The 143,709-nt window shown below is 38.1% G+C and overlaps 5 protein-coding genes and 3 long non-coding RNA genes across 24 annotated transcripts; 5 read left to right on the top strand and 3 right to left on the bottom strand.

Moving 5' to 3' along the window:
* Nucleotides 1-6,851: 6,851 nt before the first annotated feature.
* On the bottom strand, nt 6,852-20,580 carry LOC119716847 (uncharacterized). Its single transcript, XR_005265588.2, has 3 exons — nt 20,288-20,580; nt 7,585-7,675; nt 6,852-6,985 (listed from the first exon to the last, which is right to left on the bottom strand). It is a non-coding gene; the product is annotated as an uncharacterized lncRNA (long non-coding RNA).
* Nucleotides 20,581-20,618: 38 nt separating this feature from the next.
* FRG1 (FSHD region gene 1) lies at nt 20,619-27,788 on the top strand. Its single transcript, XM_005021891.5, has 9 exons — nt 20,619-20,816; nt 21,036-21,103; nt 22,723-22,845; nt 23,773-23,830; nt 24,022-24,136; nt 24,511-24,615; nt 25,225-25,316; nt 25,929-26,039; nt 26,922-27,788. The coding sequence occupies exons 1-9, from the start codon at nt 20,755-20,757 to the stop codon at nt 26,956-26,958; spliced, it is 771 nt and encodes a 256-aa protein (XP_005021948.1). The 5' UTR covers nt 20,619-20,754; the 3' UTR covers nt 26,959-27,788.
* Nucleotides 27,789-31,677: 3,889 nt separating this feature from the next.
* ASAH1 (N-acylsphingosine amidohydrolase 1) lies at nt 31,678-46,437 on the top strand. Its single transcript, XM_038178632.2, has 14 exons — nt 31,678-31,850; nt 36,306-36,352; nt 36,544-36,634; nt 37,929-38,015; nt 38,657-38,735; nt 39,600-39,674; nt 40,150-40,195; nt 41,660-41,804; nt 42,945-42,999; nt 43,212-43,293; nt 43,826-43,957; nt 44,173-44,296; nt 44,805-44,861; nt 45,626-46,437. Exons 1-14 carry the CDS (start codon nt 31,713-31,715, stop codon nt 45,713-45,715), a joined length of 1,248 nt encoding a protein of 415 aa, XP_038034560.1. The 5' UTR covers nt 31,678-31,712; the 3' UTR covers nt 45,716-46,437.
* LOC106017820 (uncharacterized) lies at nt 45,997-53,700 on the bottom strand. 2 transcript variants are annotated; one of them, XR_002403237.4, is made up of 4 exons: nt 52,108-53,700; nt 48,253-48,416; nt 47,204-47,366; nt 46,463-46,566 (listed from the first exon to the last, which is right to left on the bottom strand). It is a non-coding gene; the product is annotated as an uncharacterized lncRNA (long non-coding RNA). The 2 variants fall into 2 exon arrangements; XR_011808963.1 differs by lacking the exon at nt 47,204-47,366 and having other exon boundaries at nt 45,997-46,566.
* Nucleotides 53,701-53,825: 125 nt separating this feature from the next.
* LOC101804644 (general transcription factor IIE subunit 1) lies at nt 53,826-61,922 on the top strand. 2 transcript variants are annotated; one of them, XM_021274027.4, is made up of 6 exons: nt 53,893-53,932; nt 54,893-54,957; nt 57,769-58,230; nt 59,507-59,708; nt 60,190-60,416; nt 60,807-61,922. In XM_021274027.4, exons 1-6 carry the CDS (start codon nt 53,922-53,924, stop codon nt 61,193-61,195), a joined length of 1,356 nt encoding a protein of 451 aa, XP_021129702.2. In that variant the 5' UTR covers nt 53,893-53,921; the 3' UTR covers nt 61,196-61,922. The 2 variants fall into 2 exon arrangements, with proteins under 2 accessions (XP_012957280.1, XP_021129702.2); XM_013101826.5 differs by lacking the exon at nt 54,893-54,957 and having other exon boundaries at nt 53,826-53,932.
* Nucleotides 61,923-66,044: 4,122 nt separating this feature from the next.
* On the bottom strand, nt 66,045-108,410 carry PCM1 (pericentriolar material 1). 13 transcript variants are annotated; one of them, XM_072037156.1, is made up of 40 exons: nt 108,381-108,410; nt 104,242-104,360; nt 103,563-103,808; nt 102,266-102,538; nt 101,534-101,704; nt 101,234-101,350; nt 97,754-97,931; nt 95,252-95,361; nt 94,609-94,825; nt 93,190-93,388; nt 92,730-92,906; nt 91,846-92,003; nt 91,484-91,695; nt 90,080-90,234; nt 89,869-89,998; nt 89,069-89,203; nt 88,131-88,321; nt 87,428-87,625; nt 86,314-86,536; nt 86,054-86,199; nt 84,719-84,912; nt 83,445-83,622; nt 82,440-82,792; nt 81,746-81,904; nt 80,893-80,949; nt 79,558-79,730; nt 79,343-79,471; nt 78,604-78,724; nt 78,138-78,275; nt 77,758-77,891; nt 76,274-76,408; nt 75,715-75,912; nt 73,980-74,039; nt 72,374-72,512; nt 71,446-71,594; nt 69,340-69,415; nt 68,123-68,376; nt 67,818-67,910; nt 67,578-67,701; nt 66,045-66,377 (listed from the first exon to the last, which is right to left on the bottom strand). In XM_072037156.1, exons 2-40 carry the CDS (start codon nt 104,335-104,337, stop codon nt 66,352-66,354), a joined length of 6,222 nt encoding a protein of 2,073 aa, XP_071893257.1. In that variant the 5' UTR covers nt 104,338-104,360; nt 108,381-108,410; the 3' UTR covers nt 66,045-66,351. The 13 variants fall into 13 exon arrangements, with proteins under 13 accessions (XP_071893257.1, XP_071893256.1, XP_071893255.1 ...); XM_072037155.1 differs by lacking the exon at nt 108,381-108,410 and adding an exon at nt 107,998-108,155; XM_072037154.1 differs by lacking the exon at nt 108,381-108,410 and adding an exon at nt 107,790-107,983.
* On the top strand, nt 107,197-111,711 carry LOC119716759 (uncharacterized). The gene is made up of 3 exons (XR_005265366.2): nt 107,197-107,678; nt 108,788-109,177; nt 109,504-111,711. It is a non-coding gene; the product is annotated as an uncharacterized lncRNA (long non-coding RNA).
* Nucleotides 111,712-111,717: 6 nt separating this feature from the next.
* FGL1 (fibrinogen like 1) lies at nt 111,718-139,555 on the top strand. Of its 3 annotated transcripts, none has more exons than XM_038178207.2 (8): nt 111,718-111,846; nt 120,287-120,362; nt 125,840-126,020; nt 130,041-130,200; nt 131,469-131,566; nt 131,987-132,075; nt 132,647-132,834; nt 136,502-139,555. In XM_038178207.2, exons 2-8 carry the CDS (start codon nt 120,297-120,299, stop codon nt 136,659-136,661), a joined length of 942 nt encoding a protein of 313 aa, XP_038034135.1. In that variant the 5' UTR covers nt 111,718-111,846; nt 120,287-120,296; the 3' UTR covers nt 136,662-139,555. The 3 variants fall into 3 exon arrangements, with proteins under 3 accessions (XP_038034135.1, XP_038034134.1, XP_038034136.1); XM_038178206.2 differs by lacking the exon at nt 111,718-111,846 and adding an exon at nt 115,013-115,150; XM_038178208.2 differs by lacking the exon at nt 111,718-111,846 and adding an exon at nt 115,173-115,194.
* Nucleotides 139,556-143,709: the final 4,154 nt, after the last annotated feature.

Here is a 143,709-nt window from a genome sequence, read left to right as displayed (position 1 = left end):
TTCTGTGTCTGATGCACATCAGCCACATCCAAGGACATTGATACAGGCCCCGGTCACACAATTGTAGCTTGGTGATCAAGATGCAGCAATTCATGCATTTAGCTCTGAAAAGCCTTTTATCGATTCCTGCCTGTTGGCCCAGAGCTGATTACCAAGCATAGCGAGCAGTATTTGGCCCACAGCACGCTCCATTTTGAAGCACACAGCTGGAATCGCCAACATAAGCAAGTGTTGGCAATGTTTAACTCTGACAGGGCTGCTCTGCTACATATGCTATGGGACTGTCCAAATCCCTGGCAGAAAATAAAGTGCCAGTGTTTAAGTAACCAAAGATTTAGAAATTCCGCATTTGTTTACTTTAGAAGCTCTAACTATGCTCCCAAGGATAGCCACAGCACTGAAGGAAGGTTGTTCTGAGGATAATTCATTGCCAAAAGAGAAACCCTTATCAAATAGAAAATCAACAAGAGACAATTTCTCAGATTCATTGCAAGAATTAGCTCTGAACTGAAATATTTAGTCTTTAAACGAAATCTCATTCCTTCCAGAGTCCTGGATCACTTTTATTAAAGACTGAACCTTCCTCACTTTATCACACAAGTATCTGCTGGCAGTGGTTGTAAATCAGGAACTCAGAAGAAAAGCTGAATCTTTATCATGTTTACTGTGTCTTGCTCGTCTCCATTTGTTTAAATCGCCTCCTGTAACAGATTTGCTGAAATTGGTCCAGGAATACTGAAGTGTAGCAAATTTATGTGTGTTTGACAAAGTTGGCTGCAACTAGATGAAAGTTATGAACAACAACAACAAAAAATAAATAAAACCTCTTCCTTTGTATTCATCTTTCACAAGCTCACATAAACATCTGCCCCCTTTTCTGCACCTTATGACACTCTAGAATACAAGGAAGCTATGACTGAACTAGCAGACAAATGAAAGGCACCAACATTAAAAAAGATGAAAAAATCTGAAGTAAATCTTCAATTTCTAAAGCAATACTCACAGCTTCATTTACTATGCTTCTCAGAGCAATGCATCCCTTCACTCTATATTGTTTAAGTACATAGTACATACCTCAGAAAACTTTTTTGTCCTTTTTGCTAAAGTGTTTTGTACAGTGTTGGCTTTTGACTATTAATAACAGCCTGTAACTAATGTCGACCTGAATGCAAGTCCCTAAAAAATTGACTTGGAAATGTATGCTCTATTTGCTCAACTTCCGATGAGTACAAACATTCAATCTTTGAAAGTGATTTATTTCTAAACGCCCATTCCCCCACATTTAATTTTCTGACAAAAATTACCCGTAGGTTAGCAGAAAAGCGAAGTAGCAGTAGTCAGCTGCAGAATTTGTATTGTAAATGCAATTCCAAAGACAACCCTTTGCACAAGCTCCTTTTCCATTTTTTCTACGGCTTTCTTTTCCTGTCTTTAATTGCTTTCAGCAACATTCCAAAATAATTCATTTTTCCTCAATTTATTTTTAAAACTTAGGCACCCACTGAAGAAAAAAAAAAAATGCAAACAATGTTCCTTGTCTAGTCCAGGACTCCTGCTCATGAAACACGATGTGACTGTAGGTTAAAACTGTACGGAATGTGTATTTCTAGCTCCTCTTGCATGGGACCAAAGCACCAAATCATCAAAAGTCATACCCCATTTTCATAATTCTCAGCTACCATAGCTTCATTTTCCAGTCTCCTCATTTCTCGCTAAGTTTCTTCACTACTCTTGAAGGACCTCCTGGTCAATCTATTCATAACAGTTATCCCTGTCCTCAATTGCTCTTGTCCCTACGTGTTTCCCTATAGGGTGCATAGCATCCTATTTGTCATGAACTACTCTCAGCTGTTACATCCAAAATTGCATTATCTCCTTACCTCCAAAACTGAGGGAACTTCTGTTTTGACATTATAATCTCTGTTTCAGCCTTCTGTCCTCCCACTGAAATCAGGAGCACAAATCCCACCACTTTTTTCCTGTTAAGTTCCACAAGGTGCCTCTTAACACAAGAGGAGCCCATGCTGCTTTCCCAAGAGCTTCAAGTCTTTGCCTATGACACTGTAAGCTCACTTCTTAAAAGTGAAAAGAACTATTCAGTTACTAGAGATATAGTATGAAATGGTTTTCCCATCCTCTCAAGCTTGAGGATGTCAGAGTTATCACCATCCCTGAATTAGAATGGAATTTTTAAAATTGCAAAAACTTAATCACATGAAAATCTGAAAGAGAATTGTTTCAGGCTAAATTAACTACAGTGCTTTGATCAAAAGTACTTTGATTTTTTTTTAAACAAAGGTAGAAATTTTCTAATTTTAAAGACCCCAACTTCCATAAAAGCTCCTTTTCTCCTGATCCTACAAAAGAGGCAGCATAGTGCCAATCACTTTCCTAGAACTAGCAAAACTGATTAGTATATTGCTGAGTAGTTATGAGACATCTCTGCTAGCAAGTGATATCTGAAGTCCACTTTTTTGTGCATTTTCACTCCAATTGCATTCTATCATCATCAATATAATGCATCATCTGTTCCCAGATGCACTGAATCCATCAAAAACCAAACCAAAAAAAAAAAAAAAGTACCACTATCAAAATATTCTCTTTCAGCAGCCTTTACTTCTACAGAAGTCCCTTCGTCTCTAGCAATCTACGTTTTTAGTCAGAAGATATGGCAAATTCCTCACCTCTGAAAAGCTGCGTCCCATCTATCATGAGCACTGTGGTCCTCTGATATGGTCTGCAGTAGTTTCAAAACAGAGAATTAAATTGGGATCAGTTCCCAGAAAAGTAGGGGAAAAAAGCTAATATTAATTTTCCTTCCCAGGACTAGAAGTTTCACTCAAAATTAAAGCTCAGATTGTAATGACTCCTAAGGCTGGAAATTTCAGAAAAATACCAAACATGTCACAATTAGAAATGCTAACTCAGCCTAAAAAAAAACCTTTCTGCCTCACCTCATCTCCCTGAGCACATGGGTGGCCTGGGGCTGCCTGAACAGATCAAGGGCTGACCCAGAGTGTGCGCTGACACGATCATCCTATTAGGGGCTGAAGATAAAAGTATAATACTAGGAACTGATGACAGAATTTGCTCTAATCACTTCCACCTACCTTGATAAAAGAGCAAAGGAAATGCCTCTGTCTTAACTATTCAGCTTGGAGAAAACAGATTTGCTATGTTAAAAAAAAAAAAAAAAAAAATCCCAAATAATGCTTTAAAACATCTGTTAAAAGCCTTACACATGTCTATGTACGTCTTCAGTTCTTTCACCTGAAGGTCAGAGACAGAAGTAACCAGTGATTTCTGTCTGCTTGGTACCTAAGCACAGGAAAAATGTGAAAGAGAAAAATGGTACTTGAACTCTGTAGTTCAGGTTCACAAATCATTCTGAAAAATAAACCGTTACCCAAACATTTCAGTTTATTCCTGTGACTGAAAAAACAGATGTGCCATAAGATAGCCGAAAGCTCAGAGAGCTTTTGGGGGTAATCCTCCTGAGAATACCAGCTATTCCCTTTAACTCCGAAGTTGTGTACTTTACACTGCTGCATGCAGAGCAATTTTTAAACAAGAGTTTACTTAAAATAGATAAGAGACCAAAGACATGTGTTTCAAACTGTTCGGATTCATAAGCATGATAACTGACTTACTAAACAGTGTTTATCCAAATGAAGGTGTGAAATCCTCACTGTTTGCCTGTATTAGTTTTAGATGACTTCTAGTACCAACTCTCTTCAAACTACGAATTTTGAGGAGGAAAACAGAACTTCTTTCAATCTGCAATATGCTTGGGAAAATGTGTTCCATACTGCGCTTGTGTGAGTGCTTGCAGTCATCTCAGCTTTTCCCCCATCTCAAAGGCAATTTACCAGGAGGGGTATGGAGCTTCATTTGCAAGCTAACAGCATTGCAATGAAGAGGATTCAAGTCCTTCATTTTAATATTATTGGTACACATTTAAGTGCCACACACTCTTACAGTACCACATAGAGAGATGATCTCAGACCAGAAGAGACTACAAATCGTGAACCTATTTCTGCCAGCTTTACATAAAATAGCTCATTGTAACTACTCCCTATGTACAAGCAAACCAACAAAAGAAATTCCCCTATAATTAGTGAATTTGAGCAGGAAAGAAAAGAATGGAGAAGAATTAATGCCAAAAGTGATTTGTAGAAATAAGGGCCAGGAAGAGTATTTTGTTGTCTTTCTTTTTCTACTAATGTTTTGTGAATTGCGTTATTAACATCTTTTGCTTGAGCTACTCTGGTTTGGTGTATTTCCTTTGATGTCAAAGGGTCTACTTCAATTTATGACAGATTCTCTTCTACCATCACATTTTCAAGTGCAGGTGTCAGAGCTTCATTACTAGTATGGAAATTAGGAATGGATGGCAACATGTAAGACAGCAGACCATATTAACAGCTTAATTATTTTAATTCTTGGTTTTCACATTGGTAGCACCAACAATACTGAGAACTCTTGAAAGGATGCTTATGTACTTCAGTTGTCTTTATTTTATTTTCAGGCTCTTATTCCTGGAACTGGACAGAGCCCCAGCCAGCCAGCTCCCAAACAACCCTGCTGCCAACCAAAGTTGAGCCCATTGGCAAAACTGTAGAGAAGAGGGAGTGAAAGTATGGCTGGGGGGCGGTCTGGTAGCTCGCCCAGGCCACCCCACCACAGGTCCTTAAGTACTTTTACAGACCGGCTTTTTTGGGATACTTCACCATTGCAGATCTTTCTTTTCCTATTGAGCAGCAGCAATTAACACCTCAGAATGGCACATCCTGTGTATTCCTTGACCACGCCACATTCTTCTGTTTGTTAGATGCTTTGAATTGAAACATACTCATCACTTACCTTGGATTACATCATTTGACAAATATTTTTTCCCGTGCAGTTTTGCCTACAATTACACGTTACATGCAATTGCATCATCAACCATCTTTGTAACATTTACTACTTACTTTCAGGGGACAAAATATTCAGTGAGCATCTGAAATTTCATCCAAATCTTTTAGTAATCGAATACAGATGATCTATGGATTTACACTACTTTTTTTCATTTGCATCAAAAAATTTAGAATCTGTTTTATTTGTACCAAATCCTCATCCCAAGCGTTTATGATTTGGTTATAACCAGGAAGCAAAACCAGAAAATCTTCTCATTGTCTATCCAAAATGCATTACACAGTAAGATTTGCCTTTTTAAATAACAGCTACCACAGCTGAGACAATGAAAGTTTTTGCCATACCTATTTTCCACCTTTTAAATAAGTCAAATGTTGTACCATGGAGCCAAAATCAAAATGATAGAGTTGATTAAATTCTGAAAAGAATAAAACAAGCAAGTAGTGCCCCAAAGCCTACCTGTCTGCTCGTACTGTTTTAGAGAACAAAGTGAGGTATTTCTGTGTCAAAATTTCTATCAGAATCATATATGTGAACACAAATGGGACAGGGTTTTACTCTGAGTCATTAAATCCATTTCCTTACTGCTATGGTGTACCAGGTCTGCCTGGGCTGGAGTTAACTTTCCCCGCAACAGCCCATGCTGTATTATGCTCTGCACATGTGGCTAGAACAGCAATGGTGTCACACCAGTGTTTTGGCTATTGCTGAGGAGTGCTGGCACAGCATCAGGACTCCCCAAAGTCCCCTAGAGCCAGCAGATTGGGGTGGGCAACACACAGGGAGGGGATATCACCAGGACAGCTGACCCTAACCAACCAAAGGGATGTTCCATACCATGTGGTGTCACACTCAGCAATAAAAGGTGGGAAAGGGGAAGGAGAGGGGGGCTCTCCTTATGAAAACGTCTGTCCTCCCAAACAACCACTGTGTGTATTGAGGCCCTGCTTCCTGGGACGTGGCTGAACATGGCTCATTAATGGGAAGTAGAGAGTAATTGTTTTTCTTCCCTTTTTGCTTCCATGAAGACTTTGCTCATTTTTATTTCCTCCTCTTTCTTTTCCTTTTAAGGAAATCATCCTTACCTCAACCCGTGAGCCTTTTTTCATTCCAGCATACTGCCTTCTCCCCCTCTTCTTCTGAGGAGGGGGAGTGAGAGCACGGTTGTGGTGAAGTTTGGATGCCAGGCAGGGTAAAAACACCACACTCAGGTGCCCACAACAGCAAGGCCTTCTAGGAACTTGTCAAGCTCCATCCTAAAAGCAGCTAGCTGTTCTAATTTCCACTTGCATTTATTTCTGCCCACTACCTATTATCACAAGCTATTCTAAAAATAACCTTACCTTACAGAATTCTTCTTTTCTGCTTACCTCCTAATATATTCATAGAAAAACTAATATTCCCTTTCAGCCTTCACCTTGCTAAGCTAAACAAGAATAAGAAAAAAAAAATGAAGAGACGTGACATCTTCCATCTTCCTCATTATTCTAATAGCAATCAATTCTTTGTACTTGTTCAGTTTTCATTTTCTCTTTAATATGGGTGACCATGCAGTACTCCAGGTAAGGCCTCTTCAGGGACCACACAGTAATATTCATCCCTCTCTCTTTTTACTGGATTTATCTTGATAGATAGACTGGGCATTTTATATTTTAAACATTAGCAACTCTTTTCAAATTAACGATTTCCACCCCCCTTTTTCCTCCAACTTAAGCCATTATTTATTAGGTGATACTATGTCAAATGCTATAATGAAATTCCAATAGATAAGATCTGATACATCATCTTTGTTTAGCAAAACTGGCACCAGATCAAAAGAAAGCAGTAATGTTAATTTCATGTAATTTATCTTTCAAAAACCACTGTAGCATTTTAATTCCATTTTACTCCATGTCTTCAAGCTGCATTTTTGTCAATAGGCTTGAAGGCAATTGTGGTCCGTTTTACTGACCTGCAGTTTTCATGAGGACTTTTGCCTGCTTCTCAAATACTTCTTTATTTGTAACTCTGCTGGTCTCTGGAATACCCTTTTGCTTTGTTTTAAATATTTCCAGGTGGAACCACAACAGTTCTGAGAATTCGGAGATGGAGATTATCTCAGAAATCCTTCTCAAGTGTACTAATAATTTGAATTAATACACTTGAGTGTACTAATAACTTGAATTTCTAACCTGTTTAAAGTCATTTCAGTTTACATGCTCGCTTTCCATTATCCCTCTCACCTCAATATCACTATTTTTATCTAGAAAATATGCAGTTGGTTCTGGGGTGCTAGACCAATGAGTATTCTTTATCTTTACATGCACAAGTCTATATTCTTTCATAATTTCTAAATCATCTCCCAGATACTTATTTATCCAGCTAAACGTCTAAGTATTTCCCTTTAGCTGGGTTAAGTTTTCCCAATACATTTAGCAACTTACAAGTGTTCTCCATATTTGAGTTCCCAAGCTCTCCAGGAGTTCCAGCTGTAGTAGCAGTCATGGCTAACAAAAATTCCAAGACCCTACAGAATCTCTAGCCCCGCAACGACTCCACCAGCAGCATAGTGCAAAGCACCTGTGCTGCTGAGTCTGTGTCTGAGGCCTTGTAGAGGCACAATCACTATAAGTCACACCCAAACTAACTTGGAACTAATTTCAGATAGTTTAAAACTGACTTGAAACTTACAGAGCAGAGTACGGTGCCAAAGCAGTTAAATCCTCAGCTGGTCAGCCTGTTGGAAGTTGTAGTCATGGCAGAAAGTCTGATACAGACAAACCTGGGATGAACACAGACAAGGTAGATTTGATATCTTATTTTAATATGTATGTATCTGCTGGAGTGAGCAGAATTGATCAAATGGATGACTGCTTCTCAGTTTAGCATCACATTTGAAACCATAACTGGTTTTCAGATGTTCTTTCAAAAACACACAGGCTCCATCTACTCTTTCCTTCTCACTGTAAAGCAAGTCAGACTGACAAGTTTACAACATCAAAGACTGCTTTTGAGTTTTACACTAGCAGTCAGAAATCACATGGAAAAACAACAATGATTTTTAATGTTCATGCATTAGCTCTGTAAAACTTTAAAAATAAAGCTGTTAAAAAATAATTTTCCTGTTTAAAGTAGAAGATGGCTTGTAAGTTCAACTACACGGATATATGTGCACAAGTACACATGCCCCCAAACCCCCAAGCCTAGCATCCTACAGAAAAATAAAAGATAATCTGGAAAAAAAAAAAAAAAAAAAAAAAAAAAAAAAAAACTCTCCTGCTGCTGTGCTGGTTTTGACAGGGTTAAGTGTGCAGTCCTCATATCGCACACTTGTAGTGCCCATTCAGATAAATGGGTTTCATTTTATTGTTTACTTGTAGTTGATAAGGTTCTAGGATTGATTCTGGTGGCTCACAATGCCTCCCAGGCACAGGATGTTTTTCTTACTACTGCATGCAATGCCTTTCACAACACAGTGGTTTTCTCTATGAAAGGCAGGCAACTAAAACATTAGCCAAATCAGTTTTTCCATCTTTGTAAAATGAAGAAAATTCTTAACATGAAATCATTTCTATGCCAGCACAACAACCATAATAACCCTAAATATCAAGAGAGCAGGACAGAAAGGATTACTTTTTGCCTTTTCTGTCTGTGTTGGACAATACGAAGACCCTGTGGAATCCATGATTCACCTTGTTAAACCACACCTGGAAAACTACCTAACGTTGTTTCACAGAAGAAAGTTGTTTTTGTGTGTTTTTTTTTTTTTTTTTTTTTTGGTTGGTTGGTTTTTGTTTGGTTGGTTGGTTTTGTTTTGTTTTTTAACTGGATTAATTAGAAGTATCAGCAATTCAGGTTCCTAAAATTGGGAAAGGAAGCCTCTCTCCTCATTCATCTTCATCTCAAATAGAATTAATATTAATGCCTGGTGAACTCCACAAGGATCTGCATGAGTTCGCAATGGGAGATACAGCGCATCTGATTATTTCAACAGAATGCTAAAATCAATATTGCTTGCATCAGTTCCTCACCTTGTCACTGACTTCCACAGTCTCAAAATAGGCACTGCTGTAATACCTTCATCTTTGCATCCATATGTAAAAGATGGATACTAACATATAATTACCTAACAGAAATGTCAGTAACATTCTTCATTATTAGTAAACAAGTTTTAAGACTTCATTTTTCATTAATTCAAAGAAGCCGGATAACTGATTTATTATCTGCACAGTCTGGTGATTGCTTTGAACCTCCAACACTGGAGCCACCTTTTTGCACAGTATTTCTGCTTGTGATCTTATCACGAAAATGCAAAGATCATTAAAATGACTCAGTTTTAGATAATATTTTCATGCTTCCTGTGAGAATTTGGAGAATACATATATGTTTGTCCGTAGACTTCAGAAGAAAGCTAGCTCTAGTGTTTATATATATGTACCCTGGTCAAAACCTGCTACAAGTATTTGAGACTTCTGAGTTTTCTTTAATCTCCTCCAGCTCTTTCCTCCATGTTAGCCTGCCATAAATTGGTGCTTTGAGGCTGGCTGCACAAAAGAAGCCCACACTGCAATAGCAACTGCAGGACACCTGCATCCCATACATCCTGCCTTCTCAGGGAATCCCTGCCCATGGACAGCACCCAAAGCCCAGCTGAGAGAGTGGCCAACCCTGTCGGCAGTATCTGCGGGGGCAGCCCCTTCAGCTGCCACAGCTACCTTTTCCAGAGTTTACCAATCTAGCAGCAGAGGGAACAGAGCAAATCAGGTGGCATACCCTCAGCTCCCACAATTTAAAAGCCAGACTGCTTGCATAAAGTTATCTAGATGGCTGTTAAAGGCAATGCCGTGATTTACAGCAGCGGTGAGAGCAGCAGTAGCGCAATCACAGCAAACATGAAAAGGATCACAAATCAGAGCCCTTCCCAACTTCACACCAAAGACCACAGCGAGTAAGAAGTGCCAGAGAAGGGGGATTCAGTCCTGCCTTTCCTCAGCAGTTACATCCCGCCAGCCCCCAGGAGGACAGGCCCACTCAGAGCAGCGCTGCCGCTAGACCTAAAGGCCTGGAAGCGGGAAATGCAAATCCTACACCAGACAGAGCAGGGGAGCAAATCCCAGTCTCTGACATATTGAGTGATCACATTAGTGGTATGATAAAAAGGTGCAGAATGTTTGGGTCAAGGGATTTAAGTCAAGTGTACTCTTTTAGAAATATTTGAGGAAAAACTCGTTGGCTTACCATAGCACAATATGTTCAGTACCAACTTGGTGCCTCCAGAGCCAGTTCTCTTATACCCATGAGGAATTTCACACCTGTGTCTGCACTTTCCTTTCAAATTAGCTGCTCATCAACTCTATTACTAAACAAACATGAAGCAGCTGTAGCTCTCAGACTATGATTAAAATTAAACCCTTCAAATCCAGCCTAGCTTACAGAGCCTCTGTACAGTTGTACTCAATTGATTAACTCCAACTGGTTCACTACTAAAACTAATCTATTAATTTAACAGTCTGAAAAAGCTTCAGATAAAGCATTTCACATGAAGGGGATCCAAATGATATTTCAAGTAAAACACAGAACGATGATGCAGCTAAAATGCTTTAAGAAAAATAAATAATTTATAGTTTTAAATTGCCTTTTTTTTTTTTTTTTTTTGCCTTAGAGCAGTTAAACTGTGGGTTCTTTTATTGATTCACCATTCATTATTTTGCTTTGCAAAACACTGAAAAAGAAGAAGAAGAATGATGTTAGTGGTCTTCTAGCAGAGGTAAGGGAAGATCCTAGGAGTTAGAAGCCGATGAGCCCACGAGCCACCACGCACACACTACCTATGGCAAAGTAAAAACTGCGTGCTTAGCAGGGGTCTGCGTTCCACCTAGACTACAAAGCAGGCTTTCGATCTGAACTTTGCAGAATACATACCCTCTCCGTGCAGTCAGGGAAATAAAGGAAAAGACAAATGGGTCTAATCGCATTATCCTGTTAAATCATGATCTGATGCATAAAATATTATAGAACTAGTTCTATATTTTATAAAACACTAGGTGAACCAGTGTTCCCCTGCATGAACATTCAAAACGCTTCATGAAACACTTCTTTGCCTTTACAGCTTCCTTTTAAGCAAGGGAAGATGTGAGTCTGCATGAATACTTCTCTGCTGCTTGCGGCAACTCATAAATACAAGCATTACTGACCCAGTCACATACTCTCATTTTTTTTGTTTCTACTTTAGGTTGAAAGGTTTTGTCTCACGATCCACATTGTTTTCACTGGTACGCTGGAAGTGCTGCCAGTATCTCGCCCACAAGATGGAGCTGGGTGTGGATTCCTTTTGACACTGCCTCCATCCCCACCTGTCCATCATATCCTATGGTACACCCCAGAGTACACAGGCTCTCAGAAAGAAAATCATAGTACCATCTAACGGTTCTAAGAAAACAGCCTGAGGCACTACATGGTCCCAGCACTAGGAATCTGTCTCTGAGCCAGATGGACACGTCATAGGCTCTAAAAACTGGCACACAATTGAGAAAACTGTCTGATTTACTTCTCAGATTGTAACATTTAAAAGCCATGCCAAACTAATGTGAAAAAGAAAAGTGGGTGGGGGAAGATGTCTGTAACAGGACTCAAAACTCTTCCATGGGAGATTGGAAGAGATTAAAGGCAAAACTGCTGTGGTTAGAGTTCATTTCACAGATGAATGAAGCCACCACACAGCATGCAGCCTGTGGAGGGCACAAGGAATCTCATTACCCTTCAGGAGGACGAAGGGAAGAAACAGAAGACCCCGAGGATCTAACCCTTCGGCCATCACCTGAGAGGATGGCCGCAATGCATTTCTCATGCCAAGAGCAGGCCACAACCCCAGCAGTAGCCAAAACCATGTCACCAGCCCATCCAAAATTATTCCCTAGTCTCTCTGCAGGGACAGGCTTTGTAGAGGCATAAGGCAGTATTGTGCATCCAGCCAAAACGAGCCCTCTGTCACCAACATCAAAGAGGACATTTGAAATGCCAGATGCCACCAGCTGCTCTTCCTCCTTCTGCTAGCAGGGGACTCACAGGTACCTTCAGGAAACATAAAGGTCATCTCCTGATGGCTTTCATCTGAATCACACTCCCACACTGACGCGCCCTTCTGCAAGGGCATCACTGGCACCAAGGCTTAAAGTTAACTTACTCTGAAGCTCAGCAGCAGGGCAGAGCAGAGTGAGGTGCAAAAGCTGTCAAATGCTCCAAGCACTCAACCTGTTAGAAGTCTGATACAGAACCAGGATCAACACAATGTCAGTTTGATAGTCATTGCTAATATGCATGTATTTGCTGGAGAGAGCAGAGCTGGCCAAAGCTTCTCAGTCTAGCATCACATTTGAAGCCGTAAGTGCTTTTTAGGCACACTTACCACTGGCAGCAAGTCTGGGAAGTCCTGTCGTATGCCTCCCCGTGTACAAGAGGAAACAAGCAGTGGCACCACCAAACAGTCTTAGCATATTTACCAGCTCCCACACCCCCAGAAGCAGAGGGAGGAAAGGCCTGGTGCCATCAGGTCAGGGGAGTGAAATAGTGGTACATAAAGGAAGGGAGCGGGTTCCATAAAGCATCCATGAGCCTGACAGATCCCTCCATGCTTTTCCTTGTTGAGTTTTCACCATCATTTGGTGGATGGATGCTCTATTTGCATGCATGGGTACAGGTGATCTGGACCTTCCTTGGCCAAAAAGCCTTGCTTTCTTACTAACTGTGCTGCCTCTACAGCCCAGCGCAGCAGGGGAGCACTGAGGTGCCATGACCGGTGGCCTGGCTCGCAGGCCTCGCTTCTTGCCTCACACCACGAGACTACCAAAATCATTTTTAGACTAACAAAGCTGCTCAACTTAAACAACACAAGCCTATTCTCTGGATTTCACAGTACTCCTGAGGGGAAAAAAAAAAATAAAAAAAAAAAAATAACTGCTGCTCTTTTCCTTTTTCTTTGCTCTAACTTGAGCCAGCTGCACTCGCCTTCCGTTTGCCTCGCTCAGGACAGAGCGATGTCCCTGTCTCCAGGGGACAATGAGGTGTGTGGCTATGGTGCACATGGCCAACATGTCTGACCGCGGATTGCCCGATCCTGTCGCTGAGGCCTCGGCAGGACATTATTCCCCTTTAGCTGGGCTGCTTGAGGCTTTCTGCTGGACACTTGGGAGCTCCAGCCATGGGTACGAACCAGATATTTCATACCTCTGAGATACAGTAATTCTAGACACCTCAGGCAGGGATGAAGCCTGAACTAGATTTTGGTCATTTGCAAAGACAATGGCAAACACAGGGCCCTACCAGTGCTAAACTATTCCCCTGGAGCACAACGCAACCGGATCTGACTGACACACATTGCACAAGAATAAGCATGCAAGGCAGGCCCTGGGTGACTTTCAGGTCTAGTGCTCCAGACAGGTTACAGCAGACCCTCACACGCAGCCCCCCTAGGGACTCTAGACTCCCAGAGATGTCAAGAAACAGTATGGATAGGGCTCAGTGCTCCATTAAGAAGTTAATTGCATAAGTTACACCACATCTGTTGCACATGCCAGAGAACTCTGCCTGGATTACTCCCTGGGACCCCGCTCCAGCCAGACACTACGCTGGGATGCACTGAACACCTCAGCCAGTCTCCCTGACTTCACCTTTTATGATCTAAACCAGATCACAACTTGTCACAACATAGTTTCATGAAGCTGTGACAGCAAAAGGGCTATTTTTATCTTTGGCAAATTAGGTTTGGGATTTTCAGGAGCAGGAGAGACCCCTTCAGCAAAACAAAGCTTAATTGGGAAAAAATATTTTGTTCTGCACGTAGACTGTAAGCAAAACACTGATGTATCTGACGGTACGTTGTGGGGAAAAGAGTCAGAAAGCAGGTGATGCATGCTGAAATGTTCTCTCTCCTTCTCTCTCAGGATCACGATGTGGGAAGATCAGCAATTTCAACTCCCACTCACTTACCTGCTGTGACAGGACACAAGCCAACAGATGTTGCCAACTCAAAGCACTCAACAATCATTAGTCAGACCAAAAAAAAAAACTCACAGCAATGGCATATAAAAGCAGTATTTTTAAAAAACAATACATATGGTTGCCTTTTGTTCTGCCTTTCAAAGTTTTACACTCTTACAATCAGGTTTTATGTCTTCTTCATAAACGCGAAGGACAGGAACCCTGCTTTGTGTTGTATTTTTTCGGTGGAAGTTAAAAGCCTGACATTACTCATTCACTCAAATTACTGAAGCTCAAAAAAAAAAAAAAAAAAAAAAAGTCAAGCAGTCAAGCTGCATTAGAACGGAGAATGCTGCCATCTCTGTCTGCCTCATCTCAAAACAGTTTCCATATACTGTGTTATGGCTTAGAAACTTTATTTCCTAATGGAAATGAGTGCGAACTCAGGACCTGTTTTGTTCTGCTTGTGCTGCTTTTAGAAAGTATAACACAAAAAGCAGGGCAAAACAGACTTACTAGATACCCGTGCAAAATTAACAACAAAAGAACAGCTAGATATTGATCATGGTCCTGATTAAGGTAAATATTTCTTAAAATTTCTAAAATTGCCTTTCAACTGCTTCAAAACCTAATAAATATTGTTACAATTTGGAGGCTCTTTGGATGAAAAACAAGTATGACAGTCTGAGTTAGGCTGCCACAACTATGCAGAAGTGTGTTTATTTCTCTTTTATATTTGGCCCAAGAAGGAAAATAAAACACATTTGGAACCACTATCACTTAATCCTATACATTCACAAGGAAGTGAGTGGACAGGGAGAACCAACAGCTCAGAAGTTCCTTCAGAGCAAAAAGCTTTCTCTACCTTTGCCTAGCCTGCACCTATTCTGTATGCAATAGCCTACAAGTCTCCCTCCTACCTCCACAATTGCTACATCCATACAAAAGCATTTTTAAAACACACTCACTGCCACTGCATTAATAAAATTGCCTTTTAGGGGAAGTGCATCTGCATTCATGACAAATTACATGGAATCGGGAGCTATGGAGGATAAGAGAGGAAAATCACTTAGAATAGCTCTTCAAATTCAAATGGGCAATGAAAACAATCATAGCAGGTAAATGAGCTTGTCCTTTTAGAAAAAAAAAATACAGAAAGAAATTATCTGGTAATCCTGGGGGAGAGGAAACATAATTTACAAAGAAAAAGTGCACAGTTCTATGGCCTGGGAGGACGGCAGCACTGACAACGAACACCCTGCCAAGGATTGGCTCTCCTTTTAAGCTCTGCCAATTCATATCCCCATTGAATTTATAAAGGACATCCATGTTGTCTCACAGGACACAGGGTAAGAAAAATATATGGCCTGAAGGAAATTCACATACTCTTGAAGAAAAAAAAATAAAGAAAAGAAACAGTTTTAGGAAAACAAAATAAAAATACAAGAGCTCTGGCTGGTTGTTTCCCTAAAAATCTTTGGTCTGGGCCAAAAGACAAGCTGTACCATCACAAAAGGGACCAGTGGGGAAAGGTGAGGTACACCCCCCTGTAAGCCACCTCTCTGCCGATGGAAGGCTGCCTTAACTCTTCCTAGCCCATGCAAAACCACCTGTTTATTTCGTACTAAGTGGCAAAAGAAATACAAAAAGGAAGAAATCTGTTTTGAAGCATTCGATAAACACTACACAGAAATGACATTTAGATTAAATGAAATACACATATATATATGTAGGCTAAAAAAAGAGAACAACCACAACAACAGTCTGTATACATGAAATGTAGACTGCCCACTTCATTTTCTTTCCCCATGGATGTTGGGGCTTTCCTAAAGACATAATAAACTCAACCACAAATAACAAGGGAAAGGAGGCTCACTTGAGACGAGAATAAAAGTGCATTCCAGAGAGGTAAAAGTCTGCATGGGAACACACAGCACAAAGCAGGTAACTTGCCACAAAATCCTGTCATGTTTAATTTATATGTGAGTCTACCTGCAATACAGTACCAGTGGATTGGGGAATGGGCTTTCAACTACACTTGCATCAAGCAGGCTAGTTATTTGTCAGGAAACGTCAAAAAAATATCAAATACACTCAACTTACAGAATCAAATTTCCATCCCATAAAAAAACAAAATTACAGTGTATAGCAATAAATTGTTTCTTAAGCACTGGAAGCAATGCAGTTTGATTTTTCACTCATTAGTGTCCCATGATTTACAAGGAGTTTTTCCTCACAGACTCTTTCCCATATGAGGGTTCTCTCCCATCTCTAATATGGGAGTTCACACTGTAGCCTGTCCATCCATCAGGGAAGTTATAGGCCTTCTTCCTAACAACTCCTTCAGAACTCACCAGAGTTTAATTATCTTCATGACTTCCATTTATCCATTAAAGTAGAACTCAACTGACCAGTTCAGAAATATTGATACAAAAACAGAGACCAACAGGCAGAGAGAGAAATGCATTTGTATACATACAACAACCTCCTTAGTAAATCAGGATAAAAATCAGAGCAACCAGTGGAAAAGAATCCCGGAATGTGTAAAAAGTAGACATGATATGGCACTGGAGATGGAATGATGGCCTGAGGCCAAGTAAATGCCATACAGAGTTGGTGCCTGTGTGAGATTACTGTACATTCAAGGTTTCCTATTTATTTCTCTTTTCATTTCCCCACTGTCCAACAGAAAGGGACTTTGGAGAGTGCACTGTCTGCCACTGCTAAGCTGTACTGCAGTGGTCCCAACATCTGGAGAAGCAGACATTGGGAAGGTCTGGCTACCTGCAAAAGCATACCCACAATAATTTTACAGAGCAAGAATGGAGGAAAGTGAGGGAGACAGGGATCAGGCAGAGCAGCAGCGGAGAAGCCACAACCATCACAGGAGCCCTGAGCACTGGGGCTCCATCCTGCCCCTGACGGGCTCAAAACCCCTTCCTATTTTCCAAATGCTCCAACTAGTATGCCATTTTGAGAATATTTACTCATCTGTGCTAAAAAAAACTAACACTAGCATTTTAGGTTTTAAAAAAGGTAATTTCGGGTCACATTTAAAATTGAGAAGCCGTAATAAAAGCATTTTCAGCATGCAGGATTTGAAGTGCCAAGAATCAAATTAGCTTTTTATATACATCTGTCATGTCACTGTGATATGCACCATCATGTCCTGGGGATGCATCAACACTCTCACACAACTGCTGCAGAACATTATGAGAAACCACCGCAACGTTCCTGCGTATGTACTTCGTCCCACCGGGAAAAATTAAAATGTAGTTGCTCTGGTTCTAACTCACATCAGATTTCACTCCTTCTGTAAATGAGTAAACAAAACTGGATCAATCTTCACTGTTACATCAGTCAGCAGCTTAGATATTTCACAAGGGCCCCATACTTATAAATGAAAGCAAGAAAAAGCACACAGACTATTTGTCAACTCTGCTACCAAGAGAGCTAATTCAAGTTTCTTTGCTTTGGGAAGGTATTTCTCTCTCTCTTAACATAAATAAACAAGACAGAAGAAAACTCCAACGTGACCAAGTTTTGGTTTGGGCTCTTAGGACACGAGGCTACATCCATGGACACTCAGTTTCAGCTCTGCACTTCCATAGTGTCTACAGGAAACATTGTTTGTAATGATTCCCTTCAAACTTAAACGATGAAAGCGCACATTTTGCAAATGACACCTCAGCCAATCTGCCCCATCTGCATGAGAGATGGCAAATGATTTCACTCTTTAGGCATTCAAAATAAAATGCACATGCGGCAAATTCCAAGCTGGCAGGAAAAAAATCCAGTCATTAAAAAAGTGATTTGTTTTCTACATTTGCAAACACAAAGGCTCCATTTATTTCCGTTGCCATAAGGAAAATGGACTGCTCTATTTTTTTAAACAGTTGTAGCCAGCACATTTTGGAAATGTTTTAATTTCAAAAATACTAACTAGCAAATTAGAGTTTAAATGGCTTTTCTAAAGTAGCACCATTTTAGATACGGTTTTCTGATTGAGGGCATCACTTTGCCCTGCAGGAAAAGATTTCACTGTCTTCTGTATATATGGTAGTGATGCCTGTTTGTTTCTGCAGTCGCTAAATTAAAAAAAAGAAACCTAAAATAGGTCAATTGTAAATAAAAACGTATCTGTTAATAAGAAGGTATATTTCATATTTTAGGAGGCTAATTTTCATTTAAAATTAGAAGTTTATGGCCTCTGTCCCTCTGCCTGTTCCTCCATCTCTTTACAACGTGGAAATTAAACCAGCAAACACAATTGATATGGCCTCATCCTAAGGAAGCTTATGGCCATGCTTCACTTTACACATTGAGTTGCTTAATTGAACTCACTGGGGCTATTCCCAGTGCAAAAATGTAAGTATGTGTGTAATTCTTTCTGGGATCAGGATATGTAAAGGTGATCTGTAATGAAAATAAAACCACTCCTTTTTTATTTTTATTTTTTTTTTAGAATTTTTTAATCTGCTCTGATTTTTGTGGTTATAGCAGCCTCTGGTGGACAAGTAGCAAAGTATAAATCTCATGCACTTCTGTCATATAAACACATATTTTAAAATACAAACCACTTTGACTTGCTTTTGTTTTTTTAAAAGTTAACAAGAAAAATGACAATTGCCTTAGGTAACTACTGAAAATGTTGAACTTCGAAAACTTTATACTCTTAACCACGAGTGGGCAAGATATCTTTGCTTCCTAAAATACTAAAATGTTACCTTTTTCCCCTCCCATCATCCCTCCCAGGAAAGTATTTAAGATTTCTGAAGTGTTGGTAATGGCAAATCAATGTATACAGACCTGCTTTGACAAGAGTATATAAATATTCCCCTTATGCTAAGGTTGTACAGTTAAGCAATCAAAAAGTAATAAATCATAAATAAAGTTGTCAGGTTAAATAACCAGAGCTAAGGAAACAATAGGGACCCCCCCCCCCCCCCTCGATGATTTTCTCTCCACAGAATCAAGGCTTAAATAAATAAATGAATAAAACCCCAGAACAACCAAAACACTTAAGAACAACTTAGCATGCAGTGTCAAAGCAGGGCGATGGGTGTGCTGACAGGCATTCTTTTTGCTTCACTCTTCTTCTGTGCTTGTTTCTAATTCCTACACAAATTGCTCTCTTATTTTTCTTATTCACTTTACTAAAATTTACACATACCTCTTTAGAATCAGTAAAAAAAAAAAAAAAAAAAAAAAAAAAAAAAAAGTAGTTAATGATAAAATGAGTCAAATAAAATTACATTTTTTAAAATTGCTTTGTGCTGATGCTAGCTTGATTTAGTTTCCAAGCGCCTGTAGACAAGAGTATGTAGTACAAAAAATGGATATACTGAAAATACTTTTTGACTGAGAACAAGCCATTTTATCTACCACCAAAACCAAGGAAGGAAACTAAGTAACAACCACTCTATTATTGATTGTAAAACTCTAGGATGACAGTGCCAAAAGGTTTCTAGAAGTCAGGCAATAATCTCTAGAAAGGTGAAAACTGGAAACAGAATGTATGTGAGGATGAGGTTGAAAGCAATGGATGGGTTGCTAGCAGTTTAACGAGGTATCTTAGTTTTGTAATTGGAAATACAGATGTTCTCTGGCCCTTCACACATGGTAAGACATGTGGGACCTTCACAGCCTCACTGGATACAAGCCTTTGCAAACACAATTCCCCATTTGAGCTCCATTAAGAAATCAGAAGCAGTCAGCAAGGAGCCCATCATTGCCTGAAGCTTTCTGTAGTCTCTGCTTTTTCAGTTTTTACTTGAAGCCCTAATTACAGAGATCCACGTTCCAGGGACTGGGAAATCAATAAATCCATAAAGTCACCTACTGTCTACTACAGTAGTGCCCTGCTTCAAGTTACCCACTTCCCAAATGCTGACCAAAGAGAGGAGTGTCTTTCAGTAACAGACCACAGCGGGTGAAGACACAGGCAGGAAGGCAGTACGCCAGGGACACAATAAAAAAGCATTTTGAATCTACGTGCACCAGCAGCCTGATTCAAGTACTGCTTTTACTGACAAGCCCATGCCTCTTCCCAGCCTCCTTCTCCCCAAAGCTCCAAAATGGGAGACCTGCCAAAAACTCCTGTGTCCATTACAGACACACTGTTGTCTTCATTTCACATGGCAGATGTAACCACTCCAACACAGCTTGCAGACAAAAATGTGGGGTTACTCGCATTAGGCATATAGATAAAAATTAAAAGCATTTCTGTGAGAAATCGCAGGGTCCTGGATGCAATCAGAGTATCTGCAGAAGACATCTGCAGTCATCAGCAAACTCCCGGGTCTTTCACTGAGAGAAGTTGCACATGTAGTTTTATCTCCCAGACATGATTTCAGCGATTGTAAAGACCTTAACATAACTGCACGAACCTCATTTATTACTTGCAGGAGGAACTTACTTGTGGGAGCTTTGTAAGCATCGGCAGGTGATGAAATGAGAAGTCAGAGGGAAGTAACACAATGTGAGCACCTGGGTATGCGTCCGTGAGATTTGACAGAGGTGGTGTCCTTCACTTGACCAGTTTAATCAGAAGCAAACAACATTTGGGGCACAAAACCCCTTTGTTTGGTGTGAAGTGGAAACAACAGGCTGGGTGATAAAACGTAAATTAAAAACGACTGCTGCAATTTGGAGCCTGATTACACGTGTGCTACTGAGGTCGTTCCCAAAAGGAGAACGAATGGTATCTGTTAAGAAGGTGGGGCTAAAGGTGTCTGTTTTGGTGTAAGAGAAAAGCGGGCTGATTCTTTCACTTTCCCCCTCAGACTCGGCTTCCAACCGCCGAGCGGCGCCATGGCGGCGGCAGAGCGCTGAGCCCCGGGCGCATGCGTGGCCCGGCCCTCCCTGCCCTGCCCTGGGTCCGACATGGCGGAGTACTCCTGCGTGAAGTCCACCAAGCTGGTCCTCAAAGGGGCGAAGGAGAAGAGGTGAGGGGGCGGCTCGTCCTGTCCCTCGGCTGCCGGCTCGGTACCTCGCCACCGGCTTCGGCACGGAGGGGGGGAGGTCGCTGTAAAGGGGCTGCGGGTGGGTGAGGGTTTTGGGGTGCGCTGCCTCTCGCCCCCCGGTGCCTCGCTCCTGGGGGGCTGTGGCGGAGCGGGGGTCTGGGTGGGAGGCGTGTGCCCACCTCTGTGCCTCTCCTTTCGCAGCAAGAAGAAGCACAAGGAGAAGAAAAGGAAAAGGGAGGAGGATGCGGAAGAGCAGCTTGATATCGTCGGTGAGCGGCCCTGCAGGAGCTGTGTGGCAGTGGGGAAGCTGCAGGGGATAGCACAAGTTTATGAGGTGCTTGTAGGGCGCTTAAAGTAGGTTTCTAGCTACTTGTCACAGCACACTGTTTATAAGTCACACCTTCTTAGGTACCAGAGGGAATTTCTGACACCAGTAGGATCGATTTTACAAGTATTTATCTTTTTAATGCACTTATTTGTTTACATAACCTCAAGCTCCTTATGTGCTTGTAACTCGTGTTTGTTTTTTTTTTTCCCAAGAGCATTTGTTCCAGGTAGAGAGACTTACATTTAGTGCTGTAACACTTCTGTTTTTGTTTGTATGTAAATGTCCTGTGTATGTAAATGTCTTGTGTTACTGTTACTTGAAAGTTCACTAGATGGGGTGCTTGTACTTCCTGGTCTTACTCTGCCAGCAGTTGCTTCTCGCCTGGGGTCTTTAGTTCACTCAAACCTTCAGTCCGCTAAAAAGGAGAAGTCTTGGTTGGTTTGTTTACTTGTTCTCAGTTTGTCATGATTACTGTGATGTATTCGCATTACAAACTTGCTATCAGTAGTTGAAACTGAAGATGACAAACATGAACCAGTATCCAAATATAATGGTGTTTTTTCTTTATTTGTGGAAGAGGAGGATCAAAGTATGTATGGTCTTGAGTGATAACTTAGCTAAGTGCTGCCTTCTGGAACTGCTGTATGCTTGATTTATCACAGTTCACAAAAACAGCTAAAGAAATAACCTTGAAGCCCTGAGAGATACAGATATATACTGTAACAGTGCATGTTACAGGATAAATGGCACTTTCTGTTATGTGTGCATAGGCATAATCCAAAGCAGTGCGAGGGGAGTTATCCCTATTTTTCTGTTAAAACAAAATACCATAAATGAGAAAATAGGCTATTATATTTTATGCTAAAGGAATGTCACAAAAAGACATGCTGAAAGAGATTTTGGAAATTTCATATGCTGATCTCTAAGCCATGACGTTATAGGACAAGCCTATTTGCTCTGTATGTTGTATGAAGTTAGGGGAACATTATTTCTGCTCAGGACCAACTTGCTGAAAAAAGATGTCATTCTGATTAATTTAAAATAGATACATTTTCTGCCTAAGATAATTAAGATTATACCAGGAGAAAGTTTTGCTCTTTAAAAATACAAATATCATAATTCCAATTTATACATGTGAGCCTTTAAGTTTGGATTCTGGGGGGCCAGAACATTTGAACACTGATTGTCCAGAACACTTTAAGTCTAAGGAATGCAGCTCATGAATTAATTCAGCAGCAAGATGAGAGGTTCTCCAGCACAGCAGAAATCATTACGCTAGTAATTGACTGTGACCACAAAACTGGAGGAAGCAGTTTGGGGTGGGAACGGGGGAAGGAAACTTCCTTGCAAGGTATATCTTCTGCTGGATCAACTGGATGGATCAATGCGCTCCATGGCCTAACAGCACTAAGAGAGGATGGAGTGCAGGAGCCTGCAATTAGGAGCCTGTTGCTATCTATAGAGTGCCAAATCTCAGAGTAGGTACTGGATTACTATCTCTTGAACCACTGTAATCAGAAGTTGTAATTACTCCATTAACTATGATGTTTTGCGTTTTAGGAAACTGGTGGGCTGTCAGTAATTTCGGTGAAATTACAGGAACTATAGCTATAGAAATGGATAAAGGAGCTTACATCCATGCCCTTGATAATGGCTTGTTTACACTTGGAGCACCGCATAAAGGTTTGTTTCAGGAAACTTGGAAAAAAATAGTTTTAGTAATGAAAAGCATGAACATAGCATCACTTTAAGGCAAACTGTTTTACAGCTCAAGGCAGTTATTACATGTAATGCAATAAAGTTGGCTGTAGCGTGACCGAAACCTAATGACTACCAATCAGTTTCACTTACTTAGTTTGTTGCTGTGTTATGTGTATAATAAATTGAACTGCATTGGAAAGGATCACCTGTTAAAGGCTGTACAGCTTACTGAATAAAAAGCAGTATAACTTTTATTAAATTCTATAAAATGCATCTGGTGTCAACTGAAGAGTGAAACTCAAGGTAGATGAGCATCAAGGATTATTGCTGTATCCTCATTGTGCTGTATTTGTATTGTTGCTGTGCAAGTGGACTACTAAGGTGGTGGAGATAATCAGCTTGTCTCTTAATTTGAAGCTCGGAACCATCAGTCAGAAAAGAACTGTTCCAAAACACTGACAGTGTGCCTCATCTCCAGAGCGAGATAAAAACAATGATGACAGTATTATCTCACTTAGGTTTTGAGAGATGGAGAGTAGTAGCTTTTTGGATAAGAAGTTAGGTTACCACAGCTGAACCATAGTATGTTTTGGTATGGAGAAAATAATGTTATAAGGAGATCACGTTTTCTGTGTTGTTTGGTTTTGTTTTTTTTGACACGAGGATTGCATTTGTATTATTTAAAGCACGCCAAATACATGAATGCAAATAAGCTCCTGCATTGCTTTTTATTTTAAGAGTGTGAATGTTCAAAAGGAATTTCTAAAGAAATGCAGTATTGTAGCTTTCCATAGTATTTAGCAAAAGCTGTTGCATAATTTTTCAGCTTGTTTGAAACTGCAGTATTAACAATTTAAATACTGTATGCATGATACTTAATGTCTAACTAATGAAAATTTCATTCCTAAGGTGATGAAGGCCCTAGTCCTCCTGAACAGTTTACAGCAGTGAAGTTGTCTGATACAAGGTAACTACTGTAACAAAATATTTCAAGTCTTAATATTTGTTTTTTTGTTTGTTTCTGGTATGAACAAGTTTTAATTTTCTCTTGGGGAAAAAAATTGCATACAAAAAAAAATATGCTTGTGATGTGTTGAATATTGTGAATGGCTTTCTCTAAAAACATTCCTCATTGTTTCACTTCGTTTTCCCTTTGAGAATTGCTCTGAAGTCTGGTTATGGCAAATACCTCGGTATAAATTCAGATGGACTTGTTGTCGGACGTTCAGATGCTATAGGATCAAGAGAGCAATGGGAACCTGTCTTTCAAGATGTAAGTTGCTTCAGACAACTTTCTTGAGATTCCCAACATGTAACTGTATTTTGACTTGCAGCCGATATTGACAGGTAATAAGATGTTTACTGTTGGTTGCCCTTTCGCAATCTCTTCCATATTGTAACTTCTAGTGTTCTGTTTTCCCGCCTACAATGTATTTACTGTATTTCTTAAGTTTTTAAAGTACCTGAAGTTAGTGCAGTTTAACATACAAATTAAGAACAAAGGAGTCCACTAGCTAGCTGTTGAAGTGTCTATATGTCAAAGAACAGGACATGTTTACAGAGCTTTCTGAGGAATGAAGTAAATGTTATGAATCAAGGTTTATATACAAACTCCTTATGCTAATCATGTGATACTGTTTTCTGCAGAAGAAGATGGCATTGCTAGCAGCAAACAGCCGTTTTATTAGATGTAATGAAGAGGGAGATATAGAAGCCAAAAGCAAAACAGCAGGGGAAGAAGAAATGATAAAGGTAATCCGTTTTCTACAGTTAAGTATCTGTGTGGTACAGTTACTCTATGGTTACAAGATACTTTCCTGTTTACTGTATTTGTTTCACTAAAGAAATGGTGGGTAAGACCTTTTGTGTGGTACTGCAGATAGTTCTCAACAGCTCATCTCTCAACAAGAGAGATGAAATCTGACAGAACCAGGGACAAAAAAAGGTTAGCCAGAATGATGCAGGTGTGGAGACCTCTTATGTAAGAGGATGTGGAAGGACCATCTTGTCTTTCATGTCCAACAGAAAGCATGCCCTCCAAACAGGGAAGCATGTACTAGTCAGAGCAGTAATACTCTGGAGTCAGTTTTTCTACAAGGTGTTTTAGCCCTGCTTACTCTATAAACTGTAGTGGTGCTTCTTTGAGATGAAAGCAGCTGTGCCTTAAAGTAGTATTAAGGACTATGTTTAATACTTCATATTTCAGGCAGCTTTTGCTGTTACTGCTATTTCCTCTGGTTGTGAATTAACCATTTTCAAAGGTGATAACAGAATGACAGTCACAGATTTTTTTTAAGTTATGCAGGATATATTATCTTCTTTAACCTGCAACTTCTGGTTTTTTTTCTTCTCAATGACTAGATTCGAACTTGTGCTGAAAGAGAAACTAAGAAGAAGGATGACATCCCACAAGAAGATAAAGGAAATGTTAAACAGTGTGAAATCAATTATGTGTATGTAGTTGAGAGCCTTTAACAGTTTTAAGTACCTTTTTTCCTCTTTTCTTTGGGGTTTTCTTTGGAAGGCTAAACTCCCACACAGTTCTTCGTTCACTTTCTCTTCCTCCTCACCGGGATAAGGACACAAAATAAACTGAGAAGGCTTACAGTCAAAATCAAGACAGGGAGCTTGCTTATCAGTTACTGTTGCAGTTAAAACAGACTCAACTTGTAGAAAATTATCTTATTGACTAACAAAATAGACATAAGTAGTGAGAAACATGGACCAAAAAACTAAAATGCCTGTCTTTCCCCTTACTCAGCTTCACTCCAGAGTCCTCGATTCCCCTTCGCTCCTGACTTGTCATGCTAGTAGTAGAAGGAGCTGAAGTTCTTCAGAACTTGTAACCACACTGTGTTAATCATGTATGGTGTTGTTCCTACTTAGTGCCAAAAATGCTTGAGTGTGTTTCACCTAGGGAAGTCTTACATCACTACTTGATAGTATGATGGTTTCTTGGATTTTATTAGGCCAGTTACACAACAGGAGTTAAGTTGCTCATCACAGTTTTTACTGAAACATAAAATTTTGAAGAAGTTAACTTCTTCCATTTTTTCCCTTTATAGAAAGAAATTCCAAAGTTTTCAAGACAAAAAGCTCAAAATAAGCAAAGAAGATACGAAAGCCCTCAGGAAAGCCAGGAAAGAAGGCACTTTCCATGAAACACTGCTCGACAGGTATTCTATAAGAAATAATGTACTGATTTAAAAGTTATTTGGAGATGGAATTGCAGTGAATTTGGAGTACAAAAGATGGCTAGATTTCAGGGAATAGGTATGGGTGTTGCACATTTTTTCCCTGGTTGGTGTTCTGCCTCTTCTGTGTTGTTGTTTTTTGTTTTTTTATTATTATGAGTTCTCACTTCCTTGGCTGAACTTCACAGGTTGGGATTTACGCAGAAGTGAATTCTTTTGCACATATATAAAGAAGTTTGCTCAGTTTGTGGAGTACAGCAGAAGTGAAGGATGAATCAAAAAACAAAAAATAATTTTTTTCATGTTTTCAGCACCTTCAGTACCAGAACATCTTGGAAAGGAGACAGCTGCATTTTGAAGAGAAATAGCATTTATTAATTAGTCTTCACATTATCTAGTGGGAATAAATCTATCTTTCCCTGTGAACTGAGAATACAGAAACAGTCTTGAACTTTTAAAATATTTTGTATGGTATAAATATTTGTTAATTCAGTGGGTGAAATGCAGAAGATGACTTCTGATACTGTATTATTGTGATGTGAAAACACACCATGGCTATCACAGATTGAGTGTCAGTTTCAGCTGTCACTCAGGTCGAATTCCCTCCCCGAGTGATCTGACAAAACACAGGTCCTGATTAGAAAGGGAAGACAAGGTTAACTTTACACGTTGTTATAGCTGTAGCTCCTTTAAATAAAAAAAAAAAAAAAGTAACAGTATTGTTAGGCTTTTATGTGTGCTTTGAAGTAAAGTTTGAGAGTACTGCTTTCTGTGTCTGTTTAAGACTTTGGGGCAGTTAAAACATTCAGATGTAATCCCCTTTGGTTTTAGTCTAAGTCTTGTTTCATTACTCTTTCCACACAGGCGAGCAAAAGTGAAAGCAGACAGATACTGCAAGTGACAACCAGCTGGGCTGTTTTCCTCTGTGTCTTTGATTATATGGTCAAATTGAAAACACAAGTAAAGTGTTTTATAATTATTTTTTATGAAACGCATTTTGCTGATGTTTTTATTTTATTATTTTTAAAGGACTGCCTGAGAACTATAATTAGGCATTGAACTAGTGTCACCTTCTAGTAATGAATAGCAAGATAGTTACTAAGCAGAAGACAAATTACTCTATCCAGTGAATCTTCCGAGGTTGATGAAATGAACCTGAACTTACAGTGATTAAAGGGCAGATTAGAATGGTGATAAAGCTCAAAAGGAAAATATTGTTAGCACATTGAACTATTAAGAAATGCATAACTGTCCTCAACAAACAAGAGGAAACAATTGCAAATGGATGTCTTAGAATACATCATATCAGAAACTGAGTAGGACGTCTGTGGAGCCTTTCTGTGCTGTATCAGGTAGGGGCCAGAATATTCAGTCTTTCTTTAAACAGTGTTCAAAACAGACCCACTGTCTGATGGGGAAATGATGCAATCCATATGGTGGAAGTGTGAACAAGTCACAAGAAGCCCGTTACAAATGGAAATGCGGGTGTCTCATAAGAAAAGGGAATGACTGGCTTGTGTTAGCAGGCTGCACATTTTACAAGATGGGAAGACTCATTTCAATCAAGCTGGCTGGTTTCTTGAGAGTATGGACTTGAATTAAAAAAAAAAAAAACTTTTTTAAGGTCATAGTGTAATACATGTTCCTAGTATCTTGTATAAAATATGGTTTTCCGTGTCTGTTCTGATTCCCAAGTTTTTCAATAAAAACTTCTCCATAGGAACTACCTCAGATCACTTACTCTCTCCATTTCTGTAATCTGCTTCATAAAGATTACTTGGTAATATTATTGAGGATTTTTATGATGATAATTTGAGTTATCTCCATAAAACCTCTCCTAGCTGTCAGTTTGAACTGTACAAAGTCATAAGCTAATGTACAAAGCCATAAGCTAATGCAAGATAATGTCTGCAAAAAGCATGAGAACAGGATAATAAAGTCTAGGCAGTAGTGGCAATTTAAATGGGTCTTATTTTGATCTTAATTAAAAGAATAGAGAGTTCATGTGCATTGTAACTATCTAAACCGACTTGAATTTTCAAGATTGAAACAATCCCTGGTAGGGGAAGATTAGCCAAGGGATAGATAAGGAGATAACCCATACAGATGCATGAAACCAAAAGGAGAACTACAAAAGGAGAACTACTTAGCAGAGCTACAGGCTGGGAGATGAGTGGTTGGAGAGCTGCCAGGCAGAGAAGGACCTGGGAGTGATGGCTGATAGTCGACTGAATATGAGCCAGCAGTGTGCTCAGGTGACCAAGAAGGCCAACAGCATCCTGGCTTGCATAAGAAGCAGTGTGGCCAGCAGGGCTAGGGAGGTGATCATCCCCCTGTACTCGGCTCTGGTGAGGCCGCTCCTCGAGTACTGTGTTCAGTTTTGGGCCCCTCGCTACAAGAAGGACATCGAGGTGCTCAAAAGAGTCCAGAGAAGAGCAACAAAGCTGGTGAGGGGCCTGGAGAACAAGTCCTTCGAGGAGCGGCTGAGGGAGCTGGGCTTGTTCAGCCTGGAGAAAAGGAGGCTCAGGGGCAACCTTATTGCTCTCTACAGATACCTTAAAGGAGGCTGTAGTGAGGTGGGGGTTGGTCTGTTCTCCGACGTGCCTGGTGACAGGACGAGGAGGAATGGGCTTAAGTTGCACCAGGGGAGTTTTAGGTTAGATGTTAGGAAGAACTTCTTTACTGAAAGGGTTGTTAGACACTGGAACAGGCTGCCCAGGGAGGTGGTGGAGTCACCATCCCTGGAAGTCTTCAAAAGACGTTTAGATATAGAGCTTAGGGATATGGTTTAGTGGGGACTGTTAGTGTTAGGTGAGAGGTTGGACTCGATGGTCTTGAGGTCTCTTCCAACCTAGAAATTCTGTGAGGAAAAAAATCATGGGCTGGGCAAATTCATATGCAATGCAGTGATTCTTCAATGTGTGTTTCTAGAAAAGCAAATGAAAATTTAGACCTTTCTCTGAGGACTCTTAAATTTTCCATAACCAGCTCTATCCAGTCTGAGTAAAGAGATTTGCCACAGGGCTTTCTCCTTTAAGTCATTGGAATTTATTCAATTTATACCTCCAATTCATGTTATGCCTATTTTTTTTTCTTAAACTCTTGCTGTAAGCAGTGTGTTGGTGTATTTTCCCGCTGGAGGCATTCATGGATTGTTCTTGGTGATGCTGTCTTCTGGCAGAGGTCTCCTGGCAGCAGCGTTAGCAGAAAGCTTCAGCTGAAACACAGAGGAAATAAGTAATTTGTGCAGTCTGTACTTCTAAAGAAAGGAATATATCTACTAAGTAGGTACTGGATAGACGAATAAGAGAATGTAGAAGGGTGGACATGAAGTACTTCTAACGGTGTCGCTAAGTGGTGTCACCAGCTGTCAGGTAGTACAGTTAATGAGTAAATCACGCATCTCAAACTACTTTCTTCTGACTTAAATTGATGAAAACTGATTGAAGAAACCTAGACAACAAAATGGAGGACCTGATGTAGCATGGATCCTGGAGACCAGGTGTTCTGATAGGAACCTGGCAGAATAGCCGTAGTCAGATAAACACAGGCATTCAAGTATGTTAACTGTTCCCTAAACTCTGAACTTCTGCAGTGAAAGAACTAAATCAAAAGTACAAAGAGACTTCAAAAAAGTAAGTCATGCATGTGTAACGTGACCATGACATTTTTTCTTCAGAATTTGTAATTTCCCAAAGTTCTTACTGCTTTTCTGCAGCTAAAAATGTCCAAAAGGTAAGTTTCCTAAAGCATTTAAACTGTGCCCCAGAAAATAAATTTAAGCAAAAGGTGCTGCGTATTTAGAAAATAGCAGGTCTGTTTTAATCTAGTTATTTATCACCATAGACCATAACATATTCATGTACATGCAAGTAAATATAAAATTGTCTTACAGGTATTTGTTTTCAACCAAAAAAAAGTCTGGGGCCTACATATACTGCTTCATTTCCTATTTGTGGAAGACACTGTCACGAAAATCTCAAGTTTCTTACATTACTCTGTAATTTTCCTTCTTTCTTAAATCCCTTGATTGGTTCTATACCTTCTTCCTTGAGCATATAATACTCTTCTGCTTGACACCTAAAGTTTTGTGCAATTCTAAGCTTAAGTTTTGAGCTGATTTCTTCCTACACACTGTTGCACACCCTCCATTTGCCCAAGGCTTTCACGCCTTATAATGCATTTATTTTATCCTTTCCTGTTTCTGCAAGGCCGTGCAACCTTCCAATTAACCATCTGCCAGGGACTTACTTTATTTTTTTTGCCACTCTCTGTTTCATATAAGAATTAATCGCATAGCCAATTAAATCATGATATTAAATAATGTATTGCTTGTTTTCTTTGTGCATAGAAAGTTATAATGTATAGAACCTGATTTGGGCACTAGATAAGGCACGAGATGTAAACTAAAACACAGAGGTCCTAGAGCGTTTTTAATATTTATGCAGGACTTTTTTTTTCCAGTGTCTGTTGCTAACATTTAGATTATACACTCACCTGTTCACAGTAATATAATACTTCTCATAGTAAGCTGTTTGTAGTATGCGTCTTACTCTGATGCTGACTTGTACTTCATATTAGAACAAATATAACATTTATTTATAGTAGCAAATAACTAATAGGCAATGTGTAGAGGGATGGATCTAATACTCTCTGATTCTCATTGTAGTAGAAGTGCTCCCTGCTGCACGTGCATTTTTCCTGCATCCCTAAGCAGGCAAGGCAGAAGAAACTCCTTCCTCCTGCAGAAGGTGGCTGCCTTGCATCTCCCATTACCATAAAAACTGCCTGCTTGAAAATCTCCCAAGCACAGAGAGCAATTAAACATCACAGTCTATACAAAGTGAAAACTGGTGCCACAGGTTTGGTCTTAGCATTGCCTGAGAGACACAACTTTATTTCAGGTTTTCTTGAGCAGAGCTGCTGGAGAAGTTTTCCTCACATTACGTTTTCCCAGCAGCTTCCCTTTGCCACAGCTGCTGGCAGGTCCATGGTGCAGCTGGCCACTTCTGCAGCTGTTGTTTTAGGGTTTTATTTTTTTAACATACCAGTCTTAGAACAAAAATTGGTTAAACACATTACAGGGTTTTTCCACTGTTGGTTTGCAAGATCCTTCCTTGCCTGCTTTTCAGCTAGTGCAGCAAGTGAAGAGTACTCTACGGTACTGGATTTACTGTGTTTCTGAGAAATTTCCAGGTAATAAACTTCTGCCGCTGCTGGAATGCAAACAGGTCAGGGCAGCTAAGGCAAGGGAAGGTGGTAATGCTGTCATTACTTGAAAATGAGAGTGGAGCCTGTCGGGGAAGCACCTCATTTCCCAGGGAAAGCTTTGAAAAGGGAGTGGAGGGGGAATTAACACCAGAAACAGGGTGTGTGGGGTTTGCTTTTTTTTTTTTAAACTCATGACTGAAAGCCAAGCCTTTGCTTTACCAAAACGAAAATAAAAGGGCGGTGGTGGGAAGGAGGGGGGGGGTTCCCAGGGCTCGGCACAGCCGGGGCAGGGGGCCCGGAGCCCACCGCTGAGGCACAGGGGGGGGCTCGGCCCCTCTCTGGGCCCCGCCTGGCGCCGTCCCGGGGCTGCCGCCGCCCCCTCACGGCAGGGCCGGGCGGGGAAGGGCCGGGCGGGGCGGGCGGCTGTCATGTGGGGCGCCGCACATGACCGGCGCTCCCAGCCCAGCCGGGAAGGGAAGCGAAGGGAGGAGGAGGAGGAGGATGGCGGCGGGCTGGGGCCGGGCCCTGCTGCCGCCCGCTGCGCTGCTCGTCCTGGCGCCGCTCGTCCTAGCGCCGGACCCGGTGAGTCCCAGGGCGCGGCCGAGGCCCGGCGGGGCTGCTGAGGGGACAGGGACAGGGACAGGGGAGACGGGGCGGCGGCGCCTTCGTTTTCCTTCGTTGTTACAGGTGTTGGGTGGCTGTGGTGGCAGGCAGCGCTCTGGTGGAGGTGGTCGCTTGCTTTGGTGTTTATCGGGCTTGATTTACGCGCTCCCCACCCGCCTTGTTGTAGCTGCGGCGTATTTCCTGTAAATAAGTCGAACAAACGCTGCGGTGTTACACCCAAATGTCGCTTCTCAAAAGGAAAATGAAGGGCTTGCTACAAGTACACACGCTTTTGAACCTACTTAGTGCGCTTGCTGTCGCTTCATCCCAGAGGAGAAGTTTAGAGCAGGTGGGTTTGGGTTCCCGGTTTTATTACTATTTTTGTCCTAGCCGAAGTATTTCACCTTCAGAGGCAATGTCAGGTTTGTGTGTGGACAGGGCTGGCTTCCCCCTCCTCAGTGCATGAGCAGAGCCCTTCGTGCTTCCTGCTGGTTTTCACTCCCGAAGCACGCCTTCACCTCCTCAGCTCCCAAATCTCCTCCTCTTCCGCGAGGGGAAGGTGGCAGCTACCAGCACATTCCTGTGTCCCATCGCACTCAGCAAATCCTCACGCTTACACAGCAGCCACGGGGTGTCCAGGCTGCAAGTGGTGCTGCTGGGCAGCCAGACCTCAGGCTCGGGTGTTTGGTTTGTGCCACAGCTGCTGGCCTGTCACGGTCACCGAGGGATGAAATGCTCCCTGGTCCTCCATGCAGCTGCTCGGGTTCTTGTCTTTTTGTTAGCAAAGAACACGCCGCCCAAATGCTGTGAATTACGCCATGAAACACATCGCACTTCTGCAGACTTTCACTCCCTTTAGCTTCAGTTAGGTCTCTGCAGCCACACTGGTTGTTTTTTTTCTGTCCAAAACGTGATTTAAATTGGCTTGGATCCCATGTCTTCGGTGCTGCCGGAGGACTTTGAACTTCCATGTGCAGAAAGGTGAACGTCACCTGGAGTGCTGCAGCACGGCAGGATGTCGGCACTGTCCTGCCAGGGGAGAGGAGCAGAGATGAAAATGTTCTAGACTGCAGGGTTCAAGGACCAAAAGATGCTGAACAGAACAGGGTATTTTGTCTGACAGAGCGAATGTCGTGTCCTTTAACTACAGGACAGTATTTCACAGTATGAAGAGTGTTTTATGACTATTTTGAAATAAGAAGATAAGCACTGAATATTAAGGGAGGAGACAAGATGACCGTCTATGTCAAAAACATTTTTGAGGGCAATAAAGAAAGTCTTAGCGAGGGCATTGTTTAAACAGGACAAGCTACATTCAACCTATTTATATTAATGAAGTCAGGCAAGGTTTTAATAACTCAGCGGTTATAAACCATGCATTAATTGTCTTTACTACAGTGAATAATAACTGTTATTAGGTAGTTTTGTTGTTGTTGTTTGTCCAGGCAGTAATTCACTGTGTTAGTTTCTTAGCTGTTTGGTTTCTGCTCCACTCTACTTTGTTCATAGAATAGGCCATAACAAAACTATTTTGTATTATTTCCTTTTTTTTAATTATTATTTCCATCCTTCCCATGCCACATTGTCTTTCTCCCCCACTGCCAGCTTTTTCTTTTAGCATTTTGGTCTTTTGCTGCTAAGCATCCATTTTTGTATCATTATGTGCATACAAATTCTAAAGTCAGCTGTACATCAGATAATGAAAATACACAATCTACTAGTGAAAGGTGACTTTATTAATAATAAAAACAGGGATAGACATCATTTAATCACCTTTCGAGAATAATTGTATTCCTCACAGGAAGGTTCAATGTTTGAAAAGTGATCTCAGAGTGACCTCCTTGTGCTAGGGAGCTTCTGCTGGCTGTTCCTGGGAGACCACCTGCAGCTTGTAAAGCCTGAAACTAAAGGTGATCCCCTCCTTGGTGCTAGGAGGCTGCGTGTGCTTCTCCTGGGCAGTGTTGTTGCTCTTCCAGTGTTAAGCCTCTGCAGAGGGGAGGATCTCGCTGACGCAGCACTAACCTCACAGCTGCTTATTCCATCCTGGTGATAGAAAGTGCCTGGTGGTTTTTCTGGTAAAGAGTCCCTCAAGCAACAAATAGTTGTTAGGTTTTAGCTAGATTAATAGCTAGTTAGTTAGGTTTGTGCTGGAAATTAGAAATCTAGTGCAGCAGCAGGAGTGTTTGATCTTTCTGAAGACCCAGGAAAACTGCACCAGCTCACGAATGGTTGGCTGTGACATCAGCCTCTTGAGGCAGGAAGCTCAGTTACACTGAAGTGTTTTTAAAAAGTTGACTTTCTCTTTTTTTTTTAACCTTGTTAAAGAGAAAAAGAAAACAGTTTTCTGTCCATTGGCAGAAATTTATTGAAATATATATATATTATTTTTTCTGATTTGTTTTGAGATCCTTTTAGATTACTATTTGTCTGCCAGCATATAATAGTTTATGTAAAAAAATTGTTAATAATCTTGGCTTTCATCAGATGTCTTAAGCAACACTTGCAGGTTTGAGAGATGTAGAAGGGGCATTGTTTATTTAGCTTGCTCTATACATAGGCAGGTAAGAAGTCAGAAATTACTGAAATCCAAGGAGGGGATATTTTCTCTGTTCTCTATATCTCTCTTTTAACTCTTTCTTTGTTCCTTTCCTCACCTCTTTTGTGGCTTAGGTTGCAGAGGACTGCAGAGGACAAAAATAGCATCATATACAAGATTAAAATCTCAGGGGAGATAGGAATGAGATAACAATTAGTACCTGGAACAGCACTCTGAAATCAGTTTGCCTGGCCACCACTGTTTGCTCTGTGTTGTCAGCACAGATAGACTGTGCTGACAGATAACTGAGCTTTTATGGTGGAAGGATCCAGCAGTGCTTAGTACAAACTCCTTGACAGAGAAAACTGTCAGTAACCTTTCCAGGAAGCAGGATTTCCAAGCTGAAGTTCATTAAATACGTGACAATCTCAACCTAAATGTGTTCATGTGCAATTCATCACTTACACGAGCGTGTGTTCCTGTTAACCTGGCACCAGTCCTGTTCCCAGGACTTGTAGCGTGTCCTCCCCGTTGAAGAGAGCCTACCTGCTGGGTGTGAAAGGGACCCTTTGGGATTATTTTTGGTAGTAGCCGTCATCTGTCAGGAAGCAGATCTTGACAGCAGATTTCTCCAGAAGGTCCAAATTTGTGCAATCATTGCAGTAGGATGTATATGGGACATAGTTTTTTCTAACTTATTTTAGTACTGACGGATGGAAAATTTCCCAAGACAGTTGCTTTAATACTGTCATATGCTTGGCTTTGCATGAAGCCTCTGACTTTTGTTGCCTAATTAGTCACCTGATATCTTCTCCCACCCTCCTCGTTTTGTAACTTCCTCGTTTTGAAAATTAAATGGGTTCTTGTGGCTGACTTTTGTTCCAGCAATGCCGAGGCTTTAACTGCACTGAGGGCTAGGAAGGGCATAGCTGCTAGCCATATGTGTGGGAAAGCCGGCCTTCACCTTGCACTTTCTCCCAGCCCCTGGAACCCACACAAAAAGAAAATGCTGTGATAATGCATAAAAATCGATGTGACTTTAAAATTCCCATTTCCCATTGTAACAAATTGTGCCAGTGCTTAAACGTGATGGCACTGTGTCAGCTGGTGCGTTTTGTAGATCGTGGCATTGAGAACAGGCCGTGTGATTAGCCCTAACGTGGCCATTAGGGAGCTTATTGAACGTGGATGCACAGCTGCTGGAGATCCTGCCTGTTTTTATTGTGGAGCATGTTACAAGGACTCATCACTAATCTAATTGCCACAGCCACATTAAAATTGGAAATCAGCAAGGAAGTGGGGGAAGGGTGATGTGCTTAAGTAGCTCGGGGGGCAAATGCGTTCTGTGCTCAGCTGGTTTGAAGCCCAAATGCAACTAACAGGCATTTGTTTGTATTGCAGCGGGTAATACATGCCTTAATAATGCTGGTGTGTATATCCATGTAGGTGAAGCTTAATACTGAACATATTTATGAATGGCATTATAAAGTGAAACTAACTCACTACACAGAACAAATTGGCCCATACCAAGACTCAAGATGCCTGAGTTTTTCTGAATAAAATGCTTTTCAAGTGCTCTTATGGTCACGTGGTTGAGTCACATTGCATAAAAATGGGTTTGTACATTCGTTGTAAACTTGGGTTTATCTTGGGCTATGTTGGACTGGTGACCTGAAGCTCAGTCAGGTATCATATGGAAGTTGCAGTTCACCCACTGCCTCTTTTATTCTCCTCTCCTCCTTTTCCAAAGTCCCAAGACTTTCACTTCCTTTATTATTGAGTCATTATAGATCAAATCAGTTGATTCATCTTAAAGGTCCAAATCAAAACTAAGTCTTCTAGAACAATAAAATATTGTAACAAAGAAGCTAAGCAGTAATCTGTTACTGTCTTCACAGTATGGAGAAGACTGCAAGACTAAAACGTACCCTCCGTCAGGACCAACGTAAGTAATCTGTTTGGACCTGTCTAACTAATTGCAGAAAAGTAGCGATTTGCAAGTGTCAGCAATTTGTGTTTTGTTGAGACTTGTTCGCATTACAGATACAGAAAATACCAGTTACAAGTGAAAAGCGCTTGTTTTGTCAGATGTATTTTCAAACTTCCTATAAATCTGCGCTGTCACTTTTCTTTTAGGTTCAAAGGGAATGTACCCACATATATCATAAATCTTGATTTGCCTCCCAGCAAAAGATGGGATGAGTTGATGCGTGACAAAAAGACAGAGGTATGAAAGCAGAGCTTACCGTTCAGCATAGCTTCTGTGACTGGCATGTGTCCTTTTACTATTGAAAAGGTTATAAGAAATACTGTGCTGAAATCTATTATTTTTATTCTAGTTTATATATAGAATAGAATATTTCTATTTTATGTTTAAAATGGTTCTAGAATATGGTAATTGCTTGACTGAACTTTCTTCTGTTCAACACTTGAACAAGGGGCACTAACGGTTGGGGCACAGACAAATGAAAACGGTGCAACATAAAGCAGACTTTAATTTATAAAAGGTCTTTAGTCATGAAGTAATACAGCACGAGACGAGGAGTATATCAAAGCAACAGCCTCGGTAAGCAGAAGTGAAACTGAGACAGCATCCTTTCTCTATCCATCCACACTTCTCTGAAAATGTGGGGTGAGATGATGAAATGGTGGAGGGAAATGAAGAATGTCTCACCCTTTTTAGGGGTGTTAGTTGCAAAGCTAGGGTTTTTACAGGGTAAATAACCTTTAAAATACTTGATGCTTTTTCAGGCTATAGCTGTTCTCCTGAAGATTGCTGAAAATGCAATTCAGTAATACTAAATTTCACTAAAAAGGCTAGGGCTATATTGCTATTGATGGTTTTGCTATGTGTTGTATTGCTGTTGACTTTGACCTTTCAACTCAGAAAGTTAGACAAATTCTACTTACGATTTTTATTTTAAAAGTCTTCAATAAGGTTTTTATTTTCAATTTGTACAAGTGGGTTTTAGAAGCTTAAGGTTGCATCTTAAATGCTGAAAGGTTTTACCGTACATTTTGGGGTTTTACCGTACATTTTTTTTTACCGTACATAGTGTGGTGATCTGTCATTGTGGCCATTCTCATATTGCAAACAAAGCTTTTCTACTGTACTTTCCTAAGGAAGCTATCTAGTCGTTGTCTTTTTTTTTTTTTTTAATTTAAAAATATCAATGCTTAAGCAAAGAGCTCATAATTAATTTTTAAAAGATGGAACAGTGCAGAATATTAAAAAACGATCACATGAGCAGAATACAAGAATGGCCTTTTCCTGTAATTTTTTTTTCTAAACAAAATAGGGATATGTAGATGCTGATCTAGAATGTTATTTGAAGAAAGCTTGGAAATTAACTCTTAAATGGGCAGTGGGGAGTGTTTTTCTCAGCAAAATCATATTTAGCACTTTCTTTAAATATGTGTTTTTTAACAAGATGTTAAAGTATGTGAAAGAGTTCTGTTAGTATTCTAGCAATTGTTATGCTCAAGATCTTCTATTCAATAAAAGCCTTTGTTCTTTTTAGTTGAAGACCGTAGTCCAGAATATAAAAGATATAGCAAATACCTTCTTTCCTAGTGGCAAAATTGTTGACATAGTGGATCACAAAGTAGTAAGTACTTTCAGCCTAATTATTTTATTACTGTGTGCTCTGAGTACCAGAATTAAAATGCTACTAATTTTTGGCAATAAAGACCTTTATATGTAATAATTTTTCCTCTTGGATTATTCAGAACAAAAATGTTATTTTGAAGAGTTAAATTACTCTGAAGCCATCAATCCTAAAATGCTTATCTCCACCTCTTTTAATTTTTCCAAGAGCTTTTCAAGTTTGATTTAGTTATATTGGGCATATACACTATTTTGACATAAAGCTACCGTATATGGGTAGTCATGCCAATGTTAGAGAGTCCCTTAAATACGGACAACCTCAGGCTCAGTTCCAGTCAAACTCTTTTGTTGAGTCCTGTTTAATGCTGCTATTGCTGTCCTGCTAATGCTGTCTATTGCTGCTGACAATAATTAGATATTGTGCTAATCTCCATTGCTCACTTGTCAATATTTTGGTAAATGGTATTTACTTTGCATAAGTATGTACTTTTCTTCCAAGTACTCTGCAAACATCCTCAAGTTCTACAGACTGCAGAAGAATTAAATATTTATTTTTATAGTGCTAAGAATGGGGAGAGGTTTGTTTCAAATAACCAAATAGCCTTTGCTTACACAAACAACATACAAAATTTTTCCTTTCAGTCACACCTAACCGAAACACTTCCGTATCCTTTCAATGAAGAGCTCCAAGGGATTGCAAATTCATCTGGAGTTCCTTTGGGTAATAGTCTTCAATGCTTTGTTAACATAATGGAAAACTAGGAATCTAGACTCATTTAAAACTAGTATATTTAAAAATCTGCTGTATAGTTGTATTCAAGCTGTGACTTTAACAAATAAATTATTAATTAAGTAGAATAAAGCAATAAATTTCATCCCATACTAAGTGAAAACAGTATTTTAGAAAGGAATGGAAATGAATCACATAACCCTTTCATTAGGCTGGGCCTTCTCTGTGTAACTTCTCACCCCTGAGCTTTGGGAACTGGAGGGAGTTCTGCCTTCTGTGCACCTGGAATCTGGGGGATTCTTTGGTTCTCTTTGGTTTCCTGTTCAGCTGCATCTACTGTTGATGTACCAAGGCGAGGCTCGCTTTCATGCTGTGCTTTCTCTCCTTTGAGATCCTTATCACATGTTCCTGCCTGTCTTCTGCACCCCTTGCAGAAGAAATGTAATCCCAGGCAAGAAGCAGACACTGAATTCTTCCAGAATCTAGACAGAGAAGGTTCACAGACCTGCTCCCACTGCTTCTTTGTATATGAGCCAGACGCCCATTTCTTGCAAGGGAGAACTTGTGCATATAGCAGCTTATTTCTTTAAAGAGAATTTTACAGCTTGTTTTGAAGTTTCCAGAGTAGGAAGTAGCAGTGACTGTCAGCTTTCTATATGGGAAGGCAGAAGGCCAAGAGATTTTCATCTTTCTGTTGGCCTGTCAGGAAGCTGAACTGGTCATTTTAAATATCAAATGTGATTAAATAAATTCTTAAGAGAAATAGGATAGAATGCTGAACTTTGCAGTATGCTTTTTTCTATTTTATTTTTTTTTTAGCAAAAGTTTCAAATTATTCTTTTTCTTCTTTTCTAGGGGAAATTGTTATTTTTAACATCTTTTATGAAATTTTTACCGTGTGTACCTCAATAGTGGCAGAAGATAAAACAGGTAATGTATCCCAGAATGGTGCTTTTGGTTTTGTTCTATGGCAGGAAGGAGTGAAAATAAGAGATGGTTTCATTTTCTAAATCAGTTCTGCAGCCCTTGTCTGCATCTGTTCCTATTTAGGAAACTTCTGAAGGATTCTCAGAAGGCTTAACAAAAGTCTCACTTTCAGAGAAAGCTGGAGGTTAATCCAACATTACTGTTGGATTAACAATTTGGAACGTATATAAGGCTGAGATAGTGATTTTAAAAGTTGGTTGATTTCAGTTATTAGGTTATTATTTTAGTTATTAGGTAAAACATTACTCTGGGTAAAACAGGAAAAAACAACCATTGTTCTGTGCTTAAAAAAAGGAAAACTATGCAGTGGTATTTTCCCTGCTGATGTGTGTTTTCTCTTTTTTCTAAACTGATATTTGTCTTCTTCTTTAGGAAAGTTTGTATGTATATATTTACTTATTTTTTCATTTTACTGAAGGGAAGCTTTATCATGCCAGAAACTTGGATTTTGGACTCTTCCTTGGGTAAGTACATAAACTTGTACCTTTTGGGTTTAAAAAAGAAAAAGAGATTAGAAAGTCAGCCAAGTAGATTTCTATATGCCTTCCTTGAGCATAATTGAACGTTGTTAGAAACAGTGACAAGCAAGTCTGCATTACGTATTGTGGAAGAAAGGCTAAAATGAACAAAAGGATTGTTCTGTGATCACATGTCAAGCTGCTTTGCAGTTGTAAGGAATGACTTTGCAAAAACAATTGTTTGTTGTTACTGAGTGCTTTCTCAGCTGCAGTTAAATCCATCTCAAACATCTCTAGCAAAGAACAGTCTGTGTAACCTTATTTTAGAGGCACAGTGTATCTTGTTCATGAAGTGATGGGACAGGAGCATCAATTTTAGGGTGTGCAGTGAAATGGGGGTTGGTCGAGGGTGGGTTTGTTTGTTTGCTGTTTCCAAATTATCCCCACAGTTTCTGTACTGTGCTTCACTGGCATTTTCTATCATCATTTCTGTTCAAAGTCGGTGATTTATATTCCATGGATCTGGCATTATCACTTCTTGACATACAAACTTTGACTGGATTCTCTTTTAGTTCTCATTTCACACTTCATAATTGAGTATTTCATTTTGTTTTCTGAGTATATTCATATTCCCATGTATGCCTTTATTATATTACAGTATATTTTGTAATGTCGCTTACTCAGATGACTGTTAATGTTCAGGTGGAATTTACAAGTTCATTAAACTTCTCAGCTGCCTGTCAAATAGTCAGATATCGTCAACTGTGATTGCACCTATCCCTTAATAGGCTTGTGTGCAACTACTCCCATGTGCCAGAAAGACTGGGAATGTGCTCCCTGAAAATTAAGGCAACTTTGCAAAGCTGTTCCCAGAACTTGGATTATTTCCAGAGAATGTAATTGTCTATTAAGTATTCCTTAGTACCTCGTCACATACAGATTGCTCTGGCTTACCTTACAAGCTGTCACTGGGTCTTCCCATCATGTAGAACAAATCCAATTGCACGCATTTGTTTTCTGCCTTTGAAATGAAAGAGTTTGAGGGAACTGGTTCATTCTGCTGCAGCACAAACAACGTATGCTTTCAGAATAAAACAGGTTCAGTGTCATAATCAGTATTGTAGTGGCTTCCCCCTGGCAGTAGGAATAGAATTAAATTATCATTGAGAAGTTACCATCATCATTACCTTAAAACAAACCAGCTATACTGATGGTGCTGTTTAATACAGAGTAGTATTTGTGCTGTTGGTCTCACTAAAACTTGGTTCTCTTCATTGACTGCCCACGCATTTAGACTTTCTGGTTGTCCCTTGCTCATGCTGCTCAGGTAACCACTGAGCAATACTGTCTATTGGTATGAGTAAGATCAGAGCACAGGCATCACGCACAAGAAACCCATGGTTTGTAATTACAAGCTTTAAAAGCTACTGGGGGAGGGAAAAATTCAAATTTTTGTGCCATCTTCCTCAGGTGGGACGTTAAAAACAATTCCTGGACTCTGACTCGGGAACTGAAGCCTACAGTGGTAAACTTGGACTTCCAGAGAAACAACAAAACAGTATTTAGGTCTACAAATTTTGCAGGCTATATTGGCATGGTGTCCGGAGTCAAACCAGTAAGTATGGTGGGGGAGGCTGTCAGTTTGTTAATAATGCTGCAAGCTTCCCTTTAAGATGTAAATCTCCTACTTTAATCCTGTGTACTGGGATATTTTGATTAGTGAGCTAATTGCTTTAGTACACAGTATAGATATTTGAAGAAAGATGAAAGGAAACAGTGCTGCATTGTTCTGTCTAAAAGAATTTGGGCTAAATGGAACGCATTTGGACAATCGCTAAACATATGTTGAATTCTGAACATACAAATGAGTGACTATAAAGCGCTGAAGCGGTTGTTGTTTCTCACTAGCAAATGGAAGGACAGTGCTGTGATCCCAGAGGTGAAACCACATACTTGTGCTGTTTCAGTTCTCTAATTCTTCTTAGAAAATGCAATGCTGTTTTCTTCTTCTTTTCTTAAATCTGGGTTTTATCTAGACCTTAAAAACCAGCAGCAGAGAACTTGAGCAGAGAACTCTGGCTTACCGCAGCTCTTCCTTTTCTACATCCTCTGCCATTATCCTCTATTACAGTTGGCTCTTTTCGTAGTAGAGCATTGGCATTGCATCAATTTATTCTTGTCTTCTGATCTCAGTAAACTGACAAGATTCTATTCTGAAAATGGTTCAATATGGCTGAATTTGACTTTCCTCTGAAAGAAACACTATTGGGAGAGGCCTGGGATGTGAGTCTGAATTGTGTTGCAAGTAGTGCACGACGAATTATGTGCAGCTGCATGCCCATATGAACAGCAGCAACGTGGCAGGGTTTACTTAGCATAGGCACTTAAAATTCTGCCTTCAAACTAGAACAGTAGTTGGAGCTCTGAGAAGAAAGTACAGCAAGGGGAGGTGGTAATTCAGTCATACAACATGGAAAAAGAGAAAAACGGCCAGAGGCTTGACTTGATTAGCAGTCCAGCAAACTACACGTACATGCTATGCTAGGTCAGGAAATGACGAATGATCATTTCTACTTCTTGAAGCAGATACTAATGAGGTTCTTCTCCACATAGGGTTGGTCTTGCAGCTCTTTACTCAGTGGGGAATAGTCTAACGGACAAGAAGTTCAATTGGCATGTAAATTGCAACACTGCCTTTTGTCTGTTACTGATGGGTTAGTGACAGATGGAGGTTGATTTGTTTAATGCTTTTCAGGATTTGTTCACTCTGACAATGAACGAGCGTTTCAGTCTGGATGGTGGCTATGTTGGTGAGTAACGCTAAGCTGGTGAGTAATTCTTCCATTGTTTCAGTACAAGTCCTCCAGACCTCAGACATTGCAGTTACCTTTAACAGTCACACAAATAGCAATAAGATTCCAGATGGGTAGGATAAACCATGATTCATTTTAAAGGCTAGGGAAGTTAGAATAGCACAAGTGAACCTTTTGAAAAATATATTGTAACCAGTGCTATTTTTCAGGTATCTTTGAGTGGTTTCTTGGGAGAAGAGATGGTATGTGGATGGGCTTTCTTACCAGAGCAGTACTAGAGAATGCTACAAGGTATTGCTTTTTTCCACGTAAACATTTTACTGCTTTACCCTGTTTTGCTTCTGACTGGCATGAATACTGTAAATACCTGCTTAGTATCTAATGATATTGATACCTTCCTAGAAGCCTGCGCATTAAATAATTCTGGTTTTGCTGGTACTCTGGTGGTGGGAAAGACTTATAAAATTGTTTTCTCTGACTTTTTTTTCCCTAATGAAGCTACTGGTGTCTGAATGTGTAACAGCATTTTGCATCAAAATACATCCACCACAAAGCTCACATGTAGTAAATGATCTAGTTAGAAAGTAACACTGCTGTAGCACATCTCCATTTTTAATGTAGAGAACAGACAAAAGACACCTCTCAGCAACTATGAACTCAGTGGAGAGGCTTTACTTAAATGCGTTCTTTCACTGTGATACAATCTCTCATGCAGTACATGAAAGGGGAAGAAAGGTGTACCCAAACTTTTCCTGTCTGTGAACTTTCTTCAGTACTTGAACCATTTATAGCCTTTAATAGTCCAACACCACTTTATTTGCAGCTACCAGGATGCAAAAGACAAACTGGCAAAAACAAGACTGCTGGCTCCCGCTTACTTTATACTGGGTGGAAAAAATTCTGGAGAAGGCTGTGTGATAACTCGTTCCAGGACAGCTGCTCTGGATATTTGGGAGTGAGTATGGTTGACCTAATACCTGACTCCTCGTTCCAGCAGAGGACAGATTCCACCAGTAATTGTCACAGGTTTTTGTCTTGATTTTTGTTGCGTAAGAACTCAGTCCTTTAGCATCACTGAAATATATCTGTAGTGAGCCAAAAAATCTTCCAGTTCTGTATTTTGAATGTATAGTAACAGAAGCAAAACACAAACGTATACTTCTTTTCCAGCCTTGATATAAAGAAGGGCACGTGGTATGTGTTAGAAACAAACTATGATCGCTGGAAGCCTCCGCTGATCTTGGATAATCGTAGAACACCTGCAATGAAGTGCTTGAACCAGACAACACAAGAGGTAAACATCCTCCAAATACCTAACCTTGCTATTGTGAAACTCTTATTATACTGATCTGATATCTAGGGCATTTGGAAGCACAGCTGTAATGACAGTGACTAATGGCTTTGTGACAATTTGTCTACACTTCTGGATAATACGGTACCAGGTGGCTCTTCACATGTTTGGTTTTTAGTTGCAGGCTCTCTCTTACTGTAGGTGGGTTTCCTACAAGCATTTTCTGCTGCTGCATATGCAAAGAGATAATATTTCTCAAAGTATCTCCTGGTTTAAGTGTTTTCTCACTTCACTAGTTTGCTACCTGACAGTGTGCTTTAACTTTCCCACTGCCACTCAATTTTCCCCTGCAGTGTTGAAATCTAGTCCGCACAAGTCTTTGCAGTATTTCTGTATTCTTAAAGGTTTATCTTACTATGTAAGTAGTCACAAATGGTACAGTTCACAGCATTTACACAGTGTTAAGTAACAGGTTAATAGCCATTAACATCAATGTATTCCTTTCTTTCAGAACATCTCCTTGCCAACTATTTATGATGTTCTCTCTACAAAGCCTGTCCTCAATAAGGTAATGCTTCTATTTTCGCAGAAAGGTTAGAGCAGGGGGGTGAAAGGGGCAACAGACCAGGAAGTACTGCATTTCTAAGGAGGAGGTCACAGTGATACATTCAGTTTTTACCACACTGACAGGTTGTGGGAGGGCTAAATTTGTACTGTAAATGAAGTTTAAGGTATTAAAAGTGAAGCTAGAATTTAAATGTTAAAAATAAAACCGGTCTACCTTCTAAAAGCCTTTAATGGCCTCCCACAAGACTTCCACCTGATAATTTCCTTTCAAAATAAGCTTGCTGAAGGTTTGCTTATCCTGAGCCCAACTAAAACTAGATTGTAAGGAGAACAGAGTAGCTCTACTGGAAAGACAGAGCAAAAAGTAAAAGGGAGAAGGGGCATGGAGTTGTACAGGAAGGTTTCCTGCATGTGCGTGATTCAGGTGCATTGTCCTTCACTGCATGGGAAGGGAAGTAGTGTTTTTTTGTTGTTGTTCGTGTGTATTTTTTTTTTTTTTTTTTAAAGACTGAGGTGGTGAGGAGGTGGTGGTTGGGTTTTTTTTGAACAACAAGTTACTATATTCAGCGGAGGCAGCATTCTTGGCTGCGAACAAGCTACTTACATGTTGTTGACTTGGTGAACAGATCTCGAGATTAGACTTACGCAATTAGTTAAATAAGATAAGCGCACATTTTATTTGAACTGTTCAGCTAGTGTCTTTGTTTTTTGTTTTAAGTAATTCCTCTAATGAGGCTTTTTTCCTTCTTCCCACCTGTTTATTAGCTGACAGTGTGCACGACACTGATGGAGGTGTATAATGGTCATACAGAGACTTACCTGCGGGAATGCCCAGATCCCTGCAGTCCTTGGTAGTCATGTACCTGTCCTGTGTTGGAAGCTGCTTGTCTGAAATGGAAGCCCTCCAAGGAAAAAATACTCCTGGAAAAAAAGATTCCTCAGCCTAACCCCTTTCTTCAGCAATCTAATGGCTCTATAGAAACATCAATGAGCTTCTAACAGTGGAAGACCTTATCTTGCATTGGACCTTCTTGCTTTCTGCTCAGCAGTTCTGCTGGCAAGAAACATATGATAATGTATATCTGTTTTGATTTCAGCTGTTTCTGCAAAAGGAGTTCAGCAGTTAGCTCTAGATCTCTTCAGTCTTGACAATAGTCTGGTTGGGGGGTTATTTGGTGGTTTTGTGTTTTTTGTTTTGTTTTAATTGAAGTACTTCTAAAGCACAAATGAGTTAAAATGGCACCTACCAAGCTTGAAAAGAGTTGTGTATTAAAGGGACATCTGTGATGATATCATTATGTTATTCTTTCCTAAGCACTCAAGATGAATAGATACTGTTCTGGTCTAGTATGATGGTATGTCTAAAATGCCCTGTTATGACTTCTTGGCAGGTTATTTTATATCTATTCACAGAAGCAAGCACTTGGAGAAATATCTAAAACTAGATCTGAGCCTAAAACGTCTGTTCACTGATTTGTAGATCTCTAGCTGAAGTTCTTTCTTGGCCTGTTAACAGATATATATTTTTAATACAGATTTCTGTTGTTTAAGAAAAAAATAAATACTAATACAATACATACTCTGAAGAACTTCTGTCTTAGACCACAGTACACATGCATCAATTTCATACCTCACTGGAAGTCATCGGGTATATTACATGTCACAGGTCCTTCAGAAACAGGGAGAAGTGCAGGCACCTTCATATCCTAGGAAGCAGACAGTGTAGAAGGCAATACTTTTATCTATGTCAGTAGATCATTTCTGGGCCTAGTTATAAAACACAATGCCAACTCTTGTTTTATAATACACAAAGAGGAAACACTGGAGAGTAAGCATAGGGGCCTGTACACATATTGGTTCATGGGTAGTACTTTAACCACCCTAGGAAAAAGATGCTATTCATATTCCACTTGATAGTAGAGCCATTAATTTAAAATTGCCACTGGCATAAAGTAAGCGTTTGCTGTGTCTCTTTGGTATCTCCAGACTATCTTGCATAAGTCATTCTGCCTACCTACAGCGTTCAGAAGTTGATGACATACACTTATGACTGGATTCTTGATAACCAAGATATTCAAAGCAGTAAAAGTGTGTATTGCAGAAGCTTGGAACAATGGATAATAGTAGTCTCCTGTTCCGAACAGTGAAGTCAAATTATTAAAGTCTAGTAATTTATATATTACTAAATATATGTATATATTTAGCAACCGACACTAAGGAATCTACAGAAGAAGAAACAAACTGCCCATAAATTTGAGATACTGAGTCACCTCTCATCCAAGTTGGCTGGCTAAGTTATACTTAGTATTGTTTCCTTTTCTGAAGGAAGTATTTAAAGCTAACCTTTTGTCATCCCTTGTTTCAGGAACCAGGTTACCAGCTAACAGCAAAGTCGTCAGTTCTAATAAGCTTTCCTTTCATCAACAACGGAAGAAGTGGAGATGAAAGTAATGCTAATTAGCCAAATATCTTTAGCATCTGCTATGTTAGGAAACATGCCTTCTTGCTGGAAAAAAAAAAAAAAGAACATCCTAGGTCTTAGAAAAAATGGTTGTAGCAGAGCAAGAAGCGAATCAAAGGGATGTAAACCAGTGGCACAGTAACACCATACAGAAATCAGCATCTTACTATTTAAACTGACCTTAAAAACAAAAGGTTGATACTAGTTGTGTATCTATTTTTTTCCCAGCTAACATAAGCAAGCAGAAGCATGTTAGAATGATTGCACTACCAGAGTCTATTTTCAGTCTGACTCTGGAATATTGAACCTATGTAAGGTAAAATCACATTTTAGATTAGGGGAAAAAAAACAGCGTGGTGTAAAATGGAGTTTCTGGGTCAGATGATTCATATAAAACATCAAGTCAAATGGTGCAGTCAGTACCATGAAGTCACGATACTGCTGAGTTCACACCTTAATCTGGCAGGGGGTTGTTCAAATTCATTTGGAATTAGTTGCTTAACAGGCATAATCAAATTACTTTGCCATTTAAAAATAAGCAGTAAGTTTACTTGCTTAATTAGCCCTGTCCCACTTTAGAGTATGTGGAGCAAGGCCATGTAGACTATTCACAGCCATTAACTAATGTGCTTTTGGCATGTCCCTTGTGCAAGAGAATCTACCTTTCCACACTGGAAATTGCTTTACAATTGCAAAATCATAGCCAAATCTTGTGGAGATCTATCCAGAGCCTCAATAAATACAGCTGCTATTGACAAAAACAATCAAAGCTATTAAAAAAAAAAAGTATGTCTTGCTATGTCTGCCTTAATGTATAAAGTGATTAGTGCAATTAACTGCTTATTGGTTTAACCATCACCTGTTGATGCTGAAAGCATCAAGGTTCTGTTTGTTTTTAAGTTTAAATAAGGTTCTGCTTAGCAATCCTTACTTCCATTTGCTCAGTTTCCTGCTTCTCTTTCAGGAGCAGCATGCATTTCATTCAGAGTACAGGAGACTCACACAGCTTTCCTAGGTCTGATGTGAAAAATCACAAGACTTCTTTTGCCAGAGAGCAGGAAGCAGTCCAAGCCACCGGCCCATTATATCAGGATGCTTAGAGAGAGAAAGAAAAAATGATGTAAGCAACAAGACAAACTTATTTTTAACTGCTATTGCATAGTCTAGTTCTATGAGGAGTAGCTTCAGTATTTTAGCTTCCAGCAGATTTTTGTTGTTGCTATAAATACAATAAAGTTAATTCAGTGCTTCATTAAATAAGGCGTTACAGGAAACAAGGCATTTGTTTGGACACTGGCATTTGAATGCAAAAATGTCAGTTTGTCAAGAAAATTTTCACCTCTAAATCTGAGAAAGCCACACAGTGAAGATTGTGCCATCTCAGGGGAAGAAAGAATGACATCTCCCACTCAAAAAAGCAAAACATGGGCAGCAAGTGAGAACAGGAGAATGAAGGAAAGGAATTTTCACCCCAAATCAAGCCAAGGTTTTGGGACACACATGAAACTGAGTTTGCTTTTGAGTCAGTTACAAGTTAAGGCTCTGTTCAGAAGCAGAACTGCAGAAGCAGTGCCCACAGATGTCATGGAAAATAGCTGCAAGGAAAGAGCAAGATCAATAGAAAACAAGTTGGAGCAAGCAGCCGTGATGGGGAGGGCACTGGCAGAGCAGCAGAGACCTCTAAGCAGAGGCGAGAGTCCTAAAATCCCACTCCTTCCCAGCACACCTGTCCCACCTTCTACCCAGACAGCTCCTCAGCCTACAGGTGGAAGGAGAAAAAATAAATGCAAACAAAAGAGCTTGGATTTCACCTTAGTGGTTAACAGCAGGCAAATGACCTGCTAATGCTGAGGCTCATCAGCTGTTCTGGTTTTGGAGGACCAGAAATGGTGGTGAAAGAGGAACGCCCAAGCTCACCAAGCAGCAAAACCTCGCATCCTTTGCGCCAGCAGAACAAGATTAGCCAGAAAGAATAATGCTCCATCAAAGCAGTGGCAGAAACCACAGTTTGCCTTGGGAAGAAATCTCCAGATATTTACGTATTTTATAAAAAGCTCCCTGCGACTGTCAGAACAGTCTGGAAACACAACACGCAAACTGGTCAAATCTGTGACCAAGAAGCAAGCAGACCATGCTTACTTCCCTCTAAGTCTGCCTACCAGTTGTTCAGAGCACTATATCTTGCAGTATCCAAAATTTTCAAGATCCTTTTTAGCTCAGTCTGCTCCCACCCTGTTACTTAAAAGAGATGAAATTAATTATGAAGGAGTTGGCCTGCTTACATACTGAGTACCAGGAGCTCAGGCCATTTTCTGCACTACAGTGAATCAGCTCTGAATTACATTAATCGTATATAGGACAACCTCTCTCACTCTAATTTGTTTTGCAAAGTTTGTTCTCTTAGCTCAAGGGTTATGCGTGAGCGTAAGGAGAATCCTAGTAGTAAGACTGCCTCCGACGGGTGTGCTGTGTTTAAGGTAACTCCAGTCATTAGGTTTGCTCAGGGCTTTCCACTTGCAGGGTTTTGGCTTTCTTCTGATCTTGCTAAGCTTTCTCCATTTCATAGACACCTGATGTAGAAAAAAAAAATAATAATAATAATTCCTAGGCTTTTCCCTCCTAATATTTCAATGAAAGTCATTTTTCTCTTTGAGAAATTTAAATGAAGAAAATAAATTGCCTATAGTAGGACAATAAAGCCATCAGCAGCACCGAGCTGTGACGGTGCTGGAATGCCACCTCGTTTTTACAGCGGACCATCCGGTACCTGGAGGTGCTGAGGTGAGCCACGGCCCTTTCTCAGGCCACACCTACCACCCGAATCACACCAGCAGTTACACAGAACTACTCAAAGGTTTCATTTGCATCAGCTTAGTTCCTGAAATGCTACATCTGCATTCCTGCAAGAGGTGTACAGCCACGGAAGGCTGGAAACTGCTCTCCCAAGAAAGCCACATCCAGCTGCTGCAGCAGGCACACGCCTTCGGTACGAGGCGGGTGGGAGAAAGGAGCTGCCACTGGGATGGAGAGGGGGAGACAGAAAGAGGGAGGAGCAGGAGCCAGATGTCAGGAGATGACAGAGGAAAGAGAAGTAAAACGGAAGACAGGTAAGGGTGGCAGGCTATGAAGATCTAGGACCACAGTATATTTCTTTACTGACCCCACTGCTCCCAAAACTAAGAATGTTTGTGTTGTCATCTGAAACCCCAACCAAAACGCACCTCCCCCCCCCCCCCCACCAGCCTGTGTGCCACCACCACATTTTTTTCATGTATTTACCTGCTGAGAGACAGCAGATCTAAAACTGACCCTCTAAGAAAAAACACGGAAGTTAAAAATGCAAAGTGCCACAAGCAACCATTCCTCAGACTTAAGAGCAGGGTAAGTTACATGAAAAGAACACCAAGGCTGTAAGGAACCTGTCCAGAGGTCAACAAGCGTGGCAGCCACTCACCCCCTTTCCTTTTTGGAAGGGACACCACCTCTTTACTTGAGCCCAAGCTTCCTCTTACAGAAATCCCTTGCTTCATTCACTGCCCGGGACAGGCTGTGATGATCGAGGACAGGAGAAAGGCTTATGCTTTGTTCCGGTTTTCAAGGCGGTAAATAAATAACGCTTTGCAAGAGAAGGGATGGTGTCGCAGACAGACAAATCTAAGCACTTCCTGAGAGAGATGGATTCTCCCTGTGTTTCTGCCCCGTGCTGCAATGGCAACCCAGCAGGTTGGGAGAGCACCCGCTCTGTGGCACCAAGGGCTGTGTTTGGGAAGCACGACAGCCTCTGTCTTTCTGGCTATCAGGAAGGCTGTAACAAACTACTCAGAGGTCTGTAGCCCTCAAAGGTGATTTAGTTTAACACCTGCATCCCTTCAAGGATCAGGAATTAGGTAATGTGGGGAGAGCACCACAGGAAAACAGATGAGAAGATAAATCATCTCAGTGCAGGCTTTGGATGGTTCACAAAATAAACAGGGCTCGGGGCTGCACGCTGTTGAGAAGTAGTGCCTGCTGCAGTGGCACAGGCACAGGCTGCAAAAGGGGCAGCACAGGGGAAGAGAGAGGCGATTGTGCAACCCATAGCCCTGCGTGTACAGGGGAGCAGGTTACATACTTAACCCTGAAGTCTTCACATTTCACAGAGCTCGAATGTATGTAGATGGCGAGCAGTTGTGTTCTGCAAACGGAGGGAGGTTTGGCTATCAGCTGGCACAGAGGAATAGGAGAGAGCAGAACGTAGTTTCCATGTGCCTTGCAGGACAGAGGCAGAGGGGCACGAATTGGACCAAGAGAGGACAAAAAAGCATCCTACAACAGCTCCCACGTGCCCAAGGTGCACATCACAACGTGCCACAAGGCTGCTTGCACCAACCTCTGCTCTGCCAACAGCCAAGTCAAACATCCTGCATGCACTGTGAGGATCTTGAGCGCACTTTTGCTCCACACATTGAATTTTCTCCTTCAGCCTGTGACCAGGCTCCCTATTTATGTCTCCCACCTAGGACTACTCGGCTGACTCCCTGCCTCCTTTCCCTCAAGCAGCCTGCAAGCACAGCACAGTGCCCGTGCCATTCAAGCTCAACCTCAGAGCCAGCCAGATGGGTTTGAAACAAAGCCAGATGACTTTGCCTAGCCCCGTCTCGAGCTCCTACTTTCAATAATGCCTTTATTGCACAACATCACAACAACTTCACAGCATGAATCCTGCTTCCCACGGTCCTCACTGCCAGGGCTACATGCAGGCAGAAACACTTGCTCAAACCACTTTTTTTTTTTAAGTTTTACTTACAGCTTTCACTCTGAGCGTTCATGCCACAGGCAGCAGAGTATGAGCCCACGCAGAATAATCTCCCAACTACCATCCAGGCAGGCACAGGGCTGAGCAATGCCCCTACCACGCAGAGCTTTACCCTTGCCATGAGGAGGCTAACTGTCCTTACCCACCAGCCCTCTCCTTATCAGCCACAGCTTGCTCAGGTGCTTGTGGTTTCCTCTTTCTGAAAGCAGCGCTACCAGCCAGGCCATCACACACCTTAATTTAGGAAGCTGTTTCGTGTTTTCTTGTGATGTTTCCACACCTCCACACGCCGGCCAAGGACTGTCACATGAATAACAGCGCTGAGGTTACATGGCACTTTCCCTGTAAAAAACACTCAGCAAGGAAACCCACAGGCATTATGCACTGTCAACCTTTCCCACAGGCTAAAATCAAGAGGTACCAGCAAGCAGTCATGCAACTTTGCATTTTATAATGTAGCATCATAGCAAAGGAGCATGCTCAGGAACCACTACACAGAATGAGGTACACCCGCTTAACTGTTCCACATGAACATTTTTAATTTGCAGTTGAAAATTTATGCCGATTACACTTGTATCAGCTAGATGGTTTCCCTATTCAATGGAACAAAAAAGAGTAGGAGTAGGATTTTTCGCAGCATAAGGCATGAAACTGACCCCTCTTATACTATTAATTTCAGGCAGGAGCAGGGCTAATCTCAGGGTTTTTTTACAGTCACCTGCTCCCCCAGTTTCTAAATTGCTGTCTCCTACAGGCTCAAACCTTTGAACTATTTTGAAATCTTAATTCTTGCTGCAGCTAATAATTTATGAATTTTCATTTCTGGTACTGAGTATTTCTCAGAGGCACTACCTTCTGCTAGCCACATTGATGGACGCCAGCCAGACAACTTGTCCAATGGAGACAAACTCCTGCACTTCTGGGGCTTTCCATGCACCAGCAAGTTGGAAAATCAGAGCTCCAGCAACAAAGGTACAATACGTGTTATGACACAAACCATGTACCACATAGGACCAACCTCCACTGTGCACATATAAAAAAAAATACATGAAAGACATAGATTTGAGGTCAAATATGATGATTAAAGTTCTAAGAGAATTCACTCTTCAGTCCCGGACTGTCCAGCATCTGTCAGCCTTATTTTAGTGTTGTTTTTAACCACAGTTGTCTCACTCATAGAAGGAAATGAAAGGATCTATAATTTTATCATCTAGAGAAATACAGTGAAAAAATTATTTTTGTTTCTTTTGAAGACATAAACCACCTAAAAAGATGAACATGCAAAAATGTAAAAGCTAGAAAATCTTAGATAAAAATCTGTGGGTTTTTTTTGTTTGTTTGTTTGTTTGTTTTTTCTGAAGATGTTCAATTTGCCAGGTTTGTTTGATTATGAAGCTTCTACACACAGATTATATAAATTACCTATGCTACATTTTTGGTTTGCAACAATAAAAAATAGCTAATTACCATGTTACTTTTAGTCCTCTAAAGTCATGCTAATGAAAACACTAATCAGAGATTGCAGTCACTTAAAATTCCAGCCTTGGTCTGTTGTAGGTGTAAGGTGTATTTCATTGAGCAATAAGATTTGTAACTTTATTATGATGCAAGGCATATGAGGCAGAATTAAATCAGCTCCTAATGAAATGTGATTTGGGGACTCTTGCTCCAGGTGGGTGATAATTAGGGCTTATCACAGATAGGTCTAGGAAAAGGCTGGGAAATACTTAAGCTTGTTTTGCAGCTACTCTTAGCTCTTAGGAAGGAGTGATCCTTCTGTGGCAGCAGCCTGAAGATTTCTGTATATGCAGGACTGGTAACAATAAGTTTTTAAACTCAGTTGTAAATAATATGGTTATAGTAAGCCTGATAAAAGACTGCTTTAATAAATCTTTCTAATTTAGTGTTTTTAAAGCATAAGCTGTGATAAAAATAGTGATTTGCATAGCTCGTTGGCTCAGACAACTCAAGTAATATGTTAGTTCAGCAGCTGGCTTCAGATCGGCCCTACAGAACTTGCTCTGTATGATGTCTGTTAACTTGAAATTCTGCTTTTGATCATTGCCTGAGAACACAATGAGCAACTCAGAGTAGGTTTCCTAAAGCAGAAGGATGGTCCAAAAGGCAGTTCTTGTATTCTCTCCTAGATGAAGGTTTTAATAGCTCCATGTTAACCGGAAGGGCTGCTCTGACATCTAAAATAGTAATACTAAAAATATAAAACATTATGAAAAGTGAGCTGCCACTATCGTAAAAATAAGTACTTCAAAAGTAGCTAAAAGTAGAAGCTAGACCATTATTTGTAAAATACCTTGTCAATACTGGAAAAAAAAAATATGTATGAACAACAAAATACCTTTCTTCTTAATGGAGACTGCAACTCAGATCTGGAGCAGGTTCCTGCTTAAAGCCTTTCTGTGTCTGTAGAGAGCTGCTGCTGCTTTCCTTTCCTTTCCTTGACAAGGCTGGTCTCATGTTCTCCTTAAAGGAGAACTACTGCCTGTGAAGGGAAGACTACAACAGCATTTAAAAAACAGCAGTTCCCCTGAACTGCAAGACTCCAGGCTGGAGTTATGAGATGAGGAAACACAGCAAAATGAACTAGAGAACATAACCTCAGAAATAATGAAAGACTATAGAGAATGCTTCTTCTCCCCATACCTGTTCTGATTTTAAATAATTTTTAATACAAAATGAATACAGTTTGGGTCCTTTTGTAGCTTAAAAGAATGCTTCTTGATGGGTTTCTGTTCTCCATGCATGGTGTTCATTCCAGGCAAATTCTGACCTTTTTTGTAAAACTAAAAAAGGTAAACCACTTCCTTCTATATTCAATCAAAGGTTTGTATATCTAAACTTCCATTGCAAATGAACAGTGAATTTATGGATTTGTTGAAAAATAACTTTTAATTCTTTTCCTAGTATATATTCACATTACTTACATTACATGTGGTTGTTGGTGGTTTTTCCTGGTGCGTGTGTGTGCTGTTTTGTTGGTTGGTTTGTTTGGTGGGGGGGTTGGTTTTTTGAGGGGTTGGTGGTGTTTTTTTTCCCCTAAATAGTTCATATGGCTGTAATAGTCCAGACTTGAAGAGCTTTTAACATCAAGGTGTTTGGAAGCACTTCAGTGCAATGCAGACTTTTTAGCACTTCAGAGTACTGCTTGCTTTACAGATTCAAGTACCTAATGTAAGTCTGGGGTAAGGAGTCAGAGGAATTCATAAGCCAGCAAATGCCAAGCTTACAGCTCAGGTTTGACTTCTTCTTTAATGATGTTATCTACTTATCCTGCTCCCTTTGAAGTCGTTTCAATTCTGTTTGATTTAGGGTAAGAAAAAACAGTCATGAGATCTGCTCCTAAGAGAAGTCTCTTAAGTGTCATGGTTCTGCTCCACATTAATCGAGGAATAGAGGCAAACAAGGTTATTTTCTTTTATAGTGCCACAATCTAGTTGGCCTTTATTTAAAAAAATAAAACAAAATTAGTAATCCATGCAGAGGGCACCTCAGTCCTTTCTGAGATGCTAGCCCAGACTTATGCACCCACGGCACTGCACAACTGGTACTGTATCCCATGAAGCTGCCGAGGCTGCCCCTGCCTCTCTTTGGCCCTAGTTCCAGAAATAGCAGATCACTGCTTTCTGTTGGGCACACAATGCAGGTTACAGTGCCTCCTTCTGTAGGGGATTAGCTAGCAACAGGCAAGGGCTCAGTGGTCTCCACAGCCTGAGGAGACTCAAAGACAGCTGAGGGTGGCCAAGGACACTCACCTTCCTGCTGAATGTAAGCCACTGCACAGAAAAAAAAAAGAGGCTAGAAAAAGGGAGAGTTAGGGTACTCTGTATACACACCTTGAGTGTTATCATGTATTCAGATACACTGCCCTGCTAGTATGTGAGAGTCAGATATGCTGATCAGTTGAACCTTTTTGGAGGATGAGAACAAAAGAGAAGGGAAAGAATGTAAGTGGAGAGGAAAAATATAAGAGGAGAGAGGGGGGAAAAAAAAGCTTTTTCCTTGAGGTTCTTATGAAAAACCATAAAACCATTCTTCTTACAGTCTATGGACTACTGGGGGAACTGACTGACATTGCCAAAGTCTCTCTCCTTACTAAGGTTAAATTTAACTCTTGGAACAGAAGATATAAGTTGGATGAGACCTCAGGATGCCATCTGGCCTAACCTCTGCTTGTGGAACAGCCAGCCTCAAAGCCAGGTCAGGTTGCTCAGGCTCTTCTCCAGGTGAAGATTCAATCTCCTCCCTGAGCAGCCTATTGCAGTGCTCCCCAGCTCTTCCTGTGGGGAAATTTAGGTCAGGGTGGTGCTGTTTCCTTCTGGGTTTCTATCCTCAGACCAGCAGGATTATATAGATTTACTGGAAAGGTAGTGCATCCCCTATAATGTAAGTTTAATCATGGCTTAACCACTAGGCTACTGCAAATAGTTTTGTTTGTTTCATAACTCAGATTTCTGTTGAAGGCTACCTGGAAGCTCTGTGCAGCAGCACACAATCCCCTGGGCTTGAGAATGGTGCCCCTCAGCGGTGGATGCCACTGGCAACCTACCATGCCATAACATGCTGTCCCACCCTCTAACCCGCCTACCCACCCTCTGGCCCAGCAGCAGCTCTACCAGCACCGTTCGGCCACACGCTGCATGCCTCTCTGCAAGGCAGTCTGGCTAGAGGCCCTGATGTCAAAAATTACTGTAGGGTTTTAATGTGCCTCAAACAAGGGAATAGGGATATGACTTCATTGAAGCTTACCTTATTTTTTTTTCTTCTCCCTCCACTCCTTACAAATAAGAAATGGTTAGGACAGTTGGACTTGAGAGATTAAAATTAGTTATGTTCTAGTTAGTGGGATTAGGAATTGATTGTTGCCAGAAGCTCTATTTCTTTAGAGTAGAAGAGTACCAAGGACCTAAATGTTCTGCTGCAAATGTTCCCCAGTGATTGGGTGTGGTGAAAAACAAGGCTCAGCCTTGGACATTGTGCTGGGTGAGGGCAGTGACAGACAGGATGGAGCTCCAAGTACTCCAGCTGGGCCTTCACTTGACCATCACAGCCAACAGAGGAGAGAAAAAAAAAAAAAGAAGTGTATGAAAAGGTGCTCAAACACCTCTTGTGGTTTTGTCACAAAAGGTGTAATCACATCCATTTCACATTGTTATGAATTAAACTAAAGATTTTTTACTTGACTTGTGTCCTGAGCTGTAATTTTTATGGCATATACTGTTCACTTCAGATCTTACTTGCCTGGCTTTGATTGAAAAATGGATTTGTATCTTCAGGAAGGCCTACACATGAAGACATTGTCTTCTGTGAAGATTAATATGAAGTCTCTGTTATCTATTTTCCTAGATAGCTGCTTTTTTTTTGTTTTTTTTTGGTTGGTTGTTTTTACACAGGAGGATGTGAATACTTGAGATGCAGTCACCTGTTCCATTTAACCACCTGAATTACCCAATCTTTGATATCTATTGATACCTCCCCTTCCCCAGGTGAAGGTTAAGGATTTTATATTAACCTATTCTCCTGCAGAAGAGCAGCACAGCAAATGATGGTGAACTCTAAGAAAGGTTTACTACACCTCACATCCATCTTGTTTGTTGTACAACCCTTCTCGCTTCTCTTTCTTTCTCTTTCTGGCAGTGGTTCAACTCCTGATGGAAGAGCAAAGCGTTATCACCGAAGTCCCAGCAGCCTTAAAGCGCCTGGCCAAATACATGGTGCGTGGCTTCTATGGAGTTGAGTACTCCTTGGCCCTTGATGTGCTGATCCGCCACCCCTGCGTGAAAGAGGATGACTTGTTAGAGCTGCTGAAGTACGAACGCAAACAGCTGCGTACTGTTCTCAACACGCTCAAGGCAGACAAGTTTGTAAAGCTGCGCATGCGAGTTGAGACGGGCCCTAATGGGAAGAGCACAAGGCACAACTACTACTACATCAATTACAAGGTGCTGGTGGATGTGATAAAATACAAGCTGGACCACATACGCCGGAAGATAGAAGCGGATGAGCGGGATTCGACTACCAGGTCCTCTTTTAAATGTCCATCTTGCTCCAGCACCTACACGGATCTGGAAGTCAATCAGCTCTTTGATGTATTTACAGGTGTTTATCTGCTCTAACCTTGAGAATAACTATGGTAACATAAAACTTGCTCCTGTGGGAACTTTGCATTGAAAGTAGGTGTGTTAGGATATACTTTTTTTTTTGCTGGTGGGAGCAGCACCTGGGACAGGAGGAGCTGGGAGGTGAGGGTAAGAGGAAAAGCTCTCTTCGTAGAACAGGCCAAGCAAGAGGAAATAATAATCTTGAGTGTAAGAGGTGGGGTTGGGAATCTGATATGGGCCTCATCTTTTCTAGGAACAAGACATTTAACCTGGGTTAAAATTACTCATCCACCTTGTGAGTCCCATTTCCTCACATGGAAATGAAAACTGTACTCATTTTGTTCTGAATTTGTTCATCTTTGTGTCTTCAGTCTTTCTGATGGAAAAGTTGGATAAAATGGTTAAAACAGTTTGCAGCCACCTACTGCAATAAACATAGTGCAGATCAGCAGCAGAGGAGAGGTGTCCTATCACTGCTGTCCGTACTCGAAACTGAATTTCAGGCTCCTTGCAGGGCAAAATGAGGCATCCATAAAAGACAAGGCATCAGAGCTCAGGGGGTTCTCTTCTCTAAAATCAAAATAACTAGAGAGCACCCTTTCAAAATAAGTTAAAATGGCATCATATTGCAATATATTACTCTACAGCTACACTGCTAACATCTGGGTCACAGCATCTAAAAAGGAAGGGAGAGCCAGGGAAAATGAGCAATACTTTATAATGACTAACTTGAAATTTCAAAGGTCAAGTTAGTGTACAGTCAGTTAGCAAACCATTGCTTTGCTCTCAGTGCAGGGACTGTGACAAGCTACAGAAATGCAAACGTTTCAGTGGTGATCGCATTTTAATGGAATGTGTTACTTTAATTTTGAGACATAAATGTAGGTTTTAGCATGTGTTTTGACCAAGTCTTTTTTGAACTTTAAACTTTGCACTAAAACCAACGTAGGCTATTTATGCTTGCAATTTATGTGGCATGGAAAAACATGAGATCAGAAAAGGAGGAAAACAAAAAAACAACTTACTATCTAATGTTACTCCATATCTAGCCAACTTCATTTTTCCCCAATATAGGTATTTCTTTCTTGCATAGCAAGCATGTGAATAGCTGTCTTCGAAAACAAACAAAAACCTTGAACTTGAGTTCCTTTGGATGATATGAACAAATGCATAAAGTCTAGGAAGGTCAGAATATTCTGGAACCTGTCCAGGCTGTGGATTTAGCATGTTACTGCATCCTATGAATGTGATTTCCAATTTTGACACCATTGCAGAGACTTTCCGCTGCACTTACTGCAATACTGAGGTAGAGGAAGATGCTTCAGCGCTTCCTAAGAGAGATGCTCGGACCTTGCTAGCAAAATTCAATGAGCAGATTGAACCTATCTTTGCTCTACTGCGGGAGACTGAAGATATTGTTCTGCCATATGACTTGCTGGAGCCTCAGCCAACAGAAATCCCAGAATTATCAGAAAGGTATAAACATAACTCTCCATCTCCTACTCAAAACAAAACCACCCAACAACTTTCCTGTTGTAAAATCTTTGAAATACCTAATCTTTGCTTTCTTCAGTAGCTACTGTACATGACTATAAACTGCTCGAATTATTCTACATTATGCATTTATAGTCTTATTTTTGTTCCTTTTTTTGTTTCAAGGAACAATTTTCCAGACTTCTCCTTTGGCTAATATTGTTCATAGCCCTTCCTGTGCATAAGTAGTGCTGCTCTAATAGTATGCCTCATCTAGAGATGCATTACTGAAGAAACTATACAAAAATCAATGATTCAAAATCACATGCCTCTGTTATGAGGTGACGGGGAATGAAAATTATTTTAAAATTGAGAGAATTGGTTAATGCTAAGCAGCTAACAAAACTTTTTTTTTTTTTTTTTACTGGGAACTGGGGGTTTTGCTTGTATATGATTTGTCCAAAATGGATAACATTTTGTTCAGCTTTGATCAGAAGACATGTTCAAGTATGCTGGAAACCTGTGGCAGACCTGAAAAATGGGCCACCAGAAGTTCATCGTTTGGCAACATATATACTCAAAACTTAGTTATTGATGTCCAAGATTCTGAGCCCAAGAAGAACAAGAGAGAAAAAGCAACTAAAGAGCAACCTGTCTGGATGTCACAGAGCACTGTGGAAGGAGCAACAACAGTCACCAACAATATTGCTGGTAAGCTTTGAGTATTGGCAAATAATTCAATTCAGCAGCTTTATTACAATTAAATATAGATTTCCTATTGAAAATGTAATGAGCTTAGTTTAGAAATCCAGAACAAGCCTTTAATTCTGGACCAGTGTCTATCAAAACCTAGTTTCTGAAAAATTATTCTTTAGGCTGGTTTAGATAGCATTCCTAAAGCCACAAGTTAGCCACCCACTCCTGAAATGTTCTGGCTCTAACCATGTGGTACCAGTGCTATTAACTTCTAAAGCAGGAACACCTGCACTTGAGAAAATTCTAAAGGAAGGGGTTAAAAAAAAAAAGGTAGAAAAAATATTTTCACAGGATGGCTGTGTGTTTCAGTAAAACTATTGAAACCTCTAATGTATTATGTATTAGGAGTAAGTGCTTCTGAAGAAACTGAAGAAAGTAATAAAGAAACCATCCCTGAGAATGAAATCATCAAGACTCTTCTGATCCATGAATCCAAGTCACTGTCTGGCACAGACCACGCTCCCGTTGTCAAAAGCAAACTACCCGAATCAGGCAGTGACACTAGTGAGTCTGAAGATGCCAAGCACTCAGGAACAGCACTAACAAAAGTAGGAGGCAGCAACTTTGAAGAGGAGGAACAGGAAGCTCTAAATCCTGTTTTAATGGTAGCTGGTCAGCCTTACTCGTACAGTGAAGTTAGTGAAAATCCAGAGCTTGTATCTCTCATGACAAATGAAGAGAGGGAAGCTTACATAAAGGTAGGACAAGAAATGTTCCAGTCTGTCTTTGAATAAATACTATTATAGTGAATATGCAAATGTGTAGAGTGAGGAAAGTTTTCTTTTTAATTAAGACAAAAATAGCTTAAGTTCTGGTATTAAATTTACCATAAATGGGTTAAATTTTGTTTGAATTCCTTGCTGTTATACAAGACAGCACAACTAAATGCTACCTGTAGTAGCCACCTACAGTTCAGAATACTAGCATTGCAGAGAAAGTAACCCAAGTTATTGTGGGGTTTCTGTTGTCTTAACGCTTAGACTGTGCAAATGCTGTAACCAGGGGTTTTGGAGCATGAATCATTCCAGGACACAATGGAATACAATGATCTGATGAAAATAAAGTTTCAAAAGCAATGTCACAAACTCTTAAATCAATTATTTGCACCTTTCTCCTAAAAGTAGCAGATAGTTCTGTAGCAAATATGAATTGAATTCCACCACGATTTGGTTTTGCTCTGTACCAGTGCATCCTATTGTCTTTTTGGCTCATTCACCATACAGATATACTGTTGTAACAAATGTTACACAGCACCCTTCCTCTAAGCAAAGAGTTGCTACTAAATTCTGTTGGCTATACAAGAGAACCAGCTCTGGTATATTACCTTTCTTAATTATCTGAATACTTTGTACTTACTGCTTCACAGAACTGTTCTTAAAGTGATGAAGTGTATGCTGGAATTCAGAATCTTGAATAGCTTCAGGAAAATGGTTGTTCCCACTTCACAGATGACTTTTTTTTTTCTTTACTGAAGGCTGTAGAGCAGGTGTGACCTGCAAGACAGCCATTTAGTCAGTCACCCCAGCAGCTACCTTCCCCATTTTTTCCAACATGCCCATATTGAGTGGTGAACTACACTATTAATTTTGGTCCGGACTGATAAGCAAGCAGTTTATCAACCAGAAAGCTATGCTTAGAAGTCTGCTTTCTGTGTCTCATTCATATTCTGCCATTTTTTTTTAAGCAAGATCATTTCTACTAACACTGAAAAAAATGTTCTACCAGGAGAAGTTTAGGTTGGAAATATGGAGACATTTCTTCTCAGACCAAGTAGTCAGGCATTGGGATGGGTTGCCCAGAGAGGTGGTGGAGTCCCTGGGTGTGTTCAAGGAGAGGTTGGACCTGGTGCTTGGGGACATGGTTTGGTGGGTGACATTGGTGGTAGGGGGGTGGTTGGACCAGATGATCTTGGAGGGCTTCTCCAGCCTTAATGATTCTATGAACTGGACTACATAGAAGATGCACCTTAATTCCTTTGGTAAATCTACTCTTTTAGCAAGGAATAATGGAATATATGGCTATGAACTGAAGTACAATAGGTTCTATCTGAACATCAGGAAATATTTCTTTACTATAAGGGTGACTGAGCACTGCAACAGGTGGCCTAAAAGTTGTAGAGTCGGCCAAACAGATAATTGAAAGCTGTCTGGATGTGGTTCTGAGCAGCTGGCTGTAGGTGGCCATCCTTGAGCAAGGGGCTTGGACAACTTGGTCTCCAGCACTACTTTTTAACCTTAGCTATTCTGTGATATGAACAAAGGAATGCTGAAAGTAGATAGATTCGTAGAGAATTGACTTACACAGTGTCAGAGGTTGGGAGAATTGTGAGAGGCTTCCCTCTTCATGTTACTCTCATGATAGAGAAACACAACCAACATTGCAGTTTTTTTCTATTAAAAAAGTTGTATCTTTAGCTCATTTAAAAGCAGTTGATATTGATTATCTTTCTCCTGTCTCACATGACTTACTAAATGGGGGCTAGCTTGACATGCAGCCCAGCATCACATCACTTTGAGCAGTGAAACAAGTATAAGAGCTATTTCAATTTTTGTTAAGATGCTTAAAAAAAACACTCCACCATGACAGAAGACTTTATACCCTTCCCCCAAGCTTACTACCAAAAACTAAGACAAAAATCTTGTTTCTGTATAGAAATCTGATGTTATTTTGGAGTTGTAAAAGTGTATTTTAGATGGACATTTTGTAACTAATATTTCCTTAACCAATTACAGCTCACAGAACAGACACTATAATACAAGAGCCCTCTGCAATGTTATACACGTCACATACATATGTAATCAGTATACAATAAAGATATGGCATTTTTAAGAATGTTACAAGTTGGCTTGTTATTTCTTATGCTTGGTTACTGTTACCTCATTCTTTCCTCAGCACCTCAGCTTCCCCATTTCCACGGTTGTCACTGTGTTATGAAGATCAGGGGGCTGCAGCACCTCTCCTGTGAAGACAGGCTGAGGGAGCTGGGGTTGTTCAACCTGGAGAAGAGAAAGGTCCAGGGAGACCTTATAGTGGCCTTCCAGTGCCTAAAGAGGGCCTATAGGAAAGCTTAGGAGGGACTCCATCAGGGCATGTAGTGACAGGATAAGGAGTAAGGATTTTAGAGTAAGAGGGTAGATTTAGATTAGATGTAAGGAAGAAATTCTTCACTCAGAGGGTGGTGAGGAGGCCCTGGCACAGGCTGCCCAGAGAAGGTGTGGATGTCCCATCCCCAGAGGTGCTCAAGGCCATCATGGATAGGGCCCTGTGGGACCTGATGTGGTGGGAGGTGTCCCTGCTCATTGCAGGGGCTTGGAACTAGACAGCCTTTGAGGTCCCTTCCAACCCCAGCCATGCTATGACTTTTAGTGTCTTTACTATTTTCAGCTTCTTCAACCACAAGGAATGTTCCTCAGTTCCATCCATGAAATTTGAAAACAGAGCATTTAATCCAGAAGTTGCAACTGGAGACCTTACTTCTGCATTATACCAAGCTTCTTTATTGTCCCTGAAGGTGTCAGAGCAAGATCCCCTGCAAAAAGCTATCCTGAGCACAAAGACTTCTCTTTTAAAGACTTGTTCCCTGCTAAACCCACCACCTGCAAGTAACATCATTTTTACTGGCATGACCAAAGGTCAGTATTCAGTTCTCTAAGAGTATTGTGAGGTACAGTGCTGGTGTTGAATATATCTAGTATAAGCACTCCTTTTTCTACCTTGTCTCATTCAGAATGATATTTAATCAATACTTCAGTAAGTCTAGACTTTCTTTTTTAATTTTGACATATATTATAATAGACAGCTGTTCCTTGAGCATAATTTTAGGCTTCAACATTAACTCTCATAGGAATTTTAATCTAACACTGCCAACCATTGTTTCATTTCCAAAGTTACAATGGATTTTAAGCATATTTCCTCAACTGCAATTTGATTCCTTGTCCAAGCAAACCCAGTGGCACAGCTGCACTATCTCTTGGTCTCATTAACAGTTTATAATTTTTACAGAATCTAAGCAAATACTACTGGATGTCACATTTTGGTGAAAATTTGATCACCAAAGGCAGGCCAAATCCATTAAAAGGTATTGTTCATGTACAGCATTCTTGAATTCTTGCCCTGGAATGATCTGTGCTCATTCTGTTCCTTGAGTTTAAAGCTTGTTTAACACATTAACCAAATTTTCATCTTAAATAGGGCACAGATCTTCTTGTTCTATGTATGTCCTCTTTGAAGTCTACTGATTCCTGTGTTAAGTTCACGATTAAAAGCTTTCATTTTTGTTTCATTTTCATATTGTGACAACACAAACCTGTATTTCCCTTGTCCTCTGCATACAGTATGACCACGAGTTTGAAGCCTGCACAGTAAGTAAATGTTGCTGTTACAATCATACCTCTCTTCTCCAACCTGCCATTTTAAAATCCACTCTCAAAACCTGGGGAGACTCAAAAACAAAAAATAAAACTTAAACTATTCTATTCAGATTTCAGGCTATTTCAGGTGTATTTAGAATTATCACTAAAATGTCTCCTTAAGCATATAGTCATATTATAGAACTAACTGAAACTCAATTTATGATTTTATTATTATTATTATTAACTATTTTGAGAAAAACCTTGCCCTAATTTAAGATAAACAGGACCTCTAAGTTGGAACAGATACACTGAATAAGCTGTATCTCCTATATTGAATATCTCCTTCTCTGGAGATATTCAAGGCCTGTCTGGACGCCTACCTGGGCAGCCTGCTCTGAGGAATCTGCTTGGGCAGGAGGGTTGGACACGATGATCTTTTGAGGTCCCTTCCAACCCCTACAGTTCTGTGATTCTGTGATATCATAAAACTAAGCTAGAAATAATGTTAGAAACTTTGATGCAAGCAGGAATATTAAAGAATAAAGTTTTTCTTCTGGTTTAGTTTTCTAATCTACTTTTCTCCAATCTTAATTCTGCTTTTGCTACGAGACTTCATTAGTTGCTGACTTTACCTGTGTTTTTAATACTAACTTCAATTGTAATTTCCTAAATTTCTTCCTTTCTATGTGAAAAGCTATCACCAAGTCAAATACTTTGCAAACAAATGCTACAGATATTCAGCTGCAACATTACATGCAAAAGGATACAAAAATTTTCAGCCAAGTTTATCCTCCTTCATGTTGAAAAGTGCAGAAGTGGAAATGTAGAAAAACAGATGGTTTCTGCAGTTAAGTACAAAAACAGGGTATCTACTTCACCTCAGACCACGGTGCTGAGGAAGATTAATTCTACAGGACATGAACAGGAATTATATATATATAGATATATATATGCATACATTAAAAATATATATATATTTAACAGGCCAGCTATACTTAGAGCTATACTTAGGCTTTAAGGCAATGTAGAGATACATACTGTACCTACAAGTCTTAGTTGTAGATGGAGAAACTTTGTGGGATGAGAAGTTCTCATCCCAGGAACGTTAGTAGTATTTCTCTGAACAGGAGTAGCAAAGTGCTACAAGCAGGCCTACACTTAAGCCAGTTAACTTCCAACAACAAACTGCGTATCCTTTTATAAGTAAGAGGAAAATTTTTCAAAAGACAAATTTACAGACAAGTCCAAACTTTATTTAAACTACAATTCTGAACAATTTTAAAATTACTAAACAAGTCACAATAAAAAATAAAAAAGATTAAGACAGAAAAAGAACAGTGCAGCAAAACTGAATAAAAGAGGATTCAGTTCCAGCTGTTTGAACTGCCACAGGCAGAAGTTAGCATACCTATCCTAAAAGGCAGAGTGTCAAAAACTATTTTACATTTTTATACACTTTCAGAATTTGTGAAAGTAGTGATCTTCCATATGCATTTGTATACATGGAGTTTACATATGCGGGTATCTTCGGATCATTTTCACACACTTTGAACTCCAAAAGTTTCTGTAAAATAAGAGCATACTCATTACTGGCTAGCAACTACAAGGTATTGAACACAGCTCTTGACCACACTTCATCTCCATCTAAGTATCCATTATTTATTATACCCTTGATGAAATATTTGATCCTCACCTCTCCTTCACAAGTACTTTGAGAGCCTACTTAAACAGCTACAGATATCCCACATACACAGACGAAGAAAGTCTTAGTTGCTAGCTACTGATTTTCTGTGACGATGCATTCTTATACAGACCATTTCTGCACCATGCACCTGTATGCACCAGACTGACGTGACAGACTTCTGCTACCTTAACTATGACAAACGAGTGATGATGAGCACTGCATGAAATGGAAGGGAAGATTTTTTTTCCAATCACACTAATCTTGAAAGTCCTATGCTGTCATTACAACTGCAGTAAAAAGTTTTCATCTGCTTATACTTTTTGCAGAATTGGGACTAGCTATACAAGCAGAAGCCTCCTACCATAGGAATACTCAGTTCATGCATTTATACACATACTTTCCATTAAAGAACTATGAGCCCAGCAATGTATCAGAAGACTGATACAATAAATTGTCACAGCATCAGTATCACATTGCAAGAAAAGCAATTTTGACATACATGGCCATGAAGTTTTTGGAGCTACAGAAATAGTTTCATGAAAGCAACAATGGAAATTTTTATTACTGTCACACACCCTAAAGAATTTTTTCTACCTCATGGCATGGTTTATATCAGAAACATTTTCTTTTCTCTTAAGAGATATTTTACTTTTCCAAGAAGTCTCTAGAGCTTCCCTATTACAAATACTGAGCAATCTGTCAGCAGATTTTATTAAGCATTCAGATACTACCAATCACATACTAGCAATTAAAACTTAAAATATTAAACCCAAGCTTATATAACAAAAAATAAAAATGCTTTTAATAAGTTTTAAAAACATGAAGTTACACTGTGCATTTTATATGTTAATTTTTATGAGTTTTAGGCACAGAATTTACTGGAAATATACAGAAGGGACATGAAAGGCAAAACCCTTCATATCAATGCGTTATTTGCCAATGCATGATCATATAAAAGGATATGCTTTCTGTACCACTGTGATTTCTTACTTCAGCCAATGACAACAAGATATGTAAATTCTAAGGCCATTTCAGAATGTTTTCCCAATATGTGGAGATGATTTAGAAAATAATCCCTACCTGGTTCTTTCAAAGTTTGGGCATCTCCTACTAGTTCTTCATCTTGGGCTCTACCTCCATCCAGTAACTCGTCAGACAAACTGTTGGTTTGGGCCTCTGATGCTATTTTCTTCATTAAATCTGCCTTTGTAACGGATAAAGCAAAACTCAGAATTCTAGATAATTCTTACTGTTGTCTTGATGATAATCAAGACATTTAAAGCATGCACTTCCAAATAACAACAAAAAACAGCAAAGTACCTCTGAATAGACTGCAAGTTTAAGGGGCAAGTCTTCAACTTTCACAAAGTCATCCTCATCAGATTTTTGACTTATATTTCCAGAACCAGCTTCCTGTTAATAAAAATAGTGACATTTAGTGCCACTGTTTTATTTTCACTCCAAAACTAGAATTTTTAACATTTTAAGCAGTACATCAAAAAGAAATGCCCACATCAAATTTGCAGATGACAACTAAATGAGACTGGAAACAAGAAATAACACTGAAATAAATAAAAAAAAGCTTTTAATTTTTCTTAGATGTATCCAAACTGAATTATACGTACATATTCATTCACTAATACAGGTGACTCTGTATCAGGACTGCCAGCCATGGAGCTTTCAGAACTTCCAGCAGATGACTTGTTTACCACGCATGCTGTATCTAGCTTTTGAGTTTCATTCCCTGGTAACGATGAGCTCATTTCTTCTGTTTTCACACTGGCTGTTACAAATGATTCTGGGGCGTTGACTGTTAAAGGTGGTGTGTTCTCCATGACATTGAGGTAATGAGGCAAAAGTGTAGCTTCATCTTGTTCACCTAAAACCATAAAATTTCATTTTAACTAGGTAGAAATGGTAAAAGATTCTGAGTGTATAAAAAACATTATATTTTTTTTCCTTAAACAAATTATGATTCAAAGCTACAAATAAGCAATGAAAGTGAAAAAGTGAATTAGACCCTCAGACCCACACAACTTGTTGAAATAAAACATGTGTTACTTGTACTTAGAGAGTGCCATACACTATGGTATCAGCAATTATCATAGGACAGTATCTGATTTAAAAACTTCTGACTTGATAAAGCATTTTTTGTTTTTTAAAACCAACTCCAGAACTGTAAGGCCTACTGTTAAATACACCGTCTAGGTATAAGGAGATTCAGAACAATAAATCCCCTAACATTTCGACACATTCTTGTGTTGATGTTGAATCTATTCAAATTCCGCTTTTAGTCTAAGAAAGATAAAACCCCAAACCAGTATTTCCAACAAAAGGACACAGAAAAAGCAGGAGATTACAGCTAGAAATAACATCCATACCAGTTGGCTGTTTTGACACAGAAAATGATTTCTCAGTTCTTAATCAGTTTCAACCCAGCATAAATCTTCAAAATATAAAATTATTTCAATTGCTAGTAAATGGCAGTAGGAAGAAAAAAACATGTACTAGACAAATCCAAACAAAATCCTGTAATAGACACACTATATAGCTACAATTGTCAGTGGCTGCAACAATTACCTGAAATTCATTTAAGTGTTAAACATCAAAAACTGTAATGCATCTACCTATATAAGATTATTTCAAGCTTCCTCTTTAAAAGATTTGCTACATTTATATTAACACAGATGCATTAAGCCAAATGACAGTATCATGAGAAAAAACAGCCCAACAAACTCTTGCAAGTTTGGTCATCATCCTCTCAATTATCACTGTCCCAGATAATTCTCACAGTATGCAATTCATATAGAATTGTTAATCTCTCCATTCATACTGGTCTTACCTTTTACATTAGCAGATTCTTGTTTGGATGACATAGTATCACTGCCTTTTGTTTTATTCAGTTCTTGGTTTGGAGTCTATTGAAAAGGTGAAAATGAATTAGAACAAGTTCTACTAACCAGTTTTGTAGCTTATTGCATAATTCACTCTTCCTTAGTAATTAAAAACCACATTGTACACTTATTCAGTGTTTTTGTCTTAACTAGCATGAAATAAAAATATTTGGTTCTACTCTTGGAAATAGAATTCAATCAGTTGGTCAACCACACTTTAAGAAACTATTAATACTGATACATGTGTGTAGTGGGTTTACGTGGCAAGGTTTTGGTAGCAGGGGGCCATAGGGGTGGTTTCTGTGAGAAAGATCTAGAAGCTGCCCCATGTTTGGGAAGGGCGTCACTGTTTTCCAGAGCTGAGCCAATAAGCGATGTTGTTTTGCGCCTCTGTGAGAGCATATTTAAGACAGGGAAAAAAACACTGCGCCACACAGCAGCTGGGACAGTGAGGAACGGCCTTGCAGGTGCCAAGGTCAGTGTAGAAGGAGGGGGAGAGGTGCTCCAGGCGCCGGAGCAGAAGTCCCCTGCGGCCTGTGGTGAGGACCATGGTGAAGCAGGATGTCCCCTTGCAGCCCATGGAGTACCACGGTGGAGCAGGGTTCCACGCTGCAGCCCATGGAGGAGACCACGGTGGAGCAGGTGACCCTGCACCGACGGAGGCTGCAGCCTGTGGAAGACCTCTGCAGGAGCAGATTCCGGGCCGGACCCGTAGCCCATGGAGAGGAGCCCACGCAGGAGCAGGTGACCTGGCAGGAGCTGCTGCCCGTGGGGGAGCCAGGTTGGAGCAGTTTTCTCCTGAGGGATGGACCCCGTGGTACGGACCCATATCTGGAGCAGTTCTGGAAGAGCTGCTGCCTGTGGGAAGCCCACGCCGGATCAGTTCATCAAGGACTGCATCCCGTGGGTGGGACCCCACAGCACAGGGGACGAGAGTGACTGAGAAGGAGAGGCAGAGAAGAAGTGCTGTAAACTGACCATAACCCCCATTCCCTCGTTCCCCTGTGCCGCTCGAGGGGAGGAGGTATAAGAGGGTGGATGGGGGGGAAGGTGCTTTTGGTTTCTTTCCTTTGTTTCTCACTTCTCTAGCTTGTTAGTAACAAGCAATAAATCTTACTGTCTTCTTAAGCTGAGTCTGTTTTGCCCGTTACAATAATTATTGCGTGATTTTCTCGTCCTTATCTCAACCCTTGAGCCCTTTTCACATATTTTCTCCCCATTCCTCTTTGAGGAGGGGGAGTGAGAGAGCGGCTGTGGTGGAGCTCGGCTGCCCACTCGAGCAGAACCATGACCATGTGTTTTATCTGAACATGTAATTTTAATTTTTTTTTTTTTTTTTTGCTATAGTAGTTCCAAATAAACCTTCTGGTTCCACTGGAGATACCTAATATTTTAGCTTTTAAGGCACAAAATGCTCTATAAATTGCCTAAATGTTAATAGCTTTGAGTAAACCAGAGTTTCAAAAGACTCAAAACTCCATTTTGTTAATTCTTTGGATGTCAGTAAATAAGTCTCCAAAACCAGGTCACACACATCCAGGTGTTTTTAAGAAAGCTAACAATGAAATAGCAATAACAACCAATAACATTTCACCACTGTTCAGGAAAAAAATATTACATACCTTGTAAAAAGGAAAGACAAATCAAAGACATGTTAAAATACAAATGTCAATGCCTTCTGCAAATTAATGCCCAATAATTACCTTATGTCAGCAAGCACAGAAGAACAAGTTAACAGTGTATTAACAGTGTAAAACTTTTTTTTTTTTTTTTGATAATTTACCTTTCCTATTCCTTATGTTTTATCTCTGCAACAGCAGATTTAAACATGCATATGTGTGCATCCATGCTGGCATCAAGTATGCCAGCAATAAATTCAGGCAGGCAACGAGTAGTAAGCTTTTTTTTTTTTAAATATAGCAACCATTGGTTTCATTTCATCTCTTGCGTTGTTTCTCTACCTTTATCAGTATGAAGTGTGCTACAATATATTTTTCTGAAAGGTTACGCACTGACTTAGCTTTCTTGTGTTGTGTTTACAACTTTGGTGATACCTGTTCATTTTCAGTTGCTGTTTCACTGCTAGCTTGTAGTGATGTCTGCACGTCAACAGGTCCTTCCTCAAATTCTATTTCTTCATCTTCATTCTCATCTTCTCCACTGCCATAATTAGTCAAAGCTTGGGTTTCTGCTTTTGATAAGCCTAAATGTAAATCAACATAAAACCGCCTTCATATTGGATCTACATATTAGTATAACTTGCTGTTATTTTCTCAGTAAGAACTCTTACTGATGCATCTGAAAGAGTAAGATGGCTGCAAAATCCAAATCCCTTTAAGGGATTTACTGCAGTCATCACTTGCAACTCTAAGGTCAAAACATTCCTTTAAATTACAATCCAGTGATGACATATTTTCCACTATTCGTATGCTCCACATGAGCCATATTATCAAAAAATATTTCACACCAACACAGTAGTATTTAACTTATTAAACAAATTGGTGTTAAGAATTTAAGTAGGGGAAACCAAGACACGAGTTGTTGGTTTTTGACAAACAGGACAGAATTGATTAAAAAACATGCAAGATTATTAAAAAATATGAAAAATAAGCATATTCAATCATCATCAAACTGAATAGTTGCATAGAATTTTGGCAGCTTTCACATTATTCAGCTCAAAGCTTGAGAAACTTCAAGTTTGAAACAGGATAGGCAACTTAGCAAGCTATGAATACATTTCCAACATGTGCTTCTACGATATGCAGTAATTAGAAAGAGCAAAAGCTCCTCTTATCGGAATGTTTAACCTTTCACAAGGTATTAGTAAATACCATACTGGAAAACTTTCACTGGAAAAGACCTGACTAGAAAGCCTTTGAAGGAAGATGTTACAAAGCAGCACTTCATGAAATTTCTGTTGTAAAATTAGCTGGTCAAGACCACGGTGAAAGCACTGACTAATGAGCTATAAAAAGCACTTACTTATAGCCACTGGGGCACTCTCACTTTCTTCATCTTCCTCTTGGTCAGAAGCATCAGACTTAATGCTCTCAGGAACTTCATTACCATCATACATTTCTGAGCCCTGTGCTGGTTTCACAGTTTCAGTCTCATCCTTGTCCTAGGAAAACAAAGAACATCGTGCAATTTCATATTTGTTTATCTACAGATTAACTTATGGTTCCTGCAAAGAATCACCTTTTCCCCCCACCTCAAAATCAAACACCTGCAGGCTAAAAGCAAACGTTTAAGAAGGATGTAAGGCCTTGAAATGAATGCTGCAAAGGTATTTCAGAAACAGCATCAGAACCTACTAAGAGAGATCACACATCATTCAGACTATCATCCATAAAGGACGCCATAACTGATTATTTCATTATCTGAAAAGGCTCATATCCATTGACTTTCTAGTTTTAAGCATTTTTCCTTCAGTCAGGTACTTCATTAACATGAGGAGGTGTAGAACACTTGCATTGTTACTGTCTAGTGGTTTCTTTTCACTCCTAAATGACCTCTAGTAGATATTAGGAGTATTCCCTAATGCTTCTTTTAATTTCTTTGACAAAAGCTACTCAACAGTTTCTCTGCTAAATGATTTGCTAAATACCTTAAGTGAGAAGTTTCTGCTCAGTCTATATGAACCCAAGATAAAGCCCTGAGTTCTCCCCTACCGCAATGATTTTTAATGGTTTTCAAAACAAACTTAAAGGGAAAAAAAAGGATGTTTCAGCTCCTAACATTTAGTAACTCAGAAAGCACACGAAGCAACTCCAAAGATCTCAACTATGTGCCCCAATGCAGAACATCTGTCTTCTCTTCACGATGAAAAATAATTAATTGAGTAACATTACAAAATAAAACATCCACTACTAAAAGTAGCTGAGCACCATCTCTATTTACTGCCCTCATTACTTGATTTTTCAAAGAATGACTGCATTCTCAGTGCTTTGAGCCAAAGATCAAATCTGGTAATAAGACAACTTTGGATTTTTTTTTTTCCAAACATAGAAAATAAATACTGAAATGAAAAGAAAGTTCCTACACTAAAGCAAATAAAGCATCACAAATTACTCCATTTCATGCTGAACGTTACACGACTGAACTTTGTTCTTTTTAGACTTTACATAATAGTTCACCAGTAAATAAAAAAGTATGTTTAATGCTGTCTTTGTTAACCTTACCACACTTGTTGAAAGATAACAAGATACTGTTTTGTAAGAAATTCATCAGTGTTTACACTGACAATGGTTTTGCAGTAGTAAATGGAATACAAACTAGAACAACTAACAAACCAATATCCAAGTTATGTTACTGAAGGCATATGATAACAGAGACTTACTAATTAAGACTTTTTTTATACTTATTTTCCAGACTGGCAACTCAAATTATAAAAGGGAAGTTATAATTTACTTTGATAAAGTAAATCACTGGAAATAACATAGCAAAAAAAGCAATATGTTTAATGAATTTATAAACACTAAGAAATGGGCAGCTTACAGCTACTGGATTTATATGATAGGAAACAGTAAGCCTAAGTCATCTGTGAAATTATCTGATGAATAAAGACAGTTGAGAAGCGTAAACATACTTTGTCCTCATCGACATCTTCAGCAGATGAACAAACATCCACCTGGAGACCTTTTTTTGCCTAGAAGAAACACAAACTGTCTTCAATTCTACACTGAAATAAGTTCGAAATACTGAACCAAACTAAGGCTTCAGGGAAGGCTGCCTGAAATGCAGTCTTCCCAAGAACTGCTACCTGGCTAACTGTGGTAAGCCATGGGGAATTCTAGACTATGAGATACTTGCACAGATGTCTTCACAATTTTAGAGTTGCAAAATATTGCAAGAAGTATGCTACACCTTTTTCTTTTAAAAAGCATGTGTACACAGGCTATTTCTCTAGACTGTTGTTGAATCTTACTTAACTATAGAATTAGGTATGCCACCTCTAATCAAAGAAAAGAGCTGTGTTTTTCAGCACAGAATCTAAAACTAGTTAGTTTACTGAACTCAAGACAGTTACAAAATGGAGTAAAATCAGATGTGCCTGTATCAGGATCCTGGATCTGAAAGCTATGAGAAGATTATATAGAGATATTTGTATGATCTGTACAAAATATCCAGGACCTACCAGTTCTGGCTCACCTCAGCCCCCACTGAATCTGAATTTATGTCTCAGCAACAACGCAGACACTGAACTTTAACCCAAATTCACTGACTTCCACCAGGAGATGAGACAAAACGACAGATCTAATTTGGCTCCATGCATTCTTATGGCATGGTATAAGCCAATCCTTTATGTAAGAGGATCCAATGACCCACTTCAGATAACACAGGAAATCATATCCAAATCTCTCTCAATTCAGATCATCTCTTAGACTGTGGAGCCGCTTGTAAAGGAGCCAATTTCACACTAGCTACAGTACTGGCACATCTAAGTTGAGGTATACTGAAATTAAGTTGATGCTATGGCTAAAACCACAAGTTCATAGTTGAGGACAGATTCACAGTATCTTCTGTTGTCATTTTAAAGTATGAATGACTTTATGGATTTTTTTTTTCCTATTTGTATTTCTAAAAGAAAGCTGAAAGGACTACACAAGAAGAAACACCGAGGTAGATACACAATTAAGTTAAGAGTTATATGAATAAGAGCTCTTTTAGCAGTTCGTTTGTAAGCAGTTTGCCTTACTAAAAAAAAGTTACGTTTGTAAAAACTGCAGGATTGCAATAGAAAAAGTCACAAAACATGTTTAATACTATAAAGGGTGACAAAAGCAACTAAAAACTGCATTGTTAGAGCAGAATACGTAGTACAATCTCACATATTTTCAAAGATACATGTATATATATATATATATATTTTTTTTTTTTACCCTAATGCCAGGAAGACATAGATGGTACATATGCCAACAAGCCAACTGTTTGATGAATACCTAGCTATAACAGTGTTATAAAAATATGGTGCCTTAATAAGCTACCGCAAGGAAAGCTGTAGGAATAGCTGAAAACACGATGAGCCAGGACACCTATATGTCGAAATACTTGACTACTTGATGGCCGCAGATATATTAATATTATTTCATCACTTGACTATTCTGCCTGATGTGCACATATAACCATTAAATTACATTTCCCATTTATAAAGTCTACACAACTAGACATCTGTAGCAGAGAATCAATAAATTATGACCACACAGAAAACCACACCACAACCACCACCCATATATACAACATAAAACTAAGTTAAACAAGTTTAGGAAATACAGACATCTATGAAATTTAGAAAAGCTAAATTAAAAATAAATAAAACTAACCTCTTTAGCATAAGACTGTATCTCTTCAGTTGTTTCTATTTTTCTTTTACACCTCTGCTTTACAGAAATACTGTTGCTGTCCAAGTCTTGCATGAGTTTAAAGAAGGCTAATTCATTAAATAACACCTCAGAAATCTCCACAAGAAGATCTTCCCCACAATCTTTTAGTTTTCTACCAGCAAATTTTGCCAGTGAATCCTATGAAGACAAATACTTCAGTTTTTGAAACAAACTTTCAAACTTCAAAGACTAAGTACTTGACATATTCTTAACTCTCAAAATTACTTAAGTATTAAAAATAAAATTACAAACTATTATAAACAGGTTTAGTGTGTTAAACAGCTTTCATGTAGAATCTCTAGTACCATAAAACAGAACTTATCAAATTACTGATTCAATCTTCATGTTTGTAGAAAAAAAGAAAACAGTAATTACTGATTTTCAGAAAATCACAAGGGCTATCACCAGAGTTGTAAAATATTGCTTTTGGGAATCTGCTTTTAGCTGATTATCCAAATTGCAATATAGTATTGCAAAACAATATTGAAAAGCTACTAACCTGAAGTATACTGCCGAGTTGCTTATGAAAGAACTTCACGAATTCTTTACTTTCATCATTCTGTTGTGTAAGAGTCAAGACCATACGTCTTACTGATGTCAGCAATTGAGAAGAGCATACTTCATCCATGTGTTCCTAAATATTACAGGATGAGCTTAGTTACCACTAAAAAAGAGTCAGCCCTCATCTCAAATATTGAAATTAATTTATTTAAAAAAAAAAATGCACTCAAGGAATCTTACTGCAGGAATAGATTGCTTAGATTCTAGCTTCCCTCACAAACCAGACTGGAACACAACTATAGCAGATACCATACTTCGTTAATGACTGATCCACCATGACACATGAACTATCTCACTTACATGTCCAATACATACTAACATACTGGATGTATGTGTGTCATCTTGTACCATTTGAACAACTGTATTACTGTGTTACAGGTGTATGAAAGTGTACCGTAAGATACCTACTGCTGTAGGCTTCTTTAAAACTGCAAACAAAACAGAAGCCCTCATGCAGTGAGGTGGTGGCATGTCAATCATACAGAGTTTTTAAAATTGCAACTAATATCAACTAAGCACCTTATCACACAAACCTAAGCTTATACACTGGTCAAATTATAAAAGGGAAGTTGAACTGAATGGAGATGACTTACGCATTTTACAACTCAACATTCTCTGTTCCTTAACCTTGCAAAGAATGAACTGTGATTATTTTTCCTTCTTTAAAGAATTACATTTCTCTTCTGTATAGACAGAAGTTCACAAGTTCTCCAGAACTTTAAAGATAGTTGTAAGCATGAAGAATTAATGTTAATCAACAACAACAACAACTATTTTTCAAAAAATATCTCAAGTTAAATCGTATGTAGCAGTTCGGTTAGAATTTTCAGTTTTTCTGAGCAAATACTTCAGAAATACACTTCCAAACATTTCTATATGATTGAGTCAGCTCCAAACAAAGAAATCCCTGTTCTTGAAACCAAAGTCCACCAACCTTACGCAATCTAGAAACTTTACCATTTCTTTTTCCCATTAAAAGCTCCACAGAATCTTTCAGTGGAGTATTTAATCCTTACTTCATTCTCAGCAGTATCTGCAACTTAATACATATTGGCAGCTGTTCCTAAGATGTGTTACCTATTTTAAATAAAATGGAAACTTGAAAGATATTTGATGGTAAACATATCTTAATAACAATTTAAAGTTATTTTTTACAAACCCATTACAAAATAAATCTATTATTTTGGATCTACTCTTCAAGTACTGAAACACATTCACACATGTTCAACAAAGTGCAAGCAAATTAAGTTCGCTTTCAAACGGTAAAAAAAGTATTATTAGTTGAAATCTACTTTTATTGTCTTAAGCACGGAAAGGCTTTCACCTTTTCTACTAATTCAATACTAACAATATTCTTCTATGCAAGTGTAGAGCTTGTCTTATTCTCCTAATTCTTCAGATGTTCCTGAAAAGAATTCTTACCTTCAGAAAAGGAATGACCTCTTTCATAATGGCTTTAATCTGCCGGTCAAGCTGCTGAGTATCTATGCGAGGACATGGAACAGCAGAAGCTTCACTTGACTGTGGTGCAGAAAGACATTCACTGGTGCTTGGACCTTGTTAAAATAGAGCACACGTTTAAGTCATTCAACATTACTATTTGAGAAATACCATTTTCAAAGACATACATTTTCTTCTTTTAAAGTAAATCAAAAATTTGCTTAAGTATGTTAAGATTCTATGAAGCTTTGCTAAGTTTTCAATATAAACGAAGAGGAAAGCAAGTCAGCCAATTAAATTATTCTTGATATTTAGAATAATTATTTTCTAAAACTAAGCAAAATATGTACATATGTGCATACCTTCTAATTTAGCAGCAGTAGCACCCTGAAAATTACTAGAGCAGCCCTCAGAGTCAAGGGTACTTTCAGCTTCAATTTTCATACGCTCATATTCCCTCATCCTAGCCAAAGCTTGATCTAAGTGAATCACTGTGTTGCCTATATTTAGAATAAAAACACCTTTTAATCTAAATAAAGTTTTCAGTGGATAGACAAGTAAACAGATACACATTAGTTCAAAGCCATAGGTTTTTAAGTTTACACATAATTGCGGTTATATTTTTATATTATTTTTTTTTTACATACACTTTGATCAACTCAAAGTGTTTCACAAGTGGCTAATTGCTCCAAGTTTTGTAATAAAAAACATGTAGTTACGTATTATATCAAAAAGAAGTGCACTATATAAGAGTTCATGATTGCAGGCATTTTTGGAGAGCACACAAAGGAATAATACTTGCAATGTTGTAAATCACATCATCCTTACCCAGGTCATCAGTGGCAAAGGGTTCAAAATGTGAAGATGTAGACATAGTACTCCCATTGTCTGCATCATTTGGTTCACAGTCTTGGCATGCTTCTGTAGGGAAGTTCTTGTCAAAAGTTTCCTAAAAAACATCGATCAGCTGAATACAGAGCATAACTGCACCATACTCGCACAGATATGAGAATGAGTGAGCAATTCTTTTCAGGCACATGCTGTGGTATTAAGGATTGTCACCAGGCGGCGTAACTGGTTTGTATCCTGAAAGCAAGGTTTTTGCCCCAGTCAGATAATTCTCGAATGTTTTTTTTTTTTTATTCTCCACATACTTAACTATAAACACATAAGAAGGTAAGCAGAGGCATCAGTAGTTTCTTAAATACAAAAATCCAAAAATTGCTTGAGAACTTTGTGTGTGATCAGTACTCACCTGACTTTATTCACGAGGGTGGGTATTAGCTATTTTTGAGCATTAGTATCACATTTATTCCCTTCATATCCCCTCTGTGTTCTGTTCCTCCCTATCACATCACTAATTTTCTGTGTAAAGAATCCTTCCATGTCTAATCACTTCTGCATGAAGCTTCTCTTGCATACCTTCATTCAGAATTTTAGAATGTTTATTAGTTTTTGACAAATTCAGCCACTACTGTGATTATTTCTGCACCCAATATGCATGTAAATTGAAAATACAGGAAAAGCTGACAGTAAATGAGCTTCTGAACTTGAAATTAAAACTTACATCATCTGTAGAAGCAAGGCTTTCACTGGGAGTGAGTTCAGAGTTAGATGCTATCCATGTTGTGGAATTCAGCGATTTTGTACATTTGCCTTTCTCATTGTTCTCAGATAAATGTCTTGTCACTATATCCTGGAAAAGATAAACTCTATACTGTATAAAAAAAGAGTATTTAGATTTGTTCAGTTCATACATAAGATACAAAATTCTGTGCATACCTGTAAAGCATATAGAGCCCTTTGTCTTAGGTAATCTGTGTTTAACAGTTGTAGCTCATGGAAAAGTTCAATTAGAAAGTGGGGACGAGACTCATTTTGAGAAATAAGAGTTGCAACTTCAGAATAAATTGTGTCCCGCAAAGCTTCAAACATAGAAAGATCGCTACCAGTTTCTGTAGGAGAAAAAAACAGAACTCATTAAGTTCTTGACATCCAAATGAAAGAAAACCGTGTTACATAAGCAAGTTAGACTTCAATCACTGTAGATTCCATTACATAGCTGCTTTCTTAAAGTTTATTCATCTCCTGAAGGCAACAAAGATTTGAACATGCTGAAATAATTACTTGATCCTTTAAGTACAAAATATAAAACATTTGTATGGAAAAGGTTTTGTTCTTACTATCAAATATTTTTATAAAGAATTCCTTATTAAACAGAACATTACACACAACACAATGTTGCTTTCAGAACAGGTATTCAATACTGAAAATCAACTTTTAACATATACAAAACAAGACAACCAAAGGCCTCAAGCATATATAAATATTCCCTATTTTTGCAAGGGATAATTAAGAACATGAAGGAAATTCTAGACTGAATTCAGCCACCCCTCCCCACACAAGCATAAATCCTATGTTCGCATACATTACCGAGGCTTACATAAAACCTCCTACCCTTAAGCCCAATTACATAGACACAAGAACACAATGTGATTCCTAGTAAGACTACTAACCCTTTGAAAATTAAAGGGATTGTCCTTATATTGCAACTTCTAAATTATTACACACATATTTGGACAAGTGTTGAATGGGAAAAAAAAAAGTTATATTTTAAAACAACTCAGCTGAGTTTAACAGATGCATATTTGTTAGTATTCAAGTTAATGAAGTTATCAGTTATACAGCTATTGTTACTGCAAATAGTTTACCAGAATTTTTAAGCATAGAGGCAAGCTTTTTCAACCTGCAATAAGCCCTCAGAAATTGCTTCCCTTTGTCATAACTAAAATATAATAGCAGCTTTTACATATACCAAAAATGTCCACTGAAATTCATTTTTGTTGTAGAGTCTACCTGTGTATTTTCCACTCATAATTGTGACTGACCAAGAACATGATCAACACTATCCACATGCACAATTTAAAGTAGTATGTGTTGTTACATATCATGCAAACTACAAGTTCTCTTGCCTCGTTTATAAAGAAGGTGCTGCAACACCTAGTTTTGAACATCTGCTAAACAGTCTGAGCTGTAGGATCAAAGCTAAGAGGAGGAAAAAAAAAAAAAAAAAAAAAGTAAGAGGACATCGTTGAAGCTAAGCAGTGAATGCATTACCTGGCACTTCAATGCATGCATTTCTGTTAGACTGCTGCAGAATTCTCCTAGCATGTGCTGTAGGAAAGTGGGGATAGACAGTGATAAACACAAAAATGCGCACCAGAAATAAAGACAGGGTCTATACAAAACAGCAGGAGGAAAACTGCTTAATCATCCAAATCACGTCAAAGCTGCTTATTGTGAAAACTTAACTGGTAAGAGTTTATTTTATATATACACACTAATAAACAGCTCTCAGTGTGGACACAGCTACATTGACAAAGCTGCACATCGTGCTACAACAACTAACATATCTGCGTCTTTCAAACAAAACAAGGTACTGGCAGAACCTAAGGAGACACAAAAAAAGAATATTTTTATGATATAGACGCAAGAAAAGCAGTGCAGATGGCAAAAATGTAAGGGATTATGCAATGTTATAAGATTTAATTTGAATGATATTTGATAGAGCTCCTTTAAGCATGGACAGAAAGAAAACATGCATGCAGTACAGGATGTAATTAAAATGCTAAACAAAGTTGCATCTGTTGTGCAATTATTACTTTCCATAGAAATACCATGAAATTAGTGAGGTTTTTGTTTGACTAGGTTTTTGTTTCACATTAAAATAAATTAGAAACAAGCTGTAATCAAGTACCTAATCTACAGAGAACACCCAACAGTAGTCAATACCCATCTGTTACAAGCTTTTGTTTACAGAATCTTTAGAAATTAAAAAGCCAAATCCACATGCTAAAGTGTATTATTGTCTTGTGATAATACATTGATTTTAAGTAATATACTAGCAACTAAGGAGACCGTTTATACAAAGTTCACATGACCATAACTATTAAAACTCAGAAAACAATACCTGAAGACATTTCTGTAGATCTACTGTATTTAATTATTTTCTCTAATTGTTCCCGATTCCTTTTGCTGAACACCTTTGCATGAACAACCTCTTCAGAGTGTTTGCTTTTATTGCTTTTGCAGGGTTCACACGCACTAGAAGCGCTTGCACTTTCATAACCTTGTGGGAGGGAATGGAAAGGGAATTTAAAAAAAGCTTACAATATTTTATCACTGTTATAAATAGGTTCAAGGACAACCTCAAAGATGCAAAACACCAATGTTGTTTCAGGTTTTCCTCTGTTCACTGAAGTGAAACAGCAGCACTAAATCCTCAATGACTGCAGTAGTACTATGCGTGATACTGTCCCTCTCAGTAACTACATTCAGCTAATTCTGCATTTCACTGAAGTACCTCTTTCATCAAGTCGTTCAATTTGAACATGAAGACCTAATGAAGAGGAAGATTCTCCAGGCCATTTATTCCATATTTAATAAATCTGTATCCACTGTGCATTCAAATCATGGTTCCCAATAATTTATGCTTTTCATTTACTGAAATGCTCAAAAAGCATGTGAAATAAATGCTTAGTCCAGTAACATTTATTTCAAGAATGTATTACAGAAAACATTTATGGAGAATAAATTCTCTGTAATGTAGAGTTCACATACACCATGGCAAACAGAACATGAATCAAGATTATTTTACAACCTACCAGTATTTTTGATTCTGCCTTTTAGCTGAGAACTCTTTCTCTTATTCTTCGATTTGGGTGTTTTATCTTTTGATGCCAAGCTTGCTTGCGCTGATGCTTTTCTGGATTTAAATGTCTTTGTCACAGTAGTTGGGTCTACTGGATCAGGCATGCTACTAAAACTTTCCAAAGACTCCTCCTCAAAGTCTCTTCTCCTGCTCATATCAGACTGATTTTTATGACCAGAAGCAACATTTTGTACTGAAACTGGAAAACCCGCTTTCAGGTGAGATGGATCATCTTTTTTCATTTCTTGGCTATCATTAAGCCAAGTCGATCTTTTTTCCACTTCCTCTTCAGGTTGTCTGTGACTCCTTCCATCAAAAAGAAACAAATAGTACAACATATTACAACATAATCTCTCAGATATTCTCAGCAGGTATTACCAAGCAAATACATAACTTGAATTATGGAGGAAGCTGTCTGCCCTAACTACACTAGTCATCAACTGAACACTACTTAAAAAAAAGTAGCAAGAACCCTACCAAACTGAAAACCAACATCTGAAGAAATTCACATTTCTCACTGATTTCAACCTGAATATAGTTATGCACTTTATGTTGTATGCAAGTAGTATTATAGGACAAAATAGTCTTAAAACAACATTCACTACTGTGGCATAAAAAAAAGCCACTGAATTGACTCATCTCCCCTTGTCATTTCAACTGCTCATGTTCAAGACAGAGAAGTCTTCCTCCACTTATTTTTGCATCCAAAAGCTATTCCAATGCTGAAGTAAAGCTTAAAACATTCATGAAGTGATACATTAACTAATATACAGGGGAAAAAAAAAACTTTAAAAAATGCACAAAACCCCCTTGAAACTGCAAAATTAAAGCTCATCTTGTAAATCACTTGTTTTCATTACATTCCCTGAAAGAATGATGAATGCCCTCAAGTCCTGTGAGGCTGGGATGGGGAGTGATGAGACCACTTAAAGGAAAGTGGCACTGTTGCAATCAATACCTTGTTTTTTCTGCTCCGTTAGAGGGACTACTTTCAAAAGGTTTGGGGAACGCCATATACTCAGTTTTCCCGGAAGCATTATGATCTACAGGATGTTGCTGCTGCTCACTGCTGTGTGGGGAACCATTGTGTGCACAATCTCCAAATCCAGAAGGAAACACTGGAATGTAGTTAATACCTACGAAGTAAACGAGAATGTTAGAAGGTACTACATCATTTGTCTGTACAAATCTGAGACATTTTACAGCACCATAAAATTTTGGAACAAAACAATTGGTCAGTGAGCACCGGCACAATTTGTCCAGAGAAGCTGTGGATGCCCCATCCCTGGAGGTGCTCAAGGCCAGGCTGGACGGGGCTTTGGGCATCCTGGTCTGGTGGGAGGTGTCCCTGCCCATGGCAGGGGGTTGGGACTGGGTGGGCTTTAAGGTCCCTTCCAACCCAAATCATTCTATGAAAAATTTGGCAGAAAAGTAAACAAAAACTTCTCTCATCCTGAAAAAGCTGCATAAATGAGGACTTATCTTAAGTGCAGGTTCCAAACATCACTAAATGCCACACATGCCGTTACAATCCTATCAGTGTACAGATAAAGGTATTTTAAGAATACTCACACCTACAAGCAGCGGTAAAAATTACAAGTTCCAAAAGCAACCCACACCAGAGTTCTGAGAATGAAGACTATCAGTTCTTCAGTGACCAAACTGACATGAAAATTCCAACAGTACAAGTACTCACAGGGTCAAAGATAACATAACACTTATTTTAACTTCAGAATCTTCAAAGCAGTAGCAAATTGAACATAACTACTCTTCTGTGCAGACTCTGTATTATTTAAAATATGCTAAAACAGAAAATAGACCTGAGACTCTGAAAGCTACCAACTGTATTTATGCTCATTTTCCGAGAAAGCTAAAACACATTATTGTTTAAGACAACTTAGGAATATTTTTTTTATTTTTTACAAAAGAACACAGTAAAATACCTATTTTCCAATTTCAAATTCAGTGGTAGAAGATTTGGTGATGAAATTTGGTACACTGTATCCAAGTCAACACTCTACACATCTGATGCAAACAACAGTAACATATTATTTACAAGTATTTCAAACCATAACAAGTACTTAAATACCAAGAAGTGAGAAACTTCTGCTCATTCAAGTACCGTTTAAGAACTTAAAGCCACAAAGTTCCAGCAAGTTCACATTAAGGTTTCAATTAAATGAGGCAACAAATTTTTAAAATTCACTTTTTCACACTTGTGGTAATACTCACCTGGAACAAAGGGGGAAAAATTGGTAAATCCTGGTATGTTAAACAGGTTCACAGGCTGTGGAGGAAAGCTGAACGGACAGCAAACAGGTGATGGAGGTGGTGGTGCACTACTGCCTCTCTCCTTTCTTGAAGGCTTCTCTTGACACTGTTGTTGTTCTTGCTGGCGCATGAGATCGTTTAACATTTGTTTCAACCTTGAAAACAAGAAAAAATAGGCACTTGGTGAAAAAACATCTCAAAGCTTAAACAGCACAAGAGAATAATTTGATCGAAATAAATCAATAGGATACTTGCATTATGGAATGACAACACCATACTAAAAATGCAACCATGCTTACAGAGCTCAACTATAATAATATGATGAGTTCTTGAACCGAAATTCCTTGACCCAACAGTAACTCTAGCATTAGACATAAGAACCAAGATTGCCTTTGATGGTCAGTCTAAAAGAAAACTGAATTATACTGAGTAATCTCAGATTCTTCTTATTTCAGCTGCCCCATATAGCCATCACAAGTTAAGATGCGTAAACTATATTTTCAGTATGCACGTGAAGTGCTTCTCCATTTAGCTAGCCAAAAAATAACTTACTTAATCCTGAGTGACAGGCATAATTTAAAATCAACCGCTCTGTACTAGTGGTCATGTCCACAGCAGTTAAACATCCTTGCAAGAATGACAAGAAATTTACTCAACAAATAAATAAGTAGGAAAATTAAATAAACAATGCAAGATGCAAAAATACTTGAAGCAATTGTCATTAAAATATTACACAAAAGAAACGGTAAATACATGTCACTTATCAAATACAAAACAAGGATGAAGATCTTGACATTTCCTGCCATGAAGTGACATAACTTGATAGTTATGTTTAAAAACATGATCATTTTTCAAAAGGTAAAAGTAGCATGTCCAAGTCAAGTATAATTTAGTAAAAATTCTGACTGACAACCCCAAGCAAAGCAAGTTTTCCCCACCATCTTTCTATAGCCATTAGAATTCATAATCCTGCTGGGTAGTCTAGCAAAAACTGTAGCCATAAAAGCAACATTCAAGGAAGCAATTTTATATCAAAAAGCCCAATAAAGCTATTGCAATAGCTTTTCGGTAAAGATGTCAATATTTGCATCTCTTCACTGATGATTATTCAAAAAGAACCATCTCAAAGCTACTAGAACACTCAAAAAAGTACGTAATTTCAACAGGTTGCATTGATTCAGATGCTCAATAGTCTCTTATTTAACCATTATCTCTAATCTCTTATTCTCTATTACTGAAGTATTTCAAATTACAAAGTATTACAAATTACTGAAGTATTTCAAAATACAGACAAACCTCTGAACATTATTCTGCTGCCAAGTCAGCTGAGTATAACACTGGTTTAACTGATGCATGATAAGATGTACTTGTGAAGATGCAACATTATTGGGCATCATACTGTAAGGGCCTGTAAGCAAAGTCTGTAGAAGACAGGAGAGTGCCTGTGGAAATAAAATACATGACAGGGACAGAGTTACCAAAGCCAGAAGCTATTGCTGGAAAGAATTCCTAAAAAAAAATAGAGTCAGAATGGTGAATTAACTCTTCACGCCTACCTGCTGGTCCTGCATCAAGGTCTGACAAATGCTAACACTAAATTCAAGTTGTTTCTTCAACTGATTGATCTGTTCTTGCCATTGTTCTTTTTCTTCCACATAGGAAACTTCAGACATCCACCGAAGGTTCTCCTGACGTCGCATACTGATGTTTTGCTGCTGCCTGGTTTTAGACAATGGACGGTAATTCCCATCTGCTGAAAGAGGACGGACATTTTTCCACCTAAGGGAGGGATGGGGCAGAAAGGAGGAATGAGTACAGAAGCTGACATTTCAGATCTTTCCCTTTAATGACACTTCTGCTATTTGAATTATGTTGCAGTTGTAAAAACAAACAAACAAACAGAAAGTAACAGCCACCACTGTCAAAAACAAACAGAACTGCTGAGAATGTTTCTGGATCTTTTTTTTTTTTTTTAGTATTGTCCAGTATTGATTTACCATAGATTCTCAGATGAAAATAGAAGCTGTGCCTCTGACATCTTACTGTATTATGTTGATTGCTTCTAAACAGGCCTTATACATTAGTATTCATTGCAATTATTTTGTTATCAAAAAGAGGAAAGCAATTGAAAGTGCACGTTATTTTTTATGTGGCATTTTCATTACAGCTCACACAGATTATTAATGAAATCAATCAGGTAAGCAAGAGTTAAAAACATTCATGTTAATTAAAAAACAGCTAAGAAATAGTTTTCAGTGCTGCAAAAGCCAGAAAACAAAAGCAAAAGTTTAAGAACTGTTTTTTAATTTTGAGAATATCTTATTTTGAAAAGACTGAACAATATCACAGCAAAAATTTTGATACAGATTATCTTCCACTATGGTGCTTAAAATAACACGGCAATGTAGGGAAATACAATGCAACACAGCCGGAGAACTGAACGGCAGACAACACTTAATAGTGTGGAAACAGAAGACAATCTAGGTTAGTCATTGTCTTATCCTCTGTAACTACAGAGGATAAGACAAAAGTACCACTGCAAACAACTCACCAGCAAGTAAGAAGAAATTCCACTTGGTTGCAACTAGGGTGCCTTTTTGATGCAATGCTTCTTCCACCCCTCCCAAATACGCTCAGACAAGCACCAGACCAGCAAACAATGCCACTCACCTATCCTTGTTTTCTTTAAGAAAATACATGTTTTCTGGTATGTGGTTATTGGGATAAACAGAGAAACTGTCATTCGAACTTGACGCATCTTCTTCCTCCTCCTCTGCCTGATCAAGTCCATCAGAGAGATAATCTTCATCTCCATCCTCTTCATCTAGTGCACACTGGGTAGAGCCTCCCCAGGTAGCCATTGTCCTACTAAATATTGGGAAAAAGAGGGCTGTTTGTGAGAGGAGTATTTCCTCAATTTATGAGGAAATAAATAAATATTTAATAATATTAAAATGATCTCTTGCCAATTACAAGTCTATCAATTAATCAAACTGGAAAAAAAATCATTTAAAATCATTTAAACATTATCTCACTAGCACAGATGAAGCTGGTATTCTTCCAATAGTGTTGAGTAAAATAACTGGAAAATTACTACCACTGCAAGTGGTGTAAAGATGAGGAAACTGAGCATTTGGCACGCATTCCTCTCTCCTCTCTTCTGGTGAGCAACGGAGATTGAATATGCTGGGAAAACCCACAAACAGGGCAAGCTGCCAACTAACAGTCACTTTAGAAATCAAGAAAATAATTTACTGCTCTATTATATCATGCTCTGACAATGCTCAGACAAAAATCAGAAATGCCTCAAGACCGAAACCTCGCTAAACAGAAGCGCCCACTAACTGTTGCAAAGAGTGATTCATGTTCTTACTTTTCTGTCCTGCTTTGCTGTGGAGTATGCTGAGCTTCTGATCCCTCACTTTTAACAGAGGCAGCAACAGTAGATATTGTTTCTGCCAGCTCTCTCTTCCTCTGATGTTCAGCCATTAAAGCTTCAAGTTGCTTTCTTCTCCGTCGCAACTCTTCTCTCAAAATCTCATGTCTTCTCATCTCAGACCATAACTGTTTCCAATAAAAAGGAAGGCATTCAAGTGTAAACAAAACAAAGTAACTCAGATTTTTTTTTTTTTTTTTTTTAACAACATGAAACAAGTTATCCTATAATGCTCATCTGGAAGACAAATTCTGAAGTCCTCTTTTTGAGGAAGCAACGTGCGGCTTTTTTAATGATAACAGAACACGTGTTTCTCATTCAGCCTCATCTAAGCTGTTAAAGTGAAATTTATGAGAAATGCTGATGATGTCAGAGAATGTCACTTAAAAAAAAGGTATTTTTCAGATAATTGTTTCTGATGTCTAGTCCCACTGGAAACAATATTCTTCATATCTTCCTCCACATCTACACGTACTACCATAATTTTCGGATCAAAAGACAGGATAATACCCAGATCTGTAATTAAGATGAATTTTGGGGGAAGAGAGGAAAAAGTATGCAAAACATACAGTAAATTTCAAATAGTGCTATAATTTCCTTCACAGATGACTTGCCTGTCATACGCCCTATCAAATGCTCAAAGCATGAATTTAAAATTCATTGAACTTCCCCATTAACATTCAACAACTGCTACCTTTGGGCAAAGATCTTTTGCTAGTTCAGGTCATTATTTACTTCTTTCCACACTTTATTAAACTAGCTACTACTCTACTCTCCAAACAAAGCACTCAAAAATGTGTCCAAGCTACCTAGAACTTTTTTCCTTTTTAAGCATCCCCTCTTTTTTAAATCTAAAAATATCAAGTATGAAATACCTCATTGCCAACTGGTACAGATTCATCGAAGTCAAGTAAAGGCTTGCCAGCCATGCTGCACTCATTCATGGCTGGAGTTGAGGCTGCTGGTGAAGTTTGCCTATTTGCTGGGCAGTTACCCAGGCCAGCTGACAACTGAAAGAGAAAGCAAAAGACTAACTTTCTAAAAACTTATCCACTGTTAACACCCAAAACACTTCAGGCTTCTTGAAATAGCATAATTAGTATTCAGTGAGAACCTTGATTTGAAAGCCCCTTAAATACTTATTTAAGAGAAAGCAACAAAAAATCTTTTTATGTAATATAGCATTATATAATGCTGTAGATGCACAGTATTGACCATTTACTGCTCACTTCATAGAAAAACATCTTCAAAGAACAGTACTGTTCGATTCATTTGGAGTACAACTGCAAGTACAAGATTTTGATCACGTTTATGAGACACAAAATTGTTTCACAATACCAGAACCTGCAATGACAGAATTGAAAACGCAGAGACTAGCTAGGCACAGCAGATAGACAAATTTCAGTCTAACAATAAAATAGAAGGTTCTCCACTTTTGAAGACCAACAGCAGCAAAACAGGAGCTTGATACAGCAATCACTGAGCAAGAGCCTACAAAGGAACTAGATAACTAGAGCTCTTCTTTAGTTTTAGAAATCCAACTTCTTATAATATGTAATATGACTGGTACCAACTGTAGAGTTTTTTAATCCAATTATTATATTTGGAAAAAAGACAGTTTGAGAAGTACATTTCACTGCTGAACAGCTTAAGGAAACAAAGAAATTCTACCTACTTGAAGGTCAGGACAAGCCTTCTGTAGCACTTGAATTTTTTCTTGAATTTCTATCAGCTTTCTTCTTTCTTCTTGTAACTGCTTAAGTTCCTGTTGCTGCTGCTGAAGTTTAGCTTCATAGAATTTCTCCCTGTATAATTAAGTTACCCACATTTTATTTGACAAGACATAACTTAAAGCATGATTCTACTGTCATCAGGCAAAGACATACCTTGCTTTTTCATTCAGTCCTACATCTTTTTGCATCTTATTGGTACTAGCTCGGACGTTATTTGGTTGTTGCTTTGTCTCTTCCATCTCACCCAAAAACAAGTCACCCATATTAGATGCATTTGCAGCTGGTGCTTGAGGTTCTGGATCGTCATCCTGAAAGGGTGTTAGAAAGGTAGTCAGGCTATTTTCAAATTGATACACAAAAAAACAAGTTCAGTTTGTCAAACTAAATTATTTTATTCTAAACTAAATAGTCTATACAGTTTTACCTTTAGTTCAAATGATAAACAGAGAGGTTACCTTCATGTCATCCTGACTTAAAGATACCTTAAATCATGGTTCTCTATTCCACTTTTTTTTTTTTTTGCGAATTTTTGTATTCATAGCTCTCAAGTGAATCTGAAAATACAGAGCTATAGCCACTGCTTCTTTTTTTTTTTCCCAGCATGACACAGCCACACAAACCTACAGTACTATTACTGATTGCAAAGATGCAAACCTCATAAATATGAGGGAAAGATTGAAGACTTGCTATTTTTTTAAACGCTGCTGTATTATCTCTAATTCTGATTTATACCACTATGTAGCTAACATCTCTGTAGGGATCATAAAAAAACAAGCCTAATGCAGATGCTGAGAATTTTCTGACAGCAGTATAATCTTGAAATAGCTATATACTATCTACACTGTTGCTATTATAAAACATTCTCACTCAGATTGATTTTAGACTTCTCACATAAAACTTTCCCTGTCTCTCATACAAATCTGTGCAGACATAAAATTAGATGGTGCTTAGATGTAAGGTTTCCATAGAGACATTAGATTTGCGAAAAGCTCTTTTTAATATAAATCATGAAAATTAGTGAGACATTTAAATTAAAACAGTTAATTCACAGCTGGCCCTTGAGAGTCTTAAAAAAAATATCCCCCCAATCCCACTCAAACATGTTGCAACACTTCAAATACATTTGAAGATTTTAATCAAAAAAAATCATTTTTCCCAAATGAAACAACACTACAAAACCTAGGATTCCAGAACTAAAATTGATGAATATTCATTAGAAGCTTAAAAATGTACATCAATACTCTTTATATACATATATATATATATACACACACACACACAAGAAGCCTTTTGTTTTGTTTTGTTTTTAATAATCCAGTGCTAAAGTTAACTATTAAGGCCATTCTTGTCTTAGTTTAGTGCCCCTCAGAAAAATTACAGATTTGAAATTGAGAAGCATCAACCTCAGACAAATCAGTGTCTCCTTTCCCCAGCCTAATAACGCGTATTATAAATAGCAAGCTAAGCAAGAGTTTCTCCCTTCTTCAAACTCATATGTTACGTGAAATAATGAATAAAAGTTATATTTTCGTACAGGGATTTATATTTAAAAAGTACCTGCACCATAGCAGCAAGGTTTTGTAACTGCCTGAGTTTCTGCTTTGCAGCTATGAGCCTATTAATCTTCTGCTCAAACTCAGCATCTGCAGCATCACCCAGGCTGCTTCTGTGACTAGGTATGGAATCTTCACTAGCTCTATCTTCTTCCACTTCATCATCTTCACCTTGTGGTAGGTCAGTCTCTTTGTCATCCTCCCTATTATGGCAGTCTGGAGGTGTGGACAGGGGAGGAAACAAAACAGTACTAATGACATATTACTGAACTGCTGACTTAACATTTTGCTCAAACATAGTTCTCCCACAAAACATCACGTGGATATCAAAACTAAACTGAAATTATTAAAAAAAATAGAACATACCTAGAGCAGAAGACATTTTTAGAGTCCTTATATTAGCAGCAGATCGGTTATTTATTTCACAGTCTGTATTAAGATGCCTTCCATCTCTGTTATTAGTTCCACACTGCACGTTTGAGTTGCTATTTATTTCACTCCAGCTAGTGATTCCCTGAGGATTTCTAGGGTAAAATGCATTACTTATGTTAGCTTTTTAAGAACTGGCATTGATGGAATTTTACTTCAGCCATTTTATTAACTGGCTTTTATAAAAATGTGCCTATTTTCCCGATCCTTTGTAATAAAAAACCAAGTCAATCCCTCCTAAAATTCCCTTCTAAAATTAGTCCTGCTGTTCAGAATTTCTCCAACAGATTGTTTTAAAAACAATCAGAAGCAACTACAAATCATCTCCCTGCTGCATTTACAACATCAGCTTACAAGAGGATTTCAGTGTGTACATCTTCACCAAAAGCTTTACATGATTCATAGCCAAATTAGTATTTATTTCTGCACAGTGAAGATCCTCAGTGCACACTCAAATGCATCTATACCCTGAAGGTTGTTTCTATTCTATTTTTCTAGATCCAGGCCCGTTAATCTTCTAATGGAATTTCATACACATTTGAGTGCTTAAATCTAGAGTGATTACAGATTTTTTAATTCCTTATAATGATTTTCTAAATGTACGAATTAACCTACATTTGCTGTAGTACAAGATTAGTAATAATCTATACAAGAAAGCTACTTCAAATTAAAATTTTGGAAAAATTAATGTAAATATTAATGTAAATAAGTTAACGTAACCACAGAATTAATTGCTTCTAGTTGATTAAAATCTTGTATTGCTTCAGGATAACTGTGACAAGTTGCCTACAAAGCTTTAGAACAACAAAAATTATGATAACCTAATATTTGTAACAGGCTGTGGATCCCCATGTTCAGAATCACTTTCTGACTCTTCTGTTTCTTCCTCTTCCTTAGTGTTTTCATTCACAGCATCTGTCATCATATCAGATGTTTGTTCATAGTAGTGAACTAACTCACGCAATTCATTCAGCCTCTTACGAACCTCATTTAGCTTCCTGAGGAGAAAAAAAATGTTTGTTATATTAACTAAACCAATGAAAAATACAGAGACATATTTATAGTTCTTAAAATTTACTGTAATTTTCCTAGCTGTAAGCAATTTCTGCTTAAAGTTGAGCACTCATTTTACTATCCATGACCATCTAAGTAGTCCATGATACTAAATCGGGTACATTAAAACATGAAGTTTCTTAACACAGAACTTACTATAAACAACCTAGAACTTAACACTCAAAATCACTGAAGCATATTATGGAAAAAATATTAAAGAACTTTTACTGAAGCTTTTCTGTTGGATTTAAGTTGTCGTCCTCTTCACTCTCATTCTGAGAAGCCAGGGTATCAGGAGGATAGGGAGCAGATGCCAGACTATTTGATTCACCATTGACAACAGTTACCACTCCTATAGGAGCAGAAGCAGCTGAAGTTGTACTTCTTTGGTCAATACTCCTCTGAGGAGAACCTGAAGCAGGAAAAACTACAGAAAAGACATATATATCATAACAACCTGCAAAAAGGAACTCGCCTATCTGAATTACTTTAAAATGTAACTACAGAAAATATTATCAACATACAAAGCAGCAATTAACACCTCTCTCAAAAGAACAAGACCTTCTGTCTTAAGTTTCATGAAAGGCAACGCCATCAGACAGTAACAGGCAGCTTCTGTAAACAATACTTAAGTCAGCTCTCTTTAGCTATATCAAACTTCAAAGCAGCAGCTTTCGCGCTGTCAGTCTGCCCTAGGACTACTTTTAAGGGCTAATTTGTGGATGAATTGCTTTTCTTGAAACTTAATGTTTCAATGTTTCAACATAATAAAAAACTTCTAGCTTTTTTTTTTTTTAAACTCTTAAGCTCTTGTATCCATATGCTTTAGAACATGGCTTTAAGATCTGATGTTTGCTTTGTCCAGCTACTTAAAATCACATCCAAATACATTCATTTAAACGCATGTAGGAAGAAAGGGTTACAGTAATGTAACTATCAAACCCCTCTGCCCTTCTATAGGAGCATGCTCATTTCTTAATGTTCAGACTACACAATATCATCCCTCAGTAATTTCTAGCTATATAACAAAGCTTCACCAGGGTAAATGTGAAGGTAGAAGTAGAATGTTGTAACAAATAGTAGGCCCACATGAAGGCTTTAAGGATAGGAAAGTCATCTAAGAAACAAAACAGAAAAATCTAATCCATTCAGACAGATGAGCTTCTCTGGTATGACCTGTAATCCAAGTCCCTATTGATTAGTGGATTAGACGTTCCTTGAACAGCAGAAAAAAAATCAAACCTGATCTTGCCATAGAGCTCTTAACTCTGTATTCAGAAGTACAGAGTACATAAATTCTGTACTGTGATACAGTACAGAAAGTTCATGTGGTATGCTCCAGGAGTTAGAAGTATCACTGACAAGCCTTGAAGAAAAAAATCCAGTCATCACAACGTCACTAGTCAACTGTAATAATGCTACAATAAGTGCTACTAGCAAAAACACTCATTTGTGCTTGTCTAGCTCTCCATCAAGCCTGAAACTTTTACTGCATTAAAAACCAGTTACATAACATTGCTCCATCACAGCTTGATCACCTACTACATTGACAATTCATTATCCAGTCACAAATTGAAAGACCACCTTACAAACATATTTAATAAACTGTAGTTTTGAAGAGATATAATTCTGCTTATGTTTACTTACAAGAGGAGTTATTCAGATGTTGGTCACGAAGTGTGTGAAGTTCTCCTAACAGTTTATCCATTTTTTGCTTTTTACCCTGCAACATCCGCATCTTGTTAAAAAGCTGTGCCTTCTCATCTGACAGGTGTTCTGACACCGAGGAGTTTCGGCTTTGTGAAATCTCTCTGGTAAGTGAAAGACTTTCTGCTTGCCTTCTATTGTCTGGCACAGACTGTGTCTAAAAAGAGTAACTTTGTTTTATTCAAAGTACCATGCAAAAAAGCAAAATATATTGTTAGAAACTAAAAGCCGTCTTACAGGCTTGCTAGGCTCAACAACAGAACAAAGAACATTATAATAAAGTGAAAATGATACTGAAAACAGTCTCATGATATCCCAATTATGTATTAAATTTATTTATCGTTATACAGCAATATTGAAATTATTTCTTTGGACTTTCATGAAGAACTGTGAGACAGAAAGGATAGATCAGTCTTAGATAACCCTTAGGAACACAACGATGCTGAGTTTTCAGATTTGGAAGAGCCCTAATTATTCCACCAGTAGATGAATACAAATATGTAAGGCAAACATTTTAATTAATGTTCAAAATAGTAAGAAAAACAGACAACAGTAGAACTTAAAGCGCAATGCAAGAACTGACCTGAGAATCGTGCAGCTGGTTATGAAAGCGTTGAATTAAGTCATTTAATTCTTCATTCAGTTCTGATGTGAGACTTACTCCTGAAACACTACCTGTAGTCTCTGTTACAACTGGGCATGCAGATAAAGGAGGAAAAACGTTAGTGCTTGCTTACAGCAAAGAAATAAAAAGGTCATTTGATGAAAATGCCTGGTTTAACAAGCATTACAATATTCTACCTTTTAAAACAGCAGCATTTACTTTTAATGCTGTGGCCTTCCCAACAACTTTAACTTTGAAAGATTATTTCCCTTGCAAGCCAACTTACAGCTCCTTCATGAAAAGGATATAGAAAAAAAGACTATAAATTAGAACTCTGTTTTGCAAAAAAAGGTCAGCAAAACAAATATAACCAAATTTTTTCGGGTTGATGGAAACATTTTGTTTATAAAAAACAATTACTAATATTAAATTACTTCTTTTACCCAGTAGAGATAAATTAAAGCATATTGCATTTAATTTACTTCCTTAAAATATTAAGCAGCACACCAAGCTTTCATCTTGATTTAAATCGTAACTTTTACAGTTGCAAAGTCTCAAGGTTTCATCCTTGAAAAACCTTTACAGAAAAAAAAGCACAAATTGTTTCCTCCTTGAAAGCTCCAACTGTAACAGTACTAAGATATGGAACTGACAGTTCAGAGGCTCAAACAACTCCTTTCTCTCCAGATATAAATCAATACTTCATTAGACAACCAAGCATAAATATTTATTTTTCCCCATAGATCATGACTTTATTATCTGCTCTGGTCACAATAAAGTTCTGCTATTCTCAAATACAAAAACATTTAGCAAGTTATTTTGCCCTACACTGAATTTGAACCAATTTTCTGCCCTACAATTCTGGTATATTTTACAGCTTTAAGTAAGTCAACACAAATAGCAGTAAGAAACTTAGTAAGGGTGACATCACTGGAAATACTACATAAATAAAAATAACAACAAAGTCCTAATTTATCATAAGCAATCCTATTTTCTACCCACTTTGTGAACAGAGCTTTGTTTATTCTGAGGAAAGTGGAGAGAGAAGATTCCACCACAGATCTACTGCAGTACAGCACATAGGAGAAAAACAGTTACTGGGAGACATTTTAGAAAGAAGCAAGAAAATCCCTTTAAAGCAGCTTGCTACTTTTGCTCCTGTAGTAGCTTTAAACAAGCTCTCTACCAGCTTCTCTGCTTCTCTTCCTATAGTAAAATCTAATTTTCCTAGCTAGTTCTACCTGCTGTCCCATAGCGTATCTAATCAAGAACAGGAAAAGAGAACACAAAGAGGAGCTCATCAGAACACGGAAACTTGGACTTGTCATAAGATACAGATATCAATGCTTGTATTCCCTACAAATTAAGTTATACTGAATACAAAAGCCAACTGTAATAAGAACTGCTGTTCCACGTAGCCCTCTAATGAAGCCTAATGACAGCTTTTATGGGGAAGAGGTAACAAGAAGAACAAAGAACAAGATATATTTATATATCTTGTATAATAAATAACATATAATCTAATAAATAAATAATATAATAAATAACATATAATCTTATAAATAACAAGAAGAACAGTAACGCGGTCTGAACATGAAGTTACTCAGTACAAAAACATCATTCCCTAGGATTGCACACAACTGTAATCTACCTCATCTGCAAGGAAAACAAAAAACACGATTTGTGGAGACGTAGACAAAGGGTATCATATGCAAAAAAAATTATTTTCTTATTATAAGCTAAAAGGACTAACCCGCAACAAAGAACAACATAAGATAACTCACACATCAATGGCGCTTAAAACAACTATGACCTTTCAGAATTGAGCATTTGAGAAAACGTAACTCTGCTGGCAACCTTTAAGTACATAACAGAGAAGTCTCTGTTCTAAAGATAGCTTTTAAAAAGTTGGGCGTGTATGAAAACTGATTAGAAGAATGTTTTTCAACTGAAGGTTGTAACATAATGGCGGTACACTATTGTGAGAGCCACCTCAAAATACACAGGGCAATGAATTTTAGAGTTCTAGTTCCGTATTTGCTTATGTACTGCTTTAGCAACGTCCTCCTTTTACTGCATAAACCCTTTGTCTATCAATGGCTATTAAACTGTCAAGCAACCACCCGTTAAAAAAAAAGCAAAACAAAAACAGAAACAAGAAAAATAAAATAAAATAAAAACCTCAGACTGCCTATGGCCAAGATATATGGAGTGATAGAAGAGGCAGACTCCTAATCTGAGCTGGTAGACCAGTTCTTAGGGTAAAACAACACACATTTAGAATTTTACAAGTAAGCCACAGAAATCAACTGCATGTTTTTTAATTGACACATTATTTTACAGTATTAGTCATTTTTTTTCATAAATAGAGACTTTGCAGTAAGATTTTAAAGATTATAAAAAATGTATTCCACAATTGCAGCTTTAATGATTTAATCAGCACGCTACCATAGCTATGACAGATACTGTCATTCCACATACCAGAATCATCCATGACAGCAATCGCTTGCTCTGCTTTATGCTGCAAAGCAAGAAGAGCTGCCTGTCTTCCTTGAAGTGCCTTCAATTGTTCCTGCTGTTGTAGCATCCTTTTCAATAAATCATGCTGCTTCTTCAAGTTTTCCAGCTCCTCCTTAGCTTCCTGTTGAGGATCTCTGGCCTGAAAGATACAGAAGAGCACTGCCATAACCACTACGATTTACTTGGAAAGTACCACTGCTTTCAAAAGCAGGACTTAAATAGAATCAAACAGCCTGGTGCAAGTGAAATGGGCTACCTGAAAGGTGAAACATTTTCAGTCTAAGAATTTTAGACTGAACAGGAAGAAAACTGTACCACCAAGATATGCCTACCACTCCTGGGGTAAAGTTTTCTTTAGAAATCCCGTCAGCCACCTAGCACGTCCCAAAGACTAAGCCAAGCATCCCTCCATCCTTCAAATCATAAATTCACAGCAGAGTACATACATTTATAAGACTGCTAAAGCTAAGCAACATAAGGCGTGGTATCATGGAGTTACAAGATCTAGATTGATTTACTAACCTAAAATCTCTACATTTTCAGCAGAAAATTTTGCGTAGTTATTCTTCTCTAACCTATTTCCCTGCCTATGGCAGGGGGGTTGGAGTTAGATAACCTTTAAGGTCCCTTCCAACCCAAGCCATTCTGTGATTCTATAGTGTGCATTTAGTTTTGCATGCTACATTTTTGCAACAGCAACTCAACTACCCCACCCAGACTTTGGCAAACCAATTTCAAGACAAGACATGCACAAACCCCTCTCTATTTTCAACCATATAGAAATAAACTGAAGGAATGAAAGCATGTTGTACAGTTAAAATACATTAGGAAAAAAATTACTTTCCTCTTACTATCCTAATTAATAATTGGAAATTTGCCTCTTTTTTTTCAGGAATTATCAGCAAATTACGTATTTCAGGAGACTTCCCACAGGTAAAGATCCTGCTCCTGTTTAAGTTTGATTATTACACTATGCAGATAAAAACATGGAAAATTTTGCCTCTTTTTCCTTAGCAATATTCTCTTCAAATATTTATGAATTCCTGTCTTAAAACCATCATCTCACCACATAGTTCTGAGTTCCTAAACTACAAAATTCTCTAAATGCAAAACAAACTCAGCACTGAAAGTCAGAATAGGTATTTTATTAACATGTCCTGGGTACCACAGAACTCAGCTTCCCAGCAGATAAAGCAGAACACATCTCGAATTCTCAGCTTCTCAGAGAAGCATCACTAAAACATGCGCTGCAACTGGCACTAAACTTTCCTGCTAAGTTTTTGAGAGTATAAAGCAGAGTAGAGGCACAATGAAATCAACAAGGGAAGGAATGGAGGGAGGAAAGGGAAAAACTCTGGGTCTCTTGAGTCTCACACACCTAATTAGTAACCTAAGCTTTAATCCGTGAAGTACCAGATTTGCCAGTGTTCATTAAAAAACAAACTTCTCAGGTTTAGGTCTACGATTAAAATGATAAGCTTGACAAAACATTTAAATGTTTGATTTATTAAAAAATGCCTATTTTATTTTTTTTATCAGAAATGAAGACAAAGCTGTAGAAAACCTACAAACATATCAAATTCTAGACTCCAAGACATTCTGGCCTTCAACTTCCAACCAGAGATTTTTACGAAAATCTATTACAAAAAACATGGAACAACTGACATCTAACTCCCCAATTCATTTTTTCCCCCACAATTTCTGAAATTACTATGACAAGTGTCTGAAAGCCCAATTTACAATATGCTTTCCTTGAAAGAGAACAGAGGATTTGGAAGGGTCATCTATTACTCTGTCAGCACACCTTCTGTACAGCTGATGTAGTTAGGTATTATTTTCTCTACCAGTATTGACACTTGAGAAGAGAATGCTGTTAAAGAAAACAACTCTAGGTAAAGAAAATGAATTCAGTGAAAGGACAGCTAGATACAGATAAGCTGGGCAAATGGAAACATTCAACAATAGGTAACAAATACATCCGAAGCAGGTTAACAGGGACAAAAATAAAATCAGCACGTATAAGCCATGTTTCTGAGGCTAAAATAATATTTTGAGGTGTACCTTAGATGACAATCCATGTCCTTGGCTATTAATTCTACAAGGCCAGATCTCCCTGTCATTCAGGGCAGCTATGTTGCTTTTCTCTTTAGGTCTTGCTCTAACACCAATGTCTGTAACCTGTTCTTGTAAAGCTGAACTCCCCAGTTTGTCCTCAATGCAGGGATAAAAGCTCAAAGACACCTCCTTTGCTAAACAATTAGTATGTTAGATTTTGTACTCCAGCTTAGCACACATTTTTAAGCTGCAAACCAACCCACTTGTATCTTGGCATATACTGAAAACTACTACCAAATAAAATCTACTAAAAAGCAAAGATATTTTTAGTCATTCTTACAATGCATAACAATGAAACTCCACATAGCAATCAACTTGACAAGAGCAGCAGCGTTCATTCTACATATATTTAAACTGCGTATAAAGAGAAATCAGCTGCAAAATGAAGAGCCAAATGGCAAACTAGAGCTCCTTTTGCAAAGATGAAGAAAAATGCATGCTTATATTAATATCTCTTGAAATCTGGTCTTTTTCCATTTTTAAATTAAACTTTATAAAGTTAAAAATACATATTCCCTGTCTGTACTTGTATTTCTTTACAGCAGCAAAAAATATTTCAGAATGTAATTACAAAGATCCCTTAGGATCTTAACTGTTGCTTTACTTCTAAGCACTTCAGTTACCATTTGTGGAGTACTGAGTACTAACTGGGTACAAGAGCACCAGCTATTATTTTTCCTCAGTGCATTGGAAGTATTGGAAGACATAGAACATAGGACAGCAATTTAACTTGCCTACTAAAAGAACTGCTTGTGATATAGAGGTTTTATAGATAGGAAAGAAGATTGTCTGTGAATTTCAGGATTAATTCAGAAAACATTTTCTAACAGATGCCCATCTCTCAAAAAAAAAGAGAAACTTCTGTGTTCAGACAGTATTTCTACCATATGACTAGGAAGGTGTTTGACCAACAGCTCACTGATCACTCATTTATAACCCTCTCATCCCTACCTAACACCAGTAAGTTTTCCCACCAACAGAAAAACTTACAGATGAAAAGTCGCATGGAAAACTATTCCTTCCTACATCAGTTCCGTGCATACCTTTACCGAAATACACATTTAACCCTTCAATCTCCTTTGAATAAAGATTAAAGAAAAACTGTCAAGAGATATTGTTGTGACAGAAGTATTGATTTTTAAATTCATATTGAAGAAAGTCCAACATGTGCATGTATACCTCCTGAACAGAAGGTTAGGGGATTTAGTATTTTTGAATTGAACTGCAGATCATGTCGCTGTCACAACAATTAGGAGGAAAAAACAAAACCCAGATGAGCCTTCACTTCTAGCACTTTAATTACTAAATTACTAAAAAGCAGCTTACCATGGTATCTGAAGCCTCAGACTGCACATCAATGTTTAGCGATGTGCTCTCACCTACAGAACCAGATCTCACAGCTGAATCTATAGTCCGAACATCCTCCTCCTCATTTTCTCTAGCCTGAAATATTTCAGTGGCATAAATCAAGAGCTATGCAAATGGGGTGGTAAAAATGAATTATGGAAGGAACTACATTTCAAAAACCAACACCCCCAGTAGCACCATCAAAACAGCAACAGTCAACTCCTTATAAAAATCAAATCTTACAGTGCAGAAACAAATACATTATGTTCTCAAACTTACAAGCATCTTTTGCAAAAATTTCAGATAGGATTTCTCCTGCTCTTTAAGGTGATCTATAAGGTGTGATAAACGCTCAACATTGGCCGATCTTTCATTTTTCTCTACAAGATCATCCCGCATGGAGCTGGCCTTAGCAATATAGTCGCGAATTTGAACTAGTCTGCTCACAATCTGTAAAGACACTGAAATTACTGAATGCATTCAGCTACAGCTGTAAGGTCTGTAATGCACAAAACATGGTGACAGCAACAGTAAAGTAGCAGCAATAGGGTGACATACTGGACTTTCAATCATTTAACCACTTACGGAAATGTGCTTACAAGTCAAAAGCCTTTATAACGAGAATATATGCATGCATAAAGTGCTGAAGCACAGGGCTTCTTGTTGACATAACCTTAACAGAATTGAGCTTACTACTAACATGTGAAAATACTGAACTATGAGACTATTTCCTCAAACTGTATAACAGAGAATAACTTCTATGATGAAAATTAGCACTTTTAAAAATGGTAATAAATGGACAGTAAGGTCTAATGGACAATACATTAAGCTTGGTTTCATCTTTTCCTCAGGTTGCCTTGTAGAACAGTATTTACTAATAAGGACATCCAATACAAGTTTAACTACAACAGTTATACTGGAAATTAAGAAAGATGCACCTGAAAAGTAATAGGGTCAGTAAAACCTTTTGAAGAGTGCTTATTCTGTAGACCTTACAGGCTAAGCAAGTACCTGGCTGCTATCCATAGCTGGTTCTCCTCTTCCATCTTCTTGATGAGAGAGTTGACAATTCTGCAAGAAATCCTTACTTAGAGCAGCTTCAAACAACTCTTTACATTGCAACGGTATCCCGCTTTCTTTTTTTTGGGAATCTGACGCAGGACCTTTGCTTTTGTTAGTGTTTATCTGCAGTGACAAGAAGTTGAATGGTTTTTTGTTTTCATTAAGTTGACGTTTGTTGTTAGCAGCCGTTGCCCTGCCTTGAGAATCACTTCCAATGCTTCTCTATAAACAAACAAAACAAAGAACAATTGTTTTATTTTTTCTCCAATATATTCTCAGCTCTGATTAGTTTCGCTAATCAAGACCATGCCAGTGGTCTCTGTCATAGTTTCCAGAAAGCAGCCCACCCTCCCAGAACAGCTGAGAAGTGGAAGGGATCTGCAGTCCCACACAAAGCTCAGCTCCTCAACCTTGCTGTGGCCTCTGCCTTTGCTATAGTGAATGGCATCCTACTTCTCCAGGTATTTAAGAGAATCATAAAACTAAACAAGAACAGCATAAACTTGCAAAATATAATCTCATATTTTAGCTTTTCTTTAAAAACTTCTGAACACCAACTTGTTCCAATAACATACATTTCTGGAAGCAGCTCTGCCTGGTTTTTATAGTCTAAGTCAAAACAATGAATCACGTTTGATAGATATTCTTCACAACCCAAACAAGTTAACAGCAAGCTTTAGTAAAAATTAACAAACCTCTATTCTGAAACTGTTAGGACAAATTTATCATTCTGTTGACAGTGAGATAATCCCTCACTTCCCATTGCTTTGGACAAGGGAAGGCTAAACATGCCAATATTCCCAAAGAAACAGTTATGGCTCAAGAATTCATGATGTGCTTCTCGCTGTACTACAGAGCAGCAATTCTTAATGCTGCTCTTCTGCTTAATGCACAAGGATAGCAGTGGTCAGAATCACAAACTATGTCACTTTAAGAACATACTTTCAAATAAGATAACAGACATTTCCAAGTGGCAGACAAGTATGATGAGTAATAAATACTCATTTAAGGACACAGACATTTGTTAATAATTGAGACAAATAAAGTAAAGACTGATGGCATACCCTCAGGCATAGAAAAGCCATGGTCTTCAACTTTCCAGTTTCCTCAAGTTCAGAACTGGAGCTGTGATTTGGCTCCCACAGAACATGAGATTTATTTATTTTTAAATCTAAGTTGCTTATGAAAGCTTTCTTTATTCATTTTTGTAGTCACACTTACAGTGGAAGCTAGTATTCACACAAACCTGATCCAGATCACTGAAGTTTATTCTTTGCTTAAGTCTTTCTAGTTCAGCCTGCTCTGGAACAGACATCTGGGTCATGTATCGTGCATGAGGAAAACTATGAGGAGTCCTGGTCTTCCGTCGTCCCATTCCAGGTGAAGATTCTGGAGATATATCATTAGTAAGCCTCGTTTCTGCGTCTCCACCAAGCTTCTTCTTGTTTTTTTCTGATGATCTGTTTGCTTTTTTCTGTTGACTTCCCCAGTCCTTAAGGCAAAGGAAATGAAAGGAAGTAGTAGTCATATTTACTTTCTGTCTGTGTGGATAGCAAATGTTTAATTCAGTGAAAGGGATTTTGCTTCTCTTTTAAAAATAAGAGTGATACCAAAACATGCGCTGCTACTAAGATTCCTAGAGCAAATGTCACATTACAAAATATCATTTTTTCCATTGCTTAAATTCAGAATAGCTTGTCTGGAAATTTTTAACCTGTACCATCTTGCTATGCATTTAATTAGCTTACAATAAAGCTAAAATTGTATCTCTTCTTTGGCAAAGACTCTTAAGCAGTTTAGAACTTTTGAAATTGAGAAGTACTGAAAAGACTTAGTTTTTTCCATTGTTGCCTGCGTAACAGAATCTACTTACTAATTTTAACATACAGCATAAAACGACAACCGAGACCTAAGATGAAATATACCGTGTTGTTCAGCCTGTCATCAAGGCTCTCATTGCTCCAGCTGGGCAAGTCCTGCTCATTCATGCCTTCTTCAAATGGACCACCTCCCGTTGCCATGATAAGCACCCACTAAAAAGAATCTAAAAGAAATAGTTGAGAGGAATAGGCTACATTACAATCCATTCATATAGAATATTTTACATTATGATCTCTAATCTGAGATGACAACTACGTATTTGTAATAAAATGAAAACACAAACTTGTTTTAGGAAACTAAAACCCGTGTACATAAAAATGTAACAGAGAGAAGAACAGATACTGGCATTAAAAATTAATCAAGACGCTGTGTGAAGGGAGTGCTGGTTTTATGTGCTTGCATGCATTTTGCTCAGCTTTGTGTGTATTTTTTTACACCCCTTTTGCTTTTCCTTTTAAATCACTGCTCTTAGGAAACAAACTATGTTTGAGGATCTCAATATTCCTCACTTTAAAAGTACACTGCAGAGAGCTTGCAAAGACTACTCTGGGATTCATCAAGCCTGCACTTTCAGGTCCAGAGTGGTGTCTATTCGATACTCGACCTCCAAAGTTGCCTCCTGGATGTCGAAGTTCTGAATTTGTTTCAATATTAAGAAGCTGACAGAGCACCGAAGGCAAGACATGTCGATACAACACACAGAAAATGGACATCAACAGTAAGTTTGCTATATTCTTTACTACAGGTTAAGGTATTTAAGCTGGTAATGCCATGCCACTTACATAATAGTTTCTAGGTAAATAAATGGTTTTCCTAGAGCTTTGCTGTTCTCATTAACTGTCTCATTCTGTGCAGATTAAGCAACCTATACCTTAGGAATTCTCACATCCTCTACTAGTTTTGACACAAACAGGAATTTTAAAAATTGTTAAAGCTGAAAGGTCAGAAACAAAGTATTCCTCTGTAGCACAAAAATTAGATTACCCTGCTCAACAGGAGGCAGAATACCTAGCTGTATGTACCATCAGGCTGCAACAAGAGCTGCATATCCTAACTACTGCTCACACAGGTCCACTGCTCACAGCTACAAACCTGCTCCTCATAACAGCTTTACAACACAAAGTTCTTTACAGAGGTAGAAGAGAGACCATCTTGTAAATACTTTCTCCAGGAAGGTTTAACTACAGTATTAGCCCATGATTGCCATTGTATCTTTAACTGAAAAACACAGAAAATTGACCGTTCATTTCTAAGCATTTTTCTACATCCTATCTAGTAGGAATTTTCACACCAAGACTTCACAGCATGCAGCTGAAGAAATCACCTAAAACTCAAAATTTTATGCAGCATCTAAGAAACATCTTTATAATCAGTTCCAGGATGGGGGATGGGGAGGAAGCTGACATTTAAAAGGCTGCACTAGTATACCTAAGTCATTTATATATATAGTATTTCACCAAAATCACACCGTACAGCTAACAACAGTAGGTGGAATTGCACAAAGCAGGATTTGGATGCAAACACACCTTAGTACTGCTACACCATTTAGAAAATGGGATCTACAAGGCATGCTCACCCCAGCACAACCACCTCTCCACTTGGCAGTGGATCACCCTCAGTCACGCTGACACACTGCAGGAGCAATTCAGCTTCTGCAGCCACAATCAGAACCACAATACCTGTATAATTACCGCCTGCTACTTTGGAAAGTGGCAGATCTGAGCCCCACTGCGCTGGCACACCCATCCATATCCCTTCTTTGTCCCACCACAAGCATTCACAAGTCCAAGCAATCAGAGGGTACCACCTATAAACTAGTCCAGCCAACTAACAAACCAAACAAGCAAAAAAACCCAGATGAGATAAGTGGATCAGCTCTCCAGTCTGGCTAGTCATATGGCTCTATAAGCTCTAGCTGTAGGCTTCAGGAAAGCAAATAAAAGCCAAGGCATGCCAAGAGCAAAACCAAGACAGATCTATACAAACACACCTTCTGGGCCACTTTCATCCAGGGGAACTGTCAGATTAATTTAGAAAATAAAAACATGATGCCCTTACACAGCGTGTTTGTTTACACGTGGAAATGCAACTATCCTAGGAACAGTTCACAGAGAAACTCTCCCACCAACTCCAGGCAAATTTGACAAGCACTCAAAGCAAAAACATAGTTATCAATTTAGCTTATTTTAGCAACAGCTGTTTTATAAACACTTTCTCCAGTTACAGAAGGCCTGTTCAGCTGTGCAAGACCCGACATTTCCACTGGCACTCCAACCTGACCTACACCGCTAAGCACAATGAGTTCATCTTGACAAGCTCGGAGACCATCTGGGTTCACAGCCAAATTCAGTAAGCCGTTTCCTTGTAATACCCTTATATAATTCTACTGAAACTGTAGCAAAGGTGATTTTTCCTACCTTCCATGCAAAACCAAGAAGCGGCAGTATTTATCTTCACATAATACAAATAAACGTTCACACTTATTTCATTGAAAATTTCCACAAAAGCTGTTTTCACCTATCCTTGTTCTAAGAGTTTCTAATCACTTATGAAGTAAGTTCACTACCACAGATGCAATATTCGGAAAAGTTTTCTCAAATAAGAACCCCAGGCTCACTCATTAGTATTGAGTATTCTACTAAATTTAGTATTCTACTAAATACAGCTCAAAAATAACAGCAACCTGATTACTTTCACCAAGTGAATTTTAAGAAAAATATATTAACAGAACCACGTCCTTCTCAGACACTAAGTCTCTAAGCATTCATATTACCGTTCCTCATGTTTCCAAATAAGTTATATTCAAATGGGCTTATTTTCTCTCTTCATTTTCTCTCTTCACCTCAGTTATAATAACATGGAAGCTCAGCCAGCTTTCTTCTCCGAAATAAAACTCTCACACAAGCAGCTGTGCCTCTTCTCCCCCACACTTCACCGATTTGTGGTCTGCCTTCCTTTACATTTCCCCAGCCGGATGAAATCCTCTCCTAAGAGCCCTGGTGCCCTCCCATCATCCCACTCCTGCATCCAGCAACCCGATCGCAATCTTAGCTCCTTGCACATTAGGGAATCTGCACAAAAGCTGTGCTTGAGCGTGTGCATGCTGCCTTACAATAATTATCAGGAACTTGAGGAAAATAATAATAATAATAATAATAAAATCCTCTCAAGTACATTTATTACAGTAAAAATAAGGTAACAGGGCAGATTATGGTCAAAACTTGTACCTGCCAGAGCGATTAGGATCACACACATTTTGTGCATGCTGCAGCAATATAAAAACTACTCTGAAGTATCACAGGATTTAATAATAAAGATATAAATTTAGATTTTTTATTTATTTTTTTCCAGTATTTTTATCTGCACCAGATCCGCCGGCACGTCTTCCCAACAGCACTCACCCCCGCTGCAACACCCCCCCAGAAAAACCCTTCAGCTTGCAACTTCGCCTGGAGAAAGGCAACAGCTATAAAAAAACCCGGTAAGAGCCCCCCGTGCCCTCAGCCAGCCCGGGGCCCGCCCCGCGGCCTCCTCCCGCCGCCGGGCAGCGCAGAGCGGAGCGGGCGGCCCCCGCCTGGCCCCACAGCCTCACCCCGCGGCGGAGGGGCGGCGGCCCCGGGCCCGGTCGTTGCTCCTGCCCCGGCCCCGGCCGCGGGCGTCGCCTTCCAGCAGCGGCGGGCTCTGGAGCGCGGCGCTGCCCGCGGGGCCTCACAGCCCGGCCCCGACCACCGCCGCCGCCGCCATCTTGGAGGCGCCGCCACAGTGCGGGAGGCGGGCGGGCGAGGCGGAGGGATCCGCACCGTTGCCGTGGTAACGCGGCTCGCAGGTGCCCTTCCGCGCTTGCGGGTGCGCCGGCCCCGGCCGGGCTACGTGACGTCAGGGCGCGGAGGACGGAGTTTCCCGCGCTTCTGCGCGCCTCTGGGAGGGGAGCCCTGCGCAGCGCGGTGGAAGGGCGGGACGGCTGAAACTCCAAGTCCCAGCGTGCACCGCGCGAGGAGAGCGCCCGCGCTCGTTCTATCTGGCCGCAACGCCTCCTGGGAGGTGTAGTTTTCCAGTCAGGGCGGCGCTCAGCGCGGTGGCGGGTTTAGCGGGAGCTGGCTTGGGGCCGCCGTTGAGGCGTCGGGCTCGTTTTGCTCCTAAAATAAAATACGCAAACTGTGATGAGCTCTATAAACGATTTTACCTGACTGGAAGAAGACTAGTAAAATCACGACGTCAAAACCACGAGGCTCAGATGACGTCCGGAGCCTTTATTTACGGCAGTTTCGCCTCACGCAGTGCTGTGCTCGTTTGGTCTCCTCCAGGAATTCCCAGCTAAAAATAGAGCAGGGGAAGCTGGAGGTCATTTCAGTCAGTTTCTGGTCGTTTTCTACTTTTTCTGCGTTGCTACTGCACGCTCTTAGCGACTTGCTTTAGGGCTTGCAGTTTACAGGACTGGGTTCCCAAAACTTTGCTGAGGAAAAAAAATAGGGAAAAACAAAAAAAGGGTTACCTATTTTTTAAAATGTTTTTAGTTTGTTTGTTTGTTTGTTTTTGTTTTTTGGTAGTATTTATGCCATCATTTACTGTTATTTTCCATTTCTTTTTCAGAAAAGCTGATAGGATTTGTATTTCAGTCATCGTGGTCCAATTGTCAGAACAAGGGAAAGAAGCTACCGTTTTCAGGATATGCATTGTGCTGGGCTCCAAGGCAGAAACATTAAGGATCTGAGCAATGCTCCAGGTTCGTGGTGGGCTAGAGGCATTCTACCGATACCACCTGGAGGTAGAGTTAAATCCCCAGTCATTAATACTTGTGCCGATGTTTTTTTGCTCCAGCAAAAATCTAGATGGCACATCAATCCCTCTCTAATTTAGAAAGGGAACAAAATCACTGGAAAAAAATCTGTGAAACAAAAATACTTCAATAAAAATATTTTCTCCAGCAAATGCCCTGGCATCAAAGGAATAGCTCTGGACAGCACCAGATGTGTGTGGAAGGTGAGCTAAGCCTGTCAGTCAGCACAGCATTTTGCTCACATTCCTACCGTTGCAACATGCATAAGAGAAACATTGCAACATGCATATCCATAAGAGAAAGCACTTTAACGAAATTCTACAACAACCGTTTGGACACTCTACATATAAGGAATAGATATAATTCATCTGCATTGAAGCTCCACCTCTTATTTATCAGCTTTTTAAAGTTGTAATTGCAACTGATTAGTTATAATGTTAGAGTATCATAAAAGTTATATAGTGTGTATATAATATAGTGTATATGGTATTATAAAAGTTAAAAAAACGTCCTTTTATCCTGGCCTCAGGTACCATGTCTGGATATTCAGCACAGTACTGGCAATGTTGCTGTTGGCAGGATGCTATTGTCACAGTGGCATACCTCTCAATGCCCAGCAGGTGGAAGCAAAATTTAAGAGGAAAAAAAATGCCCTAATACAGTGATTACAATTGTTTTTGTCACTGTGGTTTGTTCTTAAAATACAGCTCATTCTTTGTTTCTTGAAAAAAAAAAAAAAAAAAGTCTTACATAAAAATATAATATGTTCTTAAGGAAAACCAATACATTAAATAGATATTAGAATGTTTTAGTAATAATATCTTTATTGTACTCTTCTATGTATCAAAACTGTATTTTCTCATCCTTAATATAGGATGTGATATATTGGTAGTATGGCTCTTCCAGAAGCTTAAATTATCATCACTCTGATTCCCACTTGACATTTGGAGAATAATTTTTTTCTTCTTTTTATTTTGCTGTCCCTCTTCTGGAGTTGGCTGCAAATTTGTTACCATATAAAAAATAGAAATAAAAAATAATTTAAAAGGTGCTTCAAAGAAATACAACAGTACCAGCTGCTCAATATCATTTTTTATTGTGTGTGGTAGACTAAAAAAAATGTGCAATAAGGAACCTTAGATCTGCAAGAAGCATTATTGTAGATGGTTCTCTACTACTGCTATAAAATAACATCTCAGGATTTGGGAAAAATTGTGAGCCAAAACAATATGGCTTGAAGAATGTCTTGTTAATTAAAAACTAAACATACCTTTTGGGGGTAGTCCCATGTCAACACTAATGAGCCTCTAGACTGACAGTAACTAATTCCTCCTACAAAGATCTCTGCTATAAGTGCTGCCATCAGCAGACATACTAATGAATGCACCCTCACAGAAACTGACTGGATTATCTTTTGAGATAGTCCAACTTAATTAGTATTGAAAGCTATGTCATAGACATGATGATTTTTGCTTGTGCATCTGCTGGCCTTATCTTGTTAATTTTACTTTATTATTCTGGGGTGAAGGAAAAGAAAGCCAAAAAACAATAATAATAATAATAAACACAGGCATATAAGGACTAGAGACAAAAAGAAGTGAAGGTTTAAAGTTTAACTGAGACTGCAAAGATGTGAGAAGCTGGGGAGAAAGATTTTTAGGGGCACTGAAACAAAAGCAGTAATTAACACTGCATTTGAGTAATAGCAGTAATTGTTAGCTTTTTTGCTGATTTGTCACAAAGATGCTTTTACTGCAAAAATGTAACTGGCCCAAAATGTTTAGACTACCATAATATGGCTGCAGAGCATCTATCTGGCCACCAAACTAAAGTTTTTTTTGTTTTGTTTTTTGTTTTTGCATAACATTGCAATAGAAAGATGTTTTTCTCTTAAGGCAATAGCAAAGAGTTTTGAGTTGATTTATACAGGAAGATAAAGTGTCTGTTTATCCCTGTGGGACCTGATAATATATTAAGCAGGCGTAGGGCAGAGGCATTGGCATTGAATATCCCCAAACCAAGCATTAGGCTAGCCAAGGATTAGGCAATTCATTACTGGTGAAGAAGAAAGCAAGTTGTGATGATCCACATAATAACCATGAGAAGCAATAAAGGAAAAAGTAACTGGCAGTTACAAAATTAGCTAAAATAGCTAACCTGCTTGGACCTTGGAAAAACACCTGCATGTTGGCTGAAGAATTGACAGGACCCCGTTGTAAACCTTTACCAAAATCTGTAAGGATGGAGAAGGTAATCCACTTGACACTGCTTTTATCTCAGCACTCCGTAATATTTGCTGCTATGCACATTCCAAGTATTCTAGCAAAATGCTAGTGACTGAGATCATCCTTAGGCTCAAAAAGTGACAAGGTGGAGGCACAAGGCATAACCGGTTTGGTTTTATTAAACATGCTCATTTTACACAACCAAAACATATCAGGAGAACCACTGTTTATCTGTAACTCTAGGACCATAAGTACTCTCATTGTCCACTTTGAAGAGCCCATTTTGAAGACGTTTTCAAGGAGGTCTCTGTAACACACAAGGCAGCAAGGTCATAAATCACTATTCCACTCCTAATTTCAGATCCATTTTTTATGAAACAGTGTTTGTGAACAGCCTACAGATCCAGTGTTTAATCTGAATTTTCCTTTTTGTTTGTTGTTTAGTTTAACATTGCATTTGATACACTGCACTCTTAGTTATATAGTCTAATTTTTAAATTTTTTTTTTCTGTTTCCAGTTCAGTAGCACCATCTTCAGTTTCTTCCTTGGCTGACAAAAGCAGTCCAAAATGAAACAAAAAATACTTCCATTATTCTGAAATGTCAGATTTGGGTTAAACAGGCTTATCTGCAGATTCCTTAGAAAAGTGAGTAGCCACAACTTGTAATTTATAATATCTGGGATGGTCATTGTATATTATCACATTATCTAGGCACTTCCCCATTATTTAGAATTCTGGAGTCACAATCTAGATGCATGCTTGACTGAAAGAAAACAACCAACCAACCAATAACAACAACAACAAACATAATCAGGACAAAGATTAAATGATTACATAGGTTGGAAATACCTCATAAATTTCTCCCTCGGAGCTGAATCAAAGGACAAGAATACTAAAGAAGTAAAGAAGTAAGGAAACCCTTTGTATATTATAAAGAAAAGTCCAGAATCAAAAGTTCTCCTGCCTCCCTGCCCAGCCCCAGATATTTTTTTTTTTTCCATTTTGCAATTAAATCCATCATTATTAGCTTTTTATTTTCCTTGGTTCTGAGTGTAGAGAATGAAAGGTCCTGTACAACCATTTGAGAGTTCATTCTAAGAGGAAGGGGTTGTAGATGCTTTCTTCCATATTTTTTTTCTGTAGAAGTACTTGAGTGAAATATGATGACCAGGCACTTCCAATGACGATGCAAGGTTTGAAACTGGAATAACTTTGAAGTGTTTTAAATAACTTTGTAACCTAGATCATTTTTCCAATAAATTTGCTCTTGTCATTCCCTTTTTTTTTTTTTTTTTTTTTTTTTTTTTCCTGATGATAAGAGGAATAGTAGAGATTTGGTGCTATGTGATTTAATTAGTACTGCTGGTTAGAGATGGCGCCAATGGAAAACAAGACTCAGTTGACATATACTGAAGAGAAATTAGTTGGTTCACTTTTCTACAGTGATATATATACATACAGAGATGATATGATTTGCATGGTAGAATATAGGTGAAAGGTGTCTTTGGAGAGAACAAAAAGAAAAACTGAGGTGAACGGGAACCTAGGGAAAGGAGACAGTTCAGAGAAGGCAAGGTATCTGAGCTGTTCTTGTAAATAAGGTAGAAGATTACAGACTGTGTTCTCTTCCTGGCTCTTGCACTGAGATCTTGAGCAAGTCCTTTCTCTATCATATACCCTTCACACAGCAGAGCTTAATTCAGTTGAATAGAGACTGTTACATGCTTTCTGTTTCATCCTTAGCATTACACAAAATAAATGCAGAGAAGAGCATAAACAAATTAATTCATAACAGATGGAATGAAAGAACATTTTGGCAAGCACTGAGTTACAATGTCATGGCTGTACAATCTTTGACCCTCCCACATTTCTACATGATATTTGAAGGTGATCTAAAACTTTCCTGGATAAGAATCATACACATGAGAAAAAAAAAAAAAAAAAAAAAAAAAAAAAAACTTTACCTTTTATAAATAGCGTTTAACCACCTGCATTAGAGCTTATCATGGAAAAATGATGTTCAGTATACTATTAAAGTTTTTTGTGTGCTTGCAATTTCCTTTGAGTCTGAATGATAAAAGGATGATATTATGAACACATTATCTTGTGTTTACTGATTTTACAAGCTGCTAAACTTCTGTTAGATAAAATACCTCAGGAAGTACTCAGCCGAGGGCTGAAATATAATGGGAACAAAGAGCACAGCTTTCTTTTGTTAGCTATTTCTTTTAAACATCCACAAAAGAACAAATATTCAATACAACTGTTTTTGCTCTACTTATGGGAGATAATAAACATATTGAGTTAGTGTAAAAGTGAGGAACAGCATTTTATTCTTTAAATACTTTTTAAAAAATGATAAAACAGTAATTAACAATCCTTGCTATATTTAGTTTTAATTCTGTGCAAACTCTCCCAAGAAGAGAAAATCCGAGTAAGTTCTTTTTGAACAGCCAGGTCGGTCATTACTGGCCATGTTGAGGTCTATGGCATTTGCCAGTTTCCTGTATTTGATATATCTGATAGGTCAGAAAAAGACTCCAAAACCTTTCTCTTTTCCTTTTGTGCTTATATGACTCCTATTTGTATAATCTTCAAGAGTCTTCTACTTAATGTCTATTCTTGCAAAATCATTCCAATGATGTGCAGCCTCTGGAATACAGATCTCTGACTCGATGCCATATCGAATTTCTTGTTCTGAGTTCAGTCATGTTTAACTGAAAAACAGCCGGGGATTTCAGCCATCCCATCTTTGTTTAAAGACTTGAAGTGATGGAGTATCTACTTGTAGCCCTCAATAAATTGTTTGAATGCTCAGAGTTTACAGTTTTTAAGTCAGAGTTTAACATAACCATGCCTTTTTCCACTTTCTCAGTCCAGAGCCCACCCAGTGAGTCCCACTATACTTTCCTGAACTAAGTCGGGAGTCCCACTATCAACAGGTATCCCCCTCCTACCAAAGTCATTAGCCATAGTAAGATTCCCAGTAACAATGAATTGTTGAATACTTCTATTGAATTTTTATTTATTATAATTTTATCTTATTTATTATAATTTATTCCACTTATTAACTACTTGAAATTCAGAATTTGAAGTTAGGATGTAATAGAATGAGAAAAGAAAAATACTGCCAGGTATTTATAGCTGTGGAATGTAAAACTCCTTTTATTGCTTTTGTTCACAATTTCCTTAAGAGTTCACTTCATCCAGAAGCATTCTGATAAGTATTCTCATTTGTTGAACTGTATGGAAAGAGCCAGCATAACAGAAGGAAGGCAAACATGCAAAACAAATAACATCTTCAACATATATTTGTTGTATTCATCTGGCTCTAACAAGCTTACAAAGAAAATGATAGTGTCAAACCAAGTTACTGAGACTTCTGGGTGCCTTCCAATTTAGATAAAAAATACCTACATCAAACAGCATTCTTTTTCCTTTTTTCCTGTTCCCTTTGGCTTTGTCTGTATTAGGTTTCCTCATTAGTTTGTTTTAAGCAGATTTCTTTATATTTTATCAGCTCTAAACTGTAACCTATAGTCTGAGAGTGTTTTCCTTCTACATCAGTCAGGTCAGATAAACTCCCTATAGCTCTGAAGCCTCAGAGATTTAGGTTCTGGTTCAGGAAAGCTGAATGTCACGCTGAGACCAATTTCCTGGATCACAGCAATGAAAGAAAGTGGATGATTCTTTGTTCTTTTTGGTCTATTTTTATTTCAGAAGTGTTGTGTCAGGCACAAAATTACCATCTTTTCCTTCTTATGTTGCAATTCAGAGTTGATAGCTGCGACTCCTCAGTAACATTCCTGCCCACTGACTCATAGCAGATGTAAGCAGCAGCACTACAGAATTTAATAGCAAAAACAATCGCAGTCTGGGAAGGGTTCTGGAATTCCTTGCATCAGCTTAAGAAGATTTAACAACTTTGAGTTCTGTCCAGAGGGGAAAGGTAAATGTTTTAGGTACCTGTGAGGGAAGAAGAAAGAATTTGGGGTAATTTCTATACTTATGGATTAAAAGTAGTTTTTGAAGGTTGTGTAACCGGTGCAATGTTGCTAATGATGTAGGAATGTTGCTTCGGTAGGATCTAGCTATTTTGCTACGATGAATACTCAGTTTGATAATAAACCCCCTATTCAAATCTGTACTTTCTAAGTGTCTAATAATGTACGGCTGGATGAATAGGGCTGCTTTTGAGGCCTAGAATTGGATCAGATCATGAATGATCTGTCCATTTTTCAGATGAGGAAATTGGCTCAATTTTTATAGCACTACCTAATTAAAACAAAGCAAAGTTTGTTCATGAGTTTAATCACTAAAACAGGCTTGGCTTCCAAATCCTTAGCTGTCCTTTTGGCAGACAGATTCTCATTTATTATTATTGTGTTTTTTAACATGGCAGTTCTTACTGGCACTGTGCAAACAGAAATTGGCATCTGAATTTTATATAGCTTGCTGTCTCCAGAATTCAAGAAGGAAATAAGCTGAGATTTCAGTGCTTTCACAGCACAAGAGTTTTGCTCATATCGTCAAGTCTAGTCAGTAACTTGTGATTGAAAGACACAGAAAAATATTAAATTTGGTGGAAATTGGACCATAGGATTTACTATCTGAGTAGCCTGTAAAGAAATCCCAAGTACAAAAATGCAAAAATATTCAGAGGTATTTTTCTTTAAGTTTAATTGTGTAGCTGTAGGAGAAATCTTTCCATATGGTCATGCAAATGCACATTCCAGGTGTGATCTTTGGTATCTGAGTAATCTCATAAGGATAAAATTTCAAGGTTTTGCAAGATTTGCACTTAAACCTCAGTTTTGCTAAAAAAGAAAGCAGCTAGTTATTAAAGGCTTGTGCTTTCAACTCAAAAATGTTACAACGAGGTTTTCTCAGTCTGTCTTGAAGTGTAATAATCAATCTGAATGTCTGCTGTCTGAGCTGAAAGCTTTCCTGGCAAGGGGTCTTCCCTGCACAAGTTTGTTTGGTTGATGCTTTTGTTATTTGTTTGCTTTTAAATGGGAAAACTGTGTTATAACCAAAGCTTTGGAAGTCTCTCAGTACATATTGTCTCTTTGGACTCATGAGCATCAGCAATACAAAAATAGTTATGCAATTGTCTTCATCTGTGACGCGGATTAAGGCTTGGGTGGTTTTGGTTTTGTTTTGTTGATTTTTTTTGTTTTGTTTTGTTTTGTTCTGTTTTTCCCCCAGTATTTTGCTATGTTTTTTTACTGCATTATGTGTGAAAGTTGTATTCTCTCCCTACATTTTAAATTATTTTACCTTCCAGGCATATTTCTGGATAAGGCATTTTAAATAGCTATGTAACAACCAGGCTAAATATTTCAGTGGGTGGAGAAATTAGTTTGAGAAATTGACTTTCAAAACTGTCTTCCTAGAGCAGGATTTTAAGCTTCCCTTAAACACAGCTTTAGCTTTACGTATCACCAGAAGATAAATGTACAGTTTTGGAGAACTGTCACTGAACCAACCTATTTTGAAACTTTGAGTAGAAAATAAAAAACTAACTAATAGGTAACAACATTAATTCCCAGACCAAAGCTGTTTATTCAGTCAGTGTGTGCAAAACACTTTGAACATGTATGAGGTCTGATCCTATTGTATGATATTTTACTGCTTTTTTAATGACTTTTCTGACTGCTCAGTGAATCTCCTGTGATTGCAACTGTGGAATCAGATAACTACATGCATTTATATCCACTCACAAACTGCCTCAAATATTTCTGCTTCCAGAAACAGCTATGCTTACTCTCCTCTGCCCCTTCTGGGTCTCCCTGCTGGGCAGTTACAGAAGCAGAGGAACAACATTAGGTGAACCATTTGCTTTCAGACCTTGTCTCCTCCTAGTCTTCTTGACCTCTCCCTCTCTCTCCCCCTCTCTCTCTCTCTCTCTCTCTCTCTCTCTCTCTCCCTCTCTCCCCCTTCTTTATTTTATTTTATTTTATTTTATTTTATTTTATTTTATTTTATTTTATTTTATTTTATTTTATTTTATTTTATTTTATTTTATTTTATTTTATTTTATTTTATATCATTTCATTTCATTTCATTTCATTTCATTTCATTTCATTTCATTTCATTTTTATTCCCCCTGATGACAGCAACAGAAAGATGTTGCTTTACTCAACCCTTGTTCCTACTTCAGGCCTCCCTCTTTTTTTTTTAATTTTTTTTTCTCCTGTGTCCTCTCTGTTTCAGTGTATTCCCTGTTATTGGATGACAGGTCTGCCAAATGGAGATCTCAGTTGCTAGTTGCTCCCTTTCTATATGCCCCTTAATTCTCTTATGATCACAGTGAACTCAAAATTATCATGACTGACCACATGATTAACAGTGCACCAGAATGCACCGTGGCTTTATTGTCTGACTCCCTTTCTTAAAAATTAAACTCCAGGGTAAGGATACCTTGAGAAATATATTTAAAACATCACTTTATAATTTTATTTATGAGAGTACTGAAAGTGATACTGACAACATTGTCTTCCAAGTGTAGCCCTCATGAAGTTTTCCACAACAGGAACATACTTTAGAAAGAGGCACACTTTAAATAGAAAAGTGACTTCATCATCTGAAGGTGACAAACCAAACCAACTGCACAAACTCTTCAGCTCTTGGTTCCTTTTGTGCAGTATGCTTGCAGGAGCTCACACATACTGTAAGAGAAATGGTCTGCCTTGACTGTGACTCACTTTCTTAGCTAATATAAATTGTTCTGAACAGTATGTAAGATATACTCGATAGTCTGATTCTTATTTTTAATAAGAATATTGTATTTATAAAGATGTGCAATCCTTTTAAGACCGATGCAGCTTTCACAATAAGTGAAATCATAATATAACATCTTGAATATAAAGATTAATTGGAGGAAGAACAGTGTGCTTTTATAATGAAAATAGCAGAATTGAGCAGAACAGTTAAAGAATCTCCCAGTGAAAAAATATAAACCCTTCTCTCCTAGAAAACATTTTCAAGAAATGCATGTAGTAGAGACTGAAATTATCTAAGATAGGTCATTTGCAGCTTGCCCAGACAGCTAACGTGTTCTTTGGTCACTCCTCTCCCACAGCAGCCAATGTCATTGCAATAGACGACAAGAGCTGCAATAGCCCTAACTACTACTATTCTAGGTGAAAATGCATGTTTTATCATGGGAAAAACCTCTGAAATCCAAATTAATAACAAAACTCAATGCCAGACAATTCTTGCAGATGCAGCCCCCCACTTTTTAAGCTTTAAATTCATAGGACTCACCACTTTAAACAATAGCAGAACTTGTTGTACTGAATTTTATTAAAGTTTCTAATTGAAATAACATAACATTTATGTGGTTAATGTCAAGAAAAATGTACAAGTTAAAATTTAGAAATTGTATGGCATAGAAATAACAGATTTCAGGTCACACCTTCTATTCATTAAACATTTTATAAGTAATTTACAAGGTACCCCTCTGGAATCCTTAGAGATAGACATCAGCTTAGTGTAGTGCTTTGCAGCTGAATGGTAGATTTTGCTTATGTATTTCCAAAATTCTTTTAAAAAATCTCTCTGAGCTAGCTGTAACATGGGGTGCTGGGCAACCCTCAACACCTTGCATTTCCATCCAGTCTAGTGCAAGAAGCTGTGTAACAGGATTCATGCAGAAACATGAACTCTGCAACAAGTTTGATGTTTTCAAACCGGCAAAACTCAGAAATAAAACCAGAAATAAATTGCCTTCTTAAATAAAATTAGTATAATTTAATGTCCTTAGTATTTCATAGGTGATTAAAGCCTGCAATTGGACAGCACTGTAATTTGTACTCTTGCATGAAGCTTTTGGAAATTGGTGAAAATGAAATTGAATTTGTCAGATTTTATAAAAACTTTTTTAAAAAAAAAAAACATATTTCACATAAGCACCTTGGTTTTCTTTGTACAGTAAAAAGCACAGTCTGCCAAAGTTCCACTGGTATTTCATCTTAATTCCTGCAGAAATAAGAGTGGAAATTTCCATAAAGTTGATTCAATAAACACATGTTGAAATTGAATCATTAATCTCTATAATGTATCTTATTCTTTGAATAACCACAAATGCTTTAACATGTATTTAGCTGATTTAGTTTAATAACTAGAAAAAGCAGAGTGAACACATATTTTGGTTTAAATGGAATTAGCGTATCTTAAATGAAAATTTTGTAAATTTGAAAAAAAAAAAAAAAAAAAAACACCACAAAAAAAAAAACCTTCAGCTGACCATTGCAGCAGTTTAATTTAAAATTTGAAATTGATTTATGTATAATCTATGTCATTATTTTATTAGTTATTGAAGTTGGTTTCTCATCTGTGAAATGAAAAACATGCATCTACATTCTGGAAAGTGTTGAAGGTATATTAACTAACATTTGCAAGGCAGTCAGATACGATGGTGATTTTTTGGCATATTAAAGAATTTTCCTATGAAGTAATGGGACTTAAAATCCTTTGGGCTGTACAGTACAAAATATACACAGCTATCAGTTGATAGATGTCATCCTTGTCACCACTAGAATAAAAGCTGATAACTGTTACACATTTTTTTCAAAATTAATCTGTGACAGAAAAATTATTACCTCCATCCTTTCCTAGGACAAAGGACTTGCACAAGACATTTTCTTTACTTCAAGGACAGCTAACCAAATACAGATTTTAGTTAACTTGAATGTATAGAGACCTTTCTCCCAACTTTCAGAGCCCAAGGAATATTCTTCTGCTTTTCTCAAAAATTTAAAGGAGTATTTTGCTTTTGTTTTATTCTGCAGTAAGTCGTGTCATTTTGTAGCCTTGATTAACCCTCCTAAAATGTTTGGAGATCTCTGATCCTTAATGGCCTAAAAGGATAGGATTGTTTTTACTGGTTTTTGAAGGTGTATTTTATCAGACTATTTTATACATTGTAATGAAGCCTAAATATACGCTGTATTTGTGAATTATAGAGAAATAATTATAGGTTAATTTGATTATTTGCAATAACAAGTAAAGATGTCAGGTGTAAATCTTTAGCTTTAATGTTTAAGTTAACTACTATTTCATTTGTCCCTCTACTTCGCAGCTTCCAGAGAATGAAGATTTTGATAGTGATTGATTTTGTCCTTGCAGCTAGCCTGACGGATACTATTGCGAGCTCTGTAAGTTCTACTCCTTAAGTTTATGTTTAGAGTTTCTTCTAAATAAAGAAGAACTTCTCTAGTCCTTACAGTGTATCTCAGCTAGATCTGATGGCAGAACCTTTGACGGAAAAGATTAGAATACAAAACAAATCCAGAAGACTGGGGAAATAGCCTCTACCAGTATTCAGTGGAGACAAGTTTCTGATAAGGAATGACAAAACAGGAGCATAAATATACAATGGCTGAGCAATAGCACTGGAGAAAGTAATCCAGTCAGTTTGTGACTGGATCCAACATGGAGAAAGAGGCAATAGAATACCTTTACTAAAAAGTTATCACATGATGCGTTAACATGAACATTGTAGAGGATGCACTGAAGGCAGTTATTGCACTGAAGGCAGTTATTGCTTCCATTCCATGGTAATGCTAACTCAGAATAACAGCTTCAGCTTTGAGTAACGTACCTACAGAAAGGAAAACACAGCTCGTGTCTCACAAGCTTGGTGGCTGCAGCAGTGCTATGCTGATACAAAGCATGAAGAATGTTTCTATCCTCTTCTACCTGGTCCACTGGCCTTAGGACTTCCTCTCAAATCAGATCCACAGCTTCACTGTCTTACTTGTTGCCATGTTACTATGTTGTAGCTCACAGTGAGAAACAATGAACACAACTCCTTTGATTCTGGCTTCCCAGACTTTCTACTACTTATTTTGTGTCTCCAACAGAAAAACAGAAACACATTTATTCCACCACTTAAAATAGTCGTAACCTTATCAGTCCTGTACTGCCTGTCTTGGCTGTCCTTTCTAGTTTAATATTCAAGTCCTAATTGGCAGGGACCTTGGAGACTGAATTGTTTTTTCATAATTGCCTCTGTGGAAGTGGTTGTCAAATTTACATCTAGGTAAGCATAACTGTTTGTGGCTGTCTTAGGAAAGCCTTTTGTTTAGAAAAGTAGCTCTACAGGGAGAAAATAGGTAGGATGCACCTGCCTCTGCACCTTTGCTTACTGGAGAAAAAAAAAAAAAAAAGATTTTTATAGAAACCTACTGAGAAAAAGGCAATACAATGAAATACATTTGATTTATTTTGATTTTTTATTTTTCAGTTGGAATATTATGGGCTGTGGCTGACTGTGACTGAGAGCTGGGAACATTCTGAAATTCCTCTCTAAGTTTTCATATTTAATCTCTCTAAAATACTATTCTCATTTGAGGTATTCTTTAAGCTCATTTAAATTCTAAAAATACAGGAAAAAGCACCTCAAAGAAAGAGTTGGTATTTTTGTAGCTTTCATAAATTATTCTAAATATAATTTGTAGCATCGGTTTTAATGAAAGGACACTGGCTGCTAAATAGCCCTCACGATAATGAAATAAAATAAAGAATGTGAATGCGTACTAATTGCAGCAGCTGCTTAAATATGGAACCATGTGTCCAAGAGCAGAGCTGTCAGCAACAGTTAGATAATTGCTTCTCAATGTGTAGTACAAACAGTTGCTTCACTGAAACAGATAGAACAGGTCGTGTTCAGTCTAGTTTCAGTGGGCACTACTGTCCAATAGAGAAAGTCATGGTCAAATTCACATTTTCTAGAGTATTTCACTATTATATTTGCTTTACTTTGATCCATATCTAACAAAAGGAATAGCAGTAAGTTATAGCTGCTAACTCTTACACTGTAACCCTAGGGTACCTTTTGCTTCTGTATTACTCTAGCTGTGCACTGGTTTAACCTCAATGATTTTAAAAGAGTTATCCTGTGACAAAGCGGAGTAGTACATGCAAAGAGCAATCTTGTGACATGCAAATCTAAAAGCCACATCGATCCACCTTGAAAGTTACACAGCTAACTTGGGATTGTCCCATGGGGAAAATACGTCTGGGATTCCAAATATGAGAATTGCAGTGTTGCTGTTCAGCAGCAAAGCATAACAGGAACTGGAGTTCACAGCAGGAGATAGCAATGAGAAGACTTGAGTCAGGGAGAGAAAGCAAAATATCAGGTACAAATACCGTTCAAGGTTGCTTTCAAGACTAATTCTGTTAAATCATTTGTTTCTTGTGGTGTACTTAGTACTGTTCATGGTTTCTTTATTGTCACCTAGTACTTAGTCACCTAGTCAGCATCAGGAGCTTAAATCTTTTGCAACAAGAAATTGTGATGTATAATGCAAATATGTTATTTCTTACCCTATAGCAAGTGTGCAGTCTGTAAAGAGGATGAGAATCAGTTCGATGTTACTTTTCCATTTTCATGAAAAAATTCACAATTTTTAAGTAAACAAAATGAAAAGATAACTAAAATACAAAGTTAAGAATAATATTTGGAGATACAGACTGGGTGGTTTTAATTTGATTAAAAGGAACAGACCTTTTATGGCAGCACATGAAGTAGTGTCACATTAAAGGTAGATGGCAAGTTTTTCTAAGGTACAATAAGGCTTTTTGGAGAAGATCTGTACTTTGCTATATAATTTTAAAAAAGTAGGAGAATGGCTGTCAGCAGTACAGGTAGGCAGAATGATACATTTTCACTAGACCTGAAAAAAAAACACAGTTGCCTGTAGCTTTCCCTCCTCAAAAGCACAGACTTTAACTTTCACTTTAAGTGAAAATAGCTCTTCATAGTTCAGACCCTGCCACATGGGAAAAAAACTATCTACCTGAGGTCTTACTTACGACATTGCAGGGGCCTGGTTGCAGGGGCCAGCATTTCCAGGATAACTGAAGTCTCTCCTGTTTTTTATTACCATTTTCTCCAAAGCTGTGCGTACTGAGGTAAGACTGATAAAGGCCAACCTCCTCATTAAACAAAAGCATGGTAGCTCCTTTATAACTTACTATGATTAAGATTAATATTTCATCTGAGAACTTTTTTTTTTTTAACTCACTCTTTCTCAACCCACCTATATATCTGTCCAGTTTCTGTGTGCACTCAGGAGCAGGCTGAGAATTTGCAGAGAACTTTCTCTTCTGAATGGCTCAGAATGGCTCTACTCTTTTTTTTTCTTTTTTTTTTTTTTTGTGAAGGATTTATATGAAGCTACAGATACAAGCTAAAATAATCATCCTGGAAAGACTTTCTTTGTAATATGCAGCATGTAGCACACTTGTCATTACTTATGGTCGAATAACCTATAAGCCTCTGTAGAAAGTGTGTACATGCATGTATTTATTTTTCTTCTTAATTTCCGTGCTAGGAAAAAAAAAATAAAAATAAAAGAGGGCATGTTAGGGATCTTGTATAGCTATCAACAAACAAAACAGATTTTCAAGGGAGTATTCTTAAATAGCATAGGACTTTAGGGATATTAGGTCACGGGCTGCTTTTGTTTTATTTCCTTCCCAAAATTTTAGTGTTTGGTAAATTGTGCATCTCACTTACAGCTCCTCCTTGTGGTCAAGCACCTTCAAGACTTCTCAGGACCTAGTAGGAAGCAGACAGTCAGAGCCTGCAGACAAACCTGTTGACACAGCCGGCTGACATGGGCAGCCCAGCCCCAGAGAGGCAGCCAGACCTTTTCCTCTCAGACAGGTCACCGACAAACTGCCTAGTCCTGCCGCATGTATATTCCCCATTCTTTTATTCCACTGTATATATTAGATGGCACTTAAACAGCCATCTGATACACTGCAGAAATACTCAGAGCAGAGGCCCCTAATCAGGTTTGTTTGCAAAGACAGCAAGTGTGATCAACACGTTTTTCAATGAGACTGGACATTACAGTCAAATGGGACATGGTGGCTAGGAAATATTTGAATGAACTCACGGACATACAGTACTCTCCTGAAATTTGTCAAGTTCATTTGCCTATGTTGAAAATGAATTCTATCCTCTGTATTCAAAAAGCAAAGGGGTTTGGACATCAGCAACACTTATTTCTATCAGAAATGACATCATAGTGATGACACTGTTGATAGAGATGTTTCTCAACAGTAGCAGAAGTTCTGCTTTTTAACTAGTACCAGAAATTACTTATAAGTCCATATGTGTTGATCATAAAATGTGATTTCTTATGAATACTGTTAGTTTAATTTGAGTTTGCTCTTAGAGTTGTGGTGAGGTACTAATGGTACTTCAAGGAAGTCAGTCCAACCAGAGCCATGCCTGTGCTGCACAGAAATGTACAGAATGGTACCAGCTTTTCACATAGACAAAAATAAATAAATAAATCACTGCAGCAAGAAAGTGACAAGAACCATATTGATGGTAGTTTTCATGGAAAATACATGAGGCCTGAGCCTGGTACAAAATTATGCTGATGCCAGTGGAGCTTCACATCAGTATGCTGCTTCAGATCTCTCATTCAGCGTGATAGGGCAATGTTCTAAGATATCAGCTCTTCCATATGGATGGCAAGTGTTACAGGTCTACATTCAAATAATGTTGCCCTACGAATAAGGTTGTACCAATTTAGAACTGCTGTATATTTGATCTCGCCTATCAGATTTCCAAAAGGTTGCTCTCTGATTTTACTTTTACAGTGCTGGTTGTGCTCTCATGCAAACACCATAGCTACTAAACTATTTGCTCATATAAAGTTGCAGACACAATGTTACTGATACAAAACCTCATGTCACGTTTGTAGAATGTATCATAAAATCCCAGAGGCTTTCCCCTCCCTTTTGAAATCAAATTTGTTTATTATGTATTTGAAACTGTACAAGCTGTTGTAATTTAAGCTCCCTAGCTCAGGCCATAGCCTTACCATAGCCATTAATCTAAAAAATAAATAAATGAATATATTGCTCTGTATACATTGAGCATGTCAGAATTTGGAACTGTTATTCCAGCTCTCCTGAGTCATATATCAGTATGTGCAGTGAGTAGAAGGTATCACTGTATTAAAATCATCACATCTCCGTTACTCCGCACAGTAAGATAGGAGTACAGGTCATAGCACGATACCAACTTTAAGTTTTAAACTCTTATTTTTCATGCATATTTGCAGTTTCTTAGGGGCTATTTAATTTAGTGTGCCAAAAAGAGCTTGAAACTTTACAATGTTTATGTTGGCAATGTTAAGATCCTTATCGTAAGAAGTGTGTAATCAAAAAGCACTTGAAAATGAACAATGAAATTGAAAAGGCATCAGCATGGACTGCATTTCTTTAAAACTCTGGCAGTTTTGGAACCCGCACCATGTTGGTAGGAGGCCTCACTGGAAAGTAAATCTCTGTGCATGATGAGGTGATAGAGAATAAACAATCTGTATGCTAGTGTTTTTATGGAGTCTCCTCTGTGTGTTTCTAGAGAGAGCTGGTAGCTTAGCTGATAAAGAGGGTCTTTTTGCAAAGCTGGCATGGTTGGATACTCTATAGCGTACTAAATCAGTTAAAGTAGAGGTAACAACTAAGGTGGAAGACAAAATAGTATCTCTAGGGAATTAAGACAAAAATGCTTTGTTCAAGTTAATTATTTTTTTTTCTCTACACGTTAAACTTGACAAAAAAATACTGATTTTACAATAGGATGCATTTTCATTTTTAGGATCTACAGAACTGTTTTCGAGAGCAGATACGACTTCAGGCCCAGGTGAGACTTCTGGAACATCGTGTGAAACAGCAGCAGTTAAAAATTATACAGCTTTTAGAGAAGAAAGAGATACAGTACAGTGACAGAGGAGATGAAAACAGTGCCATTGACTTGGGAGGAAAAAGACAGTATTCAGGTTAGAAATGAAGCTATTCTTTTCATTTCCGTTCATTGTAGTGATACCCAGAAGCTTTAGCACAATTAGACCCATTGACATACTGTTTTGCAGCTCACAGAAAATGGTTTGTTTAAAGCACAGTATTCAGCTGTTACCTAGGCCTGTGTTCATCCCACATAGTATAAATCAAATCTGGATTGAAGAGGTTTATTTATTGATTAATAGCACATAATTAAAAAGCAATCAGTGAAAAATTCATTTAGAATCAGTATCAGCAATGCAACTGATAATAGTTTGGTGATATCCCAGTTGTTTTTTAATCTGGTTGACGATCAACTTCAGTAAATTTCATCACTGATAATTCACCGTTTCACATTATCATTTTAGAGGCAACCATCATCTCAGAAAAGATGGTTTCAGATATTGTACTCACACACAGAGCTTGTAAACTCACATTCCTATAATGTCAGTGGTTATCTTGGTCATGTTACCACCAGGGGGTTGTACAGGCACCCTGACATCTATGATAACTCAGAAGAAAGTCATGCTTGCTACGAAGAGCTATACCTTTCAAGTGGTTGGAAGGAGAATGTGGTAAAATGGTTTCCTTTTACTTTTTGTTTATTTTAAGTGAGACATCATGATGGAAAAAATATATTACACAGTAGCTGTATGATCTACTTTGTCTCTTGATTTCTTAATAGATTTTAAGATGGCATTTTGACAGACAAAGCCCAAAAGGATTTTAGGGGCTTAGCTATCTTTTGACTGCTTTTGCAGTCTTTTCTTTCTCAGCTGCAAACAGTAGTAAGGTTTCAATTGATGTTTCTCTCAGTATAAAAGAGAACTGTTTAAAGGAATACTATAAATAAAAAATAATACCTAACCATAAGATGCTAGTATAGTTAACAATACCAATAATAATAATAATAATAATAATAATAGCAATAGATAATTCTAGTGGCCTGTTCCTCATAAAATGAAACCATTTGTAGACTATGCTGGTTATGGGGAAAATATGGCTTTTGTGGTTTTGCACATTGAAAAGGACTGGTTTCTGTTACAAAAAGGCAAATCATGCTAAAGAATTGCAAGTACAGCACCTCTGCAACCCTGAAGCTTTTGAGCATTCCCATCTAAGAAATTCCTAATGAATTATTAATTATCTCCTAAATGTGGTAAAACTGTTGTTGTGCTATAGAACATACTCGTCCTAATAACTCTTAGAGTTACATCCCAAATGATTTAGCTTAATACGGGTAAGGCAGATGAACTAAATGACCAGGAAGGTCTCAGAGGATGGAGAGATTACTAAATACAACTACCTTAAATTTACAGTGTTCTTCCAACAGAACATTTTGAAAACTGGCATGTAGAAGTAGAAGCTGTTCAGTACACCATTACTAATCTTTCCCATTTTAAGATGCTTAACTGCCAAAAATTGGCAGCATATTACAGTCTTAGGTCAAATTGCTAACAGACCAAGGGATATTAAAATGTCTTTGGTATTCTGTGTTATCACCAGTAAAGATGTTCTCCATCACAATCGTACTTTTATTCCTTTAACATTGGGGTATAGTGTTATAATTGCTAACCCAAAATGAATGTTTGAATCTAGTTTGAAAGCTGAGAGTTTGATTCTACTTGCAGAATAGTTTAAAGAAGGAGTTTTAGAAATTATTTGAAAAGCAATGGGATTAAAGAAGTAATATATTAGAGACTCTTGTTGTACAAGAGACAGCAATATCCCAACATATATTAAGTCCTCCATACTCTGCTAATTAAGTAACTCATTCAAAAATAGGATGTCTCTGCAAAATAGGAAAAATCATGAACCAGATGGACACATGGCTAGCAATTTAATGACCTTACTTAACTGGAACTTAAGATGCTCAACATCCAAGTCCAAACCCCAAACTGATAAAGACACTCAAAACAAAACACCTGCCATGCACAATCCTCTTGTTTAATACAATAGGTGTGTGAGCTCTGATCTGTAAAGTCCCTGAAGCATCCATGTTTACACAAATAAGCCTGCAATTGTGATATCTGGATCTCTTATATTCTTTATGTTGCAAAACTGTGACTGAGTGAGGTTCAGCTCCAGACTTCACAGTTTCTAAAATACTGGGTTTAAGTTGTTTTTATTCTGGTGGTGATCTAGTCTCTCTGCAGTGGAAGAAGGCAGTGTGTTAATCCGTCATTGCTGGAGTGAGGTCCAAGTTCATCTAAAATAATAAAAAAATCCCAAACAATAGCTGGATTGAAAAATACAATTTGGGGGTCTGATTCTTGGATGGCGTTGCTTTCTAGTTGTCCAGCACTAGAGAGTCCTAACTTCTATAAGTTTTAATATGCTTGCTTGAATATACTTGTAGTATTTATGCTTCTGGAAGAAATCACAACATAAACCAAGGCATCACATATAATAAAACACCATTAAAATAAAATTGAAAGCAGTTATGAGTTTGACTTGAAATTTTATTTATATATTTATTTACATATTCAGCATCCTAGAAGACATTTTTATTATTATGGTTGACTTATTTTTTACTGGAAAAAAATATTAAAACCACATTCAGATGAATGTCTTTTTCCTTTGTCCTCTGTTTATTTTCTTAAAATGTGATTCTGGATAACAAATCTAAGTTCTTGTTTTCAGTTTCTGCTGATTCTTCTCCATCCTCCCCCTCCCCCCCCCCCCCCCTTTTTTTTTTACTTTTACTTTTACTTTTTTTTTACTATAGCTTGGTAAATGTTTTTCCCCATTGATATTGCATTATTTCATTCAAGCTGCTGTAGCATTTTAATGTCAACAGAGCTGGATAATTTGGAGTTAGATAATGAGGAAGGAATTCCATATATATACCTGCTTAAGATTAAAATGCACTTAGGTATTTTGCTAACCTACTAAGAAAAATAATGGACACCAAAAAACGTATTTCTACAAGGCAGTCAAACATTCTCTACAAAGACATCTTGGTTGTTCTTTAAAGGGTGTATTTTTTTTATTTTTTTTTTCCCTCTTATGATTTGTTCAAATCCTGGCATAGCTATTTGTTTTCATTATAAACTGTTTATTTTTTTCTATGTCTAATCTTCACTGATGTTTTCAGTAAGAAGAAATATAATAGTTCACAAAGTTCCAATATGGCCTGGAAGTTCAGCCAACACGTTCATAATGCATTCAGGGAAAATCTTGCAGTTAATAAGCTCTACTTTTGCCAGGAAAAACAGAAATGTTGAAAATTATACATCTTTTCTGTATGACTGCTTGATGGTACGTACTGATTACATATAAACAAAGAATTCCTTTCATTTCTTAGCTCCTAGAGGAAAAAAGATTATGCAATTACATTGCTGTTACATTTTCATGAGCTCTAAATTCTGTCATTGCTTTCATTAAAACCAACCCAAACCAGACTTAAAAATTAGTATCAAGCCGAAGTGGTATGATTTTAGACATACATTGGGCTTTTAGGGGGATAGTCTTCTGTGTATATTTGCACCTCTTTGATACAAGGGACAACAGTATCAGGTCCAGCAATTGTTTCCTCTTTCTAACACTGGTGATTCCATTCTCTCCTGTTCGGCAGTTCTTCTGGGGACTGACACAGAAGCACATCTTTGTTTTTGAAGATTACCGAGTGGTTTATATGTAGAGAAATTCTATGATTGTAACAGGATTCGAATGTGGATTATACCACTGTAAATTGGAAGTGGCGCCACCTAAACCAGAGGAATTATTTTGCTAGTTGAGTGAAGACAGAAATAATAGTGTTTTATGGTGGAAAAAAAGATTCTTTCACAGAAATGTCAAAATAATTATAGCTCAATAAAGTTTTAAAGCAACATAAATAGAAGAAAATGCCAAAAAGTCATAAAAAAATGAATTTGCAGAGGTATTTGCTTTCTATTAGCCAGGTTCATATGTGACTTTACCTGACATGGCTTGATTTCTTTCATTGACTTGTTTTCTGGTTTTGTCAGTAAGTATAGGATTAAAAGAACTGTGTCCAATGGATGTTTTATGAACAGATTGTGCTGAAATCTACAACGATGGCCACAAGCAAAGTGGATTTTATAAGATGAAACCTATCCAGAGTCCTAATGAATTCCTGGCCTTCTGTGACATGTCTGAAGGGGGTGGTTGGACTGTTTTTCAGAGGCGTTCTGATGGCAGCCAGAATTTCGATAGGTAGGTACTAGACTTGGTCATTAAAACTGGAAACAAAGTGGAGAAACATAAAACCAGATGGAACTAAGTTAAACATTAACTTTAGAATTATATGAAGTTATTATGTCAGATAAAAAGTAGGAACAGTTATGCTGTGGAACAGCCTCCAGATGAGGTATCACTTCTGGCTCTGTCACAAACTGTCTGTATGATCCAAATCAATTCTCCTAGGTCAAGTCAACAAAGTATTTAAGATCTAATTTCACACTCTTCATAGCATGCATCTTGTTGGACTTGGTGCAGTGTGCACAATGTTAGACAGAAAGATAAATCAATAAAATGTCCTTGAAATAGGAAGACATCTCTTTTAGTCTTTTTCTGACTAGTGCATTTTACATAAGGACATTTCAATGTCAAATGAATTAACTATTTTTGGAGCAAGGACTCTTAATGCCAAGCAAAGGACTACCTTGTGATTTGCAAATAGTAAAAATGTAAAAAGTATGTAAAATGTAAAGAGTATGCAAGCTATATTCTGGAAATAAAATACCATTGGCACACAAGTATGAGAGAAACCCATCATGAAGTAATTTGTATTTCATAGTAAAATGCCTCCAGGGAAGATAAAATGTGTGAGCACTTGATATGTGGACATGTAAGCTCCTTACCTTTGCCAAGACTCAAACATTTAGAGGGAATGCCCAGAAGTGAAATTTTTGGTGAAATTTTTATATAATATATATATATGCAAATATTAGAAGCAAGAAGAAGGTTTGTAGGACATCTGTTTTGTTCAATTTGCTTTTCAGATATCTACATCCTTATGCGGATCTAAGGCTTGTTCAGCCTGGAGAAGAGAGGGATTCAGTAGGACCCAATAGCAACCTGTCATCCTACAAGGAGATCACTAAGAAAACTGAGTTGTTTGAGAAATCCTTGAAAAAATAGGCTCCTCACAATAGCGTCTCTTGGGTGTATGAGAGACAGTGCACATAAATTGAAAGAAAGAGTTCAGGCCAGATATAAGTAAAATCTTTTTCACTGTGAGAATGATCAGGCAGGTTGCCCAAAGGGGATGTGAGGTCTCTTCAAGACCTGACTGGACAAAGCCCTGAGTTACCTGGTCTGATCTCATGACTGACCCTGCCTTAAGCTGGATATTGGAGTAGACGACCTTCCAAGGTTTTCCTTCAGGTCAAAATATTCAGTGATCTATGATTGTATGATAAAATAAATATTCAAACATACTTCTTTGGTTACTCAAATTAGTAATTTATGCTCCTTTTCAGAGGCTGGACTGACTATGAAGAAGGCTTTGGAAATTTTGTTTTGACAAATGGTGAATATTGGCTTGGAAATAAAAATCTTCATTACTTGACCAGTCAAGGTAAGATTTGTATTGTGACAATAATCTTCTATTGTTTCTGATTCTTTGTTCTTTCCAGGCCATTTTCTTGTTAGCACAAATCTTGAATTGTGTTGTTTGTCTGCGTGGACCTCCCCAAAGTTCCAGAACAAAATACATTTGAATATGTATTGAATATGTATATAAATCTGTATTGGAATAATTCTAAATTTTTCGAAGATGAAGCATGTGAATAAAGACAAACATAGCAAGATATGCTTTAATGAGCATAAAGAAAGAAAAAAAAAATAACACATAATATGCTGTGATGATACAGATAAGATTCGTGATAAAAACATAATGAGTATATGAGTATTTTAATATTCTACTGTAATGCTCTGCTCTGAGAAGTAGTGAGATTGGCTAGTTTAACAAAAATAATTTTTATTGTCATTTCTTAAGGGAACTATACTTTAAGAATTGATCTAACTGATTTTGAAGGAGAACGGCGTTTTGCACAATATACAAGATTTGGAGTTGCCAGTGAAGAGGTAATTAAATATTAAATAATAACTGGGAGTTTTACTGAAAATGTAGATTCTATAGACAGAGACACTAAATATACATGTTCCTTTATTTTCATAAAGATTTATTTAGAGCCTTATTAATTTGTATTCTTTCTTACAAATGCTTGCAATTTTCAAATATGTAACAATAGTCATTTATATGGATATACTGATTTCATTCTTTCTGTAAGTTGGATGAATTATTTGTTCTCGAAGTCATGGATAAAAGCATTTTTCCGTTTTCATTTATATTTCTAACAATAATGGTACACAATGTTCTGATTTGTTAATAGGTACTGAAAACTAACTCTAATGTTTTTATGTTGCTTATGCACAAAGTTATTGACAAATTTTACCCTGATAAGCATCTGTACAGTCCCTTGTTAGCTAGCATGCAGTGCTTAAGTGCCGTGACAATTCTGGGCATATCAATAGTAGCGAATGGAACAATGGAACAGGTTAGTTTCTTCTGTGTGGTTTCACTCTCTGATGTGCTAAAAGCTAAAAGATACATTGGATTACTTTTTTTTTTTTTTTTTTTCACTTTTTTCATTAGCATTCTTATGAGATGAACTGTGGTGAATATTCTGGCACAGCTGGTGATTCCCTGACAGGGGGGTTTCATCCTGAAGTAAAATGGTGGGCTGATCATCGAGGAATGAAATTCAGTACTCGAGACAGGGACAATGACAACTATGAAGGCAACTGTGCTGAAGAGGAAAAGGCTGGTTGGTGGTTTAACAGGTATTTTAATTTCATAACTGAATTATCAACTATTCTACTTTGTATGTATTCATACAATAATAACATACAGTCAAAGATAGGATATGCATTGTTTATTGTAATTGCAATCCGTCCTTGACCCCTACCAGAGATCTCAGTGCTGATAGGACCAAGACCCGCATTAGAAGTGCCAATACATACTGAACAACTCAAGGTGTCTGTGAAATTTGCCATTTCGTTTGCATTTCATTGCCTGTTTGCCATGGGCTTTGGCCACCTTTGTTCTCAGACAGTAAGGAGGACACAATTTTGTCCCTTTAAGGTAACCAGTGTTTACACAAGTAGGTCATGTAGAGTTTGCAGATGTATCCCTGCTGTACTTCATTCCTGCATTTCTCCTTTGTTTCACTAGACTAGATGCAGCAGCACTGACGAATGTCTGATGAGTTAAGCTAGTGCTGGGTTAATAAACCATAGTTTTTTCACCTCAGTTCACAGCATTTCATTCTTGTTATCCTTTCTATATCAAGATGGGAATGCATCCACTCAGTTTCTCTCAGTGCACATGACTGGGTTAAGAGGAAAAAAATAAATTAATAGAGTTCAGTAAAAGAATTTTAAGACAATCCCTAAATACAAAATAGCAATTCAAAAGAAAGGATAAACCTTAGCACTGCCTGTATAGGCAACTATGTTTTTTCACATAATTAATTAGATAAATCTAGCCATAAAGAGAAACGATGTAATGTATCTGTGTAATAGATAGCTTTAAAATACAGCTCTGGGAAGCATAGTACTCTCTCACTGTGATCTCAGTTCACTTGGCAGGAACTGCCAGGCTGGATCAACTCCATTGTTTCCCTCTGTTGTGTCATCCTTTGTATCTGTTTTTTAACTCCTCATTTTCCAAATTCTGTTTCAATAAGTAGTCTAAAGCTGTGACCAGTTTAGCTGATAATGAGGTAGCTATTACCCCAGTGTTTCACAATTAATTAATTATTTAAGTATATTTCAGGGATGGTAGGTTGGCAGATTATTTGAGAAATATCGAAAAAAATCACATGTAGACATTTATTTTTTTTTCAGTTTTCATAAAGGATAAGACATAAAGGAGAAAAGCAATTGTGCTGGAGATACTTTTCCAATGAAATCAGAACTTTTGTGGATTTAGAGGAATGTCTAGACTTCAAATAGCACAAAACTGTGATACCATGACATGGAGTTTATTAACAGAGAATCATCAATCACTTATAGTCAACTACATATTTTTTTTTGTCTTTTATAAACTTTCTTTTTCTTTTTCATTTATTTTTTTAAAATATCAGATTGGTCCGACCAGAAAAGTGATCCCTTTGCAATAGTAACTACATGGCATAATTGACAGTTATGAATACCTTGTAGTTGGTGCTACATAACTACTAAAGATAGCTGACTCCTACCAGGCTAGTTCCTATTATGGCTGTGTGTCTGACACTGTTAAAGGGACAGTCTGTCTGGATAATGAAAGTGAGTGACTAGTAGTGTTATTCCACTGTCTTGCTACTGGCTTTTTAATGTTAAACTTAATAGAAAACTGAATCCTGCAAAATACTAGAGATTTTTGCTATTCTGAAATCCTACCCAAAAGAACAGCGCTGGCAGACCCAGAGAAAGGAAAGCACCAAGAACATGAATATGTCATGCACAGATTAGCAAACATAGAAGGAATTAGTGTTCTTGGCTGGTTTGTATAGGAGCTCGCAGCTAGGCAGGAATTTTCTGTAGCCAGCTCTATGCTATCTGGACTAATGAAATATAGAAATGCCCAGATAATATGAATACCAAGGGACGTGATACAAGTGAGGCACAGGAAATAGCACATATCTCATTTAAACCCACTAGTCTTGCTCCAGCTCTGCACTTGTTAACTTGGACTTCTGCAGCAGAACGGTCTCTCTGTGTGACTTTGTAAGCAGAGATTTGCAGCTTGGATGCAAGTCCCCAGAGCTACCTTCTTGCTGGTACTACACCCAGTTCATAGGGCTTCCTTCATCCAAGATGCTGCACAGATCAGTAGGTTCACAATGGGAAAGTAAGAGCTAATGAGTCTGTTTGGACATGAGCACGTTGTCTCCCCCAGCATTCCCAGTTCTCCCAGAGAAGCAACCCCATCTCTCTGCATATACAGTTAGTATATAACTCAGATAAAATGTCTGTGGATAATTGGGAGTTGACTGTGCCTCTGAAACTATTGCTGTGCAGTTTTTTGCTTTAAAAAATAGCCTATCAGAAAGAAGAGAGGAACATAGGCTAACTCTAAGGTGATTATTGACTTGTGAGTAATGGATGTTGCTTCATATCATTGCATGCCAATTATTTCTTTAGTATGTCCAGTTACTTCAGCCTGTATCTAGTCTATTACAGAATACTGCATATTCTTCGTCTTAATGCCTCCCAGCACTAATTACAAGTTAGTACTGGCTCATATTACTGGCGATAAAATCAACTTTTGACTGTTTCCAATAGAAGAAGTAGAAGAAAGGATTCAGTTGATCTAGATACCTCTTATCAATTATGATTCTTCTCCCAAAATGTTTTGATTTAAAGTAAATAAAGTGCCTGCTCAGTGCAGGATTTGAATGGCTAGAAAGGCTGTGACAGCTCTCATACAAGTTTGTCCTTATCAAAAACGAAGTCACTTTTGATATCTTCAGTTTATTCTCAACCAGCTTATTACCAAAATCCAGCTTAAAACATGTAAGCAATAAATAAGCATATATGTAAGAGAATTTTCCTATGAGATTTTTATCACTGTTTCTATTTCAGTTCTCAAAACCTGTTGTTAATAAAGTGTAAGCAAAGCCAAAGGGACTAGCATTTGCCAGTAATAATATCCATTTGGACTGTTTTCTGTTTTAATATTTTCTGAAGTCTGCTTTGGAAATGCATTGTGGTGTGGGACAGTTAGATATTAACAACACTAATAACAAAATACTGAATTGGCAGATAAGCAAAGCAGCTTTATTAATGTGTGCTGCAGAAGAAACAACGATTTTGCTTTCCATATATACACAAGGATCTAAATTTCCTCCCTTCTCATAGAAATGCCAAATGAGTATCAAGATTGTGGTGGTATCTAGTCAAGCCTTTTGGGTTTTGATAGCTTTTAGTAGCATGTTTAACAACTGTAACAACATTTCTATTTCAGTGTGTCTAACAGCCAGAAAGAATGTAGTTTGTATAATCCAATAAAATGCCAACTCTGATGATCCAGTGAAGTGGTACATATATGTTTAATTAGCTATAATAATATTATTGTTATTAATTGTTAACAATAAAAAGCATCACTATTTCTTTCCTAGAGTTTTGCTTGTTGTATGCTTTGCTGCTACGCATGACCTGAAGGACTCTGAAATCACTCTCCATTGAAACAGATTAGCAGGCAAAACTCAGAGACCTACTGATGTCAGAAAACTTGTAGAAAACATAGAAATAACTTTTTGTTTCAAAGATGGTATAAGCACTTGCAATTGTCCTCTAATTAAACTCTTCACGTTTAGAGGAACTGAAGTCCACAAATGTAAATTTTTGCAGCTGTCAGACTGGGCTGTTAACAACATAGTGACTTTTTGATTTGCAGAGAAATTACAAATGCTCTCCACTTTTGGACAAGAGGACTTATTTATGTTTTCCTTTACTTTTCCACCAGGTGTCACTCAGCCAACCTGAATGGTTTGTACTACAAAGGCCCCTATACTGCGAAGACGGACAATGGAATTGTTTGGTACACTTGGCATGGGTGGTGGTATTCTCTGAAATCTGTTGTAATGAAGGTCAGACCAGCAGACTTTGAACCTAATATTGTTTAAGTATTTTATTAAGACGATTTGTCCAGTTAATCTTTCAGCAAATCAATCCAAACTAAAACGGATGGGCAGATTTTTGCTTCTCATATATGCTTATATAAATCTGGAATAATTCCTCTGCAACTAAAAGCTTTATGAGACATAAATCAGAAGAGAATCTGGCCTATGAATTCATAGATACAAACACTACTGCTAATATGTCTATGGGTTTGTTTGTTGTTTTTTTTAAAAGGCAGAGTTTGCCTAGGAATAAGGACATCTTTGTAAGCATGGAGTATTTTTGTCTTGGAACAGGTTGCACAGAGAGGGTGTGGATGCTCCATCCCTGGAGGTGTCCAAGGCCAGGCTGGATGGGGCTTTGGGCAACCGGATCTAGTGGGTGGCATCTCTGCCCATGGCAGGAGGGTTGGAGTTGGATAATCTTAAAGATCCCCTCCAACCCAAGCCATTCTGTGATTCGATGATTTTATGAAAAGTGCCTACAAATCCTTTAACTTTTTTAATAGAAAAATATATTGTCACTGTCATGTCTCAAAAATTAAAATGAATTGTATGCATTGCACACAAAAAATTATCTAAATAGAACCTTAAGGTTGGTTTACTCAGTGGATGTACTTTCTCTAGAATGAACCAAGGCTTTAGAAGAAAGCTGTTGTCTGTAAATGCCTCTGATTACTTCTATTTGTTGCATGTGTTGTGTACAGAACATATATAAAAAACATAAAGAATGATGCAGGAAACTAGAGGAAGAGAAGGGATGCTACTAGGCAAGAATCAAATGAGTTTCTAGAGATTTCATTTAAATCAAAGATTTTCAGATGGTCAGTAATTATGCCTTTCTTCTTTTTAGTAACCAGATAGATATCCTGGACTTTAGTATATTGACATTTTGGAGTTTACCAAAAGGTTTAATAACAAAAGCTGCAACTAATTTTAATGTGAGCTATGCTTTGAACATAATGCATGTGTAGAGGGAATTATGTTTCACGTGCAGTCTGGAATCTGGCGTTTAGCAGTTCTTAGTGCTTGATTCCATAAATCCTTACTATCTTTACGTACCTGTTAACTTCCACAGCTCTCACAGTTTGAATGCCCTGTTCAGTCAGTTCTAAGTGGTTCTGCTTCTAAGCCTCTATCTTCTCCTTTTCTTCTGTCTTTCTCTTGGCTCTCTGGGCTTTTCCCCTTCTCAAGCTACAGATCCACATTATTCTTGTACAAGAAAAATCATAAGAGAAATTCTGCCTATCCATAGCTTTTGTGCCTAGCACCACAGTAGACTGTAATAGCCAATAATAATAAAAAATACTGGTTGATGCATTCTGCCATGGAGAAGGATAGACACACTCGCTAGAAAGTTACCTGATGAAATGTAATCCATTTCAGCTGAGCAGATAAGAATGATGATTTTATAAAACACGTGGATCTGAGCCAAATTTAGACACTTTTCTTTTCCTGCTTTCACAAAACAGATGCTACTTTTGTGGTTGGACTATAAATCTATCTCCTCCTGTCCAAATACAGTATTTGAACCTCAAGACGATTTTCAGTCAAGATTAACATAATAACTTTTGGCAATCTACCAGCCATCTCACATCTATATTTATATGAATACATGTCAGCCGAATGAGAACTCCCTGCATAGCTGTTGTTCCTTCCATTTCCATTCTCTAAAAACAGAAGTTGGGTGAGAATCCTTGAAATAAGTGCTTGGAATAAGGGATGCAGAATCTGTAGAACAACTGGGAAAAAAAAGAGAGGTTCATATAAAACAGTACCTCACTCACTGAAATAAATGACATCTAACCAGAAAAGGGAAGTTAAGAAAAAACGGGGTTGAGGCAGCTAAAAAGAAAATTGTCCTGTAAAAATAACATTGATAAACATTTGGAATACAGAGATCTTTCAGTCTGAGCTTTTTGTGGTAATAAGAGCTTTTCTAGATCATACAGCCTTTTTCTTAATGTATCAAGAGATACTCTGCTAGAGATTTCTAGTTTTTAGCACATTCCTGTATCCCTGCACGAGAGGACCAATGGATAGCTCTGTAATTGCTTATCTGAAGCCTTGGTTAATCAGTTAAACCAAGTTAAATTCTCTATCTGACAAGAAGACACCCTAGCCTCTGTATGTATGGGTGTGTATACATATATATGAATATGTACATGTATATATTCAGCATTCGATGTCTGATATGTATCCAATCTAATTAGAGAATTTTAAATATGTTCCTGCATAACTCTGGGAGCAAGTCTATAGGTTTGGGTCATTAAAAACACAATGGGAGTTTTGGAGTGGTTTAAAAACATATAAGTGCAGTATTTTGTATCATGATTTTCAAGTTATTTTGCTACTCTAGGAGGAGAAATATTTAATTCCTTGCAAAAACATGGATAACATTATGTTGAAATTGTAAAAACAGTCTTAATTTTTCACAGGAAAATGGAAAGATTAGCTCATATATTTGGAGAGTATTAAGACAGATCACATAACACTTAATTTAAATGAAAGACATAGAAGATTTAAGGACAACAAAGTTGGATGTCTAGCACGGACTTTTGCTAATGTGTACAAATTGTTCTCATAAAATCTGCAGTATTTTTGTTGTTGTTTGTGGCAACATAAATCCATCCTCTTTGCTTATGAGAATGTTAATGACATCTTCCAGCTGAGTGAGGGGTGGAATATAATTATTATACTCTGATGTAAAATTTGACCCCCTTTTCTATATTGGAAATCATAAAATGGAGGAACAAATCTTTCTTTGTACATCTCAAAATGCATTTATACATTTATTTGGACTGAATGCTCTTCAGAATAATGTCTTTGGCATCCTAGCTGTCTGAAAAGCACCTAGCATATTGCTAGCAATACACAAATACAGTTTTTAATTCCTACCATCTCTATGGTCTTTTGTTGCTCCATGGCATTTTGGCTCTATGGCTTTTTCTCTGTTGATCCTTTTGGTTACATGTGAAAGAGGTGTTGTAATTCAAAATGGTCATATAACTGTTCTCAGATAAACAACCTCTTTATTTTCAAAGAGGAAATTTAAATACCTTCTGGAAAGGAGATTACAGCATAGAAGATCAGCCACGAGTATTCTTTTATTTGCCTGGCATGTCCTGTTGGTAATTATTTATTTCCTTAACAAGTATGAACATGTTGTAGGGGAATCTTTATTCTTACAAGATAGAAGAGCAAAGGCCAGGTTTTGTTTGTTTGTTTTTTTTTTTTATTGTTGTTGTTCAGGCATTAGAACAACATAATAACTCCCAAATAGCTGAAGATGAATGCATATCTCTTGATATAAATCATATAACCCAAAAGAAAAGGAAGAAGAATCAAGGAAATAACAAGGAAACTGTTTTGTCAGTGATGATTTCATAAAGAACATAATCATAGCTACAAGCAACATGCAGTCAGAAGTGCCTCTTCTTGTAATACTTGTTCAAGGGAAACATCTTTATATTTTCAGTTGTCTAGTTCCGTTTTCTTCCATTTGCTAAACATTTTGGATATTAAAACAATGGAAACCACAGCCCAGGTGAATTAAATGGGTGGTAAAAGAGCCCTATGTGTTACAACAGTTGTTTTTGCTAGAACATTTAGTACACGCTGACAATGAGCTGAGGCCTACTTCTGACCTGCTTCTTTCCAATGGAGACTCGTCTCTTCAGCTCTACTGTCTGTGTCTCCCCAGCATCCCCCACACTGCTATTTCTAACACCAGCTCTTGAACCTCTTCTCTGCTCTGTCAAAGCTACTTCTTGCTGTTAGCAAAATGGTATACATATCCAGAAAAACAAATTGAACCACAGCTTGCCACATCCATTAACATTCCTATCATGGTTCTTTAATTTACTCCTCATTAGCTCAAGAATGAAAATGCAACTTTTTATACTTTTTTTTTTCACTTTTTTTTTTTTTCCCTAGCTTCAGTAGTAGGTGCTCTTTGGCAGTTGTGAAAGAGGTAGAAAGAGCAGAAAAAATAGCCAGGAAAGTATTCTGTATCTAGATTTTCAAACATGTCTACTTATTTCTGTCTTGTTTTCTTGTTTGCTTTTTGTTTGTTTCTTTCTTTGTTTGTTTTAATTGACTATTAAAGTTTAAAGTAGAAAGCAAAAACCAGAGCTATTCAACACCAGGAGGTACTTTGAAATAAGTATGACTGTGTGCTTGCTGTTTCCTTAGAGTGTCTGAGAGCTGGGAAATCAGCAAGGTTTCAAGCATTCAGCCAAACTCCATGTGCAACAGATGCTTAGAGAGAGAGGATTTCTCATTTTCTGTTAGTTACAATGTTTGTTCACCTTCTACATAAGAAGAGAATGTGAAACCTTACAGTGACAGTGGCTCTTCAACGCTCTATTACCTTTTGCTGAAAACATAGCATTCATGAAAAATCATCTTTTTGAATTCTCTGGGGCCCTTTTCAACCTTTGTTTAGTGCAGAATGCAATCCAGCTTGTCATCACTACATCTTCAGTTAACTAAGACAGTTCCTCTTAATCCTACCCTAATGCTAAATAGATCACATCAAAAAGAGTGTTGATATTCAAATATTGATTAATCAACCCTGGGACTGAAATCATGTATTTATTTGCTTCCAGAAGAATCAAAATATGGCCTTTGCAAAAACAAAACAAATCAAACAAACAAAACAGGAAAACAAACAAACAAATAAAAAACCTGTAGCTCACTTTTCTCTGCAGTTCCTCAGCAATTAACAGTAAGTCTTTTCCCTGTCTCCTACAGAATCTCAGCTTCCTCCATTCTTCATTTCTTAATGACAATCAAATCTTCAATCTCACCCATTAGTCACGATTTGCATACACAACCGGTGAATGCTCAGCTAAAGGAACCTGGCTAGCTGAGGCTCTGCGGAAGCCGAGCAAAGGCTTTGAGGAGCTAAATGGTGCACTCAAGTCACTTAAAATGGCAGTTAGATCTCTAAATCTGGTGAGAGAATTAATGTCCAACGTGGTTTATAGCTAGATTGGACTGTGTTGTTGTAATGAATGTATCACCCAGCACTGTGGGCAGCAAGATAAACAACTTCCTCTTACAAGTACATGTTTCTCACAAATGATTACCCAAATTTCCGTGCTTCCAGCGTTGATTTCCAGAGCTGAAGGTCCCAAGTAATTATATTGCCACAGGAGCCACTGGGCTGGCTCCTTCTACAACATGAGAAATGTTCAAATTAAATTAGATAAACACAGTCAAGTGACATAGGAGCAGAAGGACTTTTATGTTAGGGATATCCTGCACTAGATGGTGCTCTGTACTTGTTGTATTTTCTCAGGCAATATCACATTTGTAGACTAGTGCAAACATTTCTCCCCCGTTAAGTTATGTAAATAATTAAGTCGCAGAAAACAAGCACAAAATGTTTAATTGAATATAGTCTTTAAATCATACATGAGATCCTAAGGTTACCAAAACCATATGGAAATTCACAGAATCTAATTATCTGTAAGTATGGTACTTTTAGGCAGCTAAATTGTGGTCTCTGTAATTTAGAAAGCCTCCTATTATGAAGTAGTTAACATCTGCTGATTAGCAAACAGAAAAAAACTGGCAAGTTCCAAACAGTTCCCAAATGAATGTATCTGCACTACTGTATTCCTCCTATGACTCCCCTACTGCTCTTCCCTGATAGGATCTCTTTCTATTTTTCACATCTCTGCTACCCCAAAGTTGAAAGGTACTTTACTGGAGTGAATCCATATTTCTATCATAACACAAATGATGCATTTGAATGTTCCTCATGATCAGGAAACCGGGATCTTGTGAACACTTGTGGCATCAGCAGGATAAAGTGAAAGTGCCCGTGCCACAGCGGATTCACTGTGGGGAGAGCAACAAGCCCACCTTCCACCAAAATGCCATACCCCCATCTGGGAAAAGCACCCTCCCTGAAATGATGGATGTGATACCTCAGTGTACAGCAAATGTAAAGTTCCTGCTGCATGTAACTGCCAGAAAGTCTTGCAAGTCTTGCTCAATATGCTAGTATTTAAGTTTGAATTATTAACACTTGCAAGATGTACGAACATTTTATCTTGTGATAAAGGGGATTTTATGCATTTCCTTTTCTTTTTACTAATAATTTTAAATGACTCGTTTTAAATATCAGATGTAATTTTTTTGAAATAATTCTCATTCAAACTGCTCCAGTCCTCTGCCACTGAGTCCTCTTTACATCTGCTATGCAGCATGATTAATTAAAGACCTCAGCACAGGTCTCATCTATTCCTCTTATTGCCTCTTCCTAATAAGAGACTTAACAGCTTCTGAGGTGGTTTCACTGCCCCTCTGACTCAGGACAGAAGAAGAGAAAAAAAAAAACAAAAATCAAACCTGGAAGAACACAAGTCTCTTGTAACTTAAAATGTCCAAGCAAAAAGTTCTAGGGTAGTGAAGGAAGGGAAGGGCTTCCTTTTAATGTTTATACAATGTGGGAAAAAAAAAATAAATAATATTTTCAGTCCATGACAATAGCTTTAAATTTGACTTTATTTTTCTCTAAATCCCCAATGGTAAATGAAAGCACTTGAGCCTCTAAATCTGGCATAACAGTTTCATATTTAAGATACTAACAAGAAAACACATTAAAACATGACATACTGGACACATTCCCAGTCACATAATCCTCAACTTTATTATTTTTTATTTTTTTTTACAAAAGAATGAACAGAACTAATCCCATGCAAATCAACTGAGTCCAGTGAAGTTACACTAGGGATAAATTAGACCTGTCATCTGCTCCTCCAGCAGATCATTTACATTGTATCCCAAAGAAAACACAGCTTTAACAACAAACCCTTTCTAGTATTCTATATTTTCATTACAGAACTGTAAAACATATTCATTATACATCATTCTATAGGGAACGTAGCCCTGTAAGTTTGTACGTGCTCTGTAATTCATAATATACCAATGATCAACAACCTTCTCCCATGTTACCAGACAAAAAAATGTTCACTTATGTCCAGCTAGAGCTGGAAAGTGCTAAAAAGAAAGGATCATAACATCTCTGACTTGTTGATGT

Source organism: Anas platyrhynchos, chromosome 4 (genome assembly GCF_047663525.1).
Source record: "Anas platyrhynchos isolate ZD024472 breed Pekin duck chromosome 4, IASCAAS_PekinDuck_T2T, whole genome shotgun sequence".
Taxonomy (NCBI): Eukaryota; Metazoa; Chordata; class Aves; order Anseriformes; family Anatidae; genus Anas; species Anas platyrhynchos.
Note: the sequence above shows the minus strand (reverse complement) of the source record. Positions and strands in the feature narration are given on the sequence as shown.

Bases quoted from the DNA above. Each gene is read 5' to 3' on its own strand.
- FGL1 (XM_038178207.2), top strand. From the start codon at position 120,297: ATGAAGATTTTGATAGTGATTGATTTTGTCCTTGCAGCTAGCCTGACG. The intron at 130,201-131,468 runs GTAGGTACTAGA...GCTCCTTTTCAG, and splicing joins GGCAGCCAGAATTTCGATAG to AGGCTGGACTGACTATGAAG. The intron at 131,567-131,986 runs GTAAGATTTGTA...TCATTTCTTAAG, and splicing joins TCATTACTTGACCAGTCAAG to GGAACTATACTTTAAGAATT.
- FRG1 (XM_005021891.5), top strand. From the start codon at position 20,755: ATGGCGGAGTACTCCTGCGTGAAGTCCACCAAGCTGGTCCTCAAAGGG. The intron at 21,104-22,722 runs GTGAGCGGCCCT...TTTGCGTTTTAG, and splicing joins AGAGCAGCTTGATATCGTCG to GAAACTGGTGGGCTGTCAGT. The intron at 23,831-24,021 runs GTAACTACTGTA...TTTCCCTTTGAG, and splicing joins GTGAAGTTGTCTGATACAAG to AATTGCTCTGAAGTCTGGTT.
- PCM1 (XM_072037156.1), bottom strand. From the start codon at position 104,337: ATGGCAACGGGAGGTGGTCCATTTGAAGAAGGCATGAATGAGCAGGAC. The intron at 78,276-78,603 runs GTAAGGATGATG...TTCTAAATATAG, and splicing joins CTTTGCCACTGATGACCTGG to GCAACACAGTGATTCACTTA. The intron at 67,911-68,122 runs GTACGTATAATT...TTTTATTAACAG, and splicing joins CTGTATTAGTGAATGAATAT to GAAGCTGGTTCTGGAAATAT.
- LOC101804644 (XM_021274027.4), top strand. The intron at 58,231-59,506 runs GTGTTTATCTGC...ACACCATTGCAG, and splicing joins GCTCTTTGATGTATTTACAG to AGACTTTCCGCTGCACTTAC. The intron at 60,417-60,806 runs GTAAGCTTTGAG...ATTATGTATTAG, and splicing joins AGTCACCAACAATATTGCTG to GAGTAAGTGCTTCTGAAGAA.
- ASAH1 (XM_038178632.2), top strand. From the start codon at position 31,713: ATGACCGGCGCTCCCAGCCCAGCCGGGAAGGGAAGCGAAGGGAGGAGG. The intron at 40,196-41,659 runs GTAAGTACATAA...CATCTTCCTCAG, and splicing joins GATTTTGGACTCTTCCTTGG to GTGGGACGTTAAAAACAATT. The intron at 41,805-42,944 runs GTAAGTATGGTG...AATGCTTTTCAG, and splicing joins TGGTGTCCGGAGTCAAACCA to GATTTGTTCACTCTGACAAT.